The sequence below is a fragment of the Acromyrmex echinatior genome, chromosome 2, assembly GCF_024713525.1.
Source record: "Acromyrmex echinatior isolate Ae372 chromosome 2, ASM2471352v2, whole genome shotgun sequence".
Taxonomy (NCBI): Eukaryota; Metazoa; Arthropoda; class Insecta; order Hymenoptera; family Formicidae; genus Acromyrmex; species Acromyrmex echinatior.
The window spans coordinates 13,464,904-13,607,238 of record NC_141853.1 but is presented as its reverse complement, the minus strand read 5'-3'; the positions used below and the strand labels follow the sequence as shown (position 1 = coordinate 13,607,238).

The following is a 142,335-nucleotide window of genomic DNA, read 5'->3' as shown; positions in this document are numbered from 1 at the left end:
TTACCGGGAAAATTACTGCTCGTCGAATGAATAAAGGCCCTAATTTCTCGTTACGTCTCGGAAATGCAGCGAACATTCATATGCAAAAAAAAAAAAAAGATACCCGCCTGAAATTAATTTATATCAAAAGTATCAACCGACATGACGATGTAATTCGGTAAATCTGCTATCGATTTCTAAAGCTTGATTGGAAAAGAAAATTCGTATCGCAAAACTTTGATTTTTTTTTTTAACTGAAGCTTGATGAAAACGATTCTTATCGCAAACTTTTAATTCCAGGATTAAGTATTTTTAGGCTAAAGCATTTTATACATCAAATTACATTTTTCTTGACGCGAAGTTTGCCCAGATTAATCAAAAGGTTAAAAAAAATCTTCCGATTTGCTTACCTCTTTAAACTTAACTCACCAAAACCTTTTTCCTTAAGTAATTAATATTTCTATAATTGCCAAAAACTTAAAATTATTTAAAATTTGGTAAAATTATCTCTCTACACGAGTACTCGCGACCACATTTTTCAAACAATTTATTATAAAAATTTCAATAATACTAAATTTTTTTATCGACTCGACGTAAGCAACGCGCAAGGTCGTCATCGAGAACAAATATGACTATCGACTCGCGTAAAATATATGCGGAAGGCATATCTTTTTAAAACCAGGCGTGGCAATGCAGAAGATGCCAAATGCGATTAATTTAATGGAGCGAAATGAGAAGATAGAATCGCGCATAACTTCGTTAAGCCTCGTAATTTCCGGTAGATGTTAATACGGAGCGACCAATTTTCAAGATATGCGGCGAATACAAGTTGCATTAGCATAAAGCGATTGTGAACGTCATGCCGCGAGACACGCACATTTCTGACATTCTCGTTTTCATCATCGAGAACACGAATTTCCACGTATACACGCGCGGCATCGATTCACTATCCGCAAAATCCATTATCCGCAAATACGCTGCGGTCCACAATTTACGAGTTATCTCCATGCGATAGATACTAATTCGCGCGATTAACAACCATGATGGATAGCACAAATCGCTGGGGAAACGTGAAATCATCTAATTTTTTCTAATCTCTTTATCAATAAGTCGTAAATGCACAAATATCTCTGGGTAAATTTTAATTTTAAAAAACTATAGTATCAAATAATTTTATAGTTTCAAATAATAATATCGAAAAAATTATATAAAAATCACCAAAATTGGCAATTTTCATTCAGACAAGAAAAATAACTTCCCCAGTTTATCGACTGATTTTTTTATTATTATAAAATGCGATTTCATAAAAGTAGAATAAAATTAACGTTGCGTATAAGTTATTAATTTATTAATTTCAGATAAAACACGTCTGTTCGAAATTACCGTACTGTTTCTCATTTGTTCCATTATCGGAATAACCATGCGACAGGGAATTGACACAGATATCTCGAAGGTCAGGTACAGTTCGATTCGATAATGCAACCCGTTCCCACCGGTTAGATCGAGAATTTGGGTAACCCGTGAGCTGACAAGGGATTAGTTCCAATCCCCAAAGCTATATATGTAATACGCATTTGCGCCTTTGTAAGCACGTGATAATTCAACACGTACATACCTTAACGATCTATCCTAACGCAAGTACCGTATGATAATTGCGGTTTGCGTACGAAATGAGCTCTATAATTGGATCATATTATTCGTTCGATACTATCTGTGCGATACTATCTTATGTCTACGTAGTTCCTCGAGAATAAAGACAAAACACATCATAATTTATACGCTCTTAAAACATAGTATGTCATCCATATTTTTCCCTTCATTTTCTCAAGCAGATCTTTTCATTCGATAGACAAATAATTAATCTTGTTAAATTCAATTTTTTTTCTTTTGATATCTTTTCTTGACATTGACGATCTGATTTGTGTACATTTTTCGTGATATATGTGATCGACACATTCTTTTCTATAAAAGAAAATATATGTCTGAGGTAACCAATACATGATCACACTATATGACGATAGAAGTGACTCAATAGTTTAACGTTTAACGTATTTCTATGTGATCTAAAGATTCTAAAGAAAACCTTCTAGAAATTATGACACATTGACAAAAACTGACAAAGTGACGACATATTTTGGTTTATATTAAATGATTTTCTGTTATTGCACCAGACTGCATTAGAACTCTTTCTCGCTTTCGATAAATATCAAATATATATCTATATTTATTTCGCTTTAAATTCCAAAAGTGTAGTTCAGCCATAGAAAACAGATCTAGTATAAGATATAAGTGGTACAATTATCTCTTTTTTTATCTTTCAATTTTTATAGTCTAATAATAGTTAAAACAACAAACTGAACAATAATTGTATTATTCGCCTTTCTCCAAGCAAGAGCTCATAAATATACTCGTATGATTCTACATTATCCTAGAGATTCTGTAATAAGAACTTGGATATGAGAAAGCCACTTTTGATTGATCCATTTTAACAATTTCTGAGAGAAAAAAAGAGAGAGAGAGAGAGAGAGAGAAATATTGGGTCATCTAAAAAGTATTCGCGGTACTTTGTCATTAGATATATGACCATCAACACACATCTAGTGACAAAAAACCGCGGATATTTTTTAGATGACCCAATAGATAGAAGAAAATATAGAACAGAATGAGAAAAAGAAAAAAATAGTAAATGCCCTTCTCTCTCGCGTGATTTGTTAAAACTACTACCCTGTATAGATATACAAAACTACGGCTTGTATTCAGATCCTTATTAGAGGATCTCTACATTAGCCTAAGACGCACAACCTATAAAAAATAGGATTGCATCTCTCACACATTGATCTGATGTACATATGTATACATATATTACACAATAGCGTGCGATATCGTAACTATAGAGGATGCTGTTCCGATGCCGGTCTTCCTCTCGTTATTCAAAAGTTCGCCCTATCGCCGCCTATTGTGAGCTGATAATAATTACAAGAGGCACATTGTTTCGAAAACGCGATTGTCCTCGCACTCTTTTCCCAGCCTTCCTATCCTCGGGAAGAATCGAACAACGAAATGCATCAGATAGCGAGCGTGTGGTTAGCCCTTCGTCCTTGTATCCGAAATTCCTCGAACGAGAAATGCAGGGCGCATTTTCTCAATTCAGTCGAAGCGGTCTCGCGTGCGATAACGTTAAAAGCGCGATTGCGAAGAAATCTACGGGCGGCCGTGAAAAAGCGCCGAGGGACGGCTTAGTTCGCGCTTATGCCATTCCATAGCACCTTCGCGTTATACAACAATACGCGAGTCGTTGTGTAAGCGGCTACTGAATAAGTTAGCGTCCGGACAGCTCGTCCACGTCCCACTAGGTAAATTGAACCACCCTGTCGAGAGAGTGAATAATCTTAAATTCTGCAACGGATTGCTACTAATATGTGCTTGCGTGTTTGCTTAATCTCCGCTTTTAATATTAAGGGCAAAGGTGCTACGGTATGATTGAACGTAGGTAACATTAGCGTCCAATGCAGCATATAACATCAGTGTTATATATATGCAACACGTTACGTATGCCAAGATGTCTTATGCCTGTTCTACGATAGGGTCGCATGCCGTAAAAAATTGGCCAATCACAGTTGAATATGGGAAAAATTAATTGACTATGATGATTGGTTAATTTATTTTTATGGTTCATGACTTGCGACCATATTCTGTGTACGCGAGTATTCTCCTCTCAGTCGAATAAGAAGGAAATACTCGACTGTGATTGGTCAATTCTTATAGATTACAATATACGGCATACGGGTCGCGTGAATTGTCGATGACTCACATCGTACTTTCTATTCGTCTGACAATTTGGCTATAAAAAGGTATAAAATAGTTTTTTACATCACGTATGCTGAAGAATGTGGCTCGAAGTGGAGTCAAAACGTTCATTCTGTATGGTACCCTCGTTATGCATTAGGTGCGCAACTAAGTTCTCGCTGTTATTTTGATGCATTCTTCATCAAAATAACAGCGAGAACTTAGTTGCGCACCTAATATTTAATAAACGGACACTTTGTGTTGTTATTACAACACATGTGTTGTCGCGATATCGCACTACGACGTAGTCGAGTATAGTTTTGCCAGCGAGAGATACACGTCATTTCCAGAATATATCGTACAAAACAACCGCGAGAACTTGCAGATATTTACGTTGGGGAGCCTTGGAGAGACCGCACATCGTGAGGTGGATTGGCTACCGCACTGACCGTCGCTTCGGCCGCCACAACTCGCTGGCGATCGCTCGCTGGTGAATATTTTACGAGAGTCGTGAAAGTAACGGACCGCACAGAATTCCGAAGCGTGCACGGCTTTGAGTTTCACCGAACCGTGCGCCAGCGAAAAATTATGCACCGCAAAGCGCGAACATGTAACGAGCCCGTAGATTCAATATCGACATGGACCACTTCGGCTGGTTTGGATTAACAGTAGAGTAAGTGGCATCCCATATGTAATTACGTCCATGAATGAATGATCATGGCAGATATTTGCCGATGACACTTCAGTGTTTCATCATTTAGCGCACTCATTTGAAAATATTGTTAAGAAATATACGTGTAATCGGCATGTTAACGTTCTCGTATAAATAATTTATTTAAACTAAAAAGGGAGAGAGAAATCATTTATTTAGTGCTCTGGGAATAAATTCCTCTGAAGCGCTCTTCAAAAACAAAAATATTATATAAATATCTGTATAAGAGAAAAATATAATCAAGAGAGAGAGAGGGAAAATATGAATTTTAAAGATTTGATTTTAAAAAAAGTTAATCTGCGCACAAATAAATTATCAGGAACTTAATATGAGTATTATATTCATTTAATAGCTCGTTAGTTAATTCAATATTACAAAGGATACAATCGTCGCTTCTGTTAAAATCTATTGGAAACTTCTATCGCGTATATCTATCGATAGAAATAGACGCGAGTGATGTAAAATTTAGCCATAAAACTGTGATGGGAAAGAGAGCCAAATCCGTTTCTGGCTTATACGAACTTATTTCTAGTGCCAAGTTTCTATTATTTTTCTGTTATGCAAGCATTTTTCTGTTACCGCTATGCAAGTAGTTTCTACTGCTGTACTGTTTCTTACAATCGGATACGCATCCAAAAGTTTTCTAGGTCGATATAAATGTCTTATACCCCCTGCAATCGTTTCCATGTTGCTAACGCAATTTGTACTTCGTTGTCTTACCTTCACTCATTGCTACAGAAATTGCGTGAAAATTCAAATCGATGTATTCACCCACATTTCTTCCACAAATCGAGTTTGATTAGCCCCATAATTTCCATGTTAATTGATTTTCGAAAATGTCTCAGAAATATCAGATTTGTTTAATATTATAATAAAATGTTTGTTTTATATTCGAAGTATAATTTACGAATAACTTCGATGTAAAATTCGTTTACTACAAATAGTTAAGGTTAACCAAATGTTCGATGATAACGCAGCAAATCGATTGGAAAGAAATGCTTTTTACTGATGATTGAGTCCAACAGCGCTATAATCAATTCATTTACGTAACCGCGTTAACACAATTTCTGTGGGATGCCCATGAATAATCAATACTTTGCGAGACTATCTTTAATAAAGAAAGAGTTAAAAATACTAATACGAACTATGCTATATCAGCTACCAACCGTTGTTACAATCTTGCAATAACGAACAAAACGATGCTCAGGAATCTTGCCTTCGGCATAATTCGAAGTTGAAGTAACAGATATGACTCATTGATCACATTTCATTTGTTTTTCGATAGAACGTAACATTCGACAAATTCTGTTACGTTAAATATTCAAAGATATTCAATAACAAGCACAAAGAGCGTGAGAATTAATAACTTTTGAAACGTTCTAAATAAATTATTATCAGGAAATCTTTTTCTCTTTGACATTTTTGCTTTTTGGATGCGAGTCAGTTTTATCAGTTGAAATTTTCAATCGCAAATTAAAAATGCAAAACAACTGTGCGAGTGCCAATAAAACAATTTCGAATAAATTAAAGAAAATCCCGTATGTAAAAGAAAAAAATCGTTGCAAGCTCAGTGATGAAATGAAAATAAATTGATAGCGCTTTGCAGCGAAGTGCAAAGCTCATTTGCATATTACAACGAAGGTGTGATAAAAATTGCGATGAATACGACGGTATAAAGGTGCTTTTGCCCCCTGCATAATTTCGCGTTTGCCAATTCGAGAGAGTCCGATCCCGAGAGGGATCGATGGTGCCTGATAGGTCAAGAGGAACGTACCTGCTTGAAGCCTCGGTACATGACTCGGATCTCCTGGCGGGAGAACTTGGTCTGTCGCAGAAGTTCCTCTATAGGTACCGGTCTGGTGGTCTGTTGTCTCGCCCTCGTGCTCTCGAAGTCGAAGAACGCCTCTTCCGGTCCCGGCGAGTCCGGCGGCGTTGCCATGACCTTTGATCCTGCCGCCGCTTAAATTGTCGAAAGCCCACGGACAAGATGTCTCTTCCAGCTTCCCTCTGCTCTTTTTATGTCCAGTGACCCACGAGCCACGAGGTTACACCATCGCCGGCACGTTCTCCCTCATCATACGTCTCATCGTGCGTTTCCTCTATCGATTTGCCGCCGCGTCTCGCTCGACTTCTTCCTCTCGAAAATCTCGCGTTTATCGGCGGAACCGCGAAACTCTCTTTCGAACGGAGAACTGCAAAATATTTCCCACATGATCACACTCTCACGGCTTCGTACGAACGAAAACTGCGCGTACAATAATGCGTACAATAATGCGTACAATAATGCGTTCGGTTGGTAACGAGCAGGGTGTACGTAATGTAAAATAAAGCGTGATATTTTTAACATTCTATATAATTACATACGGCGCGCTTATCGATTATATCAATGTTCCCTCCGATCGGATAATTAGTTCCGTCTTTACAACTGAATGGACATTACAATGTGCGAATATCCGACATCTTACGAGTTAGCGGAACAAAATGAGTAGAATCAATTCTAACCATATTTTTTTGTATTATAATTATTGTCGAAATTGTTGAGAACGTCCAAATATGCATGATAGCCATATTCAATGGTAAGGATGAAATTATCTTGTTTCGCATTTGCAAAAATCTTGAAGATTCACTGAGAGAAATGTTTTGTATGAATAACTAAACTTTTGTTACTGACGCAAAAAACTATTTGTCGGTACATAATCAAACCATTATCGGATTTGGCATAGATCTATCCCACGTGGAAGAAAAATAGCGCAATTAAACAATGGATTCGTAAGGGGATAAGGCAAGTCTGATATAAGCGACCCAAGATTTAAGGCTGGAGTACAGACCTTTGCAGAACGCATAAGGTATAAAGCACAAGAAAATCAATTCAATCAGATTCTTTTATTTCACGGAAAGGAAAGAAATAAAGGATTCTGATTGGTTCATTTTCTTATGCATTTTCTTAAGTTATGCATTATGCAAGACTCTGTGCTCTAATCCTTAAAGTTAAAGAATAAATTTTAAGGATGAAGTTCCGTTTAATAATGTATGGCGTGCATATAAACTATTAATCACTATTAGTAAGACACGGACATAAGCTGAAGATGCGTCTTAGATCTAGATTTCGGGGTCATTCTGTTAGAGTCGTAAAAATAGCCCAGTATAAGACGAGTGAATATTGTTCGCATAAAAATCGATGACTTGGAATTCGCGAAAGGTTACTGTGCCAAAACTTCGAGATCGATTCTGGGTGCGGTTGCTCGAAATTTATTAATAAAAACTAAGACGAACATCGTGAGAAATGTGAAAGAGCTGTATAGAAATCTGATGCATGAAATCTATCAGACTTCCCTGCTTTTTCTAGATATGAAAGAAGACCAAGTGGTACGCGATGAAAAAGGAGACTTTCACATTAAAATCCAAATATTATTAACATTTGATTATTAAATTATTTAATTTTTAACATTTAATTATTAAATTAGATTAGAGCTTAGCAATTTTTTATTTTGACATAAGAATTATATTTTCAATTATAAATCATTAGATTATTATAGAAAAAAGTTATCTTTTTGGCTTACTTTTATTCAATTTTATATCATTATTTTATCTTAATTTTATATTTTTTGATATTATCTAAAATATACAGAAGTAACACGATTGTGTAATTGCGAATAATGCAACATACGATTTTGAAAAAACGATAAGGTGGATTTCGCGTATAATTTCACGACAAAACCGCTGTGAAGTTTAAGAGGAACAATTTTTCTGCAACATACCGCCTTTACCAGCATTGACGGACGCGGATTTATGGAAAATGTTAAAGATTAATGTCAAAATATTTATATCATTATATATATATATATACACATATATAATGATGCGATACGGGGTCATCAAGCATATCGTAAAGTGTATAAATAAGCTCTGTGTCAATCCATACTTATTGATGCAGGAAATATTACAATGGTCAATTATGTAAATTAGCATTTCAAAGAAATAAAATCAAAACGTTAAATCTAAAAAGTAATATATTTAAGCACTTAAATCCTAATCGCGTTACACTACAGGTTGCCGATTACGGTTACCGATTGTAAATTCTATTTTAGTCAATCAGATGTAGCGAGTACGGACTAGCTGCAATGTAATTGGCTAAAATAGAACCGTCAATCGGTGACTATAACTGGCAACTAGTAGAGCGTTACAATTATGTCTTTTGTTCCTTGTATTGCAATATAGTCTCAACTATTGCACGCATTGTATTACTCGTATTATTTTATTTTTATTTTCTAAATAATTAAACAATTCTCGCAGATTTATATTTCATTATTAATTAGTCAAATTTATATCAACGAAGACACGTCGATAATTTTATATTTTCATATTTGTTTAAACAATTGCTTAATAAGAAATTATGCAAATTGATGCCTCGATTAAAATGACGATAAATATCTTTTATTAAGAAACTAAAACGTACGAGAGAAATGCAAATTGAAACTGACATTTCGCCAGCCAATAACAGATTCATAATTTGATTATAGAGCTTTAGATGAAATTTTCTTGTATATAGACTACTTCAATCTGTATATACAAATTTCAATCTTGTGAAATTTTGATAAATCTCTTCCGTTTATTAATTTTTTTATTATGCCTGTCGAGATCAATTCAAACTATTATTTCTTATAATTGACTAATTAACTGTAAATCATAAGTTTTTCAATTACATAAAGAATTTCCGAGATTTCCTCAAGTTTCCAAGAGTTTTTCCAATTTTTATTTCGACATTAAGAGCTCCAATTATCATAATGTAACAGCGGGCTGCGCGCAGACAAAAGAAATTTGCTTTAGAAAATCTGTCGACCCGACGTATTCTTTGTCACGCTCAGAACCAAACATTGCAATTTAGGTACCGTACTAATGAACGTGAAACTGTTATAGGTGTTCGCTATGAAACATAATGAGGGATACGTTAATAGAGAAATTTTTCATTTTACACCGAATAAACACGTAAGACACGGTTTAAAATTTATTATCGAATTCATTTCTCATGTACTACCACTATCATCATACAATTAAATTAAATCAAATTTAAGACATCTGAATCAACAGTTTTTACGTCCCGAAACATAATAAGTGTAGCAAGTCCTAAGAAACTGACCAATCATAGCTGACTGTACTTCTCACATTCAATTATGATTGATTAATTTCTTAAGGACATTATTACATTGCATCCATTACATTGCTTCCGAACTAAGTGCAATCCGAAAGTACTAAACATCCCTCGCGTAGCCTACATTAAATAAAAACTAGACATTACGTATTTGAGAATTGTCACCTGTTAACGAAGGAGGTAGCGATAGAGAACTGCGATCGGAGCGGCGATAATGAACTATGCGGTGAGATTCGCGGTCGACTTTTTATTGCGACTTATTACAGGGCGCAGGGCGCAATGGGAAGAGAGGGAAAAAAAGGTGGAAATACACGCGCGCCTATTCTATCATGGATCTCCCGCTCGGTTCGCGCGAGAAGATCGCGTCCGGCGTCGGCGGCGTCGACGGTGTCGACGGTCGACGATGACAGTGGCGGCGGAGGCGGTGGTGGCGCGGGCGGTGGCGGTCCCGGGAGCGAGAGGCAGCGGCTCGCACGCGGCTGCATCAGCGGCGGCGGCGGCGGCGGCGACGACGGTGGCGGTGGCGGCTGTCGACTCGAGCAGGTGGATCACTCGGCGAAGCGGTTGACGACCCTCCCACCGTCCAGCGGGGAGGTAGCGCGGCGACGAGACACGAGGACGTCAACTTGCCGATCTCCATAACATGATCTCGTCGCGCTTCGTATCGTCGCGCCCGCGCCGGTCCTCAACATCGACATGGACCAATCATTATCTGATGTGAAAAAAAAAAAATTGAAAGAAAAGAGTGAATGAAAGAACGAATATCTCAATATATCTCTCGCGAGGCACTGCCACTAATCCACCCACGAAAGATTGAGGAGCTTTCACGAGTGACGAGCGCAAACAACGAAACAGAAACAATCCGAACAGGTACGCGACCGGCGGTACACTGGCTGCCCGGGTAGAGCGCGCCTAGTAGACGACGCCGCCGCTGATTGGCCAGCTGCTCCGACCAATCACAAAGCGGCGGCGCGCCGAATCACCGTGGCCGAGTGCCGCCGATCCCTTTGACGTGCCGCCGTGCCGCGCCGGCAAAAGTACCCTTAAACCCACTTGAAGGTTACAACTTGCAATGCGTACGAGGATACTGTCGAATACTATCCTTCACGCGTGTTGCACGCGTGAAATGTGTGCTCGAGTATCCTCGATATTAACGATGAAGATGTAGGAAATAGATAGATGGATAACGCGAGAATTGCTGGGATGGGATATAAACCTTCCGCGGAAATTAGCGGAACTTAATTCCGTCACGCAAATATGACGTAATCACGTGAATGTAGCGTGACGGAAAGCATTAATTCCGATAAATAGTACGTACTGCGAGCGCGCGAAAAGATTTGCTAAATCAAGATTTGAGAAATTCGTACACATGTAAACGTACGTCGATAAGATAACTCTGATAACTGATGATGGTAACATAAATATAATCTATATTAACACTGTTAGCAACTACGACGAATATTGCTTTGATATAATTGCATTTATAAAAATAAATTTTATAGGTGCAATAATATACCAACAAAAAACTTGAGCAATAAAACGTAAGCAGAAAGCACAGAGAATCGTAAAACCATAATAAGCAGTATAGCAAATCCAGCATGTTGGATTTCCTTACTGCTACTACGTTTTATTACTTACGACTACATTTCAAAACGTTCTTTCCGAGGAAAATTTTACTCGAAGAGGAATTTTGGAACGCAGTCTAAATTTTTGTGTGCCTCCACTTCACGTAGAAATTACATTATAATTACATGTAAATTGTGCACTTTTATTAATATTCAAATAAATTCTGTACGCGTATATATAACATTTTATAAAACTTATCAAGAATTTCTCGTAAGGGAAATTACGAATGAAAATGTATGAATTTAACGTTTATATTATTCTTAATAATTTTTCACAGCAATTTAGAGCGTTTTTGTGTTTTGCTAGAACGTGAGATAAATTGAAGCCATTTTTTTCTAACATAAATATCGTAACTCAAAAGAAAGCTCCGTGCAACAGATGACCTTTAAGTATTTCATAAATCACGAAAGAACAAATTAAGAGTACCACCTGCCTTATCTTCATCGCAGTAGATCCTAGGAATTAGTTCACGTAATTAATTAACAGGAGATTACATCGGTGGCTCGACCGACCACCGTTTCTCTATTAAGTTCAAGCGTGACTTTAATGTTGGATCGATTAATAGCCTGTTTTCGGCCGGGTAAACGTGCATCTTATTAACAAAAAAAAAATCATGATTGTACAAATGTTTTACACAATAATTCTGTATCGAACTAGTAAAGACTGTCGATTGAAAAACTTTTCAGATCTCCTCCAGAACAGAAAAAGTTGTGTTTACTTAATTGAATTTATATTGACATACATATATACACAATTGCATTAATAAACGTTTTCCAGCAGATACAGCGTAACACAGTGAATTGTACATTTCATCCTTGTTTAATGTTGATAAAACAAGATTATAATAATTCATTGTGTTCTTGCTGGAAAATTTATGCGCGTATCGAAGCAATATATATTCTCACATTGCCATGACAAGCATATGCATCTAATTTCATGTGTAGGTTTTAACAATCTTTAATATAAAAATTTACAGATTTTATATATTATTAAATTACTCACAAAATTTTTGAAAATAATCATATTTAATTAACAATTTAATTATATGTAATTAATTATTTATACAATTTTTTATATTATTGTGTAAAATCAACAAATTTCTAGTATACACGGGACATACATAGAAAATGCATATATATATAATAATAAATATAATTATTGATGTTACCTTTTTTCCTATGAAAATTAGGATTTAGGGGAATCTGGGGGAATTTCAAATTCAATCTAGGGTCAATCTGTAGCAATGAGTTGGCAAAGTTGGATTTTCACTTTTGACATAATCATAACGTTGAGGATGGATTCGGTATTACTGAAAAATAAATTTCGCGGTACAATGCTGGGAGTTTTGGTCGGCGATTGTCTTGGGAGTCCATACGAAGGCTTAAAGACTATTTCAATTCAGAAAAAAAGAGTTTTACAGCGACGGTTGAATCAATTGTGGGATACGAAGTTCAGAGGTTAGGTCGCAAAAATTTTAATAATTTGTAACCAACTTGCATGTGATGGAATAACTTCAATTTGAATTCAATGTTAACTAATTTGAATCCTGCCGTCAATAATGCATTTATTTATAAGGTCCAGTATGTTATTATTATCAATATATTTATAGTACATATAATGTATTAAAAACTCGTGTTTTCTCTTTTTAAATATAAAAATCGAGAAATACTTAAACGTCCTACAAATGTTTTATATTTTTTATTTTTTATATGAAATAAGCTACAATTTTTTATATAGAGAACTTAATTATATAGAGCCTGTTATGGAGTACACAGATGATTCGGCAATGACACGCGCCTTAGCTGAATCATTGATTGAGAAACAAGAGCTGGATATTGTTGATGTAGCTAAGCGATTTGCAAAAAGTTATCATGAAAGGCCTGATCGTGGTTACGGAGCTGGTACTGTAACTGTTAGTTTTTTACTGATATAATATGTATTAATGTATTGATCGATAATTATCTAATATTTGAGGATAATTCAATTATGAACAATTAGTATTAAATGCAATTGCACAATGTCTCACATAATAGTTCTCCAAAGAGCATTTTAAAAGATGTCCTAAGGATATCCATTGAATAGCCATATTATATGAAGTGTTGTTCAAATTATGCATTGATCAAATATGCATCTTACAAACAAAAGTGTTAAAGTCGTCGAAATTTTGTATAAATTGCATGTATAGTTCTGAAAAGTAATGTTTTTGAAGTAATGTTTTATATAAATGTACAAGGATACTCAGTACTATTTGTTTAGATATAGCAATAACAACTGCTGAAAAATGCCATAAAACTACAACTAGGCAGAGCTTAGCAGGCATTCTCATCTGTCACTCAATGTACGAATGTACAGGCTCTTACCATCTCCTAAATTTTAGCAAGAAATAATTCAGTTATGATAATCATTGGCTGCATTCAACAGAGAAAGCTACTTTGCAATTATAAAATTCTTTAATATGATTTATTTATACATTTGGATTCAGTAAGAAACTAAGAAAAGATCATTGATTCCTTAGATTCTTTAATAGTTTCATTAAAGTAGCAATTTTCCGACGAGAACTTACCAACTTTTTCATTATTAGCATGACATCTTTTTATTATGTTGGATATAACATTAGAATATTAAAAAAAAGCTTTTCAGCTCTGACCAAGACATTTCTACTTGATTGTATATTCATATTGATCAATTCTTTTTTTGTTATATTTTGCTGAGTATCATTTAATTTTATATAAATATTAAAATAATTTTAATATATGTAATATATATATTAATATATAACTCGATATAACTTTAATTTATTTTAAAAGAGTATTAAAAATAAATCTATATAAATTTATCTCGGAAGTCAAGTTTTTTCTCGATATGTAAAAAAACATCCAGATTTCTTATAAATAACGTAATATAAAGTTTGCATGTATTAGAAGAGACTTTTGGAATTTTCTTTTTTTATATAATTATAAATGCTTTATAATTATAAGTTGTGATAAATACTAATTTATAATAATCTGCTATATATGTGTACATATATATACACATACACAATGTATCTATAGGTACTTAAAAAATGGAAGAAATGTGTCGAGGAAACAAATGTAAAAATCCCAGCCAAAAATTTATTTGACGGTCTAGGCTCTTACGGTAACGGCGGTGCAATGCGAATTGCACCTGTTGTATTATTTTCATACAACAATTATGACAAACTTTTACATCATGTAAAAGAAGTAACGGAAATTACACATACACACAAATTAGGGATAAATGGTGCTATTTTACAAGTAATCGTAAATTAATTTTATCAATAAAAATATAATATATATATGTATGTGTATATATATATATATCTTTATCAATAGATATCTGTTATAAAAGTCCATTATTATCACAGGCTATAGCAATTCAACAAAGTTTACATTTAAATCCCAGTGAAGAATTGAACGTTTCCAATTTTGTTGACGATCTCATAAATAAAATGGACAAAATTGAAGGAGATACAAGGTACATTTTATATTATGTTATACATTATTACATTTAGACAGATATCAATTATAGCGTGTAAATCATAGCGAACTATATAAAGAGCGACTAAACATAGTAAAGAATCTACTTTCTGAGGATGAAGGTGATCTTGACACTATTGTGTCTCCTAATGAACAACGGGTAGCTGAAGAATTAGGTGTTAATGTCAGAGCTTTAGAATCAGTTCCTACCGCGATTTTCTGCTTTCTGAAAGCACAGAGACGTATAAAAAAGATACGAACTGATAATCCTCTCAGAAGAGTAATTCAATATGCCGTAAGTTAATCTTAAGTTATTAGCTGATACGTTTTGTAGCAAAACTTATATAATAGATTAAATAATTATTTTCAATTTTATATGTATAGCAAAATATTTAAAAATGCCGTTTACATTACCATGTCTTTGTTACTATTTTATAGATTTCTTTAGGAGGCGATACGGACACGATTGCTAGTATGGCCGGTGCAATAGCAGGTGCTTTCTATGGCTACGAAAAGTTCAGCTTATTGCTCTTATCGCATTGTGAAGAATGGGAACGATTTCAAGAAATGGCCGATAAATTGCTGGATATAGCAACATCCAATGAGATAAATAAATAAATAATGTATATTTAAAAAGTATGTATAAATATTATATGAAAAATCGTGGGAAAATTTTTATTGATTTTTAAATTAAGTATATTATTATTAACAACTATAATTAATTACTAACAATTTTATTAGTGCAGGAGATTGCATACTCAATATTTTTTTTATTTTATTAACATTACTTCTTTATAGGTTTCATCCAACAATTTACTCTTTCTCTCTCTCTCTCTCTCTCTCTCTCTCTCTCTCTCTCTCTCTCTCTCTCTCTCTCTCTCTCTCTCTCTCTCTTTCTTTCTTTCTACATAGATGACATATTTCATACTAAATATCAATTTATAATTATAACATTTTGTTATTTTATATTGTGTTATTTTATGTATTTCACATTCTCTTTCGACTACGTGTTGTTAACATGTCTTATTTTTTATATAGAAATAAAGAATACATCTGGTAACTGAGTTATTTGGAAAATAAATCCGTATGACTAGTATTCATGATTTATCGTAATACTATTGTTTGCTACAAAGTTGAACTTACATTATCTACTTATATAATCGCACTTGAATTAGACTTACAATAAAAGTAGAAAATAATATCGTAAGTAAATAATGGGGAGGGGAGAGACTTGTCAAAAACCGCTTGAATTCTTTCATTTCAATCGATTCTGTTCTCTCATCAATCACAGAGATTTTAAATATAAGTATGGCCGCATGATCAGTCTGTAACTCTATCGAAGCACACTGTTATAAGTTTGTTATATATACGTCAATAATCCGATTAACAAAATAATTGTATATAGCAACGTTATTATGAACGATGTCTTATACGAAGTTAAAATAAAAATTTACCAATTGATCATCAATATAAAATGATTTTTGTTTTTTCAATAACGTCATATTTTTACCGCACATATAAGTTAATTTCAAAAACTTTTTCTCTAAAGTATCCAACTTATGATGACTTTTATATTCATTGCAAAACGAATAGATATTAAGATACTCTAAAAAAGAGACTCTAGATAAATAAAAAAGATAAAATTTTCAAAAATCAATTAGAGAGGTATCAGATAGATAAATAACTCTAAATCCGACTTATAAAATAATATTATATATCCTTGAACGCATCAATCCTCGGATTTTCAGCCGCAGCTCTACGTACTACGCAAAATACAAATAATTAATTTAAAGATTGTAATATACTCTGAACAGCAAATATGAACACAACGAAGACGTCATAATAACACTCAATAGGTCTCGTATTTAGAATAACATAGACAATACTCTCGAACATTTTAATTATAAAAAATGTTTAGGAAAGGCGCTTATGAAGAAGGTACGTTATAGTTGGACCATTAATAATTCATATGCGTATAAGTAAAGTTTTTTTCTCCGACGATCAAATAAAAATTTTGAAGTTTCGTTTCTTTGTAAAATATGTAAAATACATTGAAAAATGCATAATCTCGTAATAGCGAAAGTCTTTACTTCGTTTAACGACTGTAGCGAAAGCCTACTGTTGTAATAGCAACAGATCTTGCGCAAAATTGCAAACAAGAAGATAAAATATCTCCCCAAATATATATAACAAAACAACAAAATGTTTATAATAATAATGGAAGTGGCATAAAACATATTCTCAATTTTCATGCGCGATTTCTTCGTTACTTTGAAATAGTGTCTCACCGATAAAAATTCGTCGGAGATGTAAATATCCTCTAAAAATGTTAAAAAAACGTTCGTTTCAGTTTTTCAGTCTCTCTATTATCTTCAAAAATATTACCTATGTATATAGATTTCAATTAGCTGACGTGACCGCATGATACGTTTAATATTCCGACAATGATAGAAATTATTTGTGTCTTTTCGCATTCATAAAAATATTAAGGAGCAATAAGTATCTACAATTTATAAGTTCTATTTAATTATGCAGTTATACTGAATATCTTTTGGAGATTTGACTTGATCACCATGTAGATAAACGCGTGTGTATCGTTATTTCTTAGACGTTATTCATTAGATATTCTTTTTAATATGCATTATTTCATATCTTGAATTCTCAGAATTTCTCGGAATTTATAACCGAAAAACAAAATGACGCAGAAAGACAACTGAATATCTTTTTCGAGAAAATTTGGAAGTTCTGCGATTATGATTCTATGGTGCAGTGTTTAATCAAATACGCAAGCTAGAATTCGTACGAGACAATTTCCTATTCTAGCGCATGCTCTATGTCCTTGACTAGCACACTCTCTTCTTCTATTTTTTCGATTGTCTTGTCGTTCCTTTTTACCCGGCCTTAACATGTTGCAGTCCTGATTCTCATGTTTATATGCGATCCTAGGCGCATTGGACAACCTAGTTGGATGGACCGCTGCGCTGCTCCGAACCTGTAAATTTTTAAAGGAAAGTTTCTTATAAGCTTTATTATCTTCTACGATCAATATTATTATTAAATGCGAAATTAATCGAATATAAAATACAAAACATAACAACAGGTACACAAAATGAAAATTTACATATATTTGATTGATATCTTTGCATAATAGCTTTAGAAGTTTAGACAGATAGAATAATGAAGAAATTTTCGCTCGATTAGAATGCATGCTTACGTTCTCATTTTTCGGATCCTCGGGATGTCTGAGTATTTTAGAAACGATATGAACGCATTCCTCGTTAGTCAAGATACCACTCGCCATAGGACCGCTGACGAATTCTCGATCATTCATAAGAAGATACCGTACGCTGAAGCAGACGTCATCCGAGAGCACAGCTCTCTTGTTGACTGGCAAAGGTTCGGTGCCTCGTCTTCTACACTCGGCTGCGGCCCATCTATCTAAGGCATTGAAGAGGATAGACTCGCTAGTGATATTCAGAGTGTCACGATGTGCTAACTGGGAGACTTCCTGGGCAGTGAGCTCTTCAAAGTATTCCTGTTGCAGCACCTTTATCGGATTCGAATCGATTACAGTCAAGCACTTGAGCAGAAGATCAGTGCACATAGCAGCTGCAATATGAATGAATTATGAATCAATTTCTCCGTTCAAATATATTAGTATTTGTACCAATCATTTCATTTTTATTCAGCTACGCAGCCGTGAAACTGTTTCCAAAGAAATCAATGGCGCACCTATTATACTGCCCTCGTCTCCGGGCGGTAATGGTGTCGATAGCAAATTTGACGATCTGTCAAAATCGGAATCACCTTCCCGTAGCTCGTTCGCGTAAAGTCCAAGACCCTGATAAATTTCGAGCACGGTCGATGGTGTGAGATGCTTCTCAAGATACACTATGGCGAGTCGCGCGAGTCCAGGACAAAGGTACTCATGAGCTGCATTGAGCGTGACCCTGGCCGTTATTACTGATATAAAATTGACGGGCTCGTCGTGAAGATATCTATGCAATAAAATGAATGATAGAAACAAAATATATATGTTATGAAGTTGAAAAAGGAGAATTATTCTCTATATATGATTCTATTGCGTTTCTCAGCAATGTGCTGTTTATATTTTCAGAATTTCATTTTTGAACGCTCATATTCGATAAAAAATATTAAAAACGTATAAATATATAATTATATTCTTAAAATTGTGGATTAACAATTTTTTTTGTTTTAAAGCTGCTCATTTCATATGTTGTTTTTTTTTTGTTGTGCGTTCGAATGATAATGAGATTTGATAGGCAGTATTCGAGTTTATGACGTCTTAAGACTGTATTTAAGACAAATATAAAAATCAATTATTCTTATATACCTCAACAAATATAAGAATCGACTGTGAATATTGAGTAGTTTCTGACGACTGTTTTAGTAAATATGAGGAAGATACGAGGTAAATGGAAAAAAGAAAGTGTGATAATAGCTGTTAAGAAAGTAAGAAATAAGGAAATGACAATAAGAAAAGCAAATAAGAGATATTCTGAAAGGTACATTATGAGATAAATTAAAAGCTATTGAACTAAAACAGGAGATAACATTAAAATTATACAATAATGAAAATATGTTTTTTCTTTAATTTTTCTATCCGATAGCACTAATTTACAAAAATAAGAAAATATAATGACACTTAAAAATCTCAGCTGTTTTTATTTTTATAAAAATACGATTAAAAAGACATTTTGTTATAAGAATAATGTTTCATATTGTGTATGTACAGGATGCCCAGAATTTAAATGTCAAAATTTCGCGAGCGCATAGTGAATCGATAAACTAAGAAAAAAAGTAATCTTATCTTGTAAAGATAAGCTCGTTATGTGTATTTAATTTTCGCTATTCAAGAAAATATAATCTCAAAAAAATTTAAGATGTTCGATACCATCTGATCTTCTCTTACGGATTTTTTTATTTCTTTACTTTTTATAAAAGATAATGCAAAAATGAATTTCTTATAATTATTTTTATTTCTTCTTATTATTATCATTCTTATACATGCGAACAGAAAATACAAGACGAAAAAATTATATGATGGACATATTATATATATATATATATATATATGTGTGTGTGTATATGTATAATCATATAATCATATATACATAATTTATATGTATCTATATGACTGTACATTTATGTAAATTCTTATATAAAAAGTTTTATCTGATATATCTTTCGGTTTCCATATTTTTTCGAAAGATTATTTTCTTTTAATAAGAAGAAAATTGTACTTTTGAAAAGTTAATACTTACTTGAGAAAATAATCAAATGCTCGCTTGTCAACATGTTGCAATCGTAACAACGGCGGCGAATGTGTCGATGGAGGAGCGAGCGAACCAGTAAGCATTGCCCGACACCATTCTGATCTTCTGGCCAATCGTTCCCTCTCGACGGAATATGTCCACGAATCGCCGGGTAATCCAGCCTACATAATTTGTTACAATTATTATTACAGCGTATTTGTATATGCGAATGATAGTATGTAATTCCAAATAGATTTCATGTTAGCAAGTACTAAAGTTCGATTATGTAGTACTAATATTTTTTTATAAAGAAAAATAATATATATATTTTTTTTCTTAATTAAAAAAAAGGGATAATTAAAATATAGGACATAATATAGGATATATTAAAAATAAGACTTTGTGTGTGTGTGTGTGTGTGTGTGTGTGTGTGTGTGTGTATGTGTGTAGACTCTGTATATGCCTAGACGCAATTTCAAAAATGCATAATAATAGAAGAAGAATCCTTATTTCCTTCAGCATTTATAAATCAAGAAGGGGATTCACACTCCTTTTTTATTCTCACACATTCTCTATACTGTCTATTTTTAAATCTAATAATGTACTAATCTCGGCATGTATACAATACTTTCTCGTTCTTCCTATCTTATCTATTTTCAATGTACCTTACTTATCTCCTGCTTCTTTTTATTTTAGATACCTTTCTTTACAATTTTAATCCTCTTCCTACTATTTTTACTAATTTTCTAACTTTTATTTACATCTCGCATTTACAGCTAAATTCCTATGTGTTATCTTTGCGCAATCTTCAATTTTTATTTAATCTTCCTTCTTTACTTTCTGCCCTCCTCGATGTACGGCAGATTGAAAAAATGTATTTTTTTGCTAGTATCATAGAATTCATTTTATTTATAAACACTCAAATATCTAATTAATCGCGTTATATAAATAAAAGCATTTCGTATGAAATTTATACTGAAAATTATATTTAACTCTATTTAAAAATTGGTATTTATCTTTAGAATATACCTCAAGCATTACGATATTTTGACCCTCTGTGACTTGCAAGCCACTCTCAGGTTCCATAAGGGGAATTCGAGACATATCTGCGAGATTCTTGTGTGAAGTCTTCGTAGTCAACGGTGAAATCAAGATTCTGGAATAAATTTTACACTGCAGTCCTTGAGATTTTCCGCGCCAACTCTTAGTCTGGATGCGAGAGAATTGTGAGTTGCCTCCTATACATACAATGAATAAAATTGTATTTAGGCATTAAGACGCGCATAACTAAAAAAATTTAGTTATTCAAATTTCTTCATGAGACAGAACTATTGCAAAACACATCGCTAGTATTATTTTTACCTTATTAACGCGTGACACATATTGCCATGAGTGTGTAAAATTGACATCCTTACGTTTTGAAATCGTAGTTCTATTAAGAGTTTTGGATTATATTTACAATAGAACAAAAGGAAAATTTCTTGATAATTTCTAAAGACTTCCAAAGAATTTTAACGAATTTAAAAAAAATTATAAACATAATAAGCATAAATTTAAAAAATTTTTTAAAAATTAATTTTATACCTAATATTAATACTGAATAATTTTGAATACTTTATTTGATGTCTTTTGTCGAATACTAGAGACTAGTTATTATCTAATATTTATAAATTTTTTAAAAAATATTAAATAAAAATAAAAAAATTTATAAATATTAGGAACTCTAGTACTCGTCAAAAAACATCAAATACACTATCGATATCAATATTGGATGTAAAGTTAGCACTCCTTTTTAAAGTCTACTTTTAGTGTTATATTTGGTGTTACCTAATAAACGGAGAAATCTTTCTAAAAACTATATAAAAAAAACCTCCTCTTTTGTTTCAACTAACCCAGAATGCTAACAAAACTATTGATTTTGATAAGGATGCCACTTCATCTGTTGCCGTGCTGCATTAAAAAAAAATCTATTCTTTATCAGTACCGCGAACAGTGAATCATTGTGCATTTTTTATGGAAATGTTTTATTTTTAATGGCACTGTCCGTGATTCACGGAAACATTATCTCAAGCCAGCTCCGTCAGATTCGATTTTTTGTACGTTTTATCAATCATTATCGTTTACTTTACATCGACTGCCGTGCCAATGTAACGAGACATACAGTATCTAATTCACACATGGGTTTGGCAGTATTTGCGGAAGATAGGACTTTACTTCAATTAGTTACTGATTTTTTAGTATAGATAATGTATATAAACATTTTTTAGTTGCAGGAAATAAAAGAGTTACTAGGTTGTTACTTTTTATAATAACAATTTGATAATAGACATTGCAATTTTTTAAGACTATAATGATAACTAACTAAACTAAAAATTTATCGTATGTTACAAAAATTCAATTAAACATTTGAACCCCTCGGTTAGAGTCCTCCTCAATAATTAAGTTAATAATTTTTACATTAATTGGATTCTAATGTGTGAAATAATAGATTGATGATAGTGTATAAATTAAAAACATTTACTCGTCGCGTAAGGATTGATCATAACAATTTGAAACGTTAAATATTGAATCACATCGACGAAACAGTCCAAATGACGTCCATTAAATTACCAGATTTACCAAAGTGATAACATAATAAATTAAAATTTGTAAAATTAAAATAGGAAACTTCACATCAGTTAAACTTTTACTTACATATAAATCGTAGGTGGACGTACCTTGTGATGTTACTAGTACGCTTGTCATAGATCAAATGAGGAATATAGGTATGTCGAACAATAATACGAGAGGACACTAAATAGACGCTAATGAAGAGGGGGAAGCAAGTCTTGAAAATAAAAGAAGTATAAGGGATCTTAAAGTTCCGTGTCATTTTTTATTTTTAAATTATTTTTCTGTTTGTATATAAAAATCATGTCTGATATCAGTCATTTGTTTAAAAAGCTTTCTTTGTTCATTATAAGCTTTCTTTTTTCAATCTCACGATCATCGCTCATATTTTTCGGTTTCTACAAAGAAAAATACATAAGAAAATTTAGAAATAAAACGATCCCCCCCCCCCCGTGCGATAATAAAACCCTCGAAAATTTCTGTCCACCTTTAAATAGCTTTAAAATTAACTTTGAATGATAATTTCGTAAACATGATTTTTTAAATGACGATTAATTTTCTGATGTACTTACATATCGGCGCGTTCATGCATCGTACCAATGAGAAACTAAATAAAGTTATCGGATCAGAACACAAACATAAAGTTTACTAACGATCGTATATACTAATGCCCTGTCACAACGTGGAAGATGCACGGTATACTAATGACATTGACACCAGTATAATATGAGTGATGATCATTATTAACACGAGTGAGATGCCGCTCTATTGACAAAACAGTAAAGAGAACGTTTGATAGCAACTCGTATACGCAACTAGTTGTAACTCTAAACTTGACAAAGGCTGTTTAAAAGATGCATCTTTGTTTAATATTATCTGAATTGAGAAATATACATTATGTGAACACATAAAATATGCACAAGTAATAAAATTGATTGCTTAATTTGCAAATTTTAATTTTACAAATCTCACCATCGATAGGAACTGTTTTTCTTTTTCGTTCTTTAAAAGAAACAAAATCAAATAACGTGCCACTATGTGGCATCATTCACTGATTAACTACGGTTAAATTCATTTCGATGATACTCTTCATTTTTTATTTTTCGAACAAATAACTATTATGACATTAACGTAACGTTGCCGAAAGAAAAATACTTCGTTTATTTATCACGAGCAGAAACTCGGAGAACAACCCTTTCGGAGCGAAAAGTCCCACTATACTGACAAATCAATCGATCTGCTACTTCCATCCATGACTCATTGTCAGATCTTCTCAGAGGAAACGGTTAATGTAAGTGTATGTGCTAGCATTTCATCGACTGCACCTACGATTGTTTATAAACATTGACCGAGCGAGAGGGACCACTTTAAAAACGACAGGAATGCTCAGCTCCGCAAAGTAAAGAGGGGCCTTATCAATACTTTGAAGCTATGAGCTGTATTGCAGGAATTGGAGGACGGGGACCGAAGTTTGTTTATTCGTTCCGAAACTCGTATCCAGTGTCGAAGAATGCAGCATTAATAGGGACATCGGTCGAGATCGTGCAAAGTTTCTGGGTAATAAAGTTGACGAACGAATCGACCATCTTTTTCGGATAATAGCTTGTTTTCTTAAAAATTATTTATTTCAGAATATTTGCTGTTGTTGAGTTTTGTTGCTAAAATAATTTTTTTCAGACGCTAGCGCATGATTTTTTTTAAACTCGATCGAAACCACGAGAACAATCCTTTCTTCTTTTTCGAAATTAACGTCAAGCAAGATCAATGTCAATACCATTTATATACATATATGCGACAACTTGATTATGAGAACAAGTACGCTCTTTTATACTCCATTTCGCACTCGTAAATTTCCGGTTAGGACGATTCCGTTGTCGCAAGGAACGCGGATATGCGCACTCTCGATCGTTCAGGGAATTGAGAGGTGTTAATAGTCGAGACGTCGTGGTACGAATGAATAATTGCTATGTGTTAACCATTTTGCGATCGAATGATCTCTCAACGATACAGGAAGACACTAATGATATTCAGGACGGTCGTGAATGAATCCGTTTAAAGAATCGAAATCGCAAGGTCGCGTTGCAGTCTCCGGATGAAAAAATATGAGATAGGTGTACACCCATAGAAAAGATTTCCGAATCCAATGCTATTATTCTTCGATCTATCATAAAATATAGAATATTCATATTTATTTGTTGAAAGAGGAACGTTTTATTTTATTCTTAAATGAAAAATTCTTAAATCTAGAATAAAATGTGATCAAGCACAGTGCTAAATCGCGCCAAATTATTATGGTACCAGCATCGTGCGTTACATCAGGTAAAGATTTATTCTATAACGTAAGAATATACATATATGAACTGAAATTTATATTTTATATTGATTTATATTTTATATTTTATATCGACAAGGACCTGAATTGAAGGGTCGAAAACGTTTATTTTATTTGTTTTGCTACATTCACACGAAAATAAAGAGGCTTTTTTATATTTTTCACTGATATAAACTCAAATTTATTTAAATAACAAATTTCAACCTATCAGAAATTCTATTCTGATATACAACTTTTCAATTGTGTCTTGAAAATGTAGGTTTTTATAAGAAAAAAAATCATACGAATATTGTTTGATCTTAAAGTTATTAAAGACAAAAAAATTATTAAAACGAAGTGACTTCACTAATGTTAAATTTTATTTTTAACTTAATGTTATCGAACAAATATCGCTCGCGGCAAGACACGAGCGAGAGTGCACAATGGAATGAAACATTTATGTCCCGAATTTTGAAGAGAAGAAAAGATGAAACGTCAAGTATCATTACACTAGAAATATGCAAACGAACGTATGAGTCATTGTGTTCGAGCAGAATGTTGCCATCGCGAATTAGTGCAAGTATCCCAAACTACATCAATAAAGATTCACATTTCGCAGATCGCACATCGCGCATACACGTGACACATTTCGCGGTATGATACGTATTAACGTGACACTAATTTATAACAAAGTGGGGCATCATTGCGTATCCTATTATTAAGCATCGCTCCGCTATAAGAATTTCAATGTACGCGTGTGTTTATAGCTGAGGAGTGGCTCATTGTGAACGGTCATCACGAGTACTCGTAAAGCTCGTAAACATTATTGATTGTGCGTATTAACTATACTAAATGTTATGCCACTTATAAGGAAAAATCGTACGAATATTGTTTGATTTTAAAGTTCTGAAAGACAAAAAAATTATTAAAACGGAGTGACTTATTAATAAATGAAGGTTATCTCTCTTGTCCCTTTGAGCTATGACTGATAACGCTGAAAATCTATAGTTTGCACTATAGATTTCCAGTATTAACAATCAATTTTGTCTCAACTCAGTCAATATATAATTTCTTAAATTATTACTGCAAAAATAAGGTAATACAATCGATCAATCGATGATGAAGATATATCTATTTGTACCGATATATCTATTTTAAGTTCAGAACGATTACATTGTGTGATAAAGATAATATTTTTCAAATTATGGAATATGATAAATATTACGTTTTGTATTGTTTACTAAATTTATTTAATATTGTAATAACAGAAAGAAATTAAATGTAACTTGAAAATATTTTTCATAAAATTTTTAAGTGGCACATATTCACATATTATAATATGATGTAATATAATTCATTCAAGCGTGGAATATTGTATGCGTATACGCACTGTATGATATAATATTTACACGATCGAGTCTTCGTTATACATCTAACATAAACATTCTTGCAAATATCATGGATCAATTATACAACTGTGGGAATGACGAAAACACGTCGATGAATATTCATTTTTATAAAATTTGGGGAAGTTTTATTTTGCAAGTGAGACACGTGCAGAAGAATAATTTAAAAGAATTTTTATCGGAAAAGAAGAGAAGGAAAAAAAATAATATTAAATTCTAGAAAAATGAATAAAACATAATTATGTAATCATGAAGTTATATGTGCCCGGGGGGGGGGGAGGGGGGGCCTCTCGTATCGCTCTCTACGAAGTATATTCGACAAAAGTTTATTTTTTTGTAACATACGGTCGCGAAGCAGCGGGTATAATTTAATTTAGCATAACTGCAGCGACATAGGGTTAATGCGAACTGACGGCTATGCTATGCGAGTAACGATAATTAACTTGAACGAGTACCCGCTCGGCCTTTTAATCCAATTAAAATTAATTCTTTTATTGCAGAGACGCGCGCCCGTATTTCAGCAAGATGTATTGGCACAATGAATAAAGAGGGTCGAAAATTTTACAGATTTTTTTAGGTCCACCATCATACTCATGTCATATATCAACGTCGTTTGATCTATTAAATTTTCCAATAATAAAATAATAAGTATTTAAAATAACTAACAACAACAAGAGAATTACGTTTAAGAGATTGAAACACACACACACACATATTGAGCTTAATAAAAAAAAACAATAATTTTATATCATTAATTCTTTTTTGATTTGTAATGTTGCGCTAATTTATATCAAAGAATTATCAAGTAAGTTGTAAATAGCATTGGATCTATGATCTCTCTCTCGTTCGCGCAATGGAGTCTTCTTTTTTAAAAATATTTGTAACAAAATGTTATATATCTATATTTTTAATATTTCTGAAATGCTTCATCATAATCTTAATGTTTCAAAAGTATTTTTTAATTTAAAAAATTCGTAGATATAAAAAAACATAGATATTAGTCTTTCTTTGTATTTCTTTGTGTTAATATAATTTAAAATAAAATGTTTTATGAATTATACGTTTAAATAATACTTTCACATTCCATCTAATATACGTAATAATTTAAATAATAATTTAATATTTTATCTTTACATATTCGACCTTAACAAAAATTTCGCTTGCGGTGCTATAATATAGGCTGCTTACCGCAACTATCTAGCGCGATCATCGGGGTTCGCTAATTGACTCAATCGAAGATAAGATGCGACAAAGATCTCCCCTTTGTCCGAATTCGCCCGCATATATGATCGTTTTTCAAATGTAAAATTAAATTGCCATCTTTAGAAGTGCTTGCTATTACGAATTACGTATAAGTTGATGCTATAATCTATGTTGATTAAATATTTTTCAGTTCGATTAACGGGCGTTATAAGTTTAAGTTTTGAATCCTTTAAATCTTGAACTCTTTTTATTTATATCTCTCTTTATATACGTATATGTTGCATAGAAAGAACGATGTTTGAGTATAAATTATCGTATATAAATTATTGCGAAAAAAGAAAGAGACACGTATCTAAAGTAAATTCGATTGCAACATTTTACGAAATCAATCCTAGGAAGTATCCTTACGTAGAAAACTTAAGCGTGATGAGTAATACTTAAAAAATCATTTATATATTAAATAAAGCAATTTGAAAAATTTTTGTTTTTAAAAAATAAAGGTTTATAGATAAAAATGAATATATTTTTTATATCCTAAAATTAGATCCTAAATTGTTTTATTATTTAATTATTTACAAATGATATTATTTTAAAATTATTTTTTTTAAAACGACTTTAACTTTATCTTTTGTCTAAACAAATTAAAATAAAATCATATTTACCTTATCCCATTTCAAATTATTTATCTTTCTCTCTCTCTCTCTCTCTCTCACTAGGAGGGAGAATAATTATATCTAGATAATTTAATTATCTAAGCATAATATTGTCGAAAATAAGCTTTTTCATACAAATTAGACACGTGGCGTCGTATAAGGCTTAAGCCAAGGGGATTAAACTTAATGTAATCGTGGGATAGAGTCCTCGAAATCATTATAAAATTCGTATGAAATCTCTATGTATAATCCGATAATTACATATGCAATCATGAGAAATCATTGTATAATATTAAATAAAATCGTATATTTTATCAAATGGCTTCATATGCAGTGAAAAAAATTATTTGTAATTAGACAAAATCATATGAAATCAAATAAAATCATGTAATAACTTTCAGTGGGACAATATTTCAACAAGTGGTTACCCCCTCGGCTTAAGTCCATTCTACAATTGCGCAAACGTAGATATAAGGATTGTGGTTGTAAGAATTAACTAAAATACAGTCAAATATAAGAAAAATATTCGATTGTGACTGGTAAATTTTTACAATTAAAACCACTTACAACTACGCTTACGCAATTGTAGAATGGGCTTTATAGATAATAACGCAGGTACACTACCGCGACAGCGAATGTTCGACGAATATTTAAGAGACAAGATGACGGAACGTCGCTTAACATGGCCAACATGAGATTTCCATATCTCTCTCTCTCTCTCTCTCACCCTCTTTTTCTCTTGCACTGCAGTCTCCATATTATGAGAAAACAGCCAAGCCGCGCAAGGTTCTTCACGCGCGCAATTAGAGGAACGCCGTAAAGCCGGCGTTTACGAGCGGTATTCTGCCGTGCGTATGCAAACGTCTATTAATAATTCGATCTCTTGTGCGCTATGCGCAAGCATGATCGATCGGTCGCATCCCGAGGGCGACGGCGGCGGGGACCGCGAGGACGGTCTGACAATATCGAAGAAAACGACAATGCAGAAATGTGCGAATTGAATCGCCACACGTGGCACCGCGTGCGCGACGCGACGCGACGCGACGCAGCTGCGTGTGCGGTGCCCTCACAATGCAACGGCGAATGTGCGAAAAAAAGAAAGAAAAAAATACCGCGTCGATGGTGGAGTCGGCGTCGCGTCGCATCGCGTCGTAGGCAACCTTGACGCGGCCGTCGCCGGTCGCGTCGCGGATGCGATGTAAAAGCTGTTAAATTCGGGGAACAGATTATTATACCTACTGTCGAAGATGTCGTGCTGATATTTACAAACAGCGCACATCAAAGTTATACATCTCTCTTTATGTATACAAAAGAAATCGGCATATAATTTTTGAAATCTATGATTTTTTTTTTTTTATATTGTACATTCAAGAAACTATATATAAATATTAATAATTCTTTAGAATTTTTGCATTAACGTTGAATTCTTCTTAAACAAGAACGTGGATCTTTTTTTTTATGAAAAAGGAATGTTTATAATTTCAAGATCGAAATCCTTTCAACTGTTGTATTTATTATCCTTTAACTGTGTTTTCTGGTTTGCGATGCGATCTTAATATTATAGCTCTCTGTATTAAATAACTGTTATAGCTTTTTTATTTTCTCTCGCTGATAATAGTTATTAAAAAATAAAATCTATTTGTCATACGAATCGATTTCGTCGGAATAATTATTCCAAACATTAATTCCTAATCAAATATATTAGCATTAAGCGCGGATTGAACAAAAACCAAATGGAGTAAAAATCTTTCATTTAAATGCAAAGCGGCACATTTCTTTTACAATAATTTCTATACCAATCTATACCAATTCTAGGTATATTAACTGCTAGCATTCCATCGACAAAATTTGTCACAGAAACTTCCAAGAATTTTTGCCTTCGATTTGATGATCCGGGAAATTGCTTTTACCTGACATGCGACTCCTCTTCGTTTTCGCGTAGGCCACATTATCGATCAACAAACCGGTGTCACGATTGCTGTCGCTTCGTTTCTTCGCGCACTTCTCACGGAAGACGAACGCGCGTAACTTCTCCATTGGCTTGCACTATACGTAACCGATTTCCGGAAATTGGCGAACGCGCGATCGAGCCAGTTCGTCTCTTAATACTGTAATACTGTGATCTAGCTCTCGCGTCTCGGCGAGAAAAACACTCTCCTTCTCTGCCTCAAGAGAAATACATACAATACGATAGTTCGAGCGGGGGAACAACGCCGACGAACGGCTATCGACAAGTGAACCGGTTGCGAGTAAGACACCGTGCTTTTGTCGCTTGAAAATGATGCGACCGTTGAATATATCCGGTATATATCTGCGAAATAAATGAATCCACGTGACTCATCATCCTCAACCGGCGAGCTCCTACTTCAGCCTCGATCTTTTTTCCTGTCCCGACATCCCCCTGCACGGCGCGCGGCGGGAAGAAAACTACCTTCTAGTTTGACCTAGAAAAATATGCAGCGATCCTCGAGTAACTCTATCGACGTTTTTTTTCCCTATTTATCGTTCGAAGGCGGACAGGAAGCACGATGACGGATGCGTTGAACAGTGAGAGGGAGAGAGACAGGTAGAGAAAGAAAAAGAAAGAGAGAGGAGAGGCGAGTGGAAGTGAAACAGTGATAGAAGGTGGAAGATGGAAGAAAACCGAAGTCGAAGCAGGATACGCTTCCGCGATACCGGAAAATTGTCACGCGAATTTTTCCGTAATGACTAATTCGAGGTAATCGTGCGCATCACACATCACTGACCGATTTAATTGCCGCTACAGTGATTTATATTATAGCGGCATTATATGCGGCATTATAGTAGTAATCTGTAGTATACATATATAGCACGAATTTCTTAGTTATTACAATACTTACGCTATTTGCTTCATCTGCCGTATTAAGTTATGAGTTTGCAATAAGCATTTTTATGTCCCAAAAATATGTAATGAGGGCAATGACACTTTTTATAAATTATTAAAAAAATGAAATTTCATTTCATCAAGTAAAGTCAAAGTCTGTTAACTAGAAGATCAAATTTAGACTAATACCTTGAATTAAATATTTAAAAGTTTAGAATATTAAAAAAAATTTTTTTTTAAATATAATTAGGCATTCTAATATCTAGTCTCGATCATATTTGGCGTTCTCATAGTTATTTGATTTATTCATATAGCGATCTTGTTTAATTTATTATTGTTTATTTAAATGACATTTTGTTATTTTTAACTTGCAAGTGTGTTAAATGTATTATTTTAATATAAAAGTATGTTTAAAAAAATCACATCTAATCAATCCATTTTTGTAGTTGAGTTACTTAATTTCAAAGTATTAATATTAAACAGCGTTCATATTAACGTATGCATTATAATAAATATTAAATTAAATTTGAATCAAATTTAATACATAATTTAATTCTTAAGTTAAACTGTTTAATTCCATCGTTTTATTTAAATTAAATACAGTATGGAGTACATATTAAACAGGAATAACAGTGGCGACCTAAGAAGGTGACGATAGGAATAATCAAACATAATTTTTTGGTACCTTTAATTTAACATTATGAATTTAGCAATGTATTCGGTTTTACAGTTTTACATCCAAAGAAGAATTGTAATTGTTGGTCTACAGATGGTTAGTAAAGCTTTGATTCAAATCCATGCGAATCTGCACACGTGTTTTCGGAGAAGTTTCGTCAATTTCATTCAAACATCAATGCCGGTCGAGGCATGTCGTAACTTTTTTGCGATATTTTTGCTCATAGACCGCATCACGTGTCGTTTTAATACAGAGTCTGTGACTCACGTGCTGCTAGGAAGCGCTTGAATACTTAAGAACCGAATACGATCGTTCGATGAAAAGTAGAATAAGGCCGCGCGCGAACGTTAATTTACGAAGGAAGAGCGACGCTTCCCCGACGTTTCCTGCCAATGCCTGCGTTCGATAACCGAATGAAAATTATCGCGGCGCTTTATCTGCGACGATAATTTCGCGAGGTCACGAATAATTACTGTTGCGCATCGAAAGACGACGGCAGCCGTTCGTTGTCGCCATAATTGTAGAATAAACATGCGAAAAGACACGCTCGACCGTGCGGCACAACTTCTAGCATGAAACAATTACAAAACTGCATTAACATATTTATTCTAACGTGAAATAATTGCAAACGTATTGTCTACGGTTCGCACTATTTTGTAACATTATTTCACGCCTGCTCTTCGATAATAATGAAAAATGATAGAACTCTGCACGCAGCATCGATATCCATAAACGAGCTTTTATCTGACTCTTTAAATAACGTCCAATTATCCATCGAAAAAACAATTAAATTTAATAGTAAATAGATAAAGTTAAACCTATATATTACTCGCGTGATCTTTTAGCATAATTACTCGTGTGAACTGTTTCCATCTGATACCTCAATATCTTCAATCTCAATTTCTATTGCTACAATTGATGATTTATAATCAATAAAGATTGATTTTATATATTCTTTAGATAAAGATGAAAAAAATGTTTGAAATTATGAGAACAATTTGCATTAAATATAATAATGTGCATAAACAGTATTCATGCATTTAGCAAATTTATAAGGCGAGATACCTTGGACACCCCGAATAATGAAGGGTTGAAGAATTATCTGTTCGGGGGATTTCCAAGAGTTTCATTCGGAATCGCAAACGTGATCTCTCGTATGTCTCATCTGAGTAATAATCGTTAACGTAACATTTTGACATCGCACTCCGCAGCTGCGAAGTTACGGGATACAGCCAGCAAGTTTATAACAATAGCGTCACGCTATTATGCAGAGAGGTGTCATCCATCATTCTCGCGAATATTTGCACGTCGATATTTACACGTCGTATGACAGATCGGACAAAAGTCGTTCTTATGCTGAATCGGTGAAGTATTAACTGGGATTTTATTATTTATCGTTAGTGGATGAATCAAATTACTTAGGCGGTTCGTATATCCCGCTCAAGCACGCAATGCCCGGTGCATAAACTTATTACTCACACGCGCACGTGTCCACGGAATACGTTAGCCGAACATTTCTGTTAATATTACATATCATACTACGTACCCGCGAATTAAGTCGGCACGTCAAGCTGGTCAAGCACGACCGATACCCGTGTCATCCTCGCTCGATATTAAGTGAGGCCTGACATTATTTACACGACCGCGTTGTGTCGAAGATGTAAAAAAAGAAAAAAAAAAGGAATCCTATTGTTCCGACCAATCGATTTACTTTTTATTTAATTCAATTAGTAAGTTTATCATTACTTGTAAAAACCTCTCTTATAAACAAATATGTACCGGCCATTGCAACAATAGAAAAAAGACGTCGCATTGAATCGAAAATTGAATACAGGATTTATTAGGTCATAAAAAAAATAAGTAAAATACAAAAATAAGCTGTAATTTTATCAATGTAAAAATATCAATTGCTAACTTCTAGACGCCATATACTCTATATCATAAATAATCTCTCATGCATTTTGATATTTCTAAACAGTAACAGTAGCATTGTATCAATATTGTAATTTTCACTCAACAATATTAATATACTTATTATAATATGTTATAACATTAAGTTATATTATTGAATATGAAATAATAACATTAATGCAATGTTACTGTACTTGGTAAATGTTTACTCGTTTACGTCATTCTTGAAGTTGCAATTTTAATAACCAAACGGTGTATGTTGCGACCCATTAAAACAACGAAATATATCAATTAAATTAGACATTGTGACAAGCGGTGCACTTGTCCCCGGGACTTTTTTAAAACATTATATGTCGTGACACGCTGCAGTAGGTATTGTCGACGACAATCGCGTGACGCGCGCGATTGATGTATTCAAGACAAGAATTCACGAGATGCATTATGGATCGCTTCTCGGAAAGATTTACGTTCGTTATCGTCGGAGATTCATTCATCCGTGCGGGCGTTACAACGGTAACAAGTGCGACGACGAGAGGAGAGAACTGCGAGCTCTCTTAACGTCAGGCACGTTAACAATCAAAAGGCACGGCCGAGTCGCGTTCGCATGTACGATAAATAAAAACGCGAATCACCGCGACTCACTCCCGTCCGAATAGATTTGCCTCAAACGTGTCGTTAGCGTTTAAATGTTCATCTATCGCTTATAAACGACGCGCTCGATACATTTTCATAATCTGACTCACACCTTCAGCAGGAGATCGTGCGTGACGCTCTGAGAAAACACTACGATTCACGCGAGCGCGTGTCAGGTTACTCGAGTCAGTTTTTTAGAACTATGCTGGTCTTATACGATTTCTGTGCCTGACAAATTTTACGTTTTGGCCGACGCCTGTCAGAAAAAGATATTTAAGAAAAGTAGTTAATCGCGTACGAGGACTGAAACTAATTTCTCGAGTCTTCAAGTTTAGATTTAGATTTATACGTGAAAATATGTTAAGATAAATGAGAACTGAATGGAAGAAACGTTTATTAGATTTTTCTTTAAAAAGTTCGATAAAGTTACACAAAGAGATCGAAAAATTAAACTATGATTTAAATTCGCAAATGAGATACTATAAAATTTAAAAATTAGTTTATTGCACAGTTATACAAAAATAGGCTTTTTCTTGGGATCTGAATAAATAAAACATATTTTTCGATGGACTTTTGTTTGCTGAAAATGAATTTGAAATTGGCCTATCATATCAGATTTTCAAGAAAATAAAAATTAAATGTGCCAAATTTGATGTTTTTAATCTATTCAATATTGAGTAGATAATTATCTATATTTAATTTAATGATTTGTAATATGTTAATTATACAGATGAAAAAAAATCGTATTGTAATAAATATAAATTCATATTATAGACAAAAGATAGCACTTTAAAGTAGCATAAATAAAATTGAAAAAATAATTATTTTAGTGACAATAAATAATATTTATGGCCAAAAATGCAATTTTGGCACATTTAACCTTATTTTCTAGGAAACCTGATAATATATAGATACCAATTTCACTAATTTCAGATTTGTTTTCAATGATCAAAAATCTATCGTGAAACATTTTGTTTAATCATGTCCTAAAAAAATGTTTATTTGTTATTAATATAATTATTAAAACTATATGTAATTATTTTGTAGATGGTAATAAAAAAGCAACACGTATATTCAAAAAAAGAATTTGTAAAAGCATTTCTAAGATTAATTTCAATTTTAAATTTTAAAATTAATTTAAATGGGAGAAGAAAATTTTTGTTCTTTAATTTTGTTACTTAATAAAAATAAATAAATAACCATTGGTAAATTGCATGTTATTTTTTTTTTATCAATTTGTTTATTACTTTTTACATCGGTTTAATGTTTATTCTTTTATTTTTTAATAATTTTTTGTATCCATTTATTTATTTTTATTACAGCAGAAAATCACGTTTAAAGAACTTTTGCGTGCAATTTCTCGTTTGGGTGAAAAGTACGCGTCAATTTCGCAAATGATTTCCTCTCTCCGTTAAAGATGGCCGCTCCAGGCGGCTTGATCAATACTTCCCGTCTCGTATATAGTTTGGGGTCAGGTATCTACATTCAATGCCAGTAACTCGCCCTCCCTCGGGGGAGGGAAAGAGGGTTTCTGCCTCGTCGTTGAGCAGATCTACCCCGCGATATTGGAAAGCCAAGTAACGATTTTATTACTTTCAAATATCGCGCAGGCTTCACCAAGTTCCGTCATATGTCTTTGTGACCAAAACAACCATTTACATCGCGTCAATGTTGAAGACGAGATTTCATGCCATCACTTCGAATCGCAAAAAGATACTAAGTTAAATGAATTAAAATACTCGACGTATTCACAAAATGAATACAAAATGATTCGAAAGTTTCGTTACTTATAAAAAAAGAAAACACTATTTGTAAAAAAATTATAACTGTAAAGGTTTTTTTGGATCAAAATTTAAGTTTACCACATTAACAATTTTTCAGAAGTTGAACATTTTTAATTATCATTTGTATTTCGATTCTCGAGAATGCGAAATAATCGATACTTCATGTTGGGGAATATCACGTAATTTACATGCGGTATGATTTTCCGAGAATTATCAATCGGATCGATAGAAATCGGTAAACTCGAAAGAAGAAAAGAATGTTGCGAGTCAAGAAAAAGATTTAAGATTTTTTTTATATACACATACGCATTTAATACATATATATATATATATTAAATTTATACATTTATTATTTTTATACACGTTATGTACATAAAAATAATAAGCACAATCACAGAAATTGCATCTACACTTCGACAATTATTTTCGTACAAGAAACTCAAATTTTAATTTATTAAATCATTATTTCTTCCTTCTCTCTAGTCCTTTGCTCTACTATAATTTAGGTTCCAGCTTTTTTCTAATTCGATTTATGATCACGTCGCATTATCACGACAAATTATGGTTGGGACAATGAAAAATACGCGGTAAACGATTAATATGTTTAAGGATAGTTATCTGCAATTAAACGATCATGTATTTTCTCGGTTGTCAACCTATGAAGATAATCGCACGAAAGCAAACGTTTCGTTTCGTACTGTCGCTGAGCTTTTAACGTGCTGCCGTTTCATGTACGCCGAAATTTACAATATTTCCGCAGGCACAAACACGAGCGTGTATGCCCGGCAAACGATAGCTCTGATAGCAACAAGCCGCTCTGATAACCGTTACGAAAACTATAGCGAGTCGAAATCGTGACCGCAGGAGTCGTTTCGACCGAGGAACTCATGGAAATCGTTAGAAACGCGATAGCGCGGTATATAATATATTCAGTCGAATACGTACGCATTTTTCGACTTCCAAGCATTTAGCTCAAGAATGACACTCAAACAGATAAAAATTCCAACTTCGACTTGCAAACGAAAGTGAAGCGATCGCAACAGTCGTATTAATGCGGAAATCGCCGTTTGTGGCAGCCTTAGAACTATCTCGAGCGTGGAGCTTCTGCCATGCTTGTTAATTTTAACAATATAAATTTTGTAGACATTTTTTAAGATAGATTTAGAGATTGAGTACTCTTTAATATAGATGGATAATTTTTTAGCATTTGATATTTGATTCATATTAATAGCTATATTATTTTGGCAAAATTTGGCAATTAAGTCTCTCATGATAGATTTTTAGGACATTAATTAAATTAAGAAAAGAACGTTCGTTGAGGAGACTTTTCTCTCGTTTCCACAATACATAAATTTGATACACATATTAATTTATACCTTGCTCTTCTGCAATTAAATTACTGCTGGTTGTGCAAAGTTTCCTTGTAGCTGCACTGACTCGTCGAAAGATACTCGTCTAAATTTAATTTTGGCAACCGATCAACAGCTGATAAACTTCACCCCTCCATTAGATGTTTAATATATTCGATTTTTACACACACGCGCACACTCGATTCGAAAAAAAAAAAGACGACTCTTCATTAATCATACGTTCATTTTAAAGCTTCAAGTAAGGTCCTTTATCATAGCCTTTATCGTCGTGACGTGTTATCAATTCCGATCGACCTCGGGTCGCGTAATCTTCGAGCTCACCGGAAAGTGTACGCACCCCACCGAGACGAGACAGAGAGACGCGAATTCTCTTCTCGAATTTGATTTATTCCTTCATCCTCGGACGCGCACTCCCGTGACCGTCTTGGACGGCTCCGTCGTTGGACGTTTATCGAGAGACGTTTTTCGCATCCGCCGTGAGAGCAGCAACGTGCGCTTTGGCCGATGACCGGCCCTGCAATGAGCATACATATAATTCGCACGAAGGAACCGATGCCCCAGACGTATCACCGTCTATACATAGCGCGGCACGCGCGACGCGCAGACGCCTGATGTTGCCTACTGTATGCCTCGATGCTTTTACCTCGGTGGGATAAAAAAAAAAAAAAGAATATTTAACATTTCTCCTCTCCTCTTCTTTTAGCCGATCGAAAAACGTAAAAAAAAAAAAAAAAAAAAGAAAGTATTCTCTCTCGATTATTCATCGACGTCGCGTTCTCTTTCGATCGTCCATCGCGACATCGTTCTCTCGTTCTGTCTGGAGTCGTATATTTGAATCGACGAATTTCCGAGCCGACATCCGCGCATTAGCTCTGGGAAGGATGAACGGGCTCTTTTTCTTCACGAGTGCCCGTGACCTACATAAATACGGGGAACTCACGAAAATAGCTAAAGACTGGCTTTCGGAAATGAACTACGACTTCTCTGACTGACCTACCTAATACCCTCGCAAAGCACGCGGTGTTATATTTCTTCCCACATTTAGCAAGAGACATACTTTTTGATAGAATTTGGAGTAAAGGCTTTACTTTATTTGTAGAAATTTCACTCTACAAAATGGCTGCTGAAAATTATTAATACGCGAAGGTATATCGAGAAAAAAATATATAAAAAAGATATAATGGAATTGAACAATATAAGGTAGTGCAATTTCAAATATAATATAATTCTGAACAAAATGAAATTTGAATCCAATTTTCAAAGTTGAAATTGGATTTTTCCCTGCTTGGTATCCTTCAACATCCTCCACACAATAAAATCAGAGTTACTAAACTTAAACCTAGACAATTGGATTATGTTCGTACAGAATTGTACCGTGTTCAAAATTACTTTATCCTATCTATTCTTATTTCTTATTCCTTTCATTGTGTCTGAGTCCTAACGCTTTCAAGCATACTCAAGTTTATTTAACAAAATTATATCAAAACGGCAGCAAATTTTGATCACCACACGATCAATTATAGACGTCTTAAATCAGATTCTGAGGGATCCGAAAATGACATCGATATGTTACATCCATAGAATGTTATTTATTTCTAACGTCTTATTACAGAGTAGTATTAATATAATATGTTCTAAGACTACAATTTACGCTTTTAATGCTTCAAATAATTATTTTGATTTTTATTTCTATTGTATAATGTTGCAAGAATATTATTCTACAAGATTTGAAAGATTTTTTTTTTTTTACAAAATGTTGTAGATATATTCCTGAAACGTCACTAAAAACGTTATTTAAATTTTAATTATTAAAACCCCAATTAAATGTGAGAAGTGACGTCAGCTAACGATAATTCTAGAATAGATCAATATTAGGCGACTTCAAGACATCTTAAAAATAATGTCTTTAGCTCGTCTAAGAAATGAAATCTTGCTGTAATCATCGTTCATTATTTATCACGTCGACCAAAAATTACCATATATAAATAGACGTCTCTATATGTTGTCTTTTGATATCGATCTGCTACTTGGGAATGAATAATAAAATGTAAAGAGTTTTAACATTCTAATAATCGGTTTGAGGATCTTAGATACTTATTTTTGTCTAACAAAATTATTTTTAGATCTGTATCTAGCTCAATTTTTAGATATTTTAACAATAACATTCTGTCCGTAAAAATAATATTTACTTGTATAGGTAATTATTTTATATATGTATTTCTTCTATCTTGTCGTATCTCATTTTCTAATTCTTCAAAGGTGATTGACACAAGTCATAATATCGATAGATATTAAGCGAAGTTGAAGGCCGGTCATTGTAAATCAATTCAACGCAAATTCGCGCGCCATTTTTGGTTGAACAATTGAATCATAGTATCGCAAGTGAATCTGATAATTGGCTAGCACTCACCTTGTGTATCACAAAGATATAAGCAATAGCATAATACCGAACATAATGTCCGATAAAAGTGTTCGCTAAACGAGATACTCCTCGTTGAAAGTCGAGGAGAGACTAATATGGGTCTCGGTTTAACTTACGCTTTATCTTTTTCTAATTCTTAGAATTAGAAAAAAATAAAAAGTAAGTTAAACTACTAAAGATTAAAGTTAATCTACATTAATGAAAATGAACATAAGCCGGTTTCTTCAACTTTTTCAAAAATAATAAATAATTAATATAATTTATTTGCCATAACGTTTGCTCCGATATCCCTAGCTGCTCATTATTGCGTAATCATTCCCTCTTCTCGTAATGAACTTGTACAGTACTCCGTACTTGTACTCCGTGGTGTATCCGCTATGATACGATAAGGAAGAATAAGATCCAATCCGAGAAGCGCTAAGAGGAGGTCAGGGGACACAACGCTTCTCGGGAAGAAGTTGATAGAGAGAAATATTATCTTCCTAACAACTTGTCGTGACTCATTCACGTAGCATGTATATATGTATATGTATACACATTGATCATATATATATAAATTTAATATAAATTATTAAAAAACATTGAAAATAATAGTTAAAGTGGCATACAGGAGTCAAGCGCGGTAATTCTTGCGCGAATGAAAAACTTTCTATGTATTAGGTCATTTAAAAAGTATCCGCGGTTTTTTGTTCAATTTTTGAATGAAAAAACCGCGGATACTTTTTAAATGACCCATATCATGTAATACAAAATTACAATTAACACAATGATAACGCAAAAAATTGATTACATGTTTTAATTTCTGTTTTGAGCCCTTTTCATATCTTCCAATAGTTTTGTAAGAAATAATCAATAATGGATCATAATGAATTACTGTCAATATATATTGGTCGTCGTATCGCTTACATTATGCTTGGCCTTGTAAAAGAAGATTACATAAAAATGCATAAAAATCTATGTAGATTTGCATATATCAAACATAGTCAGTCAAATAATTATAATGTGTCATAATAATCAGTATTTATAATGAATAAAAAAAAGAGAAGATATGAGTATCCAATTTTAAATTTAACTTGATTAATATCGAGTCAGAAATTATATTAATAAAAGAATTATGTCAGAACGGAACGTGAGACACATATTGACTCTAAAGACATTGATAATAATTGGATTTAATACAAAGTTTGAAAATATCATTGTAATAGAATATGTATTATAAATATTAAAATACAATACACACATATCAATATATACAGGATGTCCTGCAATTTTTGGTCATAAGCACTTTTGTGTAAATAGAGCGGAAGTGTAAACTGAATCAAAAAATTTTCTACCATTTTGCAATTTTCGTAATAGTTAACAAAATATTAATTACTATAAAAATCGCTGAATATTGGTTTTTAATAATTTTTTATCAAAATTATCAAATACTATCAATTTTACAAAAGCGAGAGACAAAAATTGCTAATTTTCTTTTCATAAAATTCTGAGAACTTTTTCAAAATTTTTTAATACCGTATTTTCTCATGTTGATAAAAATAGTTGCCAATAAAAAATGCAATACTCAAAAGTTGATAAAAAATTCTGAAAAAAATACTTACAGCTCTAATGCCCATATTCATAGACTTAAATATCTTCAGATGCTCAGTAGCCAATGAAATAATTTGTAAAGTATCTGAAGATGCCTTATATTTAGGCTAACATTTATAATCGATTCTCTTTCAAAACCAAAATCTTAAGTAATATCTTAAGATATTAAGATATTAAGTAATATCTTAAGACTAATGCGGCCCTCTGATTGGTTCGTGACTTCTTAAAATCATACTTAAAACGATCTTAAATATAAGATCTGATTATGAATACCGGCCTCAGGAAGTCTTAAATATAAGGCCTAACTATGAATACGGGCATAAGTTTCGTACGACAAAAACATACAAATGAAATAGTGATTTAAAAAGGCATTTTTGCAGTCGAACAGGAAAAAAGGAAATCAGTGGCGCCATCCATAAAATTATTTAATATCACATTAGTTGCCGACTGTACATAGAACATTTCTAGCGTAGTATAATAATACTACCAGAGGTAGTTTCTTTTTAAAGCTTTGTATCCATGATGCTAGAAATCGGCCCAAGACCTCGGATGAAGAAAGAATTGACCAATCGCAATGGTCATGTGATCAAATTGTTCAAATGTGATTTGTTAATTTTTTCTCTGTTCGAGATCTCGGATTGATTTCTAGTATCGTGGACATCGGGCTTTATACTACGTATGCCTCATATCCAAAATAGGATTGCAAACTGTAAGTTGTAAGAAATTAACCAACCATAATCGATTATTTTTGTCATATGATTGGCCAGTTTTTTCCGGCTTATGACTTACAACCCTATTATGGAAAGAGGATCAGTTCTGTATCTTGAAAATTATAAAGTGAGCAAATTTAGGTGTTGACCAATTAAATTATCAGTATTTTAGTAAATTCGTTCACTTTTATAATTTTCACCTCGTTTTAAGATCGATCCCTAAGGATCCCTCTATTCTTGAAAAGAAACGTGTACAAAAAAATAGGGAAATACTACTATAATATACGTTATGTATTCTATAGTACATCTTTAATTTTTCGTATATAATTTTTTCGTATAAATTTCTTAACTCAACTGTTGAGTTCGCTGAATGCATCCTTTAAATGCGTTCAGAGCGACATATCGCTTACTGTAGTCAAAATCTCTCTACAAATGCTTTGAAGTATTTGATGGATCAATTGAATGATCAAGAAGAAAGAATTTTACAAATTGACTAATTAAAAATGCTTCAAAGCATTTGTAGCATCGCGTTGACCCTAAGCGTTTAGTGAGCTCTTTCATTTAATTGATCTATATTTTAGGATCTAACGGAATATACCAATCAGATAAAAGAGTTCATTGAATGTTCAGTAAGCTGTTACGAGATTTAACGTTTTATCGACAATTGTAACTATCGTTAATTAGCGACAGCCAATGGCAGGACTATCCTGGAAGAAAGCGCGGCACTCATTGGCTATCGCTAGTTAACGATTGCGACAGTTGTCGATAAAACGTTTAGAGAATCCTGCAACTGTTCTCGTTATGAATGCACCTAAAGTGCTGTCCCATAGCAGTCGCTAATCTGATTAGTCATATTATTTTTTCGAAATTTCGATTGTCATGGAGATGCGCCCAAATTCCGCTACTGATTGTACATCTTTTTATATTATATCTATGGTCGTCATTATCCGTTGCTATTCGGATGCCAATATTACCAATAGTTTGTGAAGTTCAAATTCATATTGGAAGTAGTAACACGTGGTTCCGATAACCTTTCTTCTCTATTCAGAATTGTTCTTTTTGTAACGCATTAGTCTTTTGTCCGATATATATGATTAAAGGATCGTGAAGATGTCGCGCTCCGTAAAAGATTCGGACGATGATTTTGAGCCAAAACCATGTACGTATTTCTTGATTTCTTTTTATCAGCATGTGCATGAGATAGAGAGCACCGGTTAATCGACTCGGTGCCAAGAGTTGTACGATTTTTCGTTGTCATTGATTGTGCTGTAACGCAAATGTGTCGTAACCTCATCTTTATTTTTTTTTTCTCCTTTTGGTTTCAACGTTTCTTTTTCGAAATTATTGCTATTCCTGTTAGAATATTTTCGCTGATCCGAGAACCGCATCCGGTTTTTTTTTCTAACAGTTTCAATCTGTGACCGTTTTTATGTTTATTAATTTAAATTGAGAAGAACCTTTCTAAACTTTATAAATTCGTATATCACATTCTGGGATGCAATAATCTATTGAAAAAAACTTCAGTTTTTATATGATACGTATAATACGTTTGGTTTTAGCAATTTTATATATATATATGTACATATATATGTGTATGATAGCGAGTGTGGTGTATGTGTGTGTGTGTTATGTATGTATACGCATGTGTTTAAATTTTAAACTTGTAAAAACAATAAGATAGAGAACTGTAACGTTTATGTTGATTAGCTATATAAATATATAAATAAATATGTTTATTCTACAATGAAAAATCAAAACATATTACTCTTCTAATTATGTAAATATGTTAATATAAAAAATGCTAAAATTTAAGAATGCACATTATTATCTTTGTTTTATTTCTTTAATTTTAAATGCTTTGGCTGTGTTTAGAGAGCATGTTATTAACATATTGCTTGTTATTTTATCTTTATTTTACATTTACTGATAAAATGAAACAATAGTACTGATAGCACGCTTCCCAAACGCAGTTAAATGTCTTTAAGTTTAATTAGCTTAGTCTTTTAATATTTCTTGTGTTGTAGCTATTGGTCGTATGCAGACTCGAATGCTTACTGTACAATCGGTGAATTCTCCGTTACGCCGAAGCAGTAGAATAAAACAGAATAAATATTCGCCAGGTTCTGAAAGTGATAGTAGTACTCAAAGCAGCAGTACTCAAACAACTTGGAGTGCTAGAACACGAGCAACTATGGATTCCACTGCCTCAGATACAACGAAGAAGCTACGTACTAGAAAGCATTCCATTTCTTCAGAAATTAGTGAGATTGACATTGATACCGTCCCACAAACACCTGCAAAACGAACTACACGACAAAGTTTAAGTGCTACAAGTCTTATTAGCACACCAACTAGAGTTAATACTCGAGCAACCAGGTAATGTGTCAATATTTATATTTAATAGTACATGATACGTTTAATGTTTTGTATAATTATCAGTAAGCGCGTTATGCGTGCTGGTTCCGAGACAAAATCACCATTGCCAGCAACTAGAACCACACGTATAACAAGAGCAAGGTCTATCGATCCAGAATCTTTGACTGAAAATAAGAAACAATTTAGTTCACCAACCAAGACACGTAGGCGAGCATCTGTGTTGCCATCGAGTTCTCAGATTAAAGAACAAACTGAACCGAATGATCGTATACCTTATGTACGGTTGGATTCTACAATAGTTGAAACTGATGAAATTACAAATTCCGGTAATTTCTTAAAGATATATTAACAAATAATACTCTAATACTTGATATATATTATTATAATTAATATATATGTTTTTCTATAATTTTTATAACAAATTTGTTAAATACATTCAGGAAATTCAGATTCTTCGCCAGATAAACAATTACAACGCTTACATCAAATTAAAAGAAAACTTCAAAATGTAATTAAGGATAAAGTTGAAGAAGATTATAGTCATGGTGAGTAAAAAAAGTAGTAGTAAGGTTACCAAAATAATGAACTGAAATAAATCTATCTAAAAAATCTATCTTATATTTGTACTTGTTAATGTAGAGACTTTAACTGATTCAAAATCTGATGAAACACTTCAATTGTCAGAGGAAAAGGATGCAACACAAACTGAGGATATTACAGCGAAGAACACAGAGAATACTCTTGGTAAATAAAATTAAAAACTGCCTAACCTCAGTATTTGACTTAACATTACATATTTGCTTTTTAAGAAATTCATTGCATTAATTATATTTGAAATTGTTTGACAAATGATAGATTCATTATTTTTTTATTGTAACTATGTAAATTTATAGTATTTTAAAAGAGTATTATCTAAGACTCAGAAGAACAGGATAAACAATTTTTTTTTCTTAAAAGACATTTATAGACTTTGAGATTTTTTGTTTGTTTTTTGTTATACTTTTATCATCTTGTACATTTAGATATCTTATTAACTAGTACCAAAAAAATTAAAAATTCACAAAATAGGCGGAATTCGATACCGCAACTGGGATAATGATTATCTGGGATTATGATTATCGTCAGCTCTAGTCATCTTATACAAGAAAGAGAATTTTATAATCAAAAAATATGTTTTTATGGCCTCTATCAAAATTCCCTGTTAAAATAAATTTATTAACAAAACCGGATTAATTAAACAAAAGTTTCAATTTTTCGACTACATTTTTTAACTTAAATTGTTATAAAAAAGAAAAATGTAAAATATAATTTCCACAAAAATTTATCGTAGATTAAATTTATGCTATTTATTTATAATCTTCAATTCTTGAGCCAATAACAATTCTTTCTTTTACTCCCGTTTCAGCGATTCTTCTAAACTTTGAATTATTACCATTTTCATCACATTAAAGGCATATTTTTCCAAACGGTCTATTCTAATCCTTTTTGCATATTAGTAAATGGCATTCTAATCCTATTTTAAGACTTATTTATCTTTTTTATCAATGAGGGCAAGAATGAGTACAAATTAATATACTTTATAATTATTTCTTAAAATAATTATTTCTATTATTTTGTCATTTATAACTTCAAAATAATTTTAAGTCCTATACACGGAAATATTTTAAATTTATATCACTATAATTATTTATGAAACAAATTTTAGGAATCTTCTTTTTATTATAATATTGTTTCCAAAAAATCGCTTATTTGAAAGGGAATTGCTAAAAAATTCTATTATACTGTAACATCAAACCTTTTTACTTACAATTAGCTCCAAACCGTTGTAACTTAAGCCAATATTAGTAATATTTCAAAATTTGTTTTCCGAAAAATATTCTACAAATATTAAAAAATAAAATATGAAAAAATCCGAAAATTTTTTTTTATTCTACAAGTGAACTCCTTTAAGGGCCAGTTGTTCTATCTTCAGATAAACTGATAATTTATTTAATGGATAAACAAGAGAGAAAGAGCATAAGAGTAAGAAAGTTGAAGTTTATCGAAAGATGGAACAACTTGGCTCAAATGTCGTAAGATAAATGATAATTTATATATGTTTGTGTTTGTAGATAAAGAGAAAAAGAAGTTTGAAGAAACTCCACCATCCAACAAGAGTACAATCGAAAAATTCTCTACCTACTCTTCTCCAAATCATCGAAATTCCGCAAAAGAAGACACAAAAATTGTTGAAAATCTTTCAGATATAGAAAAATCATTCGACATATGTGGATCAAATAAAGAAATGGAGGTTATGCCCGAAAACTTATCAGGTACTTCTGAGGAAGAAAAAAGTAACAAGGAAAATCAAATGCTGAATATTATTAGTGATGTAGCAGAAAAGCTTGTGCAGCCTAAGCCGGCATCTTCTATCAAATCTTTTACTTCATCTTTTATGGATGAATTATTAAGTGAGAAGGAAACTAAATCTATGAAAAAGGAAGTAAACTTAAATAAGAGGCGCTCAAGAGAATCGACAGAAGTTGCAATTAAATATAGTGATCTGTCAAAAGAAACTATTGATAACTCTCAAGAAAAAATGGATATTTCTATAGAATCTATAAATTCAAATGCTTCAGATAAAACCATTTTGTTATATGAAAGTACAGAAGAAATTGATAAAGTTACTAGCAAAGATGAAATATCTACTGAAAATATATCTGCTAATAAAGATGCAACGGAAATAATTAGCGAACTAGGGAAAACTGATACAAAAGAATGTACTATTACAGATAACAAAAATTCTAACAAAAGTGAGTCAAATGAAGTAGATAAAACATCGCGTTTATCTATAGATCTAATTAAGTCAAAGCAGACAAGTGGTAATAGAGAAAGTCTCACTTCTATTATAATTACGGATGATAACGAAATAAAATTAGTGTTAGAAAAACGAAGTCCACATTGTAATGATAACGAAGTTTTGCCAAACGTAGCACACTCTAAGCCTGATCAATTAGTAGATTTACAAATATCATTACCAATTAATAAAATTTCTATTGATTCAACTACTGTAATAGATAAACAGCCAGCTTTAGCTCAAGATAAAATAATAGTAATTGATAGTTCTGATTCTATGGAACAAGAAGAGGAAAATTTATTGAAACAAGAAACAGAGCCGACGTCCCAATCTTCTAATATTGTCCTGGAGACAAATGATTCCGCAAGTAATGATTCGAATGATACAATAATTCAAGATAACCAACTTACTGATGTAGAAACATCTAAAAAATCAACAATGGATATATCATTTGAGAAAACAGATTCAAAAGGTGTTTTGTTAGAAAAAGTGAAGCCAAATTTAAAACGGAAAAGTACAGATAATTTGGAGGAAGAAAAGGAAAATTTACAAATGGAAAGAACTCGAAAAGATCAAGAAAATATAAATATCGTTGATGATGTTTCTGATGTCAATATCGGCATTAATTTATTCCAAGATATCCCCGCTGACAAATGGAAGGAGAAAGATGATGTTAAAACTGGTTCAGTACAGTCTACCTCCCAATTAGTGGAAGAGGTGGAAAAAGAAAATGAAGCTGAACACGATCTTATCTTGGTGGACAAACAAGCATGGTTAGCGGCTGAAACTATAAAAGCGGCAAAAGAAGCAGAATCTTTTGAATACGATTCCGATGACACTGTATTATTAAAGAGTCGGTTAGATTCGCTCGCATCACAAGCGAATTATGATATTGAACAATTAGCCACCGAAGATGAAGAACTTACAATGAATATTGATTCTAATGAAAAAAATGAAAAACAAGTAAAAAAACGAAAATCAAGAACTAAAAAGAGACTTGTATCCGAAATAGATGAAGATATTTTTAGATATACAGAAGATGAAAATAATTTAATCCCTGTTGATAAATCTTTAAATGAATCCAAAACAGTTTTAAATCGAACGAATGACCGATCCATATCCAGATTAAATAAATCAGAACAGTCAGAAAAAACAAAAAGACGATCTTCCAAAGCAAGTAATGAATTAGAGAAAGAAATTGGAGATGATGCCAATGAATTAAATAGAAGCTCGCTAATAAGTAAGAACAATATATCTTTACGAAAATCGACAGGAGAAAGGACATCATTAAACAAATCTTCGAAAGATATATCTATGCAAAATATTTCTCCAAATAAATCTCAAACAGATAATTCAAAGAAAGAACTTGATGATACAGCTGCAAGTACTAGGAAAAAATTATATAAGAAAAAACGTGCCTTGGAACGATCGTGTAATGAAGATATAGATGATAATGCAACCGAATCTGAAAAGAAGAATGTAGCAACTGAAGATTGCAATAAAAAGCATGAAAATACATCCTTAAACCATTCTACGAATCAGAAATCAGAACCGATAAATACTAAGAAAATAATACATTTGAACGAAAGTGATGATAGTAGTGATATAGATGTAAGCGTAGTAGCAATGGATCTTGGATCTAAAACTTCTATGATAGCAAATATGGGATCGGATAGCGATGAATGTGAAATTCCAAGGTACCTATTTAAAACAGCAAACAGCGAAAGTAATACTGATGATAGTAACGGCTATTCTGATAGCCTCAACAGAGAATACAATCTGGGTGGATTGGAACATAAGTTTTCTGATGATGATGTAGCTGCTGATGAATGTAGGGATTCAGAAGTGGAATTTTCAGATTCTGATGACAATGGTTCAGATCTTGAAGATTTTATAGTTGATGACATTGAAGCAGAAAATGACGACGAAGAAGATAATGACACTGAAATAGAAAATGAGGAAGAAGATAATGACATTGAAGCAGAAAATGACGAAGAAAATGATAAAGAAGATAATGAAATTGAAACAGAAAATGACGACGAAGAAGATAATGATAATGGAGCAGAAAATAAGAAAGAAGAAAATGCTGAAGAAGATAATGACATCGAAGCAGAAAATGACGACAAAGAAGATAATGAAGATGATGATAACGCTGTACAAAAAGAAAAAGCGGAAGATGAAAAAGAGAAAACGAATTTTAACATGGAATTAATAAATATCGAAAATGAAAATGAAGACAATGAAGATATACAGAAAAAAGATATAGCAGACAAAGACACAAATCAAAATAAATTCATCGAAATGGAAGCTGTTTCTTTATATGCCAATATCTCTCATAAACTGCCCAAAACTCATGAAAAGAATAACAAATCTATCGAACATATTTCACCTTGTAGAAGTGAGACAGAAACAAAACAAGACATAAAAATGAAAAAATCTAATATGAAAAAAAATGATAAACCTATTTTACAAGATTCAAATTCAGATTTGTCGATTAAGAAGAAGAAAAAGAAATCCCTCGTGAAGGAAAATGAAAGTATGTCGTTAGGTATTTGTAACATAGTCTCTTCATCACTTAAAAATATGTTGGACCCACAACGTCCAAAAGATAAAGCTGAACAATACTTGAATGAAAAATTAAATGAATTGAAATCACACGCGTTAATGAAATTTAGTAGCTTAGATCTTAACAGCAAAGAACTTGATGAAACATTTGAAAGAGTTCCAGAAAATATAGCTAATAAGTTAAACGATATGATTAAAACAACACAAAATATTTCAGTTGAGGATAAATCAAAGAAAGATCTTACATTAAATAAAGACAGTTCAAAGAAGTTCAAAGATGCAAGTAAAAAAAAGAAATCAAGTGATCTTTCGCTTTTATCTGACTTATTGAAGAAAGTAGAAGGGTTGACAAATCCTTTGAAATCACCCAAGAGAGCATTACGTAAAACAATGAATATAGATATCGAAACACCAAGATTAAAATATCTTAGAAAAGAGAAGTTAAACGAAAGTGCGCCAATTAAATTAGAATATAGTACAGAAATTAATTCATTACAGAAACAATTATCTGCAAAAAAGGATGCTACACAAATAAAAATAAAAGAGAAAAAGAAAGACAAAATACATGATTTGATAATACCATCTAATGACGATGTCATACAAAAATGTAGTCAAAAGAAACAGAAAAAACGTAAGAGACAAAACTCATCAAATAAAAATATGAGCGATGAAGTTTTGTCTGAAGATAAACAAGACGTAACAGAATTAAATGTTCCTAAAAAGAAGATTAAGCTAACTCCATTAATTAATGTAGAGGATAATATCCACAAAGATACATGTGAGACTAATAAAAAAAAGAAGAAAAAAGATAAATTAAAGGAAAATATCACTAAAGCTAAAAACACTGTAGAATTAAATGTTTCTAAAAAGAAGAAACCTGTCAAGCTTACTCAATTATCTACAGTAGAGGACAATACTCTTGAAGATGTATCATTATCTCATAGTGAGAGAAAGCTAAAACAATCGATATTAATGAGATATATCATCCGTGAAGTTTGGTCTAAAGATATAACAAAATTGAAGAAGCCTAAAAAGAAGAAACATGATAAACTTACCCAATTGCCCGTTGTAGAGGACAATATTCGCGAAGACATATGTCAGATTAATGAGAGAAAAAAGAAAAAGAAAAAACAAGATACATCAAAGGAAAATATAATCGATAAAACTTTATCTACAGATGTTATAGAAATAAAGATTCCTAAAAAGAAGAAACGTGCCAAGCTTAGTCAATTATCTGTCGTAGAAGATGCTCGTGAAGAGGCATGTCAAATCAATAAGAAGAAAAAGAAACAAATTAATATAGTTGAAGAGAATACAAATGTAAACAAAGACATGCTTCGAAATATTCGCGGGAATAAAACAGAGTTATCACAGCATAAGAAGAAAAGTAAAGCCATTAATAATTTAGAGTTGGATTTACGTACAGATAAACAAGAACAGCAAGTAAAAAAGAAAATTAAGTGGCAAGAGGCAGTAGAAAATATTGAAACTTTACGAACAGAGAAGAAAAAGAAAAAGAAGAAGAAAGAGGAGGATACTTTGCCAATACAAATTCCAATTTCAAAAAAGTCTGAGAAAATTTTGCCTAGTAAATTACGATTACAAGAAACTGCATTAGGTATGAGTAAATCGAAAAATGTAGCCCATAATACTAAGGAACTAGATGAAACTGATGCAAAAGTGTATACTGAAGAATCGAGGCCCAAGAAGAAACGCAATCGAAGTAAAGATGTCGAAAATGCGATCTGTAATATTCCTACGAAATCAAAGAAAGAAGTTAAAGAAAGAAAATTTTTACTGCCTTCAAGCGATCTGAAACGACTTCCGGACGATGTGATCGAAAATCTTGCGAACGTGCCAAAGAAAGTGAAAAAAAGACAGAAAATTTCACGAGACGAGGAAAAAATTGTATCGTCAACAACAACGGGTAAAGTAAAGGTGACGACCACTGATCATGATAACATATTAGATCCTGATTGCTCCACACAATTTCGTGTTGTAAACTTGCAGAAAACTAAAAAACAGTCACTGAAAGGAGCTGCCGCTGCAGTTTCGTTCAGGGAACGTATGCTTACTAGAAATAATAGAGAACCAATGTCGTCCTATTTGATGTTTTGCGAGAAAATGAGTCATCCCAAATAATAGATTTTTTAATATGTATTAAAGTATATGTTATTTTTAGATTTGATTGTTCGAATGTGTGTACTTCTTTAATATTTTCTGAATTTAAAAGTTAATAAAATTTGTACAAGTTATTATGTTTATAATTTTGATTTTTTATTACTATTTGACACATTTCTCGAAAACATACCGGATTCATTCAGGGGAATAATTGTATCTTTTAGTTTTATATTAGATGCGCAACTAAGTTCTCGCTGTTATTTTGATGCATTTTCAGCGAGAACTTAGTTGCGCACCTAATATTTATCATTGCATTGTTTACTGTGTATTTCTATATGTAATAAACTGTTCCATTTATTGAAATTTAAAAAGTAAGAAACCTAATTCCAAGCTGCGTCATAGAAATAAGTATGTTTCGCAAGAATAATTCTAAATAAGTAAATTTCAAAATATATTTCTATTAACAAAAATTTATACAAGTGTGTGTTATTTATCTAAATACATAGCCAGATAGATTCTTTCGATACTGTATCGAATTAACGAAATTAATTTTTTTCACGCACAGTTCTCAAGATGATAATAATTCCAGCATTTTTCAAGCTCTTATGACGATGTCCGACGATATCTCCGTTTTAATATTTAAAAAACAAGAACCATTCGCAGTATTATTTTGCCCACTGAATATCACGCATGCAAGACTGTTTATTGCGCTATATTGCCAAACTTTATGAATCCATTTATTTACAGTGCGAAACGTTTCCTCTAGCTGTTCATCTTTCAATTGTTCTTCTTTAAGCTTTACGTGGCACAATACAAAAGCATGTTCCATCGCTATTTCTGAAGTTCGGTCTACGGCATGTTTATTGTTATCTGCTATCACAAGACGTACCTACAATTATTGAAAATCAATATTAAATTAATGAAAAAATTTCGTCTTGTGTTTTTTCAATTTGTTTTAGTTTCTTGATAGATACAAACGTTCGTTTAAATTAATCAGAAACTTTTAACATATTGTAGATGCATACTAACTTGATCATCCTTTGCGAAACTTTCATCATCCATGACATTGAGAGAAGAGTTCGTTAAATACTTAGAATATTCGGATATCACTTCATCATTGCCCACGATAGCGGCAGTGGTGCCTTTATTTTTCGTTATATGACTGAATATTGACGTGGCATATTTCTTTATTTCTATTTTTTGCAATTCTCGCGTTGTAGTCTCGTTATTAGACTCCATTTTCAAGATTCTCATGCTGCGATCACCAAGCAACACAGCGTCTCCGTAATTCACACTGTTCGCTAATTTTAACTTCACCAATTTCATAGAAGCCTTCGAGTCTTCTGTTGAGCAATGTCCAGCTTTATCATCTTGAATACTCTCTCCGAGAAACTCGCGCGCCAAGATCTGCAATTTCGTTTTCCTATACCTGTGTTAAATAAGAGAACATTAAGTGAAATGCACCTACATTCATTGATATCAATATTTGTTATTTTACAGTACCTATCCCCGGTGAGATTAAATATTACAGAGGTATCAATGATATAGGGATGCATCATTTTTAATGTATGCAAATCAGAATTCAAACTTTGTCCTACGAGAATCGCGTTTGGAGGAAGTAACGTCCTTATTTTCTGCTGAACGTCGTGCAATGTAATCGTGACATCATCTAACATATTCTCAGTAATACCGCTGTACCGAGTCAGGTAGTCCGTTATCACATTCTCAGGTTTCACTAAGCTGTCGTAAATTACCTATAATCGAACCGATTTTTGTTTTTATCGTCTAAGGCACAAACATATAATACTGTACTTACATTCATATCCTCATCTACGATACTTATTCTAGTGAGTTCAAGAATGTTGCTTGTTGTTAAGCACATTTCACAGTCTAAGCCAAACATTGGTGATGTTGATGTAGCTTCTTCATAAACATCTTTTGTTAATATATATGAACCGTATCTACAATTATATTAATTCATTAATTTTATATTTGCAAAAATATAATTAATATCCGTCCTTATTGGAAAAATTTTGCCAAACATTCACTGAAAGTTTAGTAAAAACTTCAACATAATTTAAATAAATATGAAAACAAAATTATATATTTTACACAGCAAACACATGGGTGATTCCTAAATTAATTTTTACAACTTTTGTGAACAAAATTATTTTCAACGAAATTTCAGTAAACTTTTAAAAAAATTTTCAAAAAAAAATGAACAGTAAAACCTTGCCTTTCTGCTAATGTTCCTTTTAATGGTACAGGATAATTTTCTTCCACCATTTGCCATAACGATAAAAGCAACTTTGTTCTACAGAATTTATCAGTTGGTGGTAAATTTTCGTTCAAGTTTTTTGTAGAAAACTTTACATCGTTTTTTATTGAATGCATTGGAAAAACACTTCTTAGCAGTTTTATGACATTTCCATTTGTTTGCAAAGCAGTTTCTAAAGAGCCATATCCTAGAAATGAAAAATTATCTTTCATTGTCTAAAATATATATTTTTATCGATATTAGAAATTAATATGTTATAAAATTTTATTACTACATATTTTATGAATATATATTCTCACTAATATTCAACTAGAACATTTTATTTCATATAGATGGAGTAGATTTAAATATTCATTTTAATGGGATGTATTTTACTCTTATATAACATACGTTTAATTAGTTTATCGCTTTGTGTTCCTGTTAAAGGAACAGCTGCAAGTTCTTCTGTTATGGATGCACCATAGACAGCTGGCGTTATCACCTCTAAACGATGCTTTAAGTTATGTACTATGTGTGGAAACATGCTCTCATAAGCCATAAAATGATACGAAGACAACCCTTCAAGCACGATGACTACAGTATGGCTTATCTTTTTGGAGAAAATTATTCACTTAGAATTATTAAATATTTTGAATTAAACTATCTCTAAAATACAGTATTGCTTGAAAGTTTCATGTTACATTGACCAAGATTACTTTGTTATACTTCTCAAGTTTACACCATCTCGCTGGTAAGTAAGGAGAGTGGTGTCCAAGTAGTGAATACAACAGCAGATGCTGTATATCGCTAAGAAATATTGGTATCCTCTTTCCCAAGTTTCCGACATCCAGAATAGCGTTCTCACCAACTGCTTTGAGAGTGAGTCTTGGAATTGCTTGAAGTCTCTTCTTGCGTTTTCTAAGTTCTTCCTTCAAGTTCGCATATTGGCTATCACTTAATCTGTACATATATACATACATACATATGTGTGTGAGCATGCATATGTATATAAATTATATGTATATAGGATATATATATATATATATATATATATATAAGGATCATATCATAAGGAAAGTAATAAACAATTTTTTTTAAATTAAGATTTTTTGTTATGGAAAAACTATGTACATCAACTTCATTTACAGATTTTTGTCCCAATAAATGTCAACTGAATGCAACAAGAGTTGATGAAATTAAGACAACAAACAGATATGTGACTGTAAATCAAACTGTTATAATACATAGGCAATCTAAAAGTAGTGCATCGCTGTCTTTGGTAGCTGAAACAGAGTTCTATCACAATATTCAAACTTAGACAATAACAAAGAAATTAGGATTACATGGAAAAATAAATAAAAATCTACACATTAAGCTGATGTACTTTTTCAAAAAAATCCTAATTTACAAACAGTCATTGTTCACTATTCCCAGTGTATGATCTCCTATTTATAAATCAATAAAATTACCTAGGTTTTTTAGTGTTATCCTGTAATTCTGGCTCATCAGTATTTTCTTCCTTACAAGCTTCTAAACATATATTTTCAGAACTTTTTTCACAAGTTCGTTTACGAGAATTATCTCCTGCTGTATTATTTTTGTTTGGATTGTTAAATCCATCAATGATGGCTACTGTCTAAAAATTTCATAAAGCTAATCACAAGAGTATCATTTTAAATTATTCTTAGATCCAAGTATAAACCTGTTTTGCAGCTTGTAGTTTTGCTTCTTTATCTTTGTCATTGAGTCTTGCAATTTCCAAAAATGCTGCCATCTTTGCTTTCTTCTTTTCTAATCGCTGTAATTGTTTTGTTGTACGTTCCTTCATAATTTATCGCTTTATGTGGATTATTAATGATTTGCTGTAGCAAATAATATATACATATAAATTTCATTGCCAAATTTGTCTGAAAGTATAATACTTATTAATAGAGTAATTATTCAGAAAACACAAACCATCTTCAAATTCAATAAAATTATGCTCATTCCACGTGTTTTTACATAAAACGAAAAAATCTGGAGTAATTATATAGTTTCAATATACTAGTTCAAAATATATATATTTGCAAAATCATTTTAACAAATTAACATTACCTGTTTAAAAGCAGCATTATTATGATTTATCAATATATTAAAAACGATAGCACGAAATAAGTATAATAAACAAAAAGTACATATGAAAACGATACAAAACGTAAATTTTTAGGTTAGGAAACGCATTAATCGCATTAAAAAACCAACGTGCTCTTCTTAGGTAAGCTGTTTGTGTTGCTTCAATCTTTCACATTTGATTAATCGAAGTTACAAGATCGATCGAAAAAATCGATTAATCGAGGCAAAAGAATCGATTCGTACAAAAATCGACGGGGGGATCAATCCCATCAGGCTATTATAGAGAACTACGTTCTCAATACCTCACTAGCGCAGCGAGTGTAGAAAGACTAGGGATTTTGTAGGTTGCAAGTTGCCTACAAGCAGCGTCAGAGAAAAAGTAAGAGTACAGATAGATTATGGCATTCATCCTCTTCGGTCATATTCGTTCGAGCTCGAGTAATAAAGATTTATCGTTACCAGTTATAAGAAAAGTGTCGATCCTCTTATTAAATGTCGTTACCTCTTATATCATCATATGACAAGCGTGGGTTTGTCTTGAGAATTTGACTCATCAATCGAGTCACTTATTCACTATCATATACTTGTCACTACCTCTAATTATTTATTTTAGCAGTACGTGAATTTAGAGCTTAAGTGTTTAAGAAATATAGCAATAATGTCCGCGGGTATCACGCACACGGAAAGAGAATTAGATTTGAGTAATGCTGGTCGTGGTGTGTGGCTTGTTAAAGTGCCTAAGTATATAGCTAATAAATGGGAAAAGGCGCCTGGTAATATAGAAGTCGGCAAATTGAAGATCACCAAGTGAGTTTATGTCTATTTAGAAGACTATTTCTTTCAAAATGAAAGTATAATATATTTCGTCTTTAATGTAACTTCTTTTATTTCTATTATAAAATTTATTTTTTATTATTAAATTTATAATTGATTATGTTGGTATTAATATGTACGATGAGAATAGTGATATAAATTCATGGTAAAATCTTAATACATAAAGTGCATTTGGTGAGACGCTATTAGCGCTATTTGTGTCATTCTATCCTTGTTTTACATCAGCTAACATCAGCTAAACGATGAAAATAGAATAACAAAAAATAGCGCTAATAGCGTTTCCCGAATACATCTATAGTTTATATTCCCTCTGTTATTTACATTCTTTTTCGTAATATTTTATAGTTATTTTGTTGTAATTTTTTACTTATGGAAACATTTATTTTAATCTGTTAATGATTTAATCTATGATTGATTTAATTTTTGTTTTTATCTGTTTTCTCTAGAAATCCTGGACAAAAAGCTGAAGTATCTCTTAAACTATCAGAAGCTGTTTTAGCATTGAAAGAATCTGGAGAAGGAGAAATACCGAAACAACATAGGCTAGATGTTACAACAGTTACTAGACAAATGTTAGGAGTGTTTTCTCATGTTGCCCGTAAGTTGTTTAATGTCATTTTAAAGTTTGACATTTTTTAAAATAACTCCATTAATTTTGCAGCTTCCACAAGCTCAGATGCGATTGTCCCAGAAACAGAAAAACTTTTTATGGAAGGAAGGATTGTACAGAAATTAGAATGCAGACCATATGGTACGTCAAGTGCTTAGCCAAGTGGTTAGCCAAATAAATTTGTATATATACACATCCATCTTCTTAAAAACAAGTTATGTTAAAATAAAATAAAATAAAATAAATTTATAAAATAAAATTTTTTTAGCTGATAATTGTTATATGAAGTTAAAATTAGAAAGTATCAAGAGAGCGTCTGTCCCACAAAGACAAGTTCAACAGTTAGATAGAGTTGTGCAAAATTTCAAGCCTGTATCTGATCATAAACATAATGTAAGTTATGTTTTATTTTTATTAATTTTTTTGTCGTTAAACTGACTTTAACAGTTAATGTTTTATAGATCGAATATGCTGAAAAGAAAAAAGCAGAAGGAAAGAAAATGAGAGATGACAAAGATGCTGTGCTAGATATGCTTTTTGCGGCATTCGAAAAACATCAATATTACAATATAAGGGATCTTGTAAAAATTACAAGACAACCTATTGTAAATATATTTTTATCTTTATGTGATACTTTAGAGAATATGTAGTTTATTTTAGAAATTACAATATTTTCCTAATACTAATATTATGCACAAATTTCAGGTTTATCTAAAGGAAATTCTCAATGAAGTTTGTAATTATAATTTAAAAAATCCTCACAGAAACATGTGGGAATTAAAACCAGAGTATCGACATTATAAGGAAGAGGAAAAGTCTGCAGAGACAAAGAAAAGCAACGAATCGGAAGAGGATTGATTTATTTTTTGTATATACATATATACAAAACATAAACATAGATATTTTTTAATAATTATAACATTCCTTAAAATATAAACTATATAAAGTTTCCAGTGTGATGATATAAACTTAATCATTGTGATTCTCATGATGTTTTTTTATTTTTGAAAAGATTATGTACACTAATAATTGAAAATTTCGACATGATTATCAGAATGCTTATTGAAATTTTGTAAAAAAAATTCTAGCAATATAAGCACTATTATAAATTAGTAAAGATTTTTACCATGAGATATGTTTCATTTTCTGCAACTGGAGCCTACCAAGATGTTAATAAAAAAGAGACTGACTAAATATAATATCAGTGAGCTATTCTCTTCTGTTGATTATCTTCTATTGTCAGATTTTTTTTCAAACTTATGAGACATGAAAATATATATGAATATATATGGATATATATATATATACACATATATATATTTATTGATCAATTGTCGATTTTACATAATCAAGAAAAAATGATTAAAGCAATATTTTTAGAAAAAAAAAATGAATTTAAAAGTAGTAAAATTTCAGAATTTCATCAAGTACCGATAAAATTCCATGAAAATTCCTGATTTTAAGAAAAAAGAAATTTAAAAAAAACGTCTTCTAAAAATTCCAGGTTCTTCCAGATAGTAAACATGATTATACATATCGAAATTTATAATTTTGAATATATGACTATTTTAAAAGATTAGTCATATTTTACACTAGTATTAATGTTTGTTGAATATTCTATATACTTAAATATTTGAAAATGCTTGGAACATCAGCATAGGATGGCAACCACATAACACTTTTATCTCCACTTCATCATTAGCAGGAATAAACAAAACGGAGCCGCGAGAAAAAATCTTAGAAGATATTTTTGCTTTACCATTTACTATTAAAAGGATGCTACCCGAGTTTCTCGGTTTTAAATTATAAGATGGTTGTCCAGGCGGTAACTGCAAAATATTTAAGATAAATATATATCCAATGCAATCAAATATAATAAAATCATTTATTTTAATATTAAAACTCACAGTGATTTTGGCAACTGCAAATTCTGAAATTGGTGGACGAAAAACTTGAGTAAACGTATCTTCCCGAGATGGTTGAATCTTTTCGATAGATTTGCATTCAAATGACAGTACTTGGATTAAAGTTTCTATATCTTTTGGTTTTGGTGTGAGTCCAGCTCTTATTACGTTATCTGAACATGCCATACATTCTATGCAATCTGAAAATTACATAAAAGGCTAAATTAATTTATTACATTTAAATGCATATTAGAATGCAAATTCAAATCCATAATTTACCGCCAGAAAGATATGCATGAGGTATGTTTGGTCCAATGTATATTGCTTCACCTGGTAGCATCGTCACGTAATTAAACAGATATATTGTAAAACAGCCTACATCTCCAGGATAATCATTGTGCAAACGCTCTAACAGGTCAGCTTTTACCCGTTGCCTATAACAATCGTCTGAGAGCAACTACATATGATTATGCTTTTTAACAAAGAATTCTTCCAATGAGGAAGAATGCAAAGATAGTATTCAATAAATTATGGTTTATTAAAAAAGTTATTTAAAAGAAGAATTTATTACACTTTTTTCACATAAATATTTAGTTGTACCATGATTTATTGAATTTATATATCTCGCTCTACATACAAAAATTACCTGTATTATGTAATCTATCTATCAAGCTTCTTAATTGGCGTATCACTTCATTAGAATCACAAGTCATAAGACTGTGAAAACTCTGTTGCAAAGCATCACTGATCATAGAATCATCTGTTTGAGTTAAGCGACGGACATTGGTTTCTCCTATGACAGCAAGTAACTCTGGTATGTTATTTACATAATCTTTTATTTCATCGATTGGACGGAATCCGCACAGCGCTTCAAAAGGAGACAAAGCTATAGCTAGTTCTGGTTTGTGATTTGGATCTTTGTAGACATCCGGATATAATTCATGTAACTCATTTGCCTTTTGCTGAAAATCCACAAATCAACTAATGTGCTATTTTTATGTAACAGAAAAAATATTACCTTATTCGGATGTACTTGAATGGATAAAGCTTTATTTATAGATAAGACTTTAAAGAGAAAAGGCAAGTTGGAGCAAAATGTTTGTACAACATTGCTGCCTAATACTGCAGTATTTTCCTGAATGTATTTCTGCAAGGGAATATCTGTATCCTTGAGATATGATGGCCCATTCTCGTGAGTACCCATCCATAATTCTGCATAAGTTTTCTGTTCATCCACTACAAAATCAGCATTGGCTGATTTTATTAAAGATGCAACAATACTGTTCATACCAAGTTTTCCCCAAGCATATGTTTGAACTGCACACTTGAGTTCCATCTTAAAGAAATATCTACAATAGGAAACAAAAACATTTTAAATATCTAGATAAAATAATATACATATATTTATATGCAATATAAGTAGCTACTTTTCAACATTTCTATAACAAACATTTATAGACAAAAAGAGAGCATTCAAAAAACATAATATTCATCTTAAAATAAATCAATAATTCTTAATAAACACAAATCAAAAGGTTAATATAAAATTAGTAATAAAAAAAATCAATGAGAGCGACACCGCTGTTATTGTCAACGTTTAATATAATATTTTAATGTTTAATTTATATCGACTCAATACATTCATACATATTAAATTATTCGATTTATCAAACCATCTTCAGCAATTAATTAATAGAAAAAATGATGGTATAAACCATTGATGGTATAGTTTGACTTTCCATCCACTAAATGTGATTTTAGCGGTCACCGCATCTGGATACATGAGATTGCAAAAACTCCCTAATGTATGATGAAAATTGAAAAACGAAATGGATGTGTTACCCGTGGAAATATCCGTGGCCACATAATTCTATGTGCATGCTTTGTGCATACAGAAGGCGCTAGTAGACGGATTCATTTAAAATACGGATACGTATCCACTCTCAGGTTTCTCTCTCTGGTTCAATGTAATTTGAAAGGAGGAGTTTAATTCTGTTTTTAGATAATATAGAATTGCTACACTACTAAATGGAGACAACTTGACATTCTCTTTAATTATTCCTTAATTAGAAAAGAAATTCTATTGAATATCAATGCGTCCTTAAGTCTTAAAATCTCGAGATCTTTAGATTTAACCAATCATATTCAATTGCTTACTACAGTGAGCAGGTGTAGTACTAGGTACACCTATTTTAATTGCAAATGCGTCTGTATATTGAAATATTTCTACGTTATTTCATAAGCATAAATAATCGAAGAATGAATGGATGAATCTGGCGAGACTACTACACCTGCATTAATCAATATAATCAATATCTAAAAAATATGTGATGACGTAATGTAATTATCGAAATTTCATTCATAAAATATGGATTCAATTACAAAGGATCAACATGCAAAGATGGAAAATGGTACGTTATTATTTATTAATTTAAATTATTATCTACCTCTTATTTGAGAAAGCAATACTATAGTAGATTTAAAATTAATAATTATGTATTTTCTTTCAGACTTTTTTTCATCAAAACATGAATGGACTTGGGATGAAAAATTGTCAACCTCATCAATTAAATTATCAGATAATAATTTAAATGTTACTTTTCATCCTGTGTATAGCACTGGCACAGCTGTTGTAAAAGGCAACAAATCATTGGAAAAAGGAAGGCATCATTATTGGGAGATTTCAATGATAACACATATCTATGGCACTGATGTAGTAAGTTTATTTGAATCTTGCTGAATCTATGTTGATGATACATTTTCAATACATATCACTTTAGTAGTAACATAATTTATTGCTTGATCCTGTTAGATGGTTGGAGTAGGAACTGCAAATGCAGAGCTTCATAATGCAAGCGAGCGTTTTTGTGCTTTGCTTGGACAAGATCGAGAATCTTGGGGTTTTTCATATAAAGGTTATTTACAACATGATGGTAAGACATGTAAATATGGGACAACTTTTGGTCAAGATGACTTGGTAGGAATACATCTTGATACTTGGACTGGCACATTACAATTTTTTATAAATCGAAAACCATTAGGTAAATAATAAAATATTTAATCAAATCATAAAATATTCAATCATTCTTCTTAGAGGTATAATTTTAATTATTTTATAGGTGTGGCTTTTACAAAATTAAATAATATTATACTTTACCCATTAATAAGCTCTACAATGGCTCAATGTGTAATGAAATTAACTTATAGTTGTTCAATATCAGTATCTTTGCAAACCACTTGTCTAACAGTCTTGTCACCTTGGCAGAAGGCATATTTATCTAAAAAATTTCCTGGTTTGCGTTATCTTATTCAAAATATCTTTGCTGACATACTACAAAAATCTATTGGTAATTCGAACAGATTTTGTTCTTTGTGTTTTTTTTTTTATGTGTCAGTGTCTAAATACAAGCAATATACATGTAAATAATTCTATTTATATATTAACAGATTATGATAATGAAGAAAATAACGTTGAATTTCCTGCACAATACATTATTCTAGATGATTTTGACTATGCTCTTGTAGGATTTGGAATAAAAAAGAAGAAATGATACATGAGCCCGTGATAAAAATGTAGAAATTTAGATTATTCTATGAGTACATGTACATATGTTTGTTAACATATGTCTGTTAACATATGTCTGTTAACAGAATAACAAAATAATGATATATTTTCTATATGAATGTAAAATGATGTAAAATAAATAATTTTTTAACTTATTTTCAAACAATCTTCAAATCTTTCATTATTTTTTTGCACATCGAAAAAACAAAAATTATATCTTTTGGACATTTCTTTTTTATCAAAAAGTAAATATTATTTTATTTATTTAAATACATTATCGAAATTAATATTTATTGTCACAACATATAAATTACACAAAAAATTTATTGTTAAAAGGGTATCAATTAATATATGATTTTTGTATAAATTTAGATAAAATTTGCATAACTTAATTATTTGTGAAAATGATAATGTCATAAACGATCATATCACCTTAAGTATTTTTGCTTGTACTAAATTTTCATTGTTTTTGCGTTTTTGCTTTTCAATTGATTTAGATTTAGTATTGATTTTTGTAGAAAATACAATAGCTTGTGCCCATCCAGCTAGTGGACCCCATAATTCTCGTAAATAATTACTTACTTCAGTATGAATTTTTGGTGTAACTGTCTTTTGTTTTTTTAAGTGTGGTAAATAATTTGCTTGTGCTATTTGGAAAATATGAGTATCAACAGGTATAGCATCTAAATGATCTAGTGACATTAAGCATATGCAATCGGCAACTTTAGGACCAATTCCTGGCAGAGTCATTAGTTGTTCTCTGGCAGCATGATAAGAAACATTCTCTCTTTGTAGATTTAAAAGCCAATCCCTCCCACCCAACGCTGATAAACGTTCTGCTGCATTAACTATATATGCAGCGCGATAACCGAATTTTTCTCTTTTTAATATACTTTCTACATCTTTTTCTTTCAAAGCTTCTATCGTTGGAAAATCGTAATATTCTGTATCTTCAGTCGAATATAATTTACGACCAAATAATGAACATAATTTTTCAACCATATTTGATATCCTAAAACAAATAAATGTCTAGCAAAAACAATATAAATTCATTTTTACTATGCAATTTTTTAAAAATGTACCTTGATATATTATTATTGGAGCTACAGATAAATGAGAATAAATTCTCTACAACATCTTGCTTTAATATTCGAACAGCATTATTCTCATCTAAACACTTTTGAAAATGTGTATCTGCTTTTGCCCATTGTTTATAATGTTCTTTCAATGATACTGATAATCTAAAATACTCAGACAGGATATTATCATAGTTTACAGAATCTTTTAAATGTTCTTGTACTGTATACGAGAGATGAGTTTTATTTTGAGACAGAGTCCAAATGCATCCATTAAAGATACCTTTGTATCCATTGTCGCAAGCTGTCCATCTGAAATATAGTCATTAGAATTTCAGAATTTTGAAATTAAATTTTAAAAAGACTTAAACTTAAAATTAACCACTAATAATATATATTCTTCTAAATTGTTAAGAACGATTATACATATATATATATATATATATATATATATATATAGATAGATAGTAATACATAGTTCAATATATATATAAAAATATTCAAATATTTCAAGCATTACCTGAAACTCTGGCCACCGTGCAATGTGAGAGCAAGATTGAGTTCTGTACATAAACAAGGTATACTACCTCGCTTCATTCTCGTTTCGTACGCGTTATAACCTCGCACAGTTATTTAGGTACGTAACTAACATCTTATTGCTAACTTCAAATACTGTTTTTCTTTAATATTATATCACTGCATATTATAAACAAAGTTTTATATCGGAACAAATTAAAGTCTTAATAATGTTTGTGACAAGTGTGACAACAGAACAAATTGTCCTAGACAGTCAGATCACAGAACATGTGGCATTTTGGCGCGCAGAAACAAGCGCGATTGACCACGTGACTACATGCACATACACCAGACCGATAGCACATCATACTGCATCATACTTATCCTGACAAACATGTTACCATGTAAAAAATTGTCGATTTAAAGTATTTCTAGCAGACTTCTATCACTAAGACTGTGATCAAAGTCTCGCTATAAATGCTTTGAAGCGTTCAATTAGAAGAAAGAATTTTACAAACTGACCAAAAAACGCTTCAAAGCGTTTGCAATATCATACCCTATCGTTGATCATACCCTAAAGGTAATGAACTTTTCCGAAAATTGAATTAAAAAGGGAATAAAAATATAATTATTAAATAATAAAATCTGATTTTATTTATTTTGTTTTAACTTAATTAATTTTACTCTCTTAAACAAAAATTCAGAAAATTCGTAGCTTTAATTATTAATAAGATATTTAATATTATATAAATATTAAAGATTTTTAAAAGTATGAAGAGATTTTATAAATTTCTGATCAGATCAGAAACTCGGATATTGATTATATTGATCAAAGAATTATGATTTTGAAAAATTTGTTGGTTTAATTATTCTACAATTTCTTCGTATAAATTATATATATTACATCGAATCGTATCAGAACGGAAGTATTTTATGTATTGGTATAAATATATTATTAGAATGGAAATCGAAATTATTATTCTTGATCAAATCTAGATTTATCTCGTACACAGCTTGTAACTAATATAAATACATACATACCATATATGTATATAATAATTTTTCATCAAAAATTCTAAGCTATCCTAAAGCTTAACTCCACGATTCTAATTAATTTGTTTATAATTTGCTAATAATGTTTAAAAATTAACAAATTCTATCTACAAGTGTTTAACACAACTTTATACATAAAGACTGCCGGTACTTATAACGATCGACTTTCTTGAATTAAATTTTTAAGTGTAGAAATATGAAAAAAAGAAATAAATTAATACAAATATTTATTTAAATTTAAATAAACATTTATGAAATGTATACGAATATGAAGAATCGAATTCTTATTCTTATAAAACATGTATGTAATATATTAAGTAAAGATATATTATAAAATATTTTGTACTTGTTAAAAACAAAGACAGCTTACTAATTGTATTTATTCGATTTTTTAAATATTTGGAAATTGATTATAAGATATAAATTAGTAAAACAATAAATTCGCATACGATCCCTTTGTTTCTGATAATTCATAATTCAGGATGTCTAACGTATAAATAGCAATATCGATAGATTTAATATAATAATTTTTTATATCGAAGACATTACGAATTATGATGTATGTATTGTCAATCTTTGGTGATATAATTTCGTGATTTATCTAATCGACTTCTTTGTGTTTTTCTTGACATATTATAAGTATTCGACAAAATATTACATCCCTGAGAATTGCTATTGACATCTCGGAAGAAGAATACTTCATTATTTCTTTATAACGATCTCTTACGCTGTACACCCTTAGTAAGGAACATTATCTCGTACGTAGGCCTGCTTTCGATATTCATGATGTTGACATTTACCCCACCAGGACCGTTTCACGCATACCTTCTGCAATTTTAGAATAAAGCACTTTGATTGGAGTACGTCGAAGAAGATTTTGCCTATAAAATCCGCCGATGCAGTCCCAGCCATTTTCAAACATGTGCGAAATCTGTATACAAAAAAAAATCTTAAATAAAAATAATTGTAAGAAGCGATAAAATTGTTGCATACATCGATAATAAATTTTATGAAATTTATTAATTAATTTCAAAAATATTAAATAATTTGTACTGAATATCGTACAATGTATGCACATTAAAAAACTCATAATCGTTTATAAATACACTAAATAAGTCCAGTAAATATATTCTGAAGATTATACTCATGCAAATATCTTATTCAAATTATACTCAAATATTGAGAGAGACTACCTTTTTTTTTTGTATTTACTGCCATTTTCTCACAAACATTTTCTTTATAGACCGAATTATTAAATAATTTCATTAATTACTAACCGCTCGTCACAAGCGCAATGCATCATACTCGAAATTCTCCAATTAAAAACGCCATAACGCGTCTCGAAGGCCGGTATGTGAAAAGGACAAGATGTATCGTGTTTTCGGCAACAGGCATCAGCCATACCGAAGCCGCCCAAATTGGTATACTTGGTAGCACGGTCACCGCGACCGCACCACTGCGTTCCTGGTATCATGAATAATTCTCTTCGAATCCGATTCCGACTTCGACTTTGCTTTCCATTATTTGCTGTCGCGTTCGTCGATTTTGCGTATTTCCTGTTACAAAGAATTAAAGCTCATACATTTGTATAGGCGGGCACCGCCTAGCTTCGAGCGACCCGGCCGGCGCGACGCGGCTTACGTAAGCCGAGAGATTATAAGCCAGTCGAGACTCTATACGAGCCAGGGAGACTATATACTCGCTCATCCTAGGTCATACCTATGTCGATATTGGGCCACGGCTTGGCTTCGTATTCGCATTCTCATGCGATCACATCGGTGACGAAGCTCCGATGTCGACAGCAGCCAAGAGAGGTCACGGGGTATCCTCGAAATGTCCTTACCGTCCAGTTGGAACACCTCGATCGACACCTCGTCACCGTCATCGTGATAGCGATAGACACCGCGAGAGCTGGGTAAACACTCGCTGTCGTCCCACCACGCGAGCTTCTCGTCAATGCAGTCAGTCAATGTTTCACCGGCATATATCAATTGCAGCTTTCTATTTGACTTACGAAGCCAGACTTGTCGCAGTGTCACATTTGTATTTCTATCGAGAGAACAAACGTTATTGTAATCTAATTAATTTTCGGTTAAATGCTGTATATATCAAAGTAATAAAATGAATAGTAAAATTTATAGAGAAATATGTGAGAGCGAAATAAACTTATTACGTTTATTTATTGTCTCAAAATTAATAAAAATTAGATAGCAGATATATATGTATATAATTTTGCCGGTAGATTTATTTATATTAATATATGCTACAGATCTGCGCTTAATTGATATGATATATTTAACAATACAACGTAATAATAAAAAGAATTAAATTAAATTTTTTCCAACAAATTATTCAGGCGGTATAAGAGCAAATTCGGAAAGAGGGGACGGTTAGCGAGCGTGCACTTTCTTCACGACGGTAAAAGAGCTTTCGTCCAGCGTTTAAGTGCAAAGTGACGCTTCGTGGTTGTGGTATTCCATGGTATCCTCGTGAGAGCATCAGCAGATGAGTCCCATCTAGGAGAGTAAAACAGGACGGCGACCTACCGAACTACGTTTAGGTCCAGTGCAAAAGGGGCCAATCCGATCCCTACGTAGAGGTTCCAGGACGTCCGCTTGTCGCAGAACCTAATCCTTGCTTACTTAACTTGCCGCTTTTCGGCTTAAGAGCTTGGTTGGCTTTGCGGTTACTGTCAACGAATAAACATGATAAATTGTATCCTCTTTTTTAGTTTTCAAATCTAATGGAATAACAATTATATTATTGCATTTTATGCACTACTACTTTATTGTTGTTATTATTATGTTCTATATAATTAAATTATTTTCTCATTATTTTGTTTATTTTTACAGCATTCTGTTGTCTCTTTTATCGCATCTTTATAAAATGCTGCTGTTTTTGTTAGACATATATTATTGATGAATCGACATTTTTCATGTAACAATATTTTCTCTTTTTTCTTCCTCTTCTATTTCTTATTAATAAAAGAAAAAAAATACGTACTTTTAAGAAGAATTATGTGCTTTTGAAATTTCTTCGTACGTTTTTCAAGTAGTTACATTATTATGTCGTATACATATGACTCTCTATAGTCAAGCAAAGAAAATTCACAAAGAGTCCAATTTATTGTCATGTAATTTTGCATAACTGCTTAATTTACATTAAGATTATATTTATATAAATATATATTAGTGTTATTTATACGTGTATAAATATTAATATATAATTTTTTTATTAGAAAAATAAAAATAGATTTATATTCTTTATGCAATCCAACAGAGAAGAAATAATAAAATGTATAATTTATTCATTCGTTTGAACATCGATTCTTCTGGCGAGCGTTAATACATTCCAATTGTATTGAAACTTATTACGGTTGACAAGGATTCACAGTGACTGTTCCATTAGATTGTATTATCAACGTTCTTCGGAGCGATGGGTGGCATTTGAAAGACCTAACCAACGCTAAATGTATACATAACAGTCAAGCTTCCACATATTGGCAATAGTGAAAGGCGGCATTGTTTTCGTGCTTGCCAACCGAGTTCCCGCTTCAATCCTCCCGACTACATATATGGCAGGGAAGGGAAGCGGGACGATTGTAGGTGGGATAGGAAGAAGAGATTTGCTTATATCCGAGAAAATGTTATTTCAAGAAAGAGGATAACACAGGTTGTTACACGCTAGCCTTTGTTAGTAGAATGAAAACACTCGACGCGTTTCATGAAAGAAACCATATAATACAAGCAGAACAACATCATTGAGTTCAAATTTCAAGATATTAGATATACAATGAAGCAATTTATTCGCGCTTAATTCCTTCGGCTATACAAAATTATCTGACTTGATCTAACTGTTTCAATTCTATTAAGAAAAAATGCAGCTATGCCCACCCCCAATTGATAATGATTTCCTTGACGCAAGCTCCGGGCCACCGGATGAACCGTTCCAATCGTCCATCGGACAAGATCCTGATGACCGAAATACTGTGACTGGAAGACGTCCCGGTGAGTTCGGACGAAACATTCGATCGTGCAAAATATGTACCTTCTCGTGGTAAAGCTCCGACAGACGATTGCGTGAAAATCAACCCTAATGCCAGCAGCAGCATCGAGTACCTGTTCCAGAAAGCCATCAGGCTTTTGTAATACGTTTTAAACTTATGTAAAGACCTATTAAGATATAACAACGGTATATTTTTTAACCAGAGAATATACGGAAACGGAATAATTAATAATTAATTTAACTTTCCGATACAAAAAAAGACTTCGTCGTCCACATTCCCTATCTGAAAATAATTATAAGGATGCCTTTTATAATCCTGCTGAATATTTTAGTGAGCTAATTCTAATACATCTTGTATAGAAAAAAAGTTTTTACAGATCATGATTAATTTCACTTAAAAAAAATATCTTGTACAAGTTTCAATAATTGTAACTTTTTATTATCTTTTGTGTGAAATTTTATAAATTTACATAAGTATTACTATTTAATTAATATTACTAAAGCTTCTATATTATATACACTTTTTTAAACAAAAAATATTATAGCTTTTTACAAACTTCTGCAAATTCCAAAAAATATAAACAGTGTACAATATATTTCACGAGTCTATGTCATGATTTAAAAATCTGATAAAAAAATTTATAATTTAATATATAGTTTTTAATTCACAAACATTAATAATGCATAATTATTACCACAGGTTTTTTAAAATTATGAATATTATATCAATTTTTTTCTGAAATCTTACACTTGTTTTATATTTTTAGAAAGTATTCCAGCAATTATATTCAAAAACTATAAAATGAAGTTACACAAAATAATATCTTTATGATATAAGATGCTATGGATTAATTGCCTAGTCCCGTTCATAGATTTTTTGGTCATGATATATAAGGTGATCCAATAGAAACAGAGCCTGAATAATTTTACTAGATATGAAGAAATTGGACAAAATAATTTTAAGAGAATAATTTATAATCGAAGAATAAATAAAGACATAAGAAACAAAAAGAATTCTTTCATTATAAGATAAAAAAATAAATGTTGTCTTTAGAAAATTATCCGAAAATATGTAATAAGCTTAAAAAAATTCTTCTACAACTATATTTGTATCTTTAAATTATACAAATTACATTTTTTTGCATTTTCAATTTAAAAATTTATTCGTTTACCTTGTTTCATATATTGATCGATATTAACAATATTTTCTTCTGTTATTTGTAAAGTAACATTTGAAATCATAAATGTGTAATTACTAAACTTGCGTTAAATAAAAAATAGAAATGTAACATTACTAATGCGAAATGTATATTTACATTACTGACATAACTCCTCATGCTATTTGTGGAAGCGCTATCACGAAAAGATTACGTCATCTTTTTTTTTACATTTATCTTTATTTTCGATATTAAGTTCAAAGCGATGATAATCTCATTCATTTTATAACTGAATATCTCTTTTACTTAGTACTTGACTGTTATTATTATTATTATTATTACTATTATTATTATTATTATTATTATTAATATATAGATACATCACAAAATCATAAAGTTTAATGATTTTAAAATTAAAATTATTCTCAAAGTAATCAATTTTCTTTGAAAGTATATGAAGTAAACGACAAACATGCTCATACCTCTTTGATATACTCATCTGTACCATCCGAGATTCAAAAGTGTCAAATTCTTTCGATCTTCAAGTACGAAGAATTCGAATAATGCCATATGTATAGTTTCACATAACGCCGCTGTCGGTTTAAAAAATTTTGTAGTCCCTCATATATTCACTTAACTTCGCACTTACTTGTTTACGATCGTGAAGAAAGAACTTTATAATTATATCGCGGTTTGAAGGCTGAATCAACAATTAGGATGAACGATAAACGGTCACGTGGTTAGTTCATTTCCCTTCAGCATCACTAAATATGATTTTTTTCATAAAGATTTATTGAGATTATTTATATCAAGATTATTTATTGAGAAAAAAAATTGAGATTACTTATTAAAGATTTATATATATATGTATATTTCTTTTTTTTTTGCAATACTTTTGGCGCTTTAACTACACTCGACGTCACGCGACGTGACGATCCAGCGAGTGTTAGATAGTGTCCGCGAAAGGCAAGTATGAACCGGCCGTACTAACAACTGGCGCGCTACGCTCGCGGCTCTCCCTTAAATACCGGCGAGTACAGTTCGGGTGGTTCGGTTGTCCAGCAGCATTCACCTATACCACCTCCGTTCTGTCACTTACGGCCTCTCTTCTCTCTCGTCTCTTCGCTACCCTCCCCCATCCTGCTTTACTCTATGTACTCCCTATAGTCTACCCTACTCCGAGTTTCCCTTCTGTAGCCTCTCCGCCCGCCACCGCGCCACGCCGCGCCGCGCCGTTCGGACACGAACCAAACTCCACCCCCTGTCCCTTCTTCTTGTCCTACTCCTTCGCATCACCGGCGTCTACCGCCAACGAGCCGCGCGCCTGCCAAATCCAATCCCACCTACTCATCCTGCGGGATCTAATCTCCGCGCGGTCTTGCTCTTTCTTTCCGTCTTACTTGCCAATTTCTCTCTCTTCTCTCTTCTTCACCCTTCTGCAACTCCCAGGCTGCAACCCAGAACCACCGTCGATTTCTTTCAGCCTTCGAACGACTGTGGTAAATGCCGGTGCTTTGGTCCCGCTGATGCATCCATCACCGCGCGTCACTGCACCTTACGGTCATCGATATTCGAGATTTCGACGTAACCCTGCGCGACGAATTGCGAAAAAGCGCGCTATGACATAATACACTGATATTGCTCGCGACCTTCCGCACATTTATCGCGAAACACGCATATAATCGGAATATATAGGGTGGAATTAAAAATTGCAGGTCACTAAACATCGCAAACGTACGCTTGTGCAATCCTTTTGGATCCTTATATTTGCATTTATCCTCTATCACAAGTATCAAGAGATCTCTATACATTTACAAGCGATCGATAATATCAAATATTTTCATCAATCAACTTCCGATAATAATAATAATAAATGAATTATCAGACTTTACTTAAAATTTATTTAAATTATTGTCTAAGTTGGTATAAATTTGAAATAAACTTTAATAAAAGTTCAATCACAAACGTACGTTTAAGGACGATAAAAAAGATGACGTTCCACCTAATTTTTGCCAAAGAAAACTCGAGATCAGATTCTATATAAAATTATTGTATGTGATTTGAAATCCATACATACTGATATAAAATAGATAGTGAACAATGTTAAGTGTATAATCACGGAAAGAATTTTTTCTTAGAATTTATCCTGAAAATATGAATGGTAGTCCCAAAATAACATTGTATTGCGGAGAATTTTATATAAATTTTTCTCATTCATTAATAAAACAATAATAAAGTATAAAATAAGTTTGATTAATTTTACTAAAGTGCATGTAAAAATCTTTAAAATATTGTCCCACAACTATTGTATTTTCAGGATAAATTAAAAAAAATTCTCTCCGTGATGTATAGAGACACAACACAAACACAACACACACACACACAAGCCCTATTTAACAATCAAGTTATTTTTTTCTATATTCTTCATTATTTTATTGTCATCATATATATAATTGCGTAACATGTCGGCGAATTGCTCGACAATAATAAATTATGCAAAATTGTGCGACAAACGCGGTTGTTATTTCCTGCAAATTCTGAAATATCATACCACTTTGGCTAAAGGTCATTTTTCACGCGAAACATGCGATAAACTTTTGTCACGCGCATGATTTTTTTCGCATAATTACGCACATCTACGAACTTTAATCTTGTTTTACCTTTTGTAGCATAAAACTTCTTATTTTTTACAATTAGAATATATTACATGATTCGTAATTGAATGTAGCGATATGGATGAAAATTGACTATCAATTTTTAGATGTTGCAAAATATACATATAATGCGTAACAAATATTATAAAGAATTTTTATATAAAGACTTTACAAAATAATATCTGATTAATAAATTAATAATAATCACAAGTAATGATCGGATATGTAAGAAATAGCTCTATACGCTACATTTAAAAGTTAAAAATGAAGAAGACAATGTAATAACTGTAATAAAGTAAAGGAAATCAATTTCAGTAGCGCTTGAAAAAAGTAGTTCTTGGAAAAGAATTGATGGTGCGACGTAAGATGTGTTTGAATCATAAAGATTCGTATTTTTTGTGAATCTATTCGACAATTTAAGCGCGTGAAATCGCAACGGTCAAAGTCATTTGGCGGAACGAATAAGTGGCAGAGAAAAGGCAGTGGGTTCTATCTATTGTAGCCCTTGTAGTTATGACTCCGGCACCGTTGAAGGATGAAAAGGTGCGGGCAGTTTATAGCGTGAGAAAGAGTATATTAGGTATATATTTCTGTGTTTGTGAAGTTATGGATATTATTTAAATTTGTTATATTCAAATCGATTATAATTTGAAATTGTATTATAAGAATTTTAAGCAATTCTCTCTCTATTTAATATATAAAATTGAACATAACATAAAAAAATTGTATACGACATTAAGTTAATGTAGAAATCAAAATAGGTTTTAAATACTTTCACAACAGTTAATACACGATATACATTCTAATTGTAAGTTATATGAGTGTATGAAGTAAAAGTGACTAATTTTAGGTACGAGGGTATATGTCGCCTAGTGTACAATTCAAAAGGAGGTGTAACAGAAGAAAAGGACTTACGGCGACGTAAAAGGCGAGAAGGCGAAGCGAAGGGTAGAGGAAGACGAGGGTCTGTGAGTAAGGAGGTAATTCCTGCCCTACGCGATTGTTCGGCTTTCGAGGGTTCGCGAACGAGTCACCGTCTTTATATATATGATCCTGAGGAAGGTAAAGCAAGCTGGACCAAACTTATTCCCGTTGTTCTAGTCTCAAACGCCGAAGACCTTCTCTCGGCCTTCTGTTGGACAGCATCGAAAGCGTTTGAACGCTTCCTTGCTAATCACCGTTACGAATCTGGTAGTGAGCTAGATAATACCGATCCGCAATTGAAAGGAAATGCAATCCTCTCTTAGAATATCGTATATACACGCACACATATATATGTGTGACTAATTAATATGTAAAAGTTTTTTTCGACCAAATTGCAATGATTAAGTTTGTTAACTGATCTATTTTTATAAATTGAAATTTTTATTTAAATATTTTAATGATAACTATTATAATAAATTAATTTAATAATGCACATAGATGAAAACTTGAAGCGACCTACACTCTCATAAAGATATCCCGTCAGCAAGTCATAGAGTTGACCCCTTTTTCTGGCTGCTTTCGACACTTAAGTCAGGCAGCCGCCATTTTTCGCGACAATTACCGTACAATAATTACATAATTCTCGCCACACTCGGCACTCGCTGCTAGGAAGGATCGTCGAAGGTAGTTGAAACCACAAGTGGTCGAGGCGTTAAAGAAGAGGAAGGGACGTGGTCCCTGGTTTGCGTCAAATGATGTGCTGTAAGCGATAGACGCGGTTAATTCTACAAAAGCCGCGATATAATTGCTATAAAGTGAGGGACAATCTTTTCTTTGATTATTACTTCTTCAGAGGCAGAAACATAAAACTTTACTTTGATGTTAAGCTGTTTTTGCTGACGAGTACAATAAATAAGAAGAATTTGGCGAATGCTAAACGAAACGCTATAATGAGAGCTCGAAATTTTACAGAATCGAGACTGCAGAGTACAAGAGGGAGAGTAGGCGTAAAAATTTTGAAGAAACGCCGAAATTCTCAAATAAAGAAGGAGGAAAAGAAGGGAGAAAATTCGACCATCTTGCTCCAGCAATTTATCCGCATCTCTCTCCCTTCCGTCCTTTCATTTTAGTTTGCGATGAGACAATGGGACAACAGTTGCAAGACGCGATAGCGCCGGATTAATTCTCGATCGATTTCGAAGCTACTCCATCCGCTCGTATTGTCCACAATCGACCCTGAGAGTCGTCAGCTTCACACAGTCGTGTACGTTGCAATACGCGTGAGTTAGTGTAGACTCTGTGTGTGTGTGTGTGTGTGTGTGTGTGTGTGTGTGTGTGTGTGTGTGTGTGTGTGTGTGTATGCGTTGGTATGCAAACGCGAGCGAAGAAGCCAGGACCACTGGAGACTGAAGATCAAATTATTATTATTATCATAACCATCTGTATGCTTCATGCTACTTCCAAAAGCTTGAAAGTTAGCTCGTTCACCAGATCAAAGGAGCCAATGTCGCATTCTCTCGAGAGAATAGAAAAAGCATTTCCAATGGCAAGTCCCTGTAGACGAGTAGATTTTCAAACGAACAGTACCGGTGTGCCGGTATGTATAATATGCTGTTAGAGTACTCTTGGGGAATATAATCCTAATGCGATTTCAATCGTGCCTATAAAGCGAATTTTCATGCAGACATTTAATGTGTATTGATACGGCAAAAAATATATTTAGTAAAATGTATGATTAATTCTTCTCTGGTTCTCTTTTTGCAGCTTCTTTCGCACTAAGATGCGCATATTGGAACATATTATATAAATGACAGCTAACACAGGCATCTTTTACAACACGAAATTCGATGATTATCATAAAATACTCATAAACAAATATTACAAATGCAATATAGAATACGCATATTTTTTCAAATATAACATTTCTAAACTATCGCAACGTTAATGAAAGAATTAATGTTATAATTAAAATATAAATTCTTGATATAAAATTCATAGAGCTAAAAAGACTATAACGATAATGTTAGGACACCCTGTGTGTAGACCTGACTCAAGATTGGAATCCAAAAAACATCGATGACCCTCATTAGGTAATCATCTTTTAATTAAGCTAGAAAAAGGATGCCGGCCAGTTTCTTCCATTACTCGAGAAACTATTATCATATTTCATCGAACAGATAAATATAAGATTAATGTGTTACAAAAGAATTGATATTATATATTTCTAGAAATATGATCTTTCTCATGTGCAACAAAAATATTCATATTACTTAAGCTTACACTAAAGCTATTAAAGTTCTTTACTTTAGACATAAACATGGCATTTAACTAATTGTATTTGTTCTCCGGAGGAATTTAATTTCTTTATTTAATTTCAATAAATTCTTTGATCTGGAAATATTGTAAAATTTTCCTTTATCTTAATTTGAATAAGCAAATATAAAGAGTATTTGTTATTGTTGAATTAATACCTCGAACGACTTTGATAAACGTTAAAATCCCAAAATGATCATGAAAATCATTGGATCATTGGATCGCGATGTAAGAGAGATAGCGACGTCATCGATGGTCCCTTGGGGACCAGCGGGAAGACATAATTGATACGTACAAATCACCCCCTGCTGCTGACGCGAGGAGGACGAAGCTAGGGATGAGTATGAGTGTACCGAGAAGGGACGATCGACGAACGGTTGTTTGACGGCACCTCTCCCCTTCCTACACCGACGCACTACGTGAAGCTGGTATCGCATTCACGGTCCACTGCCTCAGGATTCGGGTCCTCCACCCCGCTTCTCTGCGCCGGCTCTTCCTTGTAAAAAGAGAGAATACAGAGGATACACCACCCCTCGTCGGCGATCCGTAACCCCCGATCGTCAGAATCGAAGGTATCACACAACGAAACGTACTTAGCGAACCGCTACATAAATAACGCATCTGCCGTCGCACTTTGCTGCTATATACACGCTTTAAGCGGCTATGCATTTTTCGCTCTGCCGGAAATAGTTACTATTCAGACACAAATGCATTGTGAAAGCTGCTAAAGTCTCTATCTCGTGATACTGTTGCAGAAACGTTGTAAAAACAATTGGAATCATTATTAACCGTATTGTCGCTATTGAATAAATTAAGAATTAAATAATAACGAATCGCAACAATAAAAATGATACAGCGCAGAAAATATTTCTGATAAAGATAAATATATAGTTACCTAATTGTTGTTGAATTTCTGGACATCAAAAATATACATATATCTATATATCTATGTATTAAAAAGAAGATTTTAATTTTTTAAGCTACAATACATTATAATCATTATTTTTACGGTACATTTATGGTATCTGATGACCTTTAAAAGTTACATATTAGGTGTTGGAATTAATTCGTAGCGTTTTACAAGTGATGGGAAGTACTTTCATTAATGTATTTTTTAATGCTCATGTGAAATAAATAACATTCTTTCATTAAAAAACGCTACGAATTAATTCCAACACCTAATATATTTATCAATTGCGAGATATACGAGTATGTCCATGTTAATGTACAAAGGTAGAAGTTAGAATATGGGAGAATGAGAATGTAAACTATATAAGATTCTCATTCTAACGGCATATATTGGCTTTTTGCCAAGCTATGATGCCGGACCATTAACGAGCAGGCTTGCTTATCAGTTGCTGAGTTCGCGCTACTAGCGCCGGCGATGACCAGCCGTCCGATGAAACTGTTTCTGTCCTCGTATCACCTAGAGACCGCTACGTCTCATAATTCGTCGCATACTGGCTGTAAATGACGAAAACGATCGGCGTAATCGCTAACGCTGACGTCTATCTTTGATATTGATCACCTATTGATCGTGAACCAACTCGTATTCTACCGCCAAAATTATTCATTGGCACGACGTATAACACACTACACTGGACTATGTTAACGGGCAAACTTTCTCATTATTCCTATTTCAAATTTGATTAAACGGATATTAAAATTTTTTTCAACAAATTTATTTAATAAATTTATTTAGTAAACTTATACTTAACATTTTGCGTCTCTTATTATCAAAGGATAAATTAAAAAATGTTTCCTGTTAAATAAGATAAAGATAAAAAATAAGGAGATTTATTATTTATTTAAAATTTTATTCCTTCAAATTGATTAAACGGATGTTAAAATTTTTTTCAACAAATTTATTTAATAAATTTATTTAGTAAACTTATACTTAACATTTTGCGTCTCTTATTATCAAAGGATAAATTAAAAAATGTTTCCTGTTAAATAAGATAAAGATAAAAAATAAGATTTATTATTTATTTAAAATTTGACAGGTTATATCTGTTTTAAATATTAAAAATTTATTAATTTTGTTTTAAAGTCATACGTATCAAAATTCAATAAAAATTTATTAGTCTAGAAAAAATTTGTTGTAAAAAATAAATTTTTGTACGATAAATATTTCCCCACAAAATCTCTCAATCAAATATCGCGTTGTCTGTTTTTTTATCAAAATTTTTTTAATCGAAGATAATCAAACTCAAATATGTTTTACATATTCACTTTTCATTTCAATTATATTATTCGCGCAATATTTTTATATACACAAAATATATAATTTACAATATATTGGGTCATCTAAAAAGTATCCGCGGTATTTTGTTACTAGATATATGATCATCAACACACATCTAGTGACAAAAAACCGCGGATACTTTTTAGATGACCCAATATTATAGTTATTTAAAAAAATGTAACTGCATGATGCAAATATATGCATAGTATTTATAGCGCACCTGTTTAAAAAATAAAAAAAAAGATCGAGAAAAAGAGAAAGAGAAGGAATTATGTCTATTTCTAGACAATATGCATCCAAAATTACGCCATAAGACATTTTAAAGATGTTATTAAGATGTTTTAATGATAATACAATATGTTTCGCATGTCCGATTTTGGACATGCGTACTAGTATCGTGTAGGTGCATATATAGTTTGTTTACATTATATAGAAAAGTGATAATTCCGGAAATAAGGAAGAATATAATTGGTAGTCTATTGATACATATTTATATGAAAGTTACAAAAATTCAGAGAAAAATAATAAGAAAAATAGCTAAAGATAGCGATAAAATAAAATGTAAGCGGGAAGGTTTATAAGAAGTTGCGTTCGAATATGGCGGAAAAATGGTCGCGCCGTCGGCATAATTGGCAAACAAGGAAAAGTGCTGCCATCACGGAAGCGCTCGGCGACGCTATCGGTGACTCCGCTCCCTCCAAAATCACGCGTACATTGGCAACATTGTTTTTTGGTAGTTTACAAATAAAATGGCCGATATGTGAGGCTAGTTTGTATGGACAATAAAATATGCAATTATGTAAAATTAATGACCGTCGGCTGTGCGCGCGTTCAAGTGAAAACGTAGTCCCGTGAGCGCGAAAGGTGGAAAAAGTGCGTGAAGCACGAGTGAGAGTGTGGGAGCGCCGCGGGAGGAAGGTGGAGGTTGTCTTTCAAGACCCGTGGACGCCGTGGCCGCGGGCCCGAAAACGAGGAAACCTTCTTATGGTCTCCAACACATAGAAGAGCCGTGCGGCGTGCTTCCTTCTATTGCTGTACAGTGGCGCGACAACGCTACGAAAACAACTCGTAGATCGGCGGAAACACGTTTTGAAAAGAGTTTACGGCCGCCTTGGTCCAATATTGCCGACGTACGGCAGGTACGGCTGACTGCGGCTTCTTGACTAGTCTCGCACAGGCCCGGTCTCGATTAATGTCCCCCGAGAACGGAGTAAGCGCCTCGGGAATATATTGCATCCTCAAACTGTAGAGATTAATCACTTTACAGCCTTGTTGTGTATGTAGCCCGCCGAGCCGGAGCCGGAACCGGAGCTATAGCCACAGCTACCGAATCCAGTTCAAGCGTCCAGTTCAATCATCCTCTTCTACGGCCGTTCTTGGCATAGATATGATTCTCATGTTTTACCTCCAAGGCCGAGATACTGGAGCGTGACGGGTACGTTTACTTGGAACCTCTCAAAATATTTCCCACCGATCAATTTGTTATAGTGGAAAGGGCTGGCGCGGAAAATGCATTGACAGAAGACACGGAACAACGCACGAGTGCCGCGTCCAGCCAGACTCACCCAACTATCAATAGCTTCACGACCATGTGTACCACTCCTGGAAATGCAGGAGCAGGATTCGGGTACGCTTGGTCCTTTGGTGGGCCAGGGACAGAAACCCGAGAGAATGCCCAGAGTGAACTCGCCACCAATATCAGTTACGCTGTCAACAATAATCAGGATCAAGGTTCCAGTCAAAAGATACAAGTCGACATTAAGCCAGCCAAGGTTGCCACTACCACTCATCGTCGGCAAATGTTTACGATGAATGAGAGTTGTCAGCAAACCCCTACTACACATCATGGCCATACGGGTGGAGCGCATAATCAAACAACCCACGGCACTCACGTCCGTACTAAAAAGCATCACGATGTATTTTCATTAACCTGTGACAAAGGGGGATGTAATTGCGATGCAGCACATCCCACACCTCCACCTTCCTTATTCTCAAACACCTTAGTTTTTACTACAGCCGACAAGCATGCCATGAGTAAGCACTTCATGACACCGCTTGGACCGTTGCAGCTTACGGCAGAAGAGTGCAATGAGATATTAATGAAGAGAGCAGCCGCTGCGTCTAATCAAGCCAATGCAGCGAATAACGTTGCGACAAGTCAGACAGACAATACTGCCCATTTTGGGCACGTTTTGACTCATGTGAATACTACGCAAATTGAGACGAAAGTCAAACAGCAACAGGATATGGGGAGTCAGGTCCGTGTACCGAAAGAACGACCGTATTCTTGTTCAGAATGTGGCAAATCCTTTCTTCTCAAGCATCATCTTACGACACACGCCAGAGTTCACACTGGAGAACGACCGCACATTTGCGTTCATTGTGGCAAGAGTTTTGCGCACAAACATTGTCTTCATACGCATCTACTATTGCATAGCGCCGAAAGACCGTATCAATGTCGCGAATGTAAAAAATCGTTCACTCTCAAACATCATCTTGTAACACATACTCGCGTGCATACGCGGGAACGGCCGTTTGTCTGTCAAGAATGCGGAAGAGCATTTCCTCTAAAGCGTCATCTAGTGACGCACAGTAAGTTCCACTCGGGAGAAAGACCTTACGTTTGCGAAGAGTGCGGGGAGTCGTTTTCGCAAAAGGATCATCTTACTATGCATTCACGCTTCCATGGCAGTTTACATCCATTTGTTTGCCACGATTGCGGTGCAACTTTTCAAAGGAAGTTTGAGCTAGTTAATCATGGTCGGCTACATGGCAGAGTTCCACATTCGTGTACTGTCTGTGGAAAGGAATTTCTGCAGAAGAGAACACTTTTAGCTCATATGCGTTTACATACAGGCGAGACACCTTTCGCTTGTACCGTTTGTGGAGAAGCATTCCCTCGGAAAGCAGACCTGGTCGCTCATTCTAAGATTCACAATAATAATGCAAATACGGATGAAAAATCTCTCACATGCAGGTGAGACATCGTATATAACTTGTAGTAATTTTTTAATTTTATCTTAAGATAATTCTTCTCATCTTACATCGTAATACAACTCTAGTTGCTATTGAGAGTATGCTGTGTGAAATTGTTATAAACTTTATAAGAATCTATGTTATAAACTTTTCTAGAGTCTGTGTTCAGCGATTTCATAGTATTTTTTTAGTAATAATTACGTATACTGTGAAATGTGTATATACATATAAAATGTATATTGAGACAAATTTGACAATGCATATGTCGAATTCAAAATATATAATGTTATAAAATTGAATTATTGAACATAATTGTGATATAAAATATGATATTAAGACAAATTGAATTGAATCCAATTTTCCTTTATTTATGATTTCATGTTAAGAATTTAAGCTATCAGAAAAAGTTTAGTACATGTAAACATGATTTATGTAATATATATTAATATTGCTTATAACAAAACATCTTTCAAAATTTTTATATGTTTGACAAATTGTAAGAGATAAATATCTAGCTCTCTTTATTAGTGTGTTAGAAATAGGTGAAAAAAAATTATATAATTCAAATATATATTCATTCTGTGATATTATAAGTACGGTCATTTTCTTTCTAGTAAAACAAACGATTCTTAATAAATGATTATTATTTCAGAGAATGTGGGCTGGAGTTCCCAAATCGAGAAGCTCTAAATTTGCACCAAAGGTTACATACTGGCGATCGAACACTTGTAACGGACCTTTGTGGGTTAGCAGCTGCCTTTCAGCAAACTCCAGCACATTTTCTTACCCCGAACACTCCAGGAGCACATCAAGTAATCATCACTATATACTAATATAATACTTAAAAATATCTTCAAATAATGAAATTTGGCAAATTTCATATTTTTTTATTTTTAACATTAAAGATACCTCAGTATCTCAATTATAATTGTATCATTAATAATTGTAACAATCTGTGTTTAAAATGTGAAATATGCAAATTATAAATAATGTATTTTTAGATGAACGGGCCGATAGGAACGCCAGGTGTGAGTCATATGCATGGTGCGACACAAACATCGCCCCCAGTAGGTACAGGACCAAAACCTAAGCCACACATTTGTCCTGATTGCGGCCGTGGTTTCGCACAAAAACACGGCTTGTCACAACATCAACGACGTCACACAGACGGCAGTTGCCATATAAGATCACACATATGCGATAAATGCGGCAAAGCTTTCTTCCAAAAAAATCATTTGTTACTACATCAACGTCAGCATATGGATCCACCACCAAGTATACTCAGGCAACAACAAAGGCAAGCTGCCCAAGCTGCAGCTCAACAAGCGCAACAGCAGCAACAGCAGCAGCAACAACAACAGCAAGTGCAACAGCAAGCGCAACAGCAACAACAAGTTCAACAGCAGCAGCAACAACAGCAACAGCAAGTGCAACAAGTACAGCAGCAACAGCAACCACAGCAAACGTGTTCTGTCGATACGAAAACGATTCAACTACAGGCAATACAGCAGCAGGTACAGCAGGTGCAACAACAAGTGCAGCAGCAGCAGCAGCAACAGCAGCAGCAACAGCAGCAGCAGCAGCAACAGACGCAGCAACAGCAAGCATGTTCCGTGGACGCTAAAGCAATACAGTTGAATGTCACCATGTGAGACGGTATAAAGATGAGGGACTGGAGAGTCCTTGAAACAATAGCACTCCCAAATGCGCACCCTGCTGCCACCCTCTGCACACACTTCTCTTGTACTAACAATACACGTTAGATATATATTTATTATCTCTAGATTCAAAAATAATAATCAATTTTATTACAAGAATAGGAATATACAAATGATATACATATATATACACTATATTCTAATTAATATAAGGCTTGTATAACAAAAATAAAAATAATCATATATTAGTGTTTTACATATACTTTATAAATATACAAATATAAAAATATATAAATATATAAATATATATATATATATACTCTAGACATGTAAAATGAGACTAAAACAAATTAGTTGCCTTAACGAGAAGAAGAATTTTAATGGACATATTAACTATTATGTTTGGTGATTTTTTCATTTACTTTTATTTAGTAGGACGTCACTTTATAAGAAAACACATATTGAATAAATCAAGATAAAAAAAAAATAAGTTCGCCGTGTATCGCTGCTTTGTTGTTATCCTTCTCAATCAATGTATTTGTGCGATGGTAATTGAAAGGAAATAATCAATGTATGAACAGTAAGAGAGTAACAGAAAAAGGGGAAAATTCTGTAAACAGTTTTGGCAAAGGGAGAGAGGGTGGCAGACATTGCGCATTTATGAAGCATTTTTAAAGCTTAGAACTATACAAGATAGCATTTTAGCCCCGCGCAATTTATATTTTTACGTTTAAATAATACGAGCAAATTGTTCGTTAAATTTTAGAAATACGTAAGAATCCCGGTTTTATAAGATCCAAATATCAATAAATGGATGTAAATGTTTTTCGTGAGGAGTTAACGCGACGTATGGACGCCATATATGATCTTAACTTTATATACAAAAAATTAAAATGCATATATTAGTTTTACATTAGTAAAGTTATATAAGATTAATACATGTATTCAATACATGTACTAATCTTTTTATACTTGCACTTCGCATTTAGGATCCCAAGAAGCCTTTCCACGTGCTTAATTGTCTTTTTCGATCAAAATATTTTCTCCATGATAATAAAGTGCGCGTCGCGTGCAGTTACGTGTGAGATTGCTTAGCGAGCTCTTTTAGTAAAATGCAAATTTAATTTTTGTCAGCAAGAGTATATTACTTAATAATATAGCTAGAAAATCGGAAGAAATGCAAATAAAGATTTCCTACATAGTTTTAATACGTATCTCTTTCTTTTTTTTTTTAAATAACGTAAAACGCTGCCGTATCGATATCCGTAATATATCCGTATATTCAGTGATGGCAAAAAGTCCCGGAACGGTCAAATATTTCGAAAACCATCGGTATTTAAAAAAAAACGCTGAAACACGTGAAACGATTTTTCAAAAAATCTATCTTTTGAGGGGGGTTAAGACCCCCCACCCCTAAGGGGGCACGTGGGGCACGAGGGGGGTCGAAAATCTTAAATGGCAACATAGGTCGAGTGGGGGCTCATTTGAAAGGTCTTCTCAAGACGAATCCAAAACACTCCGCATAGAGGGCGCTGCGTTCACTTTTGGCGGGAAAATGCAATTTTGAAAATTTTTTAGTCAGAAACATTAAAAAAGTTTAGTGTTTCGATAATCACCGGAACACGTGAAACGATTTTTCAAAAAATCTATCTTGATGGTGTAGTAAAATCTTATAATGGTAATATGAGTCGGAACTACTGCCGGCATCAGCATTACCCGAGATGTACCACGTGGAGGTTGCACGGTCAGATTTACATCTCTTCGGGGTGCTTAATTTAAGTGAGTCCCCTTGCCTCTCACTTTGCGTGCAATAATTAATGCAACAAATGCTCAAATTGATATCCATTAACCTCTTGACATCCATTGACCTCTTGATGTGCTAATCGATTGTACGTACTCTCCCTTACGTTTTGAAGCATTTCTGGCGTAATTAAATTCGACACTTCAACAATTCGAGCCTTTAATTCGTCAAGATTCGCTGGTTTTGTTTCGTAGACTTTGCTTTTTAGATAACCCCAATAAAAGAAATCTAGTGGCGTTAAATCTGGAGATCTTGGTGGCCATTCAATTTTCCTCTCTACCTCTTCTACCAATCCATTTATTAATAAATGTTTGGTTTAGAAAATTACGCGTTGTCGTGGCATAATGAGCTGATGCACCATCCTGCTGAAACCAAACATTTTCAAATGCATCTCCTGTTATGTTTTGTAGACATGATACGATTTGAGCAGTCAAAAGGCGAACGTATAATAGTTTTCTGAATTAATGTTTCCATCAATAAAGAATGGCCCTATGATACGATCACCCAATATTCCAGCCTAAACGTTTACTTTTTGAGGATTCTGAGTATGAGAATCTCTCATCCAACGCGGATTACTATCTGACCAATATCTACAATTTTGTCGGTTTACAGATCCGTTTAATTCAAAAGTAGCCTCGTCGGAAAAACAAACCCAATATAAAAACTGACGATTATTCTGAACACGCGTCATCATTTCATCGCAATACTCAACTCTCCTGTCATAATCATCTTTTGATAATTCCTGCACGAGTTTTATTTTATACGGGTGATAATGATGTTTTCTTAAGATATTTGTCACAGATTTTCGACTAATGTCGCATTCCTGCGCAATTTTAGACGGAGGTTTATTTGGATTTTCAATAACACTCTGAAGAACTAATGCTGTATCGTCGTTGCTAGCAGTTTTTGGTCTTCCAGATCGGGGTTCATCTTCAACAGAACCTGTTCTTTCAAATCGCGAAACTGTGCGATAAACAGTAGACTTAGAAATTGGATAGTGCTCCGGATAGGTGTCATTAAACAAATTTGCGACTGCTTCGTAAGATCGAATTTGGTCACCAAAACCGCGCATTCTAAGGATTGTAATTCGGTCGGTAATACTTAGTGGCATTTTTAAATAAATGCAAAATTATTATAAAATAATGATTTTGCAACTTGAATTAAAAATGAAGTACAATTTGTAAGTAGTTTGTGTCAATACCTATAGTGTCGAAACAAAATCAGCTTTTACTATTCTTGGTAAACCAAGACGCTTATAGGTCGCGAAAGTCATTTTCACTTGCGAGAACCATTTTTCATATAACAGATACGATTACAATCTGCGAAAAATGATTGTAATGTTTTCAATGCTTAGTGTTTTGGATTTTACTACACCATCAAGATAGATTTTTTGAAAAATCGTTTCACGTGTTTCAGCGTTTTTTTTAAATACCGATGGTTTTCGAAATATTTGACCGTTCCGGGACTTTTTGCCATCACTGTATAAAATTTAAAGTGCAAATTTGTATGTGATCAATGCCAGCTTTTCTGCCGCTTTCTATCTCAAACAAAATTGTAAATGTTAATATTTCTTTTTTTTTTTCTTTCAGCTCACATATTGAAAGTTCAAAACTTTTTTTTAAATCATCTCGTCTTCCTTTTTTATTTAAAATTTATTAAATAACATAACGCTCAAGAAAAAGAGACAGAATATACTGTGGACACATTACATCGGTATGTAAAGTAAGTACATATCGCATGAATCATAATACATGAATCATATATACGCTTGATTAATTATACATATACACATAATTTTAAAGTCAAATCGATCAAAATAAAGTTCGTACACATATGTATTTTATTTTTATTAATGTATAAAAACTATATATGAAAAAAAGATTCAAATTATACAATTTTTTTATTAATCTAAAATTTTTTTTAATACACAAATCGATATATATTTTTTGTCGTTTTATAAAAAACATATATACTAAAGTTGACAAAATAGATATAATGCGTGAAATTTGGTGTTAATTAATGTTAGAATGTCAAGGAACACTATTATTTATTATGAATTTATTATTTACTACAATTTTACAAATCGCTGAGCATTCCTATAATATCCTCGAATTTTAATTCTAATAAAATCCATTTTAAACTAAACAAATAATACATAAAGTTTCACATATTTTTTTATTTGCATCTTCAATTTTTTTTAAATCAAAATAAATTAGAATATCTTGTTATTTAAATTTTCTATGAAAAATCGACACCATATTTCTCGTAAAAAATATCAATAAATGCACGCTTTTCATCACATCAGAATTGTATGAAAATGGTAATATGAATAGTGTGTGAAGAAAAATATGCATTAATCAAAATAATAGGAAGCTTCGGTATTACAAAATCTGAAATAAATTCTCTTTAAAAAGTCGCAAGATAGTACTTCCACTGTAGTTATATTATATTATTATCCCATACAGCACACAAATGTATCCGAGATACATTCTGGGGATGTCCTTAGGACATTCGAAGATATATACGGACGTCCTTAGGATGTCCCCTGGAAGTCTTTGCTGTGTGCGTGCGTGTGCGTGTGCGTGTGTGTGTATATGTATGGGATATTATTTACGACGGATCTCGTTGAAAAACCTGCATTGTGCTATCAGACCTAGATAAAAAAGCATCGCGTTTGGAACAAAAAAACAATTGTTTATGCAATATTTTCTTTGTAAATCTTTTTAAAGAATAGGGACATCTCATTACATATTGCATGGAGAATCAATTATGTATGCAATTTCGTAAGAGCGTTTAATATTTTAAATAATTCGATATTTACATATCGATATTTCGCAAACGTCAAGTTCATGAATCATCATCACACCGTTATCGTGAAATTATGCGTGAAATTATAATCGTGCCTACAGCCTATACGTCATTTATCTATGCTATAACGTCACCTAAATGCCAGTCTCGCGTTAAAAAATTCTTTTCACTTGTACTACAAGTAACATAAGAATTAAAAAAATAGTTTTATGCAAATCGCAATAGAAAGCAAATTTATCAACGTGAATTATTGGTATAAGGTCGGATTCTAAATTTTTCATAGTAATAAAATAAAATTCGCTTTGATGCTGGGATCGAAATAAAATATACCTTACGTTCTAAAATAACGGAATAGAAAAATAAGACGATAAGATAATAAATAAAACAAGTTCCACGTAATTTTCTAAATCTGAATAAGATTCAGATATTTCTTTGAAAAAAAAAAAATAAAAGGATAAATAAAAAAGATGGAAATGATATAAATATTGATTTAAACATATGCATATGTATAGTGACAAAATCGCGATGAAGTACAAAAAGAAATTGATCGCAGTTTTTAATAAAGGGAGAAAAAAAAGGAAGCAGCGTATAACGCTGGGACACTCTGGAACAGAGTCCGGTCATAATGTCGTATCAGGCCGTATGGCCGATTTGCGACATGAAGCGCAATCAAGCGACATTTCAAATGAGACACGTCGCGCAGCCTAGCGGTGATGTCCGTAAACGGTAAGCGGCTTAGGGCGCATGCGCGCGGGTCATCGTATGCGCGATTTCGCCTGCGGACAGCGGACGAACCGAAATAAATCGAACGACGCCGAGTCGATCAGCGGTACGGCGTAAACTGGCGTAAACGATAAACGGCGTTCGCAGCGACGTGCGCGTTTCGCGTTAGTGATGATCAAAACGGACCGTCGTCCTCGCCGTGATCGCTCGTGGCATAGCACGCAGACGAAACAGCCGTGATCCGTGATCCGTGTTACGACTGTTACGAGTCGCGAGGCAGAGGGAAGAAGATCGAGAACCCGCGTCGTCGTCGCGCTCCGCCGCAGCGGTCACGGATGCATATGGAGGTACGTGAAAAGCTCACCCCGTCGACGTTTATTACTTTATTCCGGTATATATCTTTTTGTTTACTCGGAGAAACCTATCGCGATTTCGTGACACCCTCGACACGGCACGACGCGACGAACGCTCCGCTCCGCGACGCGACGCAATACGACGCTACGACGCTACGACGACACAGAGCTATCGCGGGAGCGACGTCGAAGTGCTTTATGTCGCTTTATGCGATTAGTAAACGAATTTTCTTCGCTACGCGTTCGCTCTGACCAAGTCGTCGTCGTCGTCGTCATCGTCGTCGTCGTCGTCGTCGTCGTCGTCGTTGTCGAGCTCGTTCTGCTTATCGAGTATTATGCAGCCTAGTTGGCACCATAGTTACGTACTCCATACTTGTCCGTCTCTCTCTACTCGTCTCCAACTACGTATTATTGTTTTTCGAATCTCCGTCAGAGATCTCAGCAAGGGAAGGGACACCCTCCTCGCGACAGAGAGAGCGAGAAACGTCGTCACGTCTTGAACCCACGACGACGGGTTCCAGGGATACCTCGCGGTTAAAGCATCGGGTTTGTGTACGTTCTCAGCTGATGGGGCCTGTCAGCTGCCTCGTTCGTCGTGTCTCGCTCCGCCTCACCCCCTTGCCTCATTTCACCTCGCCTCTGCACTTCATCTCGCCTACGCCTCGTTTCATCTCGCTTTCCTTCTGGCTCATCTCTTCTCTCACCAGAGCATCACGTCGGATTTAACGATCCACGATTCTTCTTCCGCCGTCTTATCAATGGCTCTCGCTCCGATTTTCTCAACGTGCAGCCTTTCGTGCAGTCTGACTCTGATACGTATCGCTTACTATTAGCGCGATGCGAATCTACTTTATATATTTATACATACTTGTGTCTCTAAGCGAGAGAGAAATTGCTTCGTTCTTCAAGAAAAGTCTATGATATTTCAGAACAGGTCTATGATATTTCAGGAGTAGAGCTGAATAGGCGCAGGTGTTTACGTGTTACGTGACGTGATATAACACTTGGAATTCCTCGACGATGTTTCAACCTTTAAACGGCGAAACGTTTCAACCTTTACTCGGATCGAGATACAAATGTTTAATCAACGTACGCAAAATGGACTTGTCTCGACATCGATTGTATTCGTCGCGCTTAGCTCCTGTTTACTCCTTTTGTTGTTTATTTCTCTTCCGCGCGTAATAGATCGCGTGTTTGCACACTTACAAGCGTATATATACGATAAGCGAAGTGAATACGTACTGTCACCAGATAATGCGCATCGGTTTGTTTGTATACATTCACAGCTGATTCAACGCGTCATGTCGTAAAAAATACCGTACAAACACATCGGGACGATTATCTTGGTCATATACACGCTCTCTCTCTCTCTCTCTGTCTTATTGTTGACATGTTTTGTTCGCGCGGACATTTGAATTTTGTCACGTTACATACGTCACGACTATTTTCATTACAACTTTTTACAATCATTTCGTCTCCAAGCTTATACGGCTTAACTCTCAAGTTCGTATAAGATTAGAACGTAATTTTCGTAACGAAAAAACAATCTATTATTCATAATGGGTGTGTAATAGGAAAACAAGGACGCGCGATAAACAGCAAAATTAAATCTGAATCAATTAAACGCACGACATATACTTTATCATTATGCTCGATTCTCTTTATTTAAGTTACGTCGTGAAAGTCTTCCATTTTTTTCTTGGCTAGACGCACGTGAGTGAGATTCCATCTCAGACGTACCAATAACAATCGCCAATCAACGATCAATTATTTCTCTGAAACGTAACTAAAAAGCCTCTTCATCGTATCAGTGCGATCGATCGCGTACAATCGACAATTTGATCGCTTCGCGCTCGCGAGGAATGGCAGGAGGAGGGAGAAGAGAGTTCGCGAGATGTCCTTGCGTGTGCGGGCGTCTCGGATGCGACATTTATACACGCGACCCGATCGAACGTGGCGTTGTGGCGCTTGAACCTGTTGGACAACGGTTTTGTGTACATTTACAGCTGACTGCAGGCTATCAGCTGACTGCGCGCGACGGAATCGCCGTTTCGTGCCGCGCGCGCCTGCTCCGCTACCTTCCTCATCTCCCTGTTGCACACGTATTCCTTTATTCGTTTCCGTTAAAAATTCTTCTCGATAAATTCTTCTTTCTTCCAACTAATGTCAAAGAATATTTACGGCATCTGCGCATTTGCATCGACTCGAGAGGATTGCAAAATTTTCTGCAATCTTCCTTCTTTCGCGTAGGAGAACGCCACGCCTTTTTCTTTACCACTTTATTCCCTCCTCTTTTTCTTATGTTCTTCAATAATGTTTCTTGTTGTATCATAGTAATTTCTTCAAATTACTTGATTACGAGCTCGTTACAGTTCTTTGCATTTGTTCGAGTATTATTCTAGGAAATATATAAGCGACGAAATTAAATTACTTCATTTGAACACTTGCAACTCTTTCATTATTCTCCAGATATATTTTCCGATCGAACCCGATCTGATTTAGATCGAAAACGATAATTCGAAGCTCTCTCCCGTGTAGACTCGACCATCTTCTTATCCTTGCGCCGTAATCAGTGCGTTACGATCGCGAGGGCAATGGCTCTCGTCGTCCATTCGATCCTCGTTTGTAATGTAGCTAATGCGGGGTGAAGGGGTTACGACTCGGGTAAATTCTCTTGTATAGAAGGCGACTTATAAATAACTTAGGGGGCTTTGCCCCCTACTTCGGTCCTCGGTCGTCAACCCCTCGCTCACTTCTCTTCGATCCGTCTGAGGCCATAGGAATCATCTTTTCTCAAAAGCATCAATCCCTGCCGTCGATTTTTATGTTTAATAAGAACAATTGTTTTCGTTGTTCATACTATTACATGGATCGTCGAATAAAATTTGATACGATTTTAGTACATCCGACAAGGAGTTGACTGTGAAAAAGTGAACTGGGAATATGATGGAGTAAAATGATTTCCTCGACGAGTTTTTAGTTTTTAATCGCGAAGTCGAAGCGAGGCTTAGTCTCGTTGCGAGCTGTCGAGACAATTGTCGTCACGCATATTCCCGCGATAAGAATAAAAAAGACGTCGTTGCGACTACAACAAGTAGCAATGACCTTGACTAGTGTATTGACTCGAAAGTCCCGTCTCCCTTTGTTCTCGAACATCCGTTAGGAAACCCGTTCCCAAACGTTTTCGTTCTCTTCTCTCTTCGTTGAGTCAGTCGCCGGTAAGGATAGGATCGAATTTAATATCCACTCGTGTGAATCCGAGCAAATTCCGATACTTGACTCCGACACTTCCGTTCAATGGAGTTGAATTACCGCTTACAAAGACTAACTGCCCCATTCACTTGTAATCTGAACGAGCCAGTTTCGAACATGAAGAAAAGGAACAAATAAGTCTATGATGTTGCATGAAGACGCATTCGTGAATTCGTCGGAAAAAAATCGAATCTCCGCGAGGAATCGTCGCGAAATCAGTTTCGAGTTAGTACGCATCTCGTGAGAAGATGATTGTGATTGGGATTTACTAAGTGTTCGTTCTTCAAAAAAGGATAAGCGGAATATACGCGTCTATTCGTCCCGCATACAGAAAAAGCCTTTATCTTTAACGATTCATAATAACGTCCTTGTCTCTTTGTTTGAACGCGCGCCAACACGTGGCGGTACATATCAGTCGATATGCAGCAGTACATCGATGCAATTACCTTTGTTTTGAAAGCATACGTTGCTTTTCTTTCACATGTCATTTCCGCAACTGTCATCGTGCTCCTTGTTGCTAGTCACTTTTTTTGCAAAAGAAAGAGATACACGACAATTTTATTATACTTGTTGATAATACTTTTATTGATTTAAAATAAATTTTTGCAAACGAAATGTTTCGTATGTATAAAACGACCGACGATTACTACATTAATTCGCGCTATATTAATTTTTTGTGTTCTAATTATTTCAATTTAGGTATCATCGTTAATGCAATTTAGAGACGGGCACTAACAAATTCATCGCGCAATTGACGAGGCACGATCGATATGCTGTCGGCACGAAACGCGTGTATTGCAGCGTGCTATAACAGTGCTTCCCGATCCAATGTTAAATCATTACTGTAAATATCTACTCATCTTACAATATGAATAACATTTTATTAAACTTATATTCATGATACTCATATTTGAGACATATAATTAAATATATAATTGTGTAATTAAATATAATTAAGTATACGTCACAAATTTTACGGTACAATTTCTTTCTCGTTTACGCGCGGTTAACTGGTCTGCGTACGCGAAAGAAAAATAAAATAATTATCTCGCGTGATCCCGTTACAGCGAGAATCGATACGAAATGAAAATCGACGTTGCGTAGCGTTTTTTTTAGCCTTTATCGTAATCTTCTTGCTTTACAGGTGTCCCCGAACCGGCGCTGTCTGAACCAGCTCAACAGCTGATCGGAGCACGAAGCGGTGGTGAACGGGGCTACTATCGCACCACCACCCCGCGTTTCGGAGAAATTCAATCTCGTGTCGTCTAGGTAAAAAATAAAGAAAAGTCTCGTAAATCTCTTGGCGAAGAAAGAGATCTATATTCTTCACTTGACACGAGGAGAATAGCAGCAAGGGCGAAGTGTGTTTTCGCTCGCTTGGACACGCCATCATGGTGAAAACTTTTCAAGCGTATCTACCTTCCTGTCACCGCACTTATTCGTGCATTCACTGCCGTGCTCATCTCGCCAATCACGACGAACTCATCTCTAAGGTAAGCCATACCTTGATCGAGTTTCTATGTCTAAAACTTTTTTTTGTGTTCTTTTTTGACTGAAGATTCCTAATCATCGCGAATACGATGGATCATGTAAACATCGAAGAAACTTTTCAACGGATTTAGCTAATATATATTAACGAATATATTTCAAAGTTTGATACAAGATAAGGTCTTATGATTTTTTATCTTTATAACGTTATAATCTAATATATCTACAGTAAGTAATTAAATATTTGTTATGGGATTATTTTAAAAGATTTCTTTTAATTAATTTTTCCATTTTAATTTACTTATTATAGATATTCGAATAGTATGCGAAACGATTGTAAGATTGAAATATTTTAACGTGATTATTACTATCAGTTATATTTTGGTAAATAGTAATAGGCTAATTTCAAAAGAATCTATTATAGCACAGACATACAAAACTTTTCGCCCCGAACGTAAATAGTTCCATAATAACTAATAATAGAAACATAACTCAATGTCTCTTTTTATTGTACATTGATGATATAAATTTTGTTTGTTTTGTATTTTCAGTCCTTCCAGGGCAGTCAAGGTCGTGCCTATCTCTTTAATTCTGTGTAAGTATAATTAATGTGTGTAAAAATAGAACGACTTTGAGATCTTTGGCATTGGCATTTATCTCTTTTTATAACGCATATGCATACATGATGTTCTAGAACTTTATTTTTATTTTTTTTTATTTTAATTAATATAATTTTTTTATTAAGTCAGAACTTATCATTTTACTCATTTTTCCTTAAAATTTGATTCCATACTTTTTTTCTATATTTAACATCTTTACTATATATACACATATGTTTTATTTTAATAATTATTACAGTAGGAAAACACTACTGTAAAGGTAAATGAAAAATAAAGTTTCTATGTTCCATTCTTACAAATTTTTTTTTTTTTTTTTAGATTAAATCAATAATTTTTAACGGTTCTGTTATAAACATAAACGAAATTGAAATAAATATTCTTCTTTATTTTCTAATGTTTTAGTAATGATTGTAATTTGGGGATATTCTCTTTGTGTGTTTTGTGTGTCGACATCGATTGACACACTCTCTCTCTCTCTCTCTCTCTCTCTCACACACACACACACACACACGCGCGCGCGTGCGCGCGCGTATTTTTAGATATATATATATATATAAAATGCAGAACACATATGACAGAAATGGAAAAATGATAATTATGTTACGTAGGGTAAACGTAGGTTGCGGCCCCGCGGAGGAGCGAGTTCTGTTAACTGGGTTGCACGCTGTCGCTGATATCTATTGCGAGTGCTGCAAAACCACCTTAGGATGGAAATATGTTAGTTATCTTAAATTAGTCGTAAATAAAGAAAAAGTTCACGATGTTAATAATTGTCTATTGATATTTTTTAGGAGCATGCGTTTGAGTCAAGTCAGAAATATAAGGAAGGAAAATTTATAATCGAACTTGCCCATATGATCAAGGAGAATGGATGGGAATGAAAAGCAGAGGGAAATAGAAGAGTTCCCTGTGCCTCTCATCAAACTTTTCCTGATGACGCCTACAACGTTGTTCTAATTGCAATGTACGGCCCCTCTCTATTCGAACCACCAACGAAAGTCTGTGATTTCATTTGTGATTTGTAATCTTAGTAATCTTCGTTTCGGACAATTCAAACACAACATCGATTTGCTTCTGATCAAATCGAGCAAGCAAAGGTATCGCGGCGATCTGTATTCGTCGATGGACACATCACCAAGTATTGTAAAGAAATTATTTTTCAATGGAAGAAAAAAGTAGAGTAAGATGACAATGTCAAGTAACGGTGGAACATGACGATGAAGGTGCCATGGTGGAAATAGAAAAGCGAGATTGCTCGGTACGAGCAGTGGGGTGCCCCCCCTCCCTAATTTTGATTCATTATCTTTGTAGACATTGCGTGCAGTCGTGTGTCAACACTGGATGTGTTAAAAATTAAACGTGCGGGGCACCCCGACAATCAGTTTTATCTGTTTTATGCACCGGAACAGCGGAAGTGCCACAGACTTTGCTGGACTGATTGCCTGCCTGCCGCGTCTGTCATTGGAATTTCACTGCCGATATTCCTAATATTAATTAAGAATGCTACGTTGTATTTAGACAGCGTAGTGGTAGTCCTAGTTTAGCATACATTATAGAGTACTAAAGCCTATATTACATAATTATAGGACTTCATGGATGTAGAAAATAGGAATGAATAAGAATAATGGAGGCAAAAAGAGAGGAAGAAAGGAAAAGAGAATTTGAGTGAATGAAAGTGAGAGAGAGAAAGAGAGAGAGAGAGAGAGAGAGAGAGAGAGAGAGAAAGAAAGGGGAGGATATAAAAGAAAAAGTCTGGTTAAATGTCACGTGTACATGTTTGGTTTTATGTTCATCATGCCTGCCAAACTGTCTGTTTATCTGCCAGTTGCCACTGTTATAGGATCATATTATAATACGTTTACGTTTTCATCGGCTGAATAGAATGTGGCGTGATCGAAGTTTTTGTTGTAAAGTTTTGAAACTGCGCCTTCCTTGTGTGTGACGTGTGCGTGTGCGTGTGCGTGTGCGTGTATGTGTGTGCGCGCGCACGCAATATATCTAAAATATAAAAAAGGGTGATTGTGTTCGTTTTCTTGAATATATCTCAATATCGTTCATAAATATTTTATAAGATCCAACTGTATTTACAGATTGTTAATAATGACAGTCGCGATCCTATAAAAAGATAATTTCACTGAGGATTGAACTTATCACCAAACTTTCGATTACACAAATTTGCAATCGAATATCTATAATAAAGTTGTCGCTTCTTCTACTACGTTGATACGTTTTTGTGCAATGTAGTCTTTGCGTGAGAAATTTTTCCTCGGAATATCTAATTATAGAAGCTGTTTATATACGAATGTATCATTTGCTATATTCCTTGACAAGCTCTTCCGTTGCTATCTTCTTGTTACGATTATTAAAACGATGGTTAAATAAAATTCATAAACGAGTGCGCTTATTAGAAAATCGGAAAATACAAGTTGCGTCTATGCATGATGCGTAACGATTGAACCGATGATTAAACAAATTGTATAAATTGTTGTTTAATGATATTGATCGTTAATTGTTTAATTAACAGGAAGGTAGCTCTATTGTGTTTATTGCATCAAGCGATAATCTGTTTATATTGTATAAAGTATTTTGAATGATATCAGTGACCTTTGTTAGTACTGTTTTCCACTAGAAAATTATATGTAGACAGATCATATGTTTAGCTTTCAAGTGCATACATATGAAAGTGCAGTGTATTTGTGCAGCGCATGTAGAAAAATGTTTGCCTATCTATCTGTTCGACAGATTGACCGACTGATCGAATGAATGAATGAACGAATAAATGAATGATTGTGTCGGCCTAATATTCACGCTGTCACTCAAAAAAGAGTACTTTTTATATTAATGTGCCGATATCCTTATCCGCACTCACCTTTTCGGAACCTTGTTAAAATGTATCTATCAACACTAACTCTGTAGTATTCAGCCTCCACAACTTCCACTATCACAAGATTTTGCTTTGTAAAACGTGTTCTTAATAAAAGAAAAAAGAAGACACAAAATATTGAAGATAATTTGAACGTGTTGTCTAAATTTTATAAGATAATTATATAAATAATTATAATTATTTATAAGTATATAAATTTATATATATATAAATTAAATATAAATTTTATATAGATGTATAAATTTTAAAAAAATATATAAATTTTCTTATTACATAAAATATTTCTCGATGAAAATAAAAAGATGTCAGTCAGCCTGAGTGCGGATAGATGCAGTTTTGTGGAAAAAAAAAAAAAGAAAACCTGAGAGGTAAGTCAGCACATTAATATTTCAGTCCACTTTTAATTCTTGATAATTTTCTAATTTTTTTATTTTTTAGCCTATATTGTTTATATAATTTATCACTTATATCTTTAGCGTTCAATTTCAAATGATGCCGCCTTGTTTCGCGCATGCGCTTTTCATTTTCAAAGTTGCCAACGCACGACGAGTGCGCTACTTGTGCTTCCACTAACTATATGTGTAAGTGCAATTGTGTATATATATGCACATGTATGTATGGATGACAATGGATTTCATCACGGTCATTTGATCGTTTCCTGTTAGCGTTAGGTTCTTATAATTGTTTTTTTTTTGTTCACTTTTTGTTTACTGTGAGCAAATTTTTATTCATCGTTACTACCTGTTTGTTAAACACAAAAGTTAAGCTAAGCACACTGCCTATTATTTTAGAATTAATGATGAAAAACGCAAAGGCCAAAAATTCAAGGTAATCGAAGTCGTGAAATTGTTAATGACAAGTATATAACATTTTGTATAATGACATTTGCTGATTACGACAAGAGTTTTATAAATTATCGAGATAAAACGTTGTACAATTTACATTTCTTTTCAAATTACAAGTTGAATTATTGTATCACATTTAATTTATATAATTAATACAAATTTTTGCAGAACATGCTCAGGACGTTTCAGTGATCACAGTGGATTGTTCGATGTTGTTGTTCGACCGATGCTACAACAGGGACACGAGGGAGAATTATGCAGTTGGTTGAAAGAAATGAGTTTGATTTGCACAGTTTCCAACTGTCCTCATGCTGATTGTAAAGGACGAAGTTTAATATGGAGCCCTGCGAGAATCGTAGACAAATATATTTGGTCTTGTCCTGACTGTATGAGAAAACAATCCATAAGGGAGAAGTCTTTCTTTTTTGGAATAAAGTGTGACCTGAAAATGTGCCTTCAACTGATACTAGGATGGTGTCAAAAAATTCCTTGTGACGTTACTGCTTCTTATTTAGGTTCTTATATTTACATAAATGTTTCATAATAATCAGGATGTTGTAGCATTAAATGCATGTACATGTCATTGCAGATGTAAAGAAACATGTTGTTAGAAAGATTTATGAGCGATGTGACGAAGTTTCTGCAATCTATGTTAAAAAACATCCAGAGGATTGGTTATTAGGCGGTGAGGGTGCAATATTAATTGTGGATGAATTTCCTGGTGGTTATATGATGGAGCATCAGCCAGATATAAATTCTGCTAAGAAACGTAATAATAATTCACACACAATAATATGTGTCGCAGAAGCAAATGCCATACCACCTCGCATATGGTTACATATGATTGAGGCTATACCAGAGGTTAATATTTTAAAGGAAATTATTTTAATTATAAGAAAAATATATCAATATTATTCTATTTAGACTAATTACTATTGTCTCATTACTTTAAATTATTTAAATTGTATAATTTTTGTAGCCACAAAAAATGGACAAACTACAAACAGGAGTGGATAAGAGTAACATGGTAAAAGAAGCTTTAAAGGAGATTACAAGGCACGCAATACCAGGAAATTATATAGTAGCAAATGATCGTGCTCGTTGCTGCAGTTACGAATCTTTACGGAATCTGAGGCAATATAAAATTGTCAGTGTCGAACAACTACAGAAGTTCGATCCACCTGGTAAAAGTAAACTCCTCAACAATCTCGGTAATTACTTTTTTTAACATAATATTTTTGTATGTTTATCTCTATGTATATAAGTAGTTTTTGTGTAATTATTTTCTTTCTGTATTTTAAGAAACGATTTGGCAAAGTGCTATCGAAATATGTGAAGAAGTTCAAGAAGCTACTCATACATCGGGCCAACATATCATTGCTAGGCATTTGTGGAGACAAAAATTTGGTGCATCACCTTCTACCGCGTTTCAAGATATGTTGAATCATATTGCGGAATATTATCGATTTTCCTAAGGCACAAATATCAAAATCTCTTTAGTATTACGTTACTATTGTTGTCCTACAAAGTATTTTTCAAAATAATATTATATTTCTTTATTTCTTTATTTCTATACATTTATAAAAGGGATATCGAAAACCAGTTTAAATATTTCAGATTATATACAAGTTTTACAAGTTGCCTTATTAGATTAAATATAAATATAAAGTGTGTGTGTGGATATACATATATTCCACAAAACTCATTTTTATTTATAGATAGTAAAATATGAATTATAAATGATTATATCATTAAGTCTTCCAAGTATTATAAGATATTACTCACTGTAAAATTAAACTCTGATAATGATTGTTGATATATTAGAATTATATAATGAAGAAAGATGAGTTTGAATATGCTAAGAAAGCGAGGTACAATTATGAAAAGTTAAATCTTAAAACATTTTATCTTTAATAATGCTAATATTGGCAGAAATTATACATATTGGGTCATCTAAAAAGTATCCGCGATACTTTGTCACTAGATATATGACCATCAACACACATCTAGTGACAAAAAACCGCGGATACTTTTTAGATGACCCAATATATGTTAAAAGACTGACATTGACTCTATTAATAGAATAATAAAAAGTTTAAAATTAAAGTAATTTTGAATCCAATAGAGCAATATTAGTGTAAATATGAAATTGTAATAATACTATATAGTAGCCACAGGATACTAAGTATTATCTTAGATGAATCTTTCGTTTTTCTTAATATCTTCAAAAATATTCAAAGACGCACAAAATTTATATAATATAACTTTATACATCTATATTTTTTACATTTCTCTATTTTAAAATTACATGTTGAAATTAAGTATTCTTTCTATCTTAAAGTTTATTCTTAGCCTTCACATTTATGTAATTAATATAGAATGAGAAATCAAGATAGAAGATATTATATTATAATTTCATATGATTATAAGATTACTCAAATGTGAGTAGCAAGAGAGTAGTGTAAGTGGAGACAATTGCAGAAAAAAAAATTTAGAATAGAGGAATTTGTGTATTTTTTCATATACATGTTTGTTATATAACATTCTTTATTGTTGTTATATAACATAGCTTTATTGTTGGACATAATTTTATATCTATAAAAAATCGAGCAAATTTTGCAAGATTCATGCTGTATAATCTGTTTACAATTTATCATATAAAATTATAAATAAAATTTAAAAAAATAAAAGCATGCATTTCTTCATGTATTATTCATTTTTCCCCCCAAAAAATTTAAAAATATAACTTATATATTGTTTAAAAATTTTTACTAATTGAATTTGTAATTCATAATAAATAATAAAAAAATTAAATAATAAATATAATAAATAAAGTTAAATAATTTATTCTTATCTTTTAAGAAAAAATTATATAAAGAAAAGATATTTTATTATAATAGATAATAATATGAACTAAAATAAAATTTATATACATATTTTATTATACTATTTATAATATTTATTAAAGTATATACTACAAAATATAAGTATATGCAATAAAATGATAAAAATTAAATTTATAAAATTGTGGATTTAATTTTCAATTTGAATACATGTAAAATGAAACTAAAAAAATAGATCTATGAGGGGGCACCCGGGTTTGAACCGGGGACCTCTCGATCTGCAGTCGAATGCTCTACCACTGAGCTATACCCCCAATTGCCTACTGCTCTTAGATACATACTTTTCTGGCTACGGTTTCTTATATTTATCAAATATATAATTGAAAACAAAAATTTCAATTAAATACACATTACATTCGAAGCAACAATTTTATCTTCGCAACAGTCATTATTTATTAGATGGATTTCTTTACTTGGAAAAAATTTTTTCAATCTTTATTTAAATAGCTATTTTTAATAATTAATTTTAATTTTATCTAAAACACGGAACTTGTGAAAAAATATAGCTTTTAACACAATAATTGTAATTTTTATTAATTAAAATATCATTGGTTTTTTTTATATTTCAATAATTTTTCAAGCTTTTCAAAAAACACTCTAAACTTGGTATCATTTAATTTTAAATAATAAACGTTTTAAATTAAAATTTAATAAATAAATCTTTTTGCACTTGTTTGATAAAATAAATATGTTTTTGTTGACACATTTCCGAGACGCGGTGGTATCTAAGCAACCCTTATGTGAACTTGCTCGTACTAATGCAGAGCGTTCAGTGCGTTTCCCACCCTCTAAAGGTACGTTTCACCGTCGCCATAACGAGTCAACCTCGTGGCCGAAGTAACATTTGACAATCAAACTTTGACTTTTGAAATCTGGCGCCAAAATAATGAATAAACAAAATTTAGTTGCGTAATTGCTGTAATTTATATAACACACGAGGTAAGTAAGTACATCAAATACATATTGAATATTATACTATCGACTAAATTCTTGGATATTGTTCCAATATATGACATCATATGGATGTCAACACATTTACAGCATTAATATTGCTCAATTTTGCATTATTTTATTTTTCATTTTAATTCATTCATTTAATTTTCTCTTCAATGTTTTATTTAATGTGTATTTTAAAAGATACGATTTTTTTTATTAATTATGTAAATTTACGTTAATAACTTTTAATTTTTGCTTGAAATATATAACTTAATAATTTGCAAAAATTTATAATCGATATTTATACACATAAATCGATTACAAATATTTAATGTTGATAAAGTTTTTAAAAATACTGTCGCAGTGAATAAACAATATGGTATAAGATCTCTTTTCAATAAAAATTAATTTTTTTAATGTTTGATGAGATACGGTTTTTTATTATGCTCAAGTAATGTTATGTAAATTTAGTTACTCTCACTTATCGAGAAAATTTAAAAAAAAAAGAGAAATTATTTATAAAGAGAATTATTAAATAAATTTCAGTTTTCCATTTGCATGCTCTTTCCTATGATTGTATTAAAAAATATAAAGCATAAGAATGTGAATAAATATTGATTCATTTGTTAACTTCTATAAGTAAACGCACGTAATAATGCACTGTGTTTCGATCGATTGCCGATTTGGATCTCGTAAACAATAAACACGTGTGATATGTCGAAAGTGCACGTAACGTGAAAAGGTGGAGATGTTACGGTTAAATATTGACGATGCAATATCACGAAAAACGAAGGTCTCGGTGAATTATTAAGGGAGCAATAACGGTCGATGTGCGGTATGGTGAATTAACGAAATAACGATTTTCAGTCATTGCCGCGTTACGGCGCGAGTTCGTTGCACGTATCTATGTATGTATACACGTACATATATAGGTACATCTTTTGCGCGAGGCTATGAACTATACATGTATAATGAAATCTTACTTACTCTCACTTGCGTGGCTGCATCAACCGACATAGAAGCAATTTTTCTTTGGCAGAAACGACGAAATATTTATTTCGTTAACTATAATAACTAATGCAATAAGGCGTTTATAATATTTTGAAGAAGATACATAGTTAAAATTTTGTTATTAATTTCAAGCAGGTTTTATTTATATTAATAAGATTTTAATGAGTCAATCCTATTTGCACAAAGATACTCAGATTTAAGATAAGTCAAAGATATCTAAGAACGAAAATTTAAAATTTATTTATTTATTTATTTAAAATTGTTTACAAGTCGAGTTGTTTTGAAAATTGTAATAAACTGTCCTTTTTATTGAACTTAATAAATATTAAAATTAACAAATATTACGATTAAGTAAGTAAGTTTCTTATACTGGACTGACATCCAATTAATTCGTCATCTCTTTGTAAATACTAATGTTAATACAACTTAAATATAAGAACATTGTTTAAACGGATGTAGAAAAAGAATAATGATAGTTTTATTCCATTAATGCCTTCGGGTCTAAAGGACCCTGCATATCGCGACTTTTTAGTTAAATTAGTCCCTTGGTATTAATGCAATAATAATAAGGATGCGTTCGGGAAGCTACTATATTAGTCCTATTCGTATCATTCTATCGTTGTTACGTATAATGATAAAGATAAAGATAGAATGACACAAATAGCGTTAATAGCGTCTCCCCGAACGCACCCTAAGTAATTTGCTTCCTGATGGCTCGTACGATCAACGCGAGGTGAAGATTAGAATTTGACACGTGACGACCTTGCCGTGGTATCAGCCATTATGGTTCTTTATAGGTATTCCCGTGTTGTGACCGTTGGTTTCTATGGTAGCAAGTGACCTGGTCAGTTCACCACGTGGTCAGTAACTGAACTTTGATTTAGAATCGAAAATTTGGGTCGTACCTTAATGAATGCTTATTTTAGGATGCGGAGCATCGTTACAGATTTTACGGCAACGTCGTCCTTCACGCGTGCAGATACATAAATCGATAGTTTCATTTTTATGACAGCTCCATTTATTATCGCAGCGTGTTGCGAAACGCTTGAAAATTTACTTATTCATCAACTTGTGTACATACACACACACACACACACACATATATATATACGTACATGCGTATATTTTTATTTTGCATATGGTCATCTTATATGCTTCGTTGGCATCGAAGCCAAACTCATTGAAATTTCAAACACCACCCCACCCCGTGTACGCCCGCAATGGACGTTTTCGACCGAATTTCTTTCAAGCACCGATCTACTTCTCTACTCGGGTCAAGAGACTAGACGTCCTCCTCGGCACGATGAGTTCGATCCGTCGAGAGGTCCGAAGATGTTTCGACGCGACCGGTTGGAGTAGTCGCGAGTAGGTGCCAGAGACGGGCATGGACACTAAGACTCCGCCGATTCCGCTCAAGTCGCAGGAGAAGCCTCAACCGAAAAAAGCGGATCGCGTAGCCGACGTGTCCTTGCCCCCGCTGACACCATATCCAAATCATCGCTCGTCCAAACACAGATCGTCCGCATCTGGTACATCGTGGTCGCAAGAGCCACCTTGCGCTGTGCAGCATCAGGATCATCGCAAGAAGAGACCTTATAGGTAGAGACGCGTTCGATATTGATTTTCTTTCTGCTAACTACTTTAAATTTGCTCTTCTATTTTTGTCCACAAGTCAATCTGTTTGACGGACGGAATTCAACACGATATTTCATCGAATGATTGACGTTAGCCGAATAATACGTTCTTACAATTAGTAATGATTACAATCGGAAATAATATTCTATTATACGAATAAATGAAATATGTGTAGTATTAATCTATAGACAGACTTTCATTGCTTCATACTCAATATTATGTTATTGTAATGTTTTGATCTTACTATTTTTATAGATTTTAACATGAATTTTAATTTACGACGCTTGTGAATTTTTTACGCACTTTGACACCGATATGGACTTTTATGATCTTGACTTCTAACTTATACGCTATATTATTGCGGACAATAATATCAGATTCACGATGACAAGATGTGATTTTATGATGGTTACTTGGTTTTTTTGTTTTTTTTTTGTATTATTTTATTAGTTGATCCGTTTAATTTCAGTACGTTAATTTAATTTATCTGTTACATTTAAATTTGTTTTATATGTAATATTGAGACCCGATCGGGTTCGAAACGACGTCTGTTATTTGTTATATTTGCTTTAGATCATGATAATTATTTTGTTTGAAACATTTGTTTCCTTTATTTACGCATTTACATCATTGTTTTTTGGTTCATAGCCTTTCTAAACTTTTATTTTTAATTTTTATTATTGAATATGCTATATGATTAGTATTATAAATTGTTTTCTTTTATACAGATTCCTTTTTTTTTTTCTAATAAGAAAAAACGCACTGTTTCAGAGTGTTACATATCGGCGCTACACCTTTAATGCACGCTTGTCAACAAGGTGACAGAGCAAGAGTGTTGAGATTATTGAAGGAACAGGAGGAAACGACCGCTTACAGAGATCGTACATTGAGAAACGCCCTCCATTATTGCATGGATGCGGGTACCGGTGGTGCCGTTGCCGCGGCAGCACCAGAACTGGTGAACGCTCCTGATGCCGAGGGACACACCCCGCTTCATCTCGCGGTCATCGCCGGGGACACTCAGCTGGTCGCGGTTCTTTTAGCGAATGGTGCCAATGTCAACGCTAAGGATCTCGAGGGACACAGTGTTCTCCATTGGGCCACTGGTACTTCTCGCTCTATTATCTCTAACATATCTTCTTTTTGATCTGTCTTTTAAACTGCACAAATTATTTTTCTCTTCTTCCCTTTCAGCTTTTAGCTCTTTGCACTGATTATATTTTGTGTTAACAAAAAACGTTATCTCGAGTATATCATTTATTGCTGTAGTATCTTTATTTTAGACTGATTTATGCGTTTCACGGGTTATCTTCCTGTCCAAATCTAGTCTCAGAATGCCTTCTAACTGACCCGTGATTGATCCGTGATTGATCTGTGATTAAGAAACTTGTCGAAGATCAGGAATTAAAGAAATTTTCTGCCTACAGGCAGAATCAGTCATCCCCTGCAGAGATTCTTATATATGTATAAATTACGTTGGATGTTAAGTGCTTCCCTGGTGAAAATTTTTCTCATAATTTTTATACGAACCAGAACATTTTTCAGAAATACTCAAAAATATTCGGAAAGTTACATCTTCTCTCAGAACTTCTCATACAAGTGAATTTTGAAATATTCTGAAATTTCTCATCCCATAATTTTTAAAAAGTATTTTTAAATTTTTTAGATTTTGTAACATTTCATTAAAAATTATATTTACAAAAAATCTTAAAATCTTACGATATTTCATAATTAACATATATGAAATATTCTGAAATTTCTCATCTCATAATTTTTAAAAAGTATTTTTAAATTTTTTAGATTTTGTAACATTTCATCCAAAATTATACTTACAAAAAATCTTAAAATCTTACGATATTTCATAATTAACATATATGAAAAATTTTGAGAAAAGATGTAGATTTTCTGAGAAATGTTCCAATTCGTATGAAAAATGTGAGAAAGTTATAAAATTATAGAGAAATATTCTGAAAAATTATATGAAAAATTCTGAGAAAAATTTTCACCAGGGTTTTTATTTGCTAACACGAATCAATATAAGTAAACAAACGTCATTTAATTTTTAGTCATCTTCAACAATACATGTTTTTTTTTCTTTTACGAGTATGAATATAATTGATATATATCTAACAAATAAAATAACGCTTGTACGCGCGCGCGTTTTTTATACAATTGAAATCCAAGGACTCCTATTGTATGGTCAGTCGCTGAAATGATCGCGATATGCTTTCTCGCGTGATCGCTAACGGACGTTACTCAAGACGACCTACTAACCTTCCTTGACCATTGCGGCACATCGTTTCCCCGGAGATCTGAAGGAACGATATCACGGCCTGCATTTTAGTCTGTCATCCAACTTTTAAGAAAATTTTAAATGTACGACAGTGGACAATTTGACCTTCCAAGAAAAAGAAGAAGAAAACAAAAATTCTAATAAAAATGAATAAAAATAACAATAATTATTGAAAATAATAACGAAATAAAATAATAATAATATTAGATATTAAAATAATAATAATTACAATCATACAGCTTCAGATATTAAAGCTAAAGCAGATTACACGTGCACAAAGACTTTTTAAATCTGTAAATATACATTAAAACACAAAAGAAATCTGGACCGAAGATCTGGACTCAAGAAAATTTATCTAGTGATATTATATTTCATAAATTTATCCCAGACCGTAATTACGACCTTCCATATTTTCGTTAATTACATGTAAGAATAAATGATTGCACAAATCCAAAAGAATATTCGGCGGTATTATTCTTTTTCATTCTCCCTATCAAAAATATTAAGAAATAACGAAAAAAAAAAAGATACAAAAATGATTTTTAGTCTGTGGGGAAGCGGAATGTGTTCGATTGGTCCTCGCGGCCGGCGCGCGACCTTCCACCCCGGATTTACGTGGCGGATCTCCACTTCATTATGCCGCTCAATGTTGCGGTGCGGCTGCCACGGCTGAACTTGCCGTTCCTAAGAAGGTCGGCTTGAAAGTTTTACAAACGCTTCTTGAATTCGGCGCGGACGTGAACGCGAAGGACGAAGACGGACGGCAACCAATTCTGTGGGCAGCAAGCGCGGGTAGCGTGGAGGCGGTGTTGGCTCTAGCAAGGTAGACTCTTAAACGTCAGTCTCTTCAATTAGGCAACAAGCTAGATCGCTTTTATTTCAGACTCTTTAAATGATACTTAACAAAATAATGCTACAAAAGAAATTAAGAAAGATTCGTTATTACAATTATTTTTCATTGATTTAGAGCCGGAGGATCGGCAGCCGCAGGTACTTCGGATAAAGATGGCCTGACGGCACTTCACTGCGCAGCCTCGAGGGGTCATGCGAGATGCGTAGAAGTACTCGTCAACTTGTGCGGATCTCATCCGGATTATGTGGATGATAATGGTTGCTCCGCGTTACATTATGCCGCCACTTTAGGCCATGCGGATGCCACCGCTCTTATCCTTAAACTCGGGGCCGATCCTAATCGCCAAGATCGAAAGGGTAGAACGTAAGATTATCAAGTTTCTGGGCAATCTTAATTTTTAATCGGCCTTTTAGTAAAATAATTGATACGATTTCCTCTCAGATAACGATTCTTTTAAATCAATATTCTACCACACTTGGTACATGTTGAATCAATCCTCTACATATTAGATTTTTTTATAGTAAAAAAATTAAAAAAGTATTTTGAAGAAAATCTGACGTCTTTCAGACCAGCACTTTGTGCCGCAGCTAAGGGCCAGTTAGAAACCTTGAAGATTCTAACTCAGCATGGCGGGTCGCTTCATGCTAAAACTGTGCGTGGCACTGGGATAGGACACGAGGCCGTTGCGTCCGGTAGAATTGAGTTGATAAAATGGTTAGCGAAAAAGAGACCGTCAACGTTGGATATCGCTACTCACGACGGCAAGACACCTCTTCATGTCGCGGCTTTGCACGGTTATCTGGACGCGTGCAAAGTTCTCTTGGATCATGGCGCAAGAATCAATGCGGTTCTTAGAACCAGTAAGGGTAATTCGATGACTCCTCTGGACGCAGCTCTTTATAGAGGACACAGAGACTGTGCGAAACTCATTCAAATGCATGGTGGTACCACAGCGCAGCAACTGAGAACGCATAAGACTGCACCTAACAAAGGTCAGATTAGGTGTACGCATATGAACATTTGATAAATCTAACCCGAAAACAATTGGACTGATGTAATAAACATTTTTTAAATAAATCAAATTGTCATAAATATTCATACTTTAAAGATTAATATCTTGATACGATATATATCCATCGCAATATATTCTAGTAGTATCTTACTGTTATAACAAAATAAGTCATTGAAATAATTTTAGTTTTTACAGCAAAGGTCCGAATAAAACAGGACGAGAGTAGCACTGCCAGCGATAGTAGTCCTTGTAGACGAGGTCGAGGACACAAGCATCCCGAGTTATATTATGAAGAGCGATGGATAGAAAGAAGAACACGGCGAAAAGGTAATCTGAAAAAGGTGACTCGTCGGGACAGTCGAAGTTTTAGTGAGGAAGAAGTGCGTCTGTCGAAGATATCTTCGAAAAAGGATGATAGAAGAGCTCGAAGCGAATCCGCACGGTAAAACGGATATTGCCTCATTAATGCAATGCAAAATAATACGAAAGGAAATGTAACATTTGAAATGTAATAAACCTTTTTTCTCTATTCACAATTGATACATAAAAATATACTTATTACTTTTACGAGATACTGGCATTTTATTTTTTATTTACAAATTATTAATGACGATACAATAATAGTTAATAGAATAACTTTTTCTTCTTTAAACAGTTATATAGGGATTTTTTAATGCGTTCTAAAAGAAATTTAGGTGATTGAATATAAATAATTGAGATGGAAATTAGTTGTGTCATTTTCTAAATGCCTCTTGTATTGCACTAATAAAAGTATTGATTGCATAGCGTTAAATTTTAAAATTATGTATAAATCAGTAGATATGACGATAATACCATCAATGATCACAATCTGCAAAAAAAACGAGGTAGAAGAATGTCGACGAGACGTAAAGAGGAATATTCGAATTCATCGTTCGAATCAGATAGTTACGATTATTCTCACGATGACACTGAAAATGGAGCAGCCAAACATCGGCAGCATGCAAAAAAACAACACGAGAAGGACAAAAGCTTTGAAACGAAAACAAAAAGTAACTTGAGAAAAGAATTAGATGATGATGATCAAAGCGTAAGCGATGACAGCTTAGAGGTGATTGTAGTGAAAAGATCATTGGAAAAAAAGTGTGAAAAAGTAGTATCTGGAAGAAGATCGAAGACACCTAGAGAATGCACAAAGGAGACAAAACTGACCAAAACGCACAAACGTAGCTCTAAAAAAATGTCTAAATCCAGCAAGTCGAAAACATTTGATAAGGATAAGACTACGGTAGGTCGAGATGAATCACCGGACAAGGAAGAAAAAAGTGTTGTAGTAGAAGAGCCGAAGCATTCTTCGGTTGAAGAGGAAGAAAGTGACAGCGAGAGGATAACAGAATCTCGATATCGAAGAGACGCGACAGATAGTACTAGTCAGGAAACCGTAGAGCAAGTGATTGTCACAGCGATGGTTCACAAAGATCAGACGCCTGACACTCCAAAATCAGTGCAGAAAACAAAGGAGATAAGTTCTGATGTTTTGAGAGAAAGCATGACAATGATAGAAGAAACAAAAGAAACTTTCAAAGACAGCAGTTTTTCAGATAAAAGTAAGGTCGCATTGCCGCACAAGACTAATATGCACGATATTTCAGAGGAAAAATTACAGCAAGTAACGCAAGAAAGTTTGCAAATTAATAAAGAAGTTCAGGATGACGAGGATAAAATAACGATGCCTATCAGCAGCGAAGATGCAAATATAATTAATCAGACGCAAAGTAAGAATTTAAGTGTAATAATTTTTGTTGCAAGTCCACACAGCACATTTTATCCAAGGAACATCCTTAGGATGTTAAAGGACGTCCTATAGACGTTCTTTAACATATTCCTTGGAGGTCTGTGCTGTATAAGAAAAACTAAAGTATTATAGTAATAATAAACTAAAGTATTATAGTAATAATCTTTTAGTTATTGATCACACATTGAATTTAAATACATTAAATGTATTTGTTAAACACTGGCTATAGTAATCTTCCTTTTAGGTAGGTTAGATACATTCGAGAGTGTAATAGCGAATGACACATTGCACGAAAAGCAAGAAGTAATCGAAGGTGAGACATTTGATAAGTTATCAAATTTAAATATTTTCAATTTAAATATTTTCCAATTTTACTAAAGATTTATTCGATAAAAAGAAAGACAGTTTTAAAAACGGAAATGAAATAAGTATAAAAATACTGCAATTTCGAAGGATCAAAGAAATTTTACGGTTGCAGTAAAGCATATCACGGATCCGGATGAGGAAAATGGAAAATTATTAATTTCTGAAGATTCGCAGCAAGATGGAAAAATTGTCACGAAAAAAACTTTATTAGACGATAAAGAATCGAAGGTTTTAAAACAATCCGATGCGCATCAAACTGTAAGCAATTTGAAAGAAAATGTCGAAGATGTACAAGCGATTTGTGAGGAAGTCAAAGATGCTGAATCAAAAGAGGATAAAGATAAACACGACGATATCAAATCTTTGCAAAAAATGGAGACGGATGAAACACAGAAAACGGAAGCATTAACACTTACCGAACGATCGACAGACGACGATAAAGAAAATTTAGATGATTCCGCGCGTGGAAAATCCGCAGATTTATCATCAACAGAATCGAGAGTGTCAACGCTGAACGTGGAAGAAAGTTTTTCTCCAGAAAGGACGGGTTCGCCACGTGACAAAAAGTCGGAACATATTGAAAGAGACGACGGAGAACGATTAGAAACTAAAGCAGGTAAATTGCCGAAATATATTAAATATTTAAATATTCAAAAAATTATAAAAACACAATTAATATATAATAACGCAGATATTTCGATTTAAATTTCTGATTAGCACTTAAAATATTACATATTTGTAACTTATAATTGTCTCATTACAAATAGTGTTTGTAGCGATACTTTCAATTATATATATATATATATATAAAAAAAATTTGTCTAACGAACAAAAATTTCAGAAGATAAAGATTTTCGCTACAATATCGACGATAGTTCTTCGAGTTCTCCAAAGCTTTCGAGATCGGCGAAAACGAGACATTCGAGACCATCTACGGGAAGGAATCTGAGAACAGGAAAGTCTTCTTCAAAGTCATCGACGAAGAGACACCCGTTTGAAAGTTCTGAAGAGCGTTCACTTCATCAAAGTGCAATAATCGCGGTATTAGACAGCCCAGAATGGGATGAAGACGAAGTCGACAAAGAAATCAGGGAAGCTCTCGGGGAGGATATGGAACATGAGACAGAGCACGAAGAAGATAATGAAATTGGTGTAATGCGAGTTTTGCCAAGCACTAGTGAGGAAGAGACTCCTAACACAGCTTTGGGTGTATCTAGAACTTCAAGAATCGACTCTTTGCCTCAAGTAACTAAAAAACTTACACCTGTTAATCTTTATTTTAATCCTAAATGTTTTATAGCATTATTAATTTATACTTTTAAACATACATTAATGCTTATTATATAGTATTTAAACATTTTTTTTAATAGAAAAACAGTATCTTAATAAAAATTATTAATTTTGTTTATGAGTACAATAAATATTTAATTTAATATCGATCAAACATTATTATTGTTAGGTCCAATCAACAACTACCAGCCGCTTAGTTACGATCGAAAATGCTGATGGCAGTCACCGAGAACGAATGTGGAGGAAACATCGTCGCGATAGCGGAGGTAGAGACAGTGGGATAGAACCAAGCCCGAGAATATCGAGAATTCCACGAAGACGAAACATAAAATGTTGTCCAAATACAGCGAAACAGCAAGCTCTCAATATGGAGACTATTACTAGAGATGTGCAAATTAGTCTGCGTCGTTATCATCTCGAAAGAAAAATTTTTTTCCAATTGATGGAATTGAAAAGATTACAGATTCGTCACGGTAGAGCAAACGAACATGTCTTAGTGAAAAGGCAGGTAAGACTCTGTAATCATTATTAATATTGTAATGCGAATATAGAACGTTCCTTCATAGAAATCATAGAAAAAAGAATTAAACATTTCCCTATAATTATTATCGTTGATATACATATTTCGCGAAATTTGCAGAGCGATCTTTTTCAGGTGGACGCCTTCCACAAATCGGGAATGTCTGGACCTACTCTTGGCGTTGCAAAATATGATCGGCCGTTAACGTTCAGGTTCAATTATTAAATTAAATAATTTTTGCACAGAGTGTTTATAGTATTTAATACTAATTTTATTAGTATAATTGATATAATTTAATACTACGAAACTGTAATTGTAGAGAATTCGAAGCGTTTCTGTATGAGCAATTAAGAAGATTGCAGGGAAGACCAACTACTCCAGACTTTTGTACCGAAGCCAAGCAATGCACGCAAAAAACTCACCGTTGTCATCACGCAACCAGCGCTTACACCTCTATTCCAATATATACCTACCGTATGTTAACATATTATCGCATTTGGATACAACGCGCATTACTTTTGAGATATCTTTATTAATCTATAATTACGCTCATATTTGAATATTCGAAGTATTTAATTAAAGATTTAAAGAAAACATTCTTGCATGTCTTTTTTTTTGTAATGTTATGTTATTACTAAAATAATTATTCAATTTTTAAGATTTATAATCGTTTATATATGTACATAAAGCCCGAAAAGAGTCAGTTTCTGTAACGTGAGTGTAGATTATAATTGCAGTGGGTGGAGGCGTCCCAGATCGAGCGGACCATCTTCCGAAAATAGAGAGTCGCGGCAGAGGGCAAATGACGGTAACGACATGAAGAAAAACATAAATCTGAACTAATAACTCTGTTATAAGAAACAAAAAAATATTATATATTGTTTAAAATTTAATCTTAATTTGTGATTAAAATAAACAATTTGTTAATCACTAATGTTTTACACGAAAACTTCATATGTTACTTTAAATCTTTTTATATGTATATATGTTATTCTTCGTCTTTTAGGTGGAAGTGACACACGGAGAGGAAAAACAAGTGATTGCTCTTCCGACTGAGAAAATGGATCGTACCAAAAGATATTTCGTTACATTTACTGTAAGAGGTGAAACGCAAGACGTCGAGAAAGCTAAATCATCTTGTATGATACAAAGACATGCAAAGAGTGTCTAAATATATCAGGCTTTTCTGATAATCAACGAATAGTAATTTTCTCCAATATTTTCTTGGAAAAAACGATTAAATTGATATAAGAATGTATAATCTGAGTCATAGATAAAGGGCATTTCTATTATTTCATGTAAAATTTTTGAAAAAAGATATTAACAATAAAGATAATTTTCATGCGTTTCAAAAAATAAAACACTACATTTAAAAGTAGCGCAACAGACTTAATGTTTTAATTTGTAAAAAATATAGTGTAATAATTTATGTATTTATTCTTTCGTAAAGAAGGTTTTCTATTTTAGATGTCAACATTCGAAAAAAAAGTTGAGTACGATATACTTTTTTTTAAGCTGAATATGCTTCGTGAGAATAAATTTGCTTTGCGCACAAAAATATTGTATAATATAAGAAATATAAAAACTGCCAGACGAGACAAAATTTATAGATTAGTGAAAAGTCAAATTATTGTTAAATTGATTTGTATTATGCGTTATTTATATACATATGTATATTCTACATATATGTATATATATTCTTACATATATATATTCTATATACATATATATACATATATATTTATATATATGAGTAAAAATGATTATAGTTTCGTACCTGAATAACTGCAGTAGTTGTAATTTTTCTGCAATCGATTGAGGGAGAAAAACAGAAAAAAAGAAAAGAATTAGAACGTCGTTTTATCTTGAATGCTGCGCTAAATCTTAAAATTCAATATTATATGAGAAGAATTTGTTGCCATATACAAAGTTACAAATGACAAATTTATTTAATAAAATAAAATATCCGACTTATATTCTGTGTGTTCCCTAGCTGTGTAAAATAATATTCTGTATAAATAATATTCTGTATGAATAAATGAAAATTAATTATGTTATAACATGTTTTTTGCCTTGTATCTATTGATCTGAAAAATTAATATTTAATATGAAACTATAAAACTATAAAATTAAGTATATATTTGTGCTTCCCTGTATGATTAAAGATTTTATAATTTAAAATTAAAACTAAATTCTATCTGTTGCAGAACTCTAGTAGTTTATATTAATAAAAGATTATACATTTATATATTTTTTTTATTTATTTATATAATAATTATATATTAATAGAAATATATTTAGATTATTCATGTGTAATTAAAAACATTTCAAAAAATTTTTTTTTTTCAAACATTTCATACTTTTTCAGACATTGTGAACAATTAATTTTTAGTTTATACATTTCCAGTTTCTATTTTATAGTTACACTCTCTCTCTCTCTCTCTCTCTCTCTCTCTCTCTCTCTCTCTCTCTCTGTCTCACTTACTCACTCACTCACACACACACACATATATATAAAATAAGACTCAATCAAATTAGCGAAAGCAAGTGAAGCAGCTATTGAAAGCATTAGCTTAAAGGATTATCGATCGGTTGGTTGACGTGGTTTTAGGCAAAAGAACAGTCGTGTATGCAGTGAAAATCCGTTTCTCATTGAGAACGTAGTGCCACCATCCGCTTTGGCAAAAGGCTTATGTCAACAATGTCGACACGCCGAAATAAATTCGCTACGGTGTTTGTCGGAATGCAACATGAATATTTCATTCGTAGCGTGAAAATCCTGTGAGAAGCCTGCGAATGGACAAATGGCTTCAAGATAGGAAGCTCTGGCTATTCGGTAGCACGCTACCATTGCTACCAAGGAGGTAAACACTGATTGTGATTATTGTCAATACAACGACGTCATTAAACATGCAAAACATACGTTCAAATTAATTAAACACTTACTCTTTTCGAATGTATTTTTCGATAAATAACTATATATCTATTATTTTGCGAGAATCTATTCTAATATACCATTTTTCTTAATACCTTTGTGTAAGCATTGAATTTTTAGCATTTACTCTATTAATTCAAGATCTGATTGTCTATTGCTTTTAAAACCTTTTAGAAAAGACAGAGAGTTTTTTAAAAAGATTCGAGGGAGTTGTAATCTCGTTGTATACATTGTTATACATACATATCTAGTGCGAAATAACAATGGAATCGACATTGAATTGATGTCGATTCGACATTGATTCCATTGTCATTCTCACTGGATATATATTTTTTGATACAAAGTTTATTATTATATAACATGAGTCTATTTTATTATAATATAGTATTTCCATAAAAGTTGTGCAATAGCAAAAATCTGTTTTACACATAAATTATTTAAAACTTTTATTGTAGAGACAAATTAACTATCATTTTTTTAAATATTTATTTAATTTTACGTAAAGTTCTGTATTATCTGCAGCGGATTATTTTCAAGGTACTTCTCACAAAGTTGTTTAAAATAAAATACACTTATCTTTTTATCTTTATACTCAATATGTTGTATTAGCCTGTGACATTATTTGTTTTCGACAAATTAAATTATTATTACATACTATATTATTATCGCCGTTTATAAAATGTTAAAAAAATGTTATGATAAATTTGTCAAAAAGATTGAACCTGACGGTTACGATTAGCAACTGACATTTTTATGTTATCGTCTGTCATGGGAAACGTGTATAGGGCGCATATTATCTAAAAGAATTATATTTCTATTTTTTTCACGCCTTTATCACGTAATAGTCGCTATAGCGTCCGTCCAACAGTTGAAAATATTTTGACCTCTTTCACGGTCAGAATATATAGACACACTCAGAGAACGTAATATCGATTCTCAATAATCAAGAGTTCAACAATAACGTAAAGCCGTCGCTTTCTTCAACGTGTTAGTACTGTCCGGTATGTTCGTCAACGAGGGTGACCTAACGAGAGTACTTCATGAACTCTATTCTTGGGTTTTTGTACGTAATTGTTTCTATGTTCTTTTTTCTTCAATATGTTTTTTTTCTTCAATTGTGCTCATCAAATGTCATCGCTAAATTGGATTTTTAAATTGGATCGAACCTTCAGGTTGGAGAGTTGAGAATAATCGTGAAAAGTTATATGAATAAGACATTATATCACTCGCTCATTTATTTTCGTAATCTATTGTGACATGTACAGAATTTAGACTCAATCACGTATGAGAAATTATAATTTTATTACAAGAATTATAAGATAAAAAACGGTTATACTAAAAACACGCATACACAATGTCAAATTTTTTTAAAAAAAGATGTTATCAGTATAATATTACGTGCCCATAAAATTATTTTATTTGTAATAAATAAATGGTAATGAGTGATCTTTCTTTTAAATTTTCAATAATTATATAATGTCTATATTAAATATTAAAATTTAAGTAAAAACAATAACGTATGCAAATGTTCCGTAATTTGATTTCGTTAATGTTACATTTTATTTTTTTTTAAAGATGCTTTTTTCTTAAAAAATAAATAATTATTACGACATTCTATTTTTTCTTATATTTTAAACAATTTTATGTTATTGTTATAATATATGTAAATTCCAAAAATAGAGCGCATTTTTTTTAAATATGCAAAAAGTTAATGTGATTATATAAGAAACTCTATTCACGTAACGGGTATGTATATCAGTACGAGATTTCTTTAAAAAGTAAAAATATAGTAACGTTTAAATATTAAAATTCTTTATAATTGCAATCTTGAAAGTACATTTGTGAACTTAGCTATTTAACAAAATGTGTTTTAATAATTTTTCGTGTTTGTCTGTAATATACACATAACCTGGTCAAATCTAATTCAAGTTCTCTATTTTATTTGTTGATTTACATTCAAATTCGGATGCCGCAATTAACTTTCAAGATTAACACATACGGTTTACGTCGGAAATTATTATGTCACATTATATACGCGCAAGCACATCGATACGATGAACGACGTGAGGTTTGCAAATTATCGACAATGCATACCACAGTGGTAATAAGAGACTTTTAATTTAGCTAATTCCTCAAATTTGAATCAAATAATCAAAAGATAAATTTGACGATAAATAACGTATGTAATCCTATGGAGTCTGTTTAATCATACTAGTTCGTGAAATGATTTCTACTGGATCGATATCGTACACAATCAGTTGAGTGTTAAATGTTAAAAAGCACATTCAATGTCATCGAACAATTCTTTTCATTTTTTACGGAAATTCTTAATCTTGAAGCAATCTTGATTTTGATTACTCAACGATATATCGTTATATAGGACTCCATTCAATTTTTATATCCTTCTGACGAACTGCTTGATTGATAGAATAGTGATTGCAATATCTGTGCATTATGAATATCGAAATGTCGTGATATTGCGCTCCTTTAGAGGTACTTGCTCATTTTAGAAGTATTATTTCGGATCGGTATTACAATCATCGTTAGTTGACCAGCACTTCACCTACGCCTGCGCTAAACGTAAATTCGAATAAAGCAAAACTCGTAGGGTAGCTTGACCCTTGGTCATCCATCGGAACAGAAACAGTCCAGCCGGTACCGTACATCGCGATACTATGCTCTTTACGCAACAATTGACGTCGTTACCATGTCTTGCTAAATATAAAAAGTGGGTATTTAAGAATGAGACAATTGGACGTCGATTTAGCGCTCTGTGTAAAAACAGTAATTATTCGAAGCACCGATATTTAGTTAATGTGACGCTCTTAACGATCGATCATTTAGTAAAAAAAAAAGAAAAAAATTAAATATTCTTCTAAACGCAAAGATATAGAGAAGTTCTAATTTTCAAAAATATTTCACTGGGATCGCGACGACTAAAAAAAATTCGCTGAATTAATATTTTACTGACATAAAAATCAGTATTATACGATACGTTATACATTTATTTTAGAATGAGTAAATCGTAAAAATAGTATTTTTGCCAATAAATCATTGATTTAATATTAAATCATTTGGAGGCGGTTGCAAGTTCGCGGCTGGAAGTTCGTTCGAATTGGATTTTACAAATTATGTGTATCGGCTGATGTAAATTATCGATTTTCCTATTAGTTCCAATATGAAATTTCATTGAAATCCAGTAGTAATATCGTAAAAAAATGATTTTGCACAGGTCTCGGGCGCCGAGCAAAGCCATGGAGCGTTACGAACGTCTGGCACGTCTCGGCGAGGGTAGCTATGGCGTCGTCTTCCAGTGCAGGGATCGGCAAACTGGAAAACTGGTAGCTGTAAAGAAGTTTCAGCAAACCGAGGATGATCCCCTGATACGTAAGATCGCACTCCGGGAAATACGTCTTTTGAAGGTCAGTTTCTTTTCATTTCTCTCAGTTGACAAAAATGTTTTTATTTATACCCCAGCAGAACAACGAGTCACGATAACGTTCAAATGATTCAAAATGACATTAAAATGAATCGGAAATGATTGAAAAATGACTTTTAGTGATCATTTTAGAGTCATTTTGACATTATTTTAATATCATAATGACTTGTTGTTCTGCTTGAGTAATTACTTTTTACGATCTAACAAAAATGAATGGAAAATCGTAAGATCTTTGCGGTAAACATTTTGTGGATAATTTTTATTATAAAAAAAAAAGAGATTATAAGAATAGTTGATATAATTCTCGAAGTTTTTCGATTCGATCGATCTGCGGAATAATCAAGTTTGTCGAGGGTCGCAATTCTTGAAGGTGAATGACCTCAAGAAACGTGTACGTTCGCTAGTTCCCACGCACATAGGATGATGGTGCGATAATTTTAGTCTCTTGAGAATTTAATTAAATATTTAGATACATTTTCATAAATTCTTCTTTTTTTTCATTCGTTCTTTTCCCCTTTATAACTTCCTGTTTTCATTTTAAAATGTACATGTACGTAACGATATAATTATAAAAATAAAATGTACAAATGAAATTTCTAGATTTATATTTAATAAAACTTTTTGTTATCGTTCTCGTTTCTTCAACCATTGCTTATAAGATAGAATTAAAGTAGCGGGCACTCAAAGAAGGAAGTGACGTTCTTATTTACACGATAAGAAGCTCACACAGAAGCAATAATGGCTGCGAGAAGTAGCCAACGGTCAATACCGGGCACCGGTCAATATCTTGGCGTGTTACGGTCTTACCGACCTAATATTATCGTTACAATCAGTGGGTTCACCAAACGTATGCGCATTCAAATAAGCCCCCTTATTGCCACGTTTTGACATTTTGCTTCAAGGCTATTCTTTGTTCGGTAGATAATAGTACTGCATTACGAAAATGTCTCTCTGACCAACATGCTAAAATCTCTTTGCAGTATTTTACTCATAAAGCGCCACGAAATTATAAATACAAACTTTAGGATTGAATTAAGAATTTGAAAGTGAGAGAGGAAGACAAATATAAGTAAATTGTCTATAAAAAAAAAATATCCATAAAATTACTTTTATTTTAAAAGAGGACAATTAGCAGGGACGCATTGATCGTCTCGATTTGTCGCAAATTCTTTTACAGACACAATTAACATAATTAATTTTGCTGATATAATTAAATGATTAAGAATTAGAAATTAATATTCTTCCTTTGATCTACAGAATCTCAAGCATCCAAACTTGGTTAATCTTCTGGAAGTCTTCAGACGGAAGAGGAAATTACATTTGGTATTCGAATACTGTGAAAATACCCTTTTGAATGAAATGGAGAAATATCCTAGCGGTTGCCCAGATCTCACAACGAGACAAATTACTTGGCAAATTCTGCAAGGTATCGCCTATTGCCACCGTCTTGGATGCGTTCATAGAGATGTAAAGCCAGAAAATATCCTCATCACTTCCGAAGGAGTAGTAAAATTATGTGATTTTGGATTCGCGCGTATGCTGAGTCCTGGCGAGAATTATACGGAATATGTCGCAACCAGATGGTATAGAGCACCTGAATTGTTGGTAAATATCCGGATGCACAATTGTAATATTTTCGGATTTTATAAGAAAAATAATAACAGTTCTATTAATCGCGCATAGATAGCATGCGCAACAAAACTACAAGTCAACATCACGTCTAATAATTTTCATCAAGTTTTAATTTATCTTGGTTTCTTATTGATACAATCAATCAATGGATTTGATCAAACAACTTTTATCAACGACTTACGTTTGTGATAATAAAGCAATCGTGATTGTTTCTTCTTTCATTGAAATTTTAACATCTCTGTATTTTTTCAGAAACTACTGTTTAGTTATACTAAATTTTTTTTAATATATAAAATAATATTAATATATAAAAGATGAAAATTTGTTTACAAAAATTTAATTTATTTTTTTTCAAATTTTATGATTTAGCTTTGTTTAAATATATATATATATATATATATATATATATATATATATATTAGGTGTTGGAATTAATTCGTAGCGTTTTACAAGTGATGGGAAGTACTTTCATTAATGTATTTTTTAATGCTCATGTGAAATAAATAACATTCTTTCATTAAAAACGCTACGAATTAATTCCAACACCTAATATATGTACGTTATTTAAGTATTGAAAATTTAGGCGTAAAACAAATAAGTTTTTATGCAAACATTTTCAATTTTTAATGTAAGCAAGATTAAAAAATTTTCATTCTTTAAATTATAATAGAATTATTATTCAGAAAATTATAATATGATGTTAACTATTTTTCGGAGCAGGTTGGGGACACACAATACGGCACTCCGGTCGATGTATGGGCCATCGGTTGCGTATTTGCTGAATTAATACGGGGCGAAGCTTTGTGGCCGGGAAAATCCGATGTGGATCAACTATACTTAATAAGAAGAACGCTGGGTGATCTTTTACCGAGACACATGGCTATCTTTCAACAGAATGAATTCTTTAGCGGTATCACTCTTCCAACTCCGCAAACACTTACGCCGCTTGAAAACACTCTACCCCGTGGAAATGGCAGTACTTTACAAGTAATATCAACAAATCCGCTTTGATCTCAATTTAAAACACAGTACAATCGAATGAAAAAAAAAATATTTTATATGTAATATATACTTTCATAATAGAGTTACCTCCGTAATATACATATAATTACATATAATTACATATAATTACATATAATTACTGTAGGTAAATAAATCTCTTGTTTATAGCTGGATTTCCTAAAGAAATGTTTGGATAAGGATCCAAATGAAAGGTGGACGTGCGAACAATTGTTGCGGCATTCTTATTTTGATAATTTTCATTTTAAAATGCCAGATGTTGAGACGGAAGAATTTGAAAAACTTAAAAAGTATCGAGAACGTTCTAGGGTAAGTTTATCTAATGATTAAATAACAAGAGTAATCTAATAACAAGAATATAAATCAATATATATATATATATATATATATATATATATATATAATATGATTATATATATTATATTTCCAGAATACCAATTATAGTCAAATGGTGTTACCTCAACTACCTAAGGCTGGTCCTTCTGTCCATAGCCAAAGTGAAAATCGGCCGAAGAGCTCCTCAATACATCAACAAAATTTTGACCATCTACCTACTATAAGAGGTTAATCAATTTCCTCTGTGATTGTATATATATTTTCCTAAGCTTTTTGAGAATATTAACGTTAATTTATAGAATTCTATGAAAATGAATGTTATTATCTTCAATTTTATTTATATTAGCACATTCTTTTTTTATAGATTTTATTTAGATTTTTATTTATATATATAGGAAAGAGTAGACGCGTGCAAATCATGTATATCTCTTACAATAAAATTTGGTATAAAATATGTATAAGAAATATTTATTTTAATATATATTATATCATTCAAATTTTAAGTATGTAATAAATTATTGCAGACTCTGAAGTTGCTTTACAATAGAGTAACATGTTATTCTATTTTAAAACAGAATATTGTGTGTTAAATTAGAACAATAAAAAGTAGTGTTTTTAAATAGGAAGTTCTATCAAGTAAGAATAAAATAAAACTTATTTCAATATTCATTAAAATATTTCTTTAGTACATTTAATTTATTCATTTACATTATTAAAAAATTTAGGAGAAAAAGAAAAATGTAGATGTGTGTGCAAATATAAAATAGATTTACTTCATTATTTATTATAAGTTCAAATACTAAATTTGTTAAATTACTTTTTTAATAATAAATTAAAACTCATATACATTGTATTATCATGTACTAAATTTCTTATACAATGTGACTATTGGATGATCGTGCCTTTGAGACACTGGAACATAACGCTGTTGCAAGGCAAACCAACCTATGTGAAGTCCTACAATTAATGGTAATATGACATAGAAGGAAGCATTCTTTTCTATAAACTTTTTTATATTAGACTGCATTTTTCACCCTCTTTCTGAAATAGATATAATCCTAATTTGACAGTAATCGTTAGTATTTGCGTTTCAACTCTGCTTTATAGCATTATTATATTATATATCTGAAACACAAAAAAAACTCTCAAAATATTTGTTAGATATATACAAGATATCTGGATAAAACAGTATTATCTAAATAATTGAGTCAGAAAAACCAAATTTTCGTTTGTTTATCAAAAAAATACATTTGTGATAAAATAATTTAACTATAATAAATATGCAGAAATGTAGCAAATTAAAGAAAAAAAGGATAATGATTACGAAAAGAAAATGAGAGATAATGATTAATATATCTTCAATTTGAAATATTGATAGAGATATTGATAAATTTACGACGCAAATAATGGACTAACCTATTAGTGTGTGATAAAAGCATTTATCCATTAAATGAAGTGCAATCCAACTACTTTTAAATAATTCTCAGAACTTTCTAATCAAATCCTTTGAACAATTCAGTTTGAATTATTCGTTACGTTTATATATCTCATTTAATTATCGCCAAATATCGGATCAATTAACTACAAGTACTTGCCTACTACAGGCAAACTGATAAAACGATCGTGTTTCCATAACCTTAAAGCTTATTCTACAATATGCATTTTGTTTTCTGTTTTTTACATCTTGTCTTTTTGCTTCTTATCCGGTTTTTTGTTTTATATCGCCTGAGATAAAAATTAACGAATCTCGAAACAAGAAATATATAACAAGAAATACAATTGTCGATAAAACGGTTGCAAATGAGAAAAAAAGCATAAAATAAAAAATAAGAAACAGATAACAAAGAGCACATTGGGTGCATTCAGAATATTCTATTAGATCCTAAAATATAGACCAATCAGATCGAGCGGTTATATCGTTCTGAATGCACTCATTGTAAATAGGCTTAAATGCTTAAGCTAGAAACACAATGAAAAGCACAGGCAATAGGAACAGGGAATAAAAGATTTCAACCTATCAGAAAGCATCCATTCTATTATGGTTTTTTTCTATTATGGTACTTTTTATTGTATTTCCAGCTTTACTGTATCGCGTATCGCTTCATGTAATCGCACCCTAAACGATTATAGCGCTATATGATGATCAATTTTCTTGCGTTCTTTCATTCGTTAGACACACGTAAACATGGCTCCGGTAAGTTGTCGTTCTCGCAAAAATACGATTATTATTCACAATTATGGCAGAATTTCGTTAAAATAACATCACGTATGGAAAGAACACGTTCAACTTATCGATCGCGATACAGTGGCTTATTGTTTTATGTTGAGATCGTTTCAATCTAATCCGATTCATCCTGTATCTTATCGTACGCTCCTATCCTGCTTTAGACGTGCCTTTCCACGTGTCCTATAAAATGATGACAACATTACCATTAAACAGATTATTTTCGCAAATTTTTAGCCAGCAAAGAAAACTAAAGGCCCGATTAAGAAGCAGGTGCTTCGGGGCAAGGGACAGAAGAAAAAGGTATCCGTAAGGTTCACGATCGATTGCACGCATCCCGTGGAGGATAATATTATGGATGTTACCAATTTTGTAAGTTATATTATTGTTCTTAATTATTTCAGATTATATTCCTAATACTCTGTTTTCTCATTTGTGAGAATTTTGCTCGAAATTGCTCGTTTAATTGAAATCGAGACACTTATTTCTCGCGGATTCCTAACTTCTACGTGATGAAAAATTCTAACGTTGATTTATTTTGAATTGCATGGTGCCTACTGAAGTTTTAATACGATATTGTTGAGACTGATTATTATAAGATAGTGATGTTTTCTCTTTTTAGGAAAAATATTTACAAGAAAAAATCAAGGTTGGTGGTAAAACGAATAACTTTGGCAACAATGTTGCCTTAGAACGTAACAAAATGAAACTCACTGTCAACAGTGATGTCGACTTTTCGAAGCGGTGAGTAATATCGTTTTTCTTTGTAACAATCGTAGAACATTATGGATAAAATTGATATCCATAGTCAGTTCATATAAACCATCTTAAATACAATTTCAATATATCAATCACAAAGTTAAATTAGCATCTTATGATATTACTTAAGACAATCTTTAAATAAGACTATAAATACTGGTTTATAGGTGCTTACCATTTAGATTGGTATTGATAATCTGTTCTTTAAAACCACTTTAAGCAATATTTTAAGATGTTAATACATATCTGTCATCGACTTAAGTAGCATTTACAAGAATAAATCTTAAGCTTTAAACTCTGAGGTATAAGAAATTGATCAATCATAGTCGAATATGAGAAGAATAATCGACTATGATTAGTCAATTTCTTATGGCTTAAGACTTCGAGCTTAATGACTTATTATATTATAGAAAGCCCATAAGAATAACTGAATACTTGTGATTCTAGTGATACAAGTTGATACAAATATCATTTTATCTTGGCATTCAATGAGGAACAAAGATAAAACGATATTTGTGTCATCTTGTCTTCATTAAGTAGATAAAATCTTATGATATTAAACAATATTAAGGCTAATATTCATAGTCCATTATTATTTCAATATTGTCTTAATATGTCCCTCCAGTTAGTTCGTGACATCTTAAGATAATTTTAAAATAAAAATTGACTGTGAATATTGGCTTATTTTTTACTATTACAAGTTTACTATTATAAGCTACAGGAAGAGCGATATTTGCACTAATTTGGAAAACATTGTTTTTATAGATATCTTAAGTACTTGACAAAGAAATACTTGAAGAAGAACAAATTGCGTGATTGGTTGCGAGTAGTATCGAAAGACAAGGAAACATACGAGTTACGGTACTTCCAGATTAACAGTCAAGAAGATGATGATGAGGAAGATGTGGAATAATTCTTTTTATTCTTTTAATTACAGATACTGTATATTTCTTTTAATAAAGAACACTAAAATTCGATATTCTTGATTATTTATACGAATACAAAATAATTAGCTTCGATTGTATAATAACTATTTTTAATTTTTTAACTATAATTTTGTAATCATGCAATTCTATCAGTTATATATGCATTTCTATAATTATTTCAAAGTATAATTGCAAAAATGAGACGTACGAATTTTTACAAAGGTTAAAAGTTTATATAAGTTTTCACAAATTTTAATAAAATGTATGACTAAGCAATGTAATGTATAGTGGATAATATTTAAATACGGATATATTTGCAATATCATTTCTAATGCAATTAAAATGTGCTCCTGAAGTCCTAACTAATATAAAGTATTTAATATTAAGATTTGCATCAAGTTACCATCAGTTCTGGTTGACTAACAGCTTCACGATTCGAACGCATTATCTATCGAGGGCGTTAATGTACAAGTGAACTTTTCAAATCATGCAACTTCATGTAAAAAATTGACGATCTTTAATGATGAATTCAATCACTCGCTCTACACTGGATCAGTGCTTTATATAAAATATCTCAATGCAATGATACAATATAATCAACTTTGACAATGAAATTATATATGTACATACATAATCATTAAATAATGTGACAATATCATTAGTAGATAATTAATCGTTTAAAATATTTATATACTTTCATATTTTATTTTGCTAATTGCTTAATGTATAGCAACGTTTAATATGTACTGATCTAGCGTAGTCTAAGTGATTCAAATTCGCTATAATTTACAAGTTCGACTCCGGCGAAACTCGTGGCGAAAATATTAATGATATTAATTCCAGAATGCGTACCTGGCACCTCATCACCTGGTCGTGATAGCTATGTTGTTCATTGCGGAAAAGATTCGATGGATGTCCCCTGAATCCCGTCGATTCCGAGATTGATGATGTCGCACGGCACTTTCGTCATGGCGTTCGACACGCGCGATGCACGACACAACGTTATATATGCATCTTGCGCGGAAAAAAACATTCGCGAAGCAAAGTCTCGACCGCACGCGGAATCCGCTTCTGAAAATCGCGATCGTGGACGATTAAACGCGCGGACGCGATTCGAACGATTTCTGCTTCACGATCTTCCACGACGACGTCATGACACGCTCGCCAATCGACGCTGACCCGACGCGACGCGAATTTGAAATATCAAAAAAGGCGCGAAACCGCCTTATGTTTCCTTGCACGAAACATTGAATTTGTATAGATATTCGGTAAAGGATTTCACGAGGTCTTGAAAGTCTTTCAAAATGATATCTTATAGATCAGTCATGCATATCGATTAGTGAATGATGGACGAGTTTCAGTATCGATAATGTCGCTGGAAGCAAGAGTAAAGATATTATTGATTAGCAGAAATGTAACGTGATGTAATTTGTTTTTTCGACATAATTTCGATTCTATTTAAATTTCTGCACGTTGACGTAATGCCAGTTGTGAAGAGTTGGGATAGTTCGAAGAGCCCAGGTGAACATTTGCATCAGCCTGACAAATCGGAGAATGACAAGAAGAAATATAGATAAAATGTGTGCATTTAGATGTTTTAAATAATCGGCAAAGTATACGATATTCTTACTCACTTCTCATTTTATTATTGTTTATTTTGTCTTTAAAATTTAGAGCCATCAGATTACCAAATGATTTAAAAAAAAATTGTAATTTTTCTACAATATAGATATACCGCTGAAAATTTACCTAGGGTTGACGGTTTTTAATAGTATCTTGTCGGTGTTTGTGGACATAGCGAAGAATACAACCAAAAAATCATACACATTACCGACCGAATCATGGACATTGATTACGTAATTCATTCTGTGGACATGCGCTTCAAAATAAAGTAATAGCTAAATTCCGGACATGACCACTCTCAGGCTTCTCTCTGATTCAACCAATCAGGGCAAAATCAACCAAGATTACTCGATTATCTGATTGGTTAAATTTCAATGTCCAATTTTAGTTTTCATGCTTGCAAAACAAAAATATGTAATATGATGTGGACTTTAGATTTAAAAGCGGGAAAATGTTGAGAAAAGAAGAAGTGCCTAACCTTTTTGCGCAGTTCTCTTTTTCGATGATTTGATTTATATTATATAGTAAATTTGTGTCTGTTTAATGTAATTACTTAATTTCTTAGCATTAGTGTATGCTTTTTTTTTATTCACAATATATTTACGTTATATATTCACTGTATATATACGTATTGTGCATAACGATGGCTGACAGTAAATGCATACAGATGATTCAAACAAATTTTTCATTATACGGCTTGGTATTATCAAGGTAAATATTCTATTTATTAAATTAAAAAATTTCATAACAAAAGGATGGAAAGTTCTTTAACATGTTTATTCCGGGATGTACCACCGATGGTACATGCACGACTAACAAATTATGGCCCTATCGTGAAGGTGTTAAACAAATTATTAAAATATAAATAAATTTTTAATAGTTTAAATCTTATTTCTATAATGTATATTTATGTATTTTATATATTAATGTAATGTAATTAATATATAATAGCTACTATATAATACTTTCTTAATATACATTTTCTGTCATATTATTTTTATATGTAATTGCACATAACTCATAAAACAATCATTCATAATTGTTTATATTTTTTTAGAGAGCTTAGAGTATCTTTTGCAAAGCAATTGTTAAAAATACCACAAAATGAACGTGAATCTTGGCTTAATCGTATTATAGAACTGATTTTGGCTCAAAATTTGGATGATCCACATGTTGGAGCCGAACATATAAAAATTGCTATAGAAGAATGCTTAGAACCAAATAAATTGAAAGACACAGAAACAGTGTTCAATGTTATAGATGGATATAATATACCAAAGATAAAATATGATATTTCTAAAAAGAAATTTGTCATTGACAATGAGAACTCATATCCTGAAACTCAATATAAATCATTGGTTTTTAAATATCGTTTTGAAATGGCATGGTATAAAACTCTAAGACACAAACAATTTCTGTCATCTAAATTTGAAAAACAGCAAACACATAAAACAAATTTAATACCTATTGAATATCTGTTAAGTGAGCTGAGAACAGGGAATGTATGTATAATGGGTCTGATAACACAATTAATGGAAGATCAATATTATCTAGAAGATACAAGTGGAACTGTCAAGATTGACCTCAGCAATACAATATCCTTTACAATATACTTAATTATTGCATTTTGAAATATTTAATTTAATTTAAAAAATATATTGATTTTAAAATTTATGGAAATATTTTATATGGATAATATTTAAATAATAAAAAAAATATTTCCCAATTTATTCCAAACACTACTAAACATCACATAAATTTTAGTGATATGTTATTTCAATACTATGTGTTATTACAATACTAGTTTTGAAGTTATTACAGTGTGTATAACACATTAAGTGTTATTACAATACTTTTAAAGATATATTTTTAATTGATATTTTATGTAATAAAAATAAGTTAATGATTAAATGATTTATTTCATAATAATATGAAATTATGAGCTTGAAATTACAATTAATCATTTCTTAATCAAATTTTGAAAAATTAGAAAGATAGATTTCTAGATTCATCCATATAAAATATTTTCGTTGATTAAAATTTGACTGGTTTTTTTTTTTAAGTTAACTCTGTACTATATACAATACATATATGTCTCTCATACTTTCTACATATACAAAATTATTTTTCTTATTTTATGTATAAGATTTTCAAGATACTTTTATCATGGAAGGCTTTATAGTAATAGCTAATGGTGTTTACAAGGATGATGTATTACATGTAAAAACTATTGACCTTCCGCCAATAGAATCGTCGGAAAGTTTGCGATCAGATTTTGGCGACACAAATACATTTGGTGGCTCACATAATATATCCCTAAAAATGTCAGAAAAATTACAAATCCACGAAGAAACTAACCAGGATGGAATGATAGTATTCATAGCAGAATTATGGTTGGATGTTCCACATGTTTTACAAAAATTTAAGACAATACTGGATGGTTACATGGATTATCCTCCTATAGCTTTTGTATTGTGTGGTCATTTTTTAAGCTTTCCTACAAATATAACTAGTGCGAAAACTTTGATAACTGGTTTTAAAAATTTAGTTGAAATAATAACACAATATACAAGTATAAAGGAATTTACGAAATTTATTTTTGTACCTGGCCCACATGATTTAGGTTCTCCTAAAATTTTACCAAAACCTCCTTTGCCCAAATGCATTATTGAAGAAGTTACAAAAATGATACCAAACGCTATTTTTACAACAAATCCATGTAGAATACAGTATTGTACAAAGGAAATTGTAATATTAAGAGAAGATATGTTGACAAAAATGTGTAGGAATGCGCTTCATTTTCCGAAAGAAGAACACTTTTTTAAACATGTAAGTAGACGTTAAATTAAATACTATCAAATATATGTTTTGTGTGTGTGTGTGTGTGTCAATATATATATATATATATATATTGATATCAATATTTATCACAAATTTTAGTTTGCCAAAGCCATCATCAGTCAATCACATCTGACCCCAGTGCCTCTTCAAGTTGTTCCAGTATATTGGAAATATGACCATGCTTTACAGATATTTCCAACACCAGATCTCATTGTGATTGCTGACAATTTTGAAACATATACGACTAACTATTCCGATTGTTATGTGATAAATCCCGGAATGTTCGCGAAAAACAATTATTCGTTTCAATCTTATGTGCCTGCCATTAATCAAATTCAAGATTGTCAACTTCCAAACGACATCAATGTTACTTAAATCGAGAAGGTAATTATATGAAAAACCATAACAATTTTCTTCATAGACATTGTATAAAGTTACACTATTAATACATGAGTGATTTCTTTTATAAGTTTGTATATTTATTTCGCTTTGATAACAAAATCTTGTTTATTTTTACAATATTTCGAAAACGCGCTGATAATAAGTCCTTAAATTATAATTTTCGTACATATAAATGTCTATATAAACGTCGAAACAAATTAAGCCCATAGGGCAAAAATAATTTAATTATGAAAAGGACTTCTAGATGATTTCTTACAATTAATCTTCTGTGTCCAATAATACAGTAGGAAATATTGAGACAATTTCAATTTTTAGGAATATATTTATAACTTCATAAACAGGGGCGTGCCTAGTATATGCATTTATGTGTAATGTGTGCCAAAGCTAGAGGTAACCGAAGCACGCCTCTGATCATGAACATATCTTTTTCTAATTACCTGCTTTTCTTATATCTCCTACATTAGAGGGGATGACAAGAATATGTATCAAATTTGGACACAGATGGAATAGGACACAGATGGTACGCGCATGCTTACTTCTTCCCATTAATTCATATAAATAGATACATTGAATATTAAACACAGTGTTTCTATCGTTTTGCAATATACATAACATTATACAGGTACAGACTGGGCCCCAATTTATTTCAATTTTGTTGCGCTGGAAGTATAAGTCAATTACTGGCCGTAATAAATCAAATACGTTTTTTAAGCGTAAAAAGTTGTTAATGTCCAATCGTAATATTACAACATGATAATACTAACATCTTGTGTGAGCAATATAATTTTATCCTTTAGCAACTAGTTGCTTTGATACTAAAAAATATAGCGCATACAGATATTACAGAAACAAATTTATTTAAAATCAAGGTAAATTAATAATGATTTCCTGGAAGAAATTTTTTGTATATTATATTCTATGGTTTCGCTTATAAAATATTTCAAATGCAACATGCTCTAAATATTGTTAATACTTTACATAACGGAAGTTAATGATCGACACAAATATAAGTTTTCTTCAAAACATTTAGGAAGCAAATTTGATATTTTAAATATTAGGTTAAAAAGTGTGAATATGTAGAATCTCAGAAATCGAAATAAAGAATTATGTATGTATATATATGTATTTGTTTGTACACACACACATACATATACGCACGCACACGCGCACGCACACACACACACGCACACACACGCACACACACGCACACATGAAAGCATGAATTGCAACTACATACATTAACTCATCACATATATTACAGTGCTATCTGTAAAAAAAAGTACACTCTTACGTCTATTGCACTTCCTTGTAAACACATTATTTTCGTAATTTTCTTCGTTATTCAATTCCTCCTGCAAAAATTATCATAATACATAATAATACATAATATTTTATTTTAATACATATATTTTATATACAAGTATAACTTCAGTCCAAACGGACGGCGTAATAATTCTTCATGTTCTGTATCTCACGAACCATTATTTTTCGTATGTAGATCTCCTAAAAGAAATTATGAGTTATATTTATAAATTTCATGTAATTCACAAAATAGAAAATGCAAAAGGTCACCTTGTGGTTTGACCGAAATTACAATTTTAATTTTTTATTAATATGACTAAATAACGTAGAATAAAGATAAAAAAGAAACGTTTTATTCTAATTTTATTTAATGTTATAAAATATATTTTAATATTATGAATTAGAGCTTAGCTATAATTAGTATTGACATTTCTGTAAAAATTGTTAGCTATATCGGGGAAAAAAACAGAAAAAGATAGCTAATACAATTGTTTACGCACTTTCTCTTTGATATCTTCGGCAAGCCTGATTTCTTTCTTCGGCGTCGAAATACCAAAGCGTAATGGCATATCTCGTTTTGAACGCTGGTTGCACTTCATGCGGATTTCGTCTGTCTGACCAGAAAAATAATATCCTATCGAACAAAGGTTCTATGTTTGCTACTTGATCGCGCCATCCTTCAGGAAATATCCTCAAAAGTCCGCCATTCTCCTGCATACAATAAAAAATACGCAATTATTTGTAAATTTCTATCGTGATAAATTATTTTATTGAACTTGTAATTAACAATTAAAAATATATTAATACATATATAAAATTTCACCTTAACATCCCAATCTCGATTAAGATAATAAATGGCTGTGATGCAACGTCCGTCTCGGTTAGGATTATCCACATGTTTTACATAATGTGAACCGTGACCAGGATAACAAGCTACCATCGCCTGGAATTTCGAAGAAAAATATATTTTATTAAAAGAGACGAATATATAATCGATAGATTATGAATTGTGACTAGCTTTGTAAATTTCGAAAATATTGGATTATTTAAATAGCTCGACGCAAGTCGATTTTACGCAAGATAAAAAAAAGTTTATTGCTGATTTATATTATCAAACATGAATGATAGGAAGGTATTCATTTATTCCGATGCGCAAGGAGAAAATGTATTTAATTTTTCATATTTGACATCACAATTTAATATTGCTGCAATAAGAGATCTGCAAAGATATTTACGTGCGTTATTTTTCTCTCTTTGATATATAATAAATTTTTTTATATCAAATTTTACATCTTACTATAACGAATATTTATGTATAAAAAGATAACAAATGCTATATTTTCTAGAAATATACAAGAATACTAAATGATTTAAAGTACAAACTGTGTAGTTATAGTTTATTTAAAAAGAAAAAACATGTAGATAAGCAATAATTGATGACTAGCATTGTTGGATTTAAAAACAATTATGCCTAGATTATATTTATTTTAACGCAGCATACATATATATTTAATGGAAGAGAGAAAAATATATGTATTAGGTGTTGGAATTAATTCGTAGCGTTTTTTAATGAAAGAATGTTATTTATTTCACATGAGCATTAAAAAATACATTAATGAAAGTACTTCCCATCATTTGTAAAACGCTACGAATTAATTCCAACACCTAATAACATATATAATATATACTTTTATATGTTTAAAATATGACGTTTATCATTTGTTCCATTGATGAGCGGGAATAGTCATTAATAAATAATAGTCGTTAATAGACAAATATTTTATACTTCTTTTTATCTTGCTAAATTATCGATATATACTATTGCATTACACTTACGACGCAATTATAAAAAACAAAAATAATTGGCTGACTCAGTTCACATTGAAAGCATATTACCTTATGTACGTAATCTCACGTTTTCTGATAACAAAGTCTGTTTATAGTTATAATAAATGATGATAAAATCGCAAAAATTCTTACGTTAACTTTTCTAGTACTTCAAAAAAAAAAACAATATACTTTTCTAAGTACACTTTTTTTAACATACGGTCTTTAGTTAATTTTGATTTTAAAGTATTATAGAAAATACATTTGTATGTATGTTACACAAGAGATGTTCTAAATATATTACACTACACAAAATGTTTTACGTAATGCTTTCTACATTTAAAAAATGTAAAATGTTGTATTTGTGTTAAATACATGTTCAAATGTCTTGACTTTCAAAGACATGGCCATTGATCAAAAATATCTTAGATTTTTTATCACACGTAACTAAACGTAAACATATTTCTTTAAAACTCCAATCATTAATTATCATCATAATTTATGTAGTAAAGAATAAACGAAGTGAATATATATTAGTTTTTTTTTATTCGTCACTTGTTATTCGAATAAGGATATTTATGACTCGAAAATATGTATACATCCACAGATGGATTAACTGAGATTGTGTATTATTGTAAATATTTTTGCACGCGCATAGCTTATGATATAGCTGGAAAAATGACAGTGTATAAAATAAAGTATTATAAAATAGTAAATGAAACGATCATCCTGGCTTTCTTTCTATTTTTTTACTTCGAATTAAATGAGTTAACATATGTGATACAGATGATATACAATGTCCTTGTCTTATTATGAGTAATCGAATATCTAACTAAAAATAGATACTGGTAAATCATACGGAAGGATAATGATAACGACCACAATTCAAATAATTATTAAACTGATAATTTGACGAACTGCAATACAATCGCGAACAATACGAGAAATATCCTGAATCTGTTGATAAAACAAAAGATGATTTATAGGTTTCAATAGCAATTATATTCAATTGTTGTAGCACGCTATTAGAAAAACGTGAAAATTTCATAACAGGATGTTCTACGTATCAACTTTACATAATTATTCATTTAGCGAAAGTTTTGATTTTTCTTTTGTTTTGTATTGCATCTCGATTTTCATTACAAGATTTGCAAATTTTTTGTAAAGAAAAATACATAACTATATTGTAATAAAAAATCTCATTTTGTGTATGTGTTTTATCTTCGCGTCTTCAATTACACGTTTATTTTTTCCATTACTTACTACGCATATTAATATAAAAATCTGTATTCTATTGTAATTAAATAACCGGATATATAAGAAAATACGTTATGGTATTACCATCTTTTAACATTAATAATACATAGACAAAAGCTTGAGCGGAAACATATCTTTCGCTAAATATTTCCATCTTCGTGGAAAGAAATGACTAGATGCCAATGCAATTGAGCAGCTGAATAGTATAAAGCGAATTTGCTGTATCGCGTCACCGGCGCAGCGTCGGCATGAGAAGAGAAAGAGGGCTAGAGGGTGGGAGTCGCGCGGCGTACGTGACTGACTGCACTTGGCGCGATCCCACTCTCCTCCTCCTTTCGGCATACAATACAATACTCCCTCGCAGATCTTTACATTTTTGGAGTTCTGACCTTGTCTATCGCATTCACCTCGGCGTGATTGAAAATCGTGTACTTGGTGCGTCTCGCATTAATACTTTCCACCATGTAAACGATAACCGAACACGCCAATACGAAAGAAATCAGGAGAAAGATACATTTTGTAAACTTTTCACCATGTGGCTACTAAGCGAACAATTGTTTTACGCTGCTGTTTAATTTTATCTAATAAAAATAAGAAAGCACAACGTATGCATAATCGTATTATCGATTATAAAGAGTTAAGATTTCTTTAAATTGTGCCTTAATAAAATCTCAATTATATTATACATATACATATATATATATACACACACACACACACACATACACACACACACATATATACATATACATACATATATGTATATATTTGCAATATATTATTTAAAGTAAAATAAATCATGTCCTATTATTTAACATATAAAGAGATTAAACAGAAAAAAGCTATACTCACTTTTGTTCTTCCATTGATTGTATAATTTCCTATTTTCCCATTATTGTGCATTTTATTGGCTCTCATAATGATTGCATCGACCTGTGATATCAGTGTGCCAATATTTTCACATTGTTCTTCTTTTCCATCCAGCCATATTATCTCATCGCCACGTATCGTTTTTAAGTCATTTGCGCTACCTTTATTAGAAACCAATTGTCCATCTTGAAATAATCCGGCACTATACATATTTAACACTTCATTTAACACTTTAAGACCCCTCTCCTTGCCTAAAAATTTGTCTACCACGCATACACCGTACTTGTCCATATCCCTTATTACATACTGACAAATTTTGTCTAGAAGTTCTTCGAGATTACTTCTGTTCCTATGTAGAAAAGGAGGTGAAAAATCTTCTTCCTGATCCTGTATCTCCGACAAGTTCTTCATACCGTTACGATGTTGAGCAGGTGAGCCAAGATCCGCGTTGCTCAAACTATCGAAAATCCTGGAACTCTCTAAAATTGGATTTAGGAGCTCGGCTCGAGCTCCCAGTATAATGTCCTCTGAACTTCCCTCATACGTTATAGGCGACGTCCAGCCATCGGCTTTGTTATTTCTCGCGCTCCTTGCCTTTCCGCTATTCGATTTCTTCTTAAGATTCTGATTTCTTTTCCGTTCTTGTTGACTCGATTCGTTTTCTTCTTGCACACTCGCATCTGCAATCAGAACAAGTATATAAAAAAAAACTGTCAGTTTGACATTACATACACAAGGCGATGTAATTATCTCATAATTAAGATACGATAGAACGCCTCTGTATCATCGGTGCTGCGAGTATATTCTATCTAACGTTAGAATGCAGAAATGCGCAATCAGTAGGATTTGCTATTTATATCGCGAGTTATCGGCTCCTATTGTCATCAAATGTCATTAACGCGCAAAATCCTCCTACTGCGTAAAACTGTGTAAAACTGCGTAAAATCTGACAATGAGTTTGACAACAATTTAACAATATGAAATCGCGCGCGCATACCTGCTGGATGCTTCACGTTCCGACGAGACTCCGAGGTGACGTTACTGACGTTCAAGCTCCGCGGTGCGGCCGAGGTCTTGTTTAGGTTTAGGTTAGGAACAACCGCCTTCGGGGCTTTACAATTACCGACAGAGGGATGCCGCTTGGACGGGATCTCGCGATCCAAACTCTCGTTCGTGGCAATCGTAGCAACAGCAGGCAGAGAGAACGGCTCCTCCGCAGGCACGGTGGCCGCGGGATGAGTCGCACAAAACTCCCGGTGGCGTTTCCAGTCGCGTCTTTGATGCTCCTTCGTGCAGTAGAAAACGACTTTGCAGCGCGAACACCTCGATAGCTTGTCAGTCTTGTCACAGACCGCGCAAACCACTTCCGCACCCGTTCGAACGTTGTCACCGAGTTGACCGAGTGTCTGCGTACGACCATTCGGTCCGGACCCGGACATGTTTCAATGTTTACTCCAACGCCGCCGCGACAATTATCGTCGTCGACGACATTTCTCTCGACGAGAAAAGTCACACGGCTAGCGCGCCGCCTGTAGCTGTACTAGAGTTAAAGTGACTGCCAGCTATGAGCTACGTTACGAATGCTATGACTCGCTACGAGTGCGTGTGCGTAGCAGTAGCACTAACACCAACTAGCATTAGTAGCAACTCCATAACATGGTGGAAGGATTATGTGGTGTGCTCAGTTTAGCCAAACCACGCCTACTTTTTCTCCGCGTCGTCCCTACAAGTACGCAGTCTACCAACTGTGACACGCGAAACCTGGGGCGGTATTTATAGTCCGTTTTTTATTTTAAAATCATTTTAAAATAAAATGTCTTAAGATGTTAATACAATCCTCGGATTGACTTAAGACAATCTTAAGAATCGACTATGAATACCGACCTTTTTTCTTGGAAAAGATTCAATACCAACTTTATGACGCGAAACAGATCGGTATTTATATTGGGTCATCTAAAAAGTATCCGCGGTTTTTTGTCACTAGATGTGTGTTGATGGTCATATATCTAGTGACAAAGTACCGCGGATAGACTTTTTAGATGATCCAATAGTATAGTACAATATAAGTACATACAGTATGGACACTGAACTTTTTATATGATCCTCAATTTTTAGTGCGCATGCGTCGATTTCCAATCGATTTCCAATCGATTCTAGGGATCGATTTCAAAATACAGAATCGATTCCCTGTATTTTCAACAAGGTGAAAATTACAAAAGTGAGCAAATTTACTAGGTGTTGACCAATGAAATTATCAGTATTCTAGTAAATTCGCTCACTTTTGTTTCGTTTCAATTTTTATCTCGTTTCAAAGTAGGAATCGATTTACTAAGAATGTGGCTGCGTTGAGCAAGTTGAAATTGCAGATTAGGTTAGGCTAGTTAGATCTCCTTCCCATAAAATATAATTAACCTTTGCGCCTACAATATTGTGTGAGATTCGTGATAAGGAAATCAGATCAAATGAGTGTCATGGTTGAGAGCTAAGAATCGGATTTTTATTTGCCCTTGTATAGAAGATTAGCATCTCATGCAATGAAAATTTAAATTCATACGGCGCTACAAATGCTACAATCGATCCACTAGCGTAACGATTGCAGCATTCGTAACATTAGTGGATCAATCGGAGCGTAGCGTTTGGAGCATAGCGTTCAGAGCATCAAGTCTACATCAAAGGTGTCGACGCTCAGTGTCCATACTATATGTACTTCACTTATACCGCTCTATCATGCGTCCAATAATAGTCTAGTGACTTTAAATCCCGAAGGAGTGTGCGCAAAAGCAAGTGCATTTAGTAAACTCTAGTGGATCTTTTTTGGTTAATGAAGTATGCGCTTTTCTGATCATCAGACTTTAAACTTGTCAAATTAAATTTAGGATGCAGTTGTAGATTCGAAGACGAAATCTTAACAAAATCAACTTTATTAACGTAATTTAATAATCGTATTATACGATTGTAACGATTGTAAAATGGTAAGTTTTAACCTGTTCAGTGTAAAAAAAAAAGTTAACACGTACGAAATAGTTTTTATTTTTAGGAAATGTAATACTCATTTTTTTTAATCAAAATTTTATGTAACTTAATAATGTGTAATAACATCTTGAGATTATTTGTTTATGTATTGTGATTATTTATATCTGTGTAAAGGCCAAGTATTAAAACATACATGTTAGATAAGTTGGATAATAGTAATTATTTATATTTTATCTTTTTCATTTTTTTTACAGACAACATTGAGACATGACATTGAACTACCGAACAACATTCCAAAATTATTAATAGAGAAACATGCAAACTATCTCATTTCATATGGGACCAACAAAGATGAATATGTAAGAATATTTCTTCCTTATTTATATAGTAATTGATTATGACAAAGTATATTTTAACATATACATATATATATATATTTATTATAACATATATTTTTTTAATATTTCACTTCTCTATATTGACTCATATTTTTTAGAATTATTCTCAGACTGAACACATGAGGATGTCTGGCATGTACTGGGGTCTTACCGCTCTAGATTTAATGGGAAAGTTAGAACAAACTAATAAGGAAGAAGTGCTAGAATTTATTAGACAATGTCAAAGTGACAGTGGTGGCATCAGTGCCAGCATACAACATGATCCACATTTACTTTATACACTTAGTGCAGTTCAAATATTATGTATATATGATGCCTTGGATATAATAAATGTCGATAAAGTCGTTAGTTATGTCAAAGAAAGACAACAATCAGATGGAAGTTTTGTGGGTGATCAATGGGGTGAAGTAGATGTCAGATTTTCTTTCTGTGCCGTTGCTACTCTGTCACTCTTGGTAAATATCATAGAGTATAATTACATTTAAGTATCCACAAAATCAAAGTGTTTTAAAATAGTAACACTTAATTTTTTAAATCAAAATGTATTGTGTGAAATGGAATGGATATCCTGGAAACTCAGCTTTCATGAAGATTCTTTAGCTTTAGTGGATTTAAAGATGAGATACTTGTCAGATCCATAAAACCATAACACATCTTAGACAAAGTAAATTCTTGAAAATTTTTGTTTACAAATAGGAAAGTACTTATAAAAAAAGTTTAAATTCCTTATATCATGTTAACTTGTTTCAGAATCGCTTAGATGCAATAGATGTCGAGAATGCAGTACAATTTGTATTGAAATGTATGAATTTTGATGGAGGATTCGGTTCAAAGCCAGGATCTGAAAGTCATGCGGGTTTAATTTATTGTTGCGTTGGATTACTTTCGATCACAGGTATATACAAGAATATACAGAATAACTACTGTATATACACAGAATGTACTATTTTACTTATCAAAGGTAATTTTTTAGGACATCTGCATCTGATAGATGCTGATCGTTTAGGATGGTGGTTGTGTGAAAGACAACTACCTTCCGGTGGTTTAAATGGCAGGCCCGAAAAATTACCAGATGTATGTTATTCTTGGTGGGTGCTGTCAACGTTAACAATTTTAGGTCGTCTTCATTGGATAGATAAAAAAGGCTTGGTAATTATTTTTTAATAACATTTTATAAGATATCTCTTAAATATTCTATTTGTTGATCATTTCTGTCTCTCTTATAATTGTTTATTTCATTGCCTTGTGTGTATGCGCGCGCGCGATTGTATGTGTATTCATGTGTGTGCGTGCGTGCGTGCGTGCGTGCGTGCATGCGTGTGTGTGTGTGTATGTATATTCCTAAGTGCCAACGATTTAAATAAAATAATTATAAATATTACTACATATTATCACTCTACTATAATTTCTTTCTTTATGTTTTTCATTACAGATGGATTACATTTTAATTTGTCAAGATATTGAAACTGGCGGTTTCAGTGATCGACCCGGTGATATGGTTGACCCTTTTCATACTTTGTTCGGCCTCACTGCATTGTCATTGCTAGACAAGAACTTCTCGTTAAAACCAATAAATCCTACTTATTGTATGCCAGAGTATATAATTGATCGCTTAGGTCTCAAGCCATCGCGACTTGATGCATGATGATATATCTGATATGCTGTATAATGTACATTAACTCTTTGTTAAATATACGCATTGTAGATTTTCCACAAAATATATCTCTGAATTTTGATTCAACCAAATGTTCAAATTGCACTGTTAAGTGGAATACCTCAAAAGCATAATTTTGTTATTCTTTCATTATTTCTTTCGTGAAGGGTGCTCCTAATTGAATAAAAGTATTCGGGTTAAAAAGTTTAAAATATCTCTTACGTAATATAATTTAATATTATAAAACATTTCTATTACGTTTTTATATTTACTATTGTGAACTAAACGCGACCTTAGCGTCCTCAAACGGAAATAAATATAATTCTCAGTCTGACAAAATTTTAAATTCTGTCGGTAATCCCTAAATACAATCTTTTTATCACTATATGTTAAAGTAGTAATTGTGAAAATTAAATTTGTCTCCAACAGGTGTCATCAATTTATTTCGAACAGGTATTTATTTATACCAAAATATTTGTATACTTTGTATTAAAATAGTTTTGTAAAAAAAAAAAATGATAAAATTTCAACTCTTGTGAACATAAAGTTTTTTTTATTAAGATATTTTATAAAGCTAAATTTTTTCAACAAGATGATTGTATGGATGGAATTATGCGAACATGTTTGTACTATTACTATTAAAG

At 32.6% G+C, this 142,335-nt stretch overlaps 19 protein-coding genes, 1 long non-coding RNA gene and 1 other non-coding gene across 41 annotated transcripts in view; 11 read left to right on the top strand and 10 right to left on the bottom strand.

The window, feature by feature from the left end:
* Positions 1-10,545, bottom strand: part of LOC105151836 (A-type potassium channel modulatory protein KCNIP1) — a 46,821-nt gene extending 36,276 nt beyond the window's left edge. For 2 of the 3 annotated variants that reach the window (XR_846867.2, XM_011065773.2), the window contains exons 1-2: positions 9,792-10,545; positions 6,252-6,669 (exon numbers count right to left, since the gene is read on the bottom strand). Coding sequence is in view for 1 of the 3 variants with exons in the window: in XM_011065773.2 (XP_011064075.1) it covers positions 6,252-6,416 (165 nt within the window). In the remaining 2 variants the exon portion in view is untranslated. Of the gene's footprint in view, positions 1-3,849; positions 3,913-6,251; positions 6,670-9,791 lie in introns of those variants that run through there. The other variant, XR_015544020.1, reaches the window with a different exon arrangement.
* Positions 10,546-12,478: 1,933 nt separating this feature from the next.
* On the top strand, positions 12,479-15,385 carry LOC105151838 (ADP-ribosylhydrolase ARH3). Of its 4 annotated transcripts, none has more exons than XM_087402491.1 (6): positions 12,479-12,709; positions 13,007-13,164; positions 14,306-14,527; positions 14,638-14,747; positions 14,816-15,044; positions 15,188-15,385. In XM_087402491.1, the coding sequence occupies exons 1-6, from the start codon at positions 12,496-12,498 to the stop codon at positions 15,365-15,367; spliced, it is 1,113 nt and encodes a 370-aa protein (XP_087258617.1). In that variant the 5' UTR covers positions 12,479-12,495; the 3' UTR covers positions 15,368-15,385. The 4 variants fall into 4 exon arrangements, with proteins under 4 accessions (XP_087258617.1, XP_087258620.1, XP_011064076.2 ...); XM_087402494.1 differs by having other exon boundaries at positions 12,990-13,164; XM_087402492.1 differs by lacking the exon at positions 12,479-12,709 and adding an exon at positions 12,716-12,827.
* A 25-nt stretch (positions 15,386-15,410) lies between these two features.
* Positions 15,411-38,068, bottom strand: axed (BTB/POZ domain-containing protein axundead). 3 transcript variants are annotated; one of them, XM_087402490.1, is made up of 6 exons: positions 37,434-38,068; positions 21,055-21,181; positions 20,035-20,207; positions 18,482-18,747; positions 17,964-18,358; positions 15,411-17,741 (listed from the first exon to the last, which is right to left on the bottom strand). In XM_087402490.1, exons 2-6 carry the CDS (start codon positions 21,127-21,129, stop codon positions 17,523-17,525), a joined length of 1,128 nt encoding a protein of 375 aa, XP_087258616.1. In that variant the 5' UTR covers positions 21,130-21,181; positions 37,434-38,068; the 3' UTR covers positions 15,411-17,522. The 3 variants fall into 3 exon arrangements, with proteins under 3 accessions (XP_087258616.1, XP_011064078.1, XP_011064077.1); XM_011065776.2 differs by having other exon boundaries at positions 21,055-21,263; positions 37,434-38,067; XM_011065775.2 differs by lacking the exon at positions 37,434-38,068 and adding an exon at positions 30,119-34,574 and having other exon boundaries at positions 21,055-21,263.
* A 4,988-nt stretch (positions 38,069-43,056) lies between these two features.
* Positions 43,057-52,193, top strand: LOC105151840 (uncharacterized). Of its 2 annotated transcripts, none has more exons than XM_087416713.1 (6): positions 43,057-43,308; positions 44,270-44,525; positions 44,589-44,851; positions 44,966-45,070; positions 45,165-45,269; positions 46,637-52,193. In XM_087416713.1, exons 1-6 carry the CDS (start codon positions 43,260-43,262, stop codon positions 52,066-52,068), a joined length of 6,210 nt encoding a protein of 2,069 aa, XP_087272839.1. In that variant the 5' UTR covers positions 43,057-43,259; the 3' UTR covers positions 52,069-52,193. The 2 variants fall into 2 exon arrangements, with proteins under 2 accessions (XP_087272839.1, XP_011064079.2); XM_011065777.2 differs by having other exon boundaries at positions 44,174-44,525.
* Positions 52,194-52,485: 292 nt separating this feature from the next.
* Rexo5 (RNA exonuclease 5) lies at positions 52,486-56,672 on the bottom strand. Of its 3 annotated transcripts, XM_087416714.1 has the most exons (11): positions 56,399-56,672; positions 56,261-56,320; positions 56,007-56,166; positions 55,774-55,940; positions 55,021-55,264; positions 54,716-54,914; positions 54,284-54,512; positions 53,864-54,008; positions 53,551-53,801; positions 53,077-53,476; positions 52,486-52,936 (listed from the first exon to the last, which is right to left on the bottom strand). In XM_087416714.1, exons 3-11 carry the CDS (start codon positions 56,130-56,132, stop codon positions 52,643-52,645), a joined length of 2,055 nt encoding a protein of 684 aa, XP_087272840.1. In that variant the 5' UTR covers positions 56,133-56,166; positions 56,261-56,320; positions 56,399-56,672; the 3' UTR covers positions 52,486-52,642. The 3 variants fall into 3 exon arrangements, with proteins under 3 accessions (XP_087272840.1, XP_087272841.1, XP_011064081.1); XM_087416715.1 differs by lacking the exon at positions 56,261-56,320 and having other exon boundaries at positions 56,007-56,211; XM_011065779.2 differs by lacking the exon at positions 56,261-56,320.
* Positions 56,673-56,786: 114 nt separating this feature from the next.
* Positions 56,787-58,991, top strand: TfIIFbeta (transcription factor TFIIFbeta). Of its 2 annotated transcripts, none has more exons than XM_011065781.2 (7): positions 56,787-56,942; positions 57,033-57,223; positions 57,697-57,848; positions 57,912-58,001; positions 58,129-58,253; positions 58,322-58,465; positions 58,566-58,991. In XM_011065781.2, the coding sequence occupies exons 1-7, from the start codon at positions 56,934-56,936 to the stop codon at positions 58,716-58,718; spliced, it is 864 nt and encodes a 287-aa protein (XP_011064083.2). In that variant the 5' UTR covers positions 56,787-56,933; the 3' UTR covers positions 58,719-58,991. The 2 variants fall into 2 exon arrangements, with proteins under 2 accessions (XP_011064083.2, XP_011064082.2); XM_011065780.2 differs by having other exon boundaries at positions 56,789-56,942; positions 57,030-57,223.
* Mpi (mannose phosphate isomerase) lies at positions 58,704-62,147 on the bottom strand. Of its 4 annotated transcripts, none has more exons than XM_011065782.2 (6): positions 61,607-62,147; positions 60,783-61,113; positions 60,411-60,726; positions 60,044-60,211; positions 59,768-59,964; positions 58,704-59,689 (listed from the first exon to the last, which is right to left on the bottom strand). In XM_011065782.2, the coding sequence occupies exons 1-6, from the start codon at positions 61,642-61,644 to the stop codon at positions 59,486-59,488; spliced, it is 1,254 nt and encodes a 417-aa protein (XP_011064084.1). In that variant the 5' UTR covers positions 61,645-62,147; the 3' UTR covers positions 58,704-59,485. The 4 variants fall into 4 exon arrangements, with proteins under 4 accessions (XP_011064084.1, XP_011064085.1, XP_011064086.1 ...); XM_011065783.2 differs by having other exon boundaries at positions 61,480-61,614; XM_011065784.2 differs by lacking the exon at positions 61,607-62,147 and adding an exon at positions 61,412-61,590.
* Positions 62,148-62,465: 318 nt separating this feature from the next.
* Ogg1 (8-oxoguanine DNA glycosylase) lies at positions 62,466-65,470 on the bottom strand. Of its 2 annotated transcripts, XM_011065788.2 has the most exons (5): positions 64,926-65,470; positions 64,689-64,717; positions 64,412-64,570; positions 63,912-64,341; positions 62,466-63,042 (listed from the first exon to the last, which is right to left on the bottom strand). In XM_011065788.2, the coding sequence occupies exons 1-5, from the start codon at positions 64,974-64,976 to the stop codon at positions 62,935-62,937; spliced, it is 777 nt and encodes a 258-aa protein (XP_011064090.2). In that variant the 5' UTR covers positions 64,977-65,470; the 3' UTR covers positions 62,466-62,934. The 2 variants fall into 2 exon arrangements, with proteins under 2 accessions (XP_011064090.2, XP_011064089.2); XM_011065787.2 differs by having other exon boundaries at positions 64,412-64,717; positions 64,926-65,466.
* Positions 65,471-65,758: 288 nt separating this feature from the next.
* On the bottom strand, positions 65,759-72,749 carry LOC105151848 (Group 3 secretory phospholipase A2). Its single transcript, XM_087416716.1, is given in 7 exon segments — positions 65,759-66,905; positions 67,252-67,530; positions 67,694-68,023; positions 68,521-68,572; positions 68,575-68,663; positions 69,868-70,092; positions 71,619-72,749. Coding segments are annotated over 7 exon segments (1,194 nt in total). The 5' UTR covers positions 71,645-72,749; the 3' UTR covers positions 65,759-66,712.
* Positions 72,750-79,988: 7,239 nt separating this feature from the next.
* On the top strand, positions 79,989-84,731 carry LOC105151849 (uncharacterized). Of its 2 annotated transcripts, XM_011065793.2 has the most exons (4): positions 79,989-80,482; positions 80,557-82,249; positions 82,901-83,060; positions 83,250-84,731. In XM_011065793.2, the coding sequence occupies exons 2-4, from the start codon at positions 80,862-80,864 to the stop codon at positions 83,898-83,900; spliced, it is 2,199 nt and encodes a 732-aa protein (XP_011064095.2). In that variant the 5' UTR covers positions 79,989-80,482; positions 80,557-80,861; the 3' UTR covers positions 83,901-84,731. The 2 variants fall into 2 exon arrangements, with proteins under 2 accessions (XP_011064095.2, XP_011064094.2); XM_011065792.2 differs by having other exon boundaries at positions 79,989-82,249.
* Positions 84,732-86,224: 1,493 nt separating this feature from the next.
* Positions 86,225-86,779, bottom strand: LOC147910520 (uncharacterized). Its single transcript, XM_087403692.1, has one exon. It carries the CDS (start codon positions 86,777-86,779, stop codon positions 86,225-86,227), a length of 555 nt encoding a protein of 184 aa, XP_087259818.1.
* A 2,469-nt stretch (positions 86,780-89,248) lies between these two features.
* Ypel (Yippee-like) lies at positions 89,249-97,962 on the top strand. Its single transcript, XM_011065794.2, has 5 exons — positions 89,249-89,585; positions 93,988-94,336; positions 94,883-94,926; positions 95,560-95,668; positions 95,743-97,962. Exons 2-5 carry the CDS (start codon positions 94,235-94,237, stop codon positions 95,830-95,832), a joined length of 345 nt encoding a protein of 114 aa, XP_011064096.1. The 5' UTR covers positions 89,249-89,585; positions 93,988-94,234; the 3' UTR covers positions 95,833-97,962.
* A 464-nt stretch (positions 97,963-98,426) lies between these two features.
* On the top strand, positions 98,427-101,370 carry LOC105151852 (uncharacterized). Its single transcript, XM_011065796.2, has 5 exons — positions 98,427-98,663; positions 98,849-99,195; positions 99,270-99,541; positions 99,660-99,891; positions 99,983-101,370. Exons 1-5 carry the CDS (start codon positions 98,632-98,634, stop codon positions 100,153-100,155), a joined length of 1,056 nt encoding a protein of 351 aa, XP_011064098.1. The 5' UTR covers positions 98,427-98,631; the 3' UTR covers positions 100,156-101,370.
* A 395-nt stretch (positions 101,371-101,765) lies between these two features.
* TRNAC-GCA (transfer RNA cysteine (anticodon GCA)) lies at positions 101,766-101,837 on the bottom strand. The gene has a single exon. It is a non-coding gene; the product is annotated as a tRNA-Cys (tRNA).
* A 491-nt stretch (positions 101,838-102,328) lies between these two features.
* LOC105151853 (uncharacterized) lies at positions 102,329-115,333 on the top strand. The gene is given in 16 exon segments (XM_087416705.1): positions 102,329-105,129; positions 105,937-106,271; positions 108,005-108,281; positions 108,426-108,674; positions 108,879-109,303; positions 109,510-109,765; positions 110,143-111,077; positions 111,342-111,410; positions 111,478-111,527; positions 111,530-112,079; positions 112,305-112,708; positions 112,923-113,261; positions 113,394-113,485; positions 113,593-113,747; positions 114,011-114,081; positions 114,280-115,333. Coding segments are annotated over 16 exon segments (4,587 nt in total). The 5' UTR covers positions 102,329-104,914; the 3' UTR covers positions 114,445-115,333.
* Positions 115,334-115,875: 542 nt separating this feature from the next.
* On the top strand, positions 115,876-123,089 carry LOC105151854 (cyclin-dependent kinase-like 4). Of its 3 annotated transcripts, none has more exons than XM_087416707.1 (6): positions 115,876-116,137; positions 119,441-119,630; positions 120,905-121,252; positions 122,000-122,266; positions 122,450-122,608; positions 122,730-123,089. In XM_087416707.1, exons 1-6 carry the CDS (start codon positions 116,070-116,072, stop codon positions 122,865-122,867), a joined length of 1,170 nt encoding a protein of 389 aa, XP_087272833.1. In that variant the 5' UTR covers positions 115,876-116,069; the 3' UTR covers positions 122,868-123,089. The 3 variants fall into 3 exon arrangements, with proteins under 3 accessions (XP_087272833.1, XP_087272835.1, XP_087272834.1); XM_087416709.1 differs by lacking the exon at positions 115,876-116,137 and adding an exon at positions 116,872-117,271; XM_087416708.1 differs by lacking the exon at positions 115,876-116,137 and adding an exon at positions 117,293-118,936.
* Positions 123,090-123,312: 223 nt separating this feature from the next.
* Positions 123,313-124,561, bottom strand: LOC147910518 (uncharacterized). The gene is made up of 2 exons (XR_015548445.1): positions 124,052-124,561; positions 123,313-123,760 (listed from the first exon to the last, which is right to left on the bottom strand). It is a non-coding gene; the product is annotated as an uncharacterized LOC147910518 (long non-coding RNA).
* Positions 124,562-124,699: 138 nt separating this feature from the next.
* Positions 124,700-126,595, top strand: LOC105151855 (large ribosomal subunit protein eL22). The gene is made up of 4 exons (XM_011065801.2): positions 124,700-124,829; positions 125,097-125,231; positions 125,482-125,603; positions 126,384-126,595. The coding sequence occupies exons 1-4, from the start codon at positions 124,821-124,823 to the stop codon at positions 126,529-126,531; spliced, it is 414 nt and encodes a 137-aa protein (XP_011064103.1). The 5' UTR covers positions 124,700-124,820; the 3' UTR covers positions 126,532-126,595.
* A 1,304-nt stretch (positions 126,596-127,899) lies between these two features.
* On the top strand, positions 127,900-132,525 carry DNApol-epsilon58 (DNA polymerase epsilon subunit 2). Its single transcript, XM_087416710.1, has 4 exons — positions 127,900-128,878; positions 129,225-129,761; positions 130,312-130,996; positions 131,108-132,525. Exons 1-4 carry the CDS (start codon positions 128,742-128,744, stop codon positions 131,381-131,383), a joined length of 1,635 nt encoding a protein of 544 aa, XP_087272836.1. The 5' UTR covers positions 127,900-128,741; the 3' UTR covers positions 131,384-132,525.
* Hph (HIF prolyl hydroxylase) lies at positions 131,466-138,402 on the bottom strand. 3 transcript variants are annotated; one of them, XR_015548444.1, is made up of 6 exons: positions 137,664-138,398; positions 136,649-137,346; positions 133,536-133,655; positions 133,213-133,423; positions 132,829-132,913; positions 131,466-132,762 (listed from the first exon to the last, which is right to left on the bottom strand). XR_015548444.1 is itself a non-coding variant. In XM_087416706.1 (6 exons), exons 1-6 carry the CDS (start codon positions 138,103-138,105, stop codon positions 132,749-132,751), a joined length of 1,509 nt encoding a protein of 502 aa, XP_087272832.1. In that variant the 5' UTR covers positions 138,106-138,402; the 3' UTR covers positions 131,466-132,748. The 3 variants fall into 3 exon arrangements, 2 of the variants coding, with proteins under 2 accessions (XP_087272832.1, XP_011064106.1); XM_087416706.1 differs by having other exon boundaries at positions 132,890-132,913; positions 137,664-138,402; XM_011065804.2 differs by having other exon boundaries at positions 131,466-132,913.
* A 624-nt stretch (positions 138,403-139,026) lies between these two features.
* betaggt-II (geranylgeranyl transferase type-2 subunit beta) lies at positions 139,027-141,757 on the top strand. Its single transcript, XM_011065805.2, has 6 exons — positions 139,027-139,638; positions 139,894-139,998; positions 140,136-140,492; positions 140,788-140,932; positions 141,011-141,186; positions 141,470-141,757. The coding sequence occupies exons 1-6, from the start codon at positions 139,636-139,638 to the stop codon at positions 141,680-141,682; spliced, it is 999 nt and encodes a 332-aa protein (XP_011064107.1). The 5' UTR covers positions 139,027-139,635; the 3' UTR covers positions 141,683-141,757.
* The last annotated feature ends 578 nt before the right edge of the window (positions 141,758-142,335 follow it).

Coding starts and splice junctions, on each gene's coding strand:
- LOC105151838 (XM_087402491.1), top strand. CDS start 12,496: ATGAGTTGGCAAAGTTGGATTTTCACTTTTGACATAATCATAACGTTG. Junction 14,528..14,637: donor TAAATGGTGCTATTTTACAA/GTAATCGTAAAT, acceptor TTATTATCACAG/GCTATAGCAATTCAACAAAG. Junction 14,748..14,815: donor AAAATTGAAGGAGATACAAG/GTACATTTTATA, acceptor TGTAAATCATAG/CGAACTATATAAAGAGCGAC.
- axed (XM_011065775.2), bottom strand. CDS start 30,245: ATGGAGAAGTTACGCGCGTTCGTCTTCCGTGAGAAGTGCGCGAAGAAA. Junction 18,748..20,034: donor GCATTTGATTATTTTCTCAA/GTAAGTATTAAC, acceptor TTTATTGCATAG/ATATCTTCACGACGAGCCCG. Junction 17,742..17,963: donor AGGATCCGAAAAATGAGAAC/GTAAGCATGCAT, acceptor AAAAATTTACAG/GTTCGGAGCAGCGCAGCGGT.
- LOC105151840 (XM_011065777.2), top strand. CDS start 43,260: ATGTCGCGCTCCGTAAAAGATTCGGACGATGATTTTGAGCCAAAACCA. Junction 43,309..44,173: donor TGATTTTGAGCCAAAACCAT/GTACGTATTTCT, acceptor CTTGTGTTGTAG/CTATTGGTCGTATGCAGACT. Junction 45,270..46,636: donor GAACACAGAGAATACTCTTG/GTAAATAAAATT, acceptor TTGTGTTTGTAG/ATAAAGAGAAAAAGAAGTTT.
- Rexo5 (XM_087416714.1), bottom strand. CDS start 56,132: ATGAAGGAACGTACAACAAAACAATTACAGCGATTAGAAAAGAAGAAA. Junction 55,265..55,773: donor GATAACACTAAAAAACCTAG/GTAATTTTATTG, acceptor ATATATGTACAG/ATTAAGTGATAGCCAATATG. Junction 53,802..53,863: donor TCGTAGATGAGGATATGAAT/GTAAGTACAGTA, acceptor GTTCGATTATAG/GTAATTTACGACAGCTTAGT.
- TfIIFbeta (XM_011065780.2), top strand. Junction 57,224..57,696: donor GGCAAATTGAAGATCACCAA/GTGAGTTTATGT, acceptor TGTTTTCTCTAG/AAATCCTGGACAAAAAGCTG. Junction 58,002..58,128: donor ATTAGAATGCAGACCATATG/GTACGTCAAGTG, acceptor AAATTTTTTTAG/CTGATAATTGTTATATGAAG.
- Mpi (XM_011065782.2), bottom strand. CDS start 61,644: ATGCACATAGAATTATGTGGCCACGGATATTTCCACGG. Junction 60,727..60,782: donor TTCAAGTACATCCGAATAAG/GTAATATTTTTT, acceptor GTGGATTTTCAG/CAAAAGGCAAATGAGTTACA. Junction 59,965..60,043: donor TCATGCATATCTTTCTGGCG/GTAAATTATGGA, acceptor TGTAATTTTCAG/ATTGCATAGAATGTATGGCA.
- Ogg1 (XM_011065787.2), bottom strand. CDS start 65,002: ATGAAGCGAGGTAGTATACCTTGTTTATGTACAGAACTCAATCTTGCT. Junction 64,342..64,411: donor TCCAATAATAATATATCAAG/GTACATTTTTAA, acceptor TATTTGTTTTAG/GATATCAAATATGGTTGAAA. Junction 63,043..63,911: donor CACCAAAAATTCATACTGAA/GTAAGTAATTAT, acceptor GAAATTTTTTAG/ATAAATATGCCTTCTGCCAA.
- LOC105151849 (XM_011065793.2), top strand. CDS start 80,862: ATGTGTACCACTCCTGGAAATGCAGGAGCAGGATTCGGGTACGCTTGG. Junction 82,250..82,900: donor GAAAAATCTCTCACATGCAG/GTGAGACATCGT, acceptor TTATTATTTCAG/AGAATGTGGGCTGGAGTTCC. Junction 83,061..83,249: donor ACACTCCAGGAGCACATCAA/GTAATCATCACT, acceptor ATGTATTTTTAG/ATGAACGGGCCGATAGGAAC.
- LOC147910520 (XM_087403692.1), bottom strand. CDS start 86,779: ATGCGCGGTTTTGGTGACCAAATTCGATCTTACGAAGCAGTCGCAAAT.
- Ypel (XM_011065794.2), top strand. CDS start 94,235: ATGGTGAAAACTTTTCAAGCGTATCTACCTTCCTGTCACCGCACTTAT. Junction 94,337..94,882: donor ACGACGAACTCATCTCTAAG/GTAAGCCATACC, acceptor TTGTATTTTCAG/TCCTTCCAGGGCAGTCAAGG. Junction 95,669..95,742: donor CCACCTTAGGATGGAAATAT/GTTAGTTATCTT, acceptor GATATTTTTTAG/GAGCATGCGTTTGAGTCAAG.
- LOC105151852 (XM_011065796.2), top strand. CDS start 98,632: ATGATGAAAAACGCAAAGGCCAAAAATTCAAG. Junction 98,664..98,848: donor GCAAAGGCCAAAAATTCAAG/GTAATCGAAGTC, acceptor AAATTTTTGCAG/AACATGCTCAGGACGTTTCA. Junction 99,542..99,659: donor TGATTGAGGCTATACCAGAG/GTTAATATTTTA, acceptor TAATTTTTGTAG/CCACAAAAAATGGACAAACT.
- LOC105151854 (XM_087416707.1), top strand. CDS start 116,070: ATGGACAAATGGCTTCAAGATAGGAAGCTCTGGCTATTCGGTAGCACG. Junction 116,138..119,440: donor CTACCATTGCTACCAAGGAG/GTAAACACTGAT, acceptor GATTTTGCACAG/GTCTCGGGCGCCGAGCAAAG. Junction 122,267..122,449: donor GAAATGGCAGTACTTTACAA/GTAATATCAACA, acceptor TCTTGTTTATAG/CTGGATTTCCTAAAGAAATG.
- LOC105151855 (XM_011065801.2), top strand. Junction 125,232..125,481: donor TTATGGATGTTACCAATTTT/GTAAGTTATATT, acceptor TTCTCTTTTTAG/GAAAAATATTTACAAGAAAA. Junction 125,604..126,383: donor GATGTCGACTTTTCGAAGCG/GTGAGTAATATC, acceptor TTGTTTTTATAG/ATATCTTAAGTACTTGACAA.
- DNApol-epsilon58 (XM_087416710.1), top strand. CDS start 128,742: ATGCTTTTTTTTTATTCACAATATATTTACGTTATATATTCACTGTAT. Junction 128,879..129,224: donor TACGGCTTGGTATTATCAAG/GTAAATATTCTA, acceptor ATATTTTTTTAG/AGAGCTTAGAGTATCTTTTG. Junction 130,997..131,107: donor AAGAACACTTTTTTAAACAT/GTAAGTAGACGT, acceptor CACAAATTTTAG/TTTGCCAAAGCCATCATCAG.
- Hph (XM_087416706.1), bottom strand. CDS start 138,105: ATGTCCGGGTCCGGACCGAATGGTCGTACGCAGACACTCGGTCAACTC. Junction 133,424..133,535: donor ATCGAGATTGGGATGTTAAG/GTGAAATTTTAT, acceptor TATTGTATGCAG/GAGAATGGCGGACTTTTGAG. Junction 132,914..133,212: donor CCGAAGATATCAAAGAGAAA/GTGCGTAAACAA, acceptor AATTTCTTTTAG/GAGATCTACATACGAAAAAT.
- betaggt-II (XM_011065805.2), top strand. Junction 139,999..140,135: donor GGACCAACAAAGATGAATAT/GTAAGAATATTT, acceptor CATATTTTTTAG/AATTATTCTCAGACTGAACA. Junction 140,493..140,787: donor TTGCTACTCTGTCACTCTTG/GTAAATATCATA, acceptor AACTTGTTTCAG/AATCGCTTAGATGCAATAGA.